We start from the raw sequence: 144,179 nt of genomic DNA on the forward strand, positions 1-144,179 counted from the left end.
GCAAAGAAGAGGGAGTCAGGCTTATTGAGTACAAATCCAAATTGATTTGAATCCAAATCCTATGCTGTTTATTATTGCATTTGATTTGGTGTTTTATGTTTTTCTTCTACAATACTTAAAATATTCTTCATTTGTGTCTGACAGTTTACTGGCAGCCAGTAGATAAAGAGAAACTGTGGGATTTACTGGATTTTAAAGATTTTCTTCCCAATTAAATGATGGTATGTATGTGTGTGTAGCTTGTGAAGGAGAAAAATAAAGAGAATATGCAAAAGGTTGAATAAAATTTTTCCTAACGTATACTTAGCTTTATAATTCCACAAACTTTCTCATTGAACAGTGGCAGATATTTTGAGTAAAAAAAATGGTAATTGTTTATTTCTTCATCTCTGGAGTAGAAACTTCTTGGCAAGATGGATCGTTTAGGTAGCTCACAGCTGTTTGCATTTTGAAACTCTGGAAATCTCCCTAGAGTGATTTACAAATTTTGTAGAACATTCTGTCGAAAATGGGGGATACATTAAAAAAAAATTGAGTTTTGAAGGTCAAAATTCTTGCTTTCTGATTCCAAAAATTGACTAAGAAGGAAGTATTAAATAGTTTCCTCTGACTTCTAACTTGAGAGCGCCTGCAGCTTAAGAAAGAGAGGTCAGTAAATTGGAATTACACCCTTTATGAAAATACAGATTAAATATGGATTAAAACCCCAAAGGCACTCAGGTTCATAACTGACTTCGCTGATATTATCTCATGATAGATGAAGAAGAGCAAATTATCAGTAGTGTTGACAGAAATGGCTTAATTTTGGTTCAATTGAATTTGCTTAAAACTTATTAGTTAGAATAAATTGTAGATTGAAATAAAATATTTTAGTACTTGAAATAATTTACGCTTCACTAAATTTTGCTAGCTCTTTTAAGAATTATTACAAAAAGAGATTAAGGGGCTTCCCTGGTGGCGCAGTGGTTGAGAATCTGCCTGCCAATGCAGGGGACATGGGTTCGAGCCCTGGTCTGGGAAGATCCCACATGCCGCGGAGCGACTAGGCCTGTGAGCCACAACTACTGAGCCTGCGCGTCTGGAGCCTGTGCTCCGCAACAAGAGAGGCCGCGATAGTGAGAGGCCCGTGCACCGCGATGAAGAGTGGCCCCCGCTTGCTGCAACTAGAGAAAGCCCTCGCACAGAAACGAAGACCCAACACAGCCAAAAATAATAAATAAATAAATATTTTTAAAAAAGAGATTAAATACTTTATCATAAGCAAAAGCCAAATGTTAAGGCATTCAGAATCTTCCAAAGTGAGTGGGCCCGCCTGTAAAGAAGTAACTTGGAAGCTTGTCATAAAAAACTTCTGTTGTTTATGGACTAATCAGGCACTGAAAAAGGAAATCTATTGCAGGTGTAGTCAGTTTAGATAAGGCAAGCTGCATCCACATAGGCTAGTTTTGGAGGAATATAGCAACCACTGAAAATGACTTCCTTAATCTACATGGAATGTGGTTATTACCAACAGAAGAGCCTGGCCAGTGTTGACTTTTGTTTTTTAGTCACAGAACATCTTCACATTTGTTTTGGCTTACCATGTATTGGTGTTGGAGGCTTTAAAATAGAGAACATTTTTATAAAATTCTAAAGTGCCAAACTGGAAGAATTTTTATAAGTAGTCAAGTCCAAAACACTATTTCTAAATATGAGTAAATGTGGGGTAAACAAATTAAATGACAAACAAATTCATCCACCAGGTAGTGTCAGTATTTTTATAATAAACAATATCTCTTAGTTCACACTTCAGAACTCTTCCCCACAGCCTCTGATGGAAAGTGAAAGCCTTAAACAACTTTACATTTATTTTAGTTAACATCTGTTTTTCAGCTAAGCACTCCAGGCACATAACTGAAAGATCAATTAGTACTAAATGTGTATAACAAGTAAACAGCTATTCCTCATCCCTCAGACTTCCACATCCGAATTTATTCTGGCTTCCTTCCATTCTTGCTGTTGAGATGCACAATTCCTTTTTTTATTTCTGCTTCTCTGTATGTGACCTATTCCTCCACATTTTCCCCTGTTCTTTAGAATTTTCTCTTCATCTGTAGTGTTTGAAATTTCGTATGTGTGTGTGTGTGTGTGTGTGTGTAGGGAGTGTGCTGGGTAGGTTTTCCTTTGTTGAATACAATATCCCATTTCAATAAAGGAAACATGTTATTAGTTCTATAAAATTTCCTTCCCATCAATTTTATCTCTTCTATTTTTGTAGAACTTCTGTTACAACAAGGTTGGGCTCTTGAATTGAATTCCTAATTTTCTTACTCTTTTTTTCTATCCCATTTTCCTTTTCTATGGCTTTTTCCTTCTATAGCTTAGATATTTTCATCACTTTTCTCTCCAATTTCTTAATTTTAAAAATGTTTATTGTATTTTAGTGTTTTTTCTTCATAATCTAGTGTTATTATTCTGTTCTTTCTCTGCAAATACTAATTATAAGGGTTACAATAAATGGAAAGGTATTTAGCTTTTTTTATGTCCCTCAATAACATATTGAATTTTTCTGTGGGGTTTTTCTCTAAAAGTCATTTACATATCTTTTGTGGGATTTACTGTTAAGTATATTAGGGTTTTTTCCTATTGTCACTAGTATGTATTTTCTGTTTTTCTTTTTTTAAATTTATTTTTAATTTTATTGCTACTTTCCTGTTTAGCCTACAGAAATACTATCGATTTCATATGTTAAAATTGTGTAAAGTAATCTTGCTGAACTCCAGTGTTCTGTTGTTTTAGATTCTCTTGGATTTTCAATTATGACAAGCATATTATATGCAAATAACTGTAATATCATGGTAATATTTATACCTAATTTCTGTTTCTTGTCTTTTTGCTTTGACTGTAAAACTAAGACAGCCTGGATATGCTAATAGCAATGGTAATAGAGAGCATCTTGCTCCTGTTCCTGAGTTTAACGAATATGTTTCTAAAATTTTACCCCGAAGTATTATATGTTATTTGGTAGATATCCTTTACCAGATTAAGGAAGGTCTCTTCTCCTTAATTTGCTAAATTTTTTAATCATAAAACAAGTATCAAATTTAATCAAATGATTTTTCTTTATCTATTGAAAATGATAATTTGGCTTATACTTTTTGTTAATATTTTTTCATTACATTAAACAGCAATCGCATTTGAACCATCTTTATATTTCTTGTAAATCATCAGTATTATTGGTTTTTCCTTTTGCCTCAAATAACAATATGGCTCAGTTACTGACCCTGTCTTTAAAAAAATTTTATATTTTCATCATGGATATTTGCTTTATTTTTGATTTAAAAAAATACTCCATTACAATATATTTATCTTGGTTACTCAGTTTGTTTATGTCCCTTCAAATTTTGTGCCTGAGGCAAGTGTCTCACTCTACTCCCAGCCCTGCCAGTCAGATCACATATTTCAGATAGTGCTGATACCAACCAGATATCTGGGAGTAAATTTGTGAATCAAACCTGGTCAGTCAGAAAGTTACATTTCTCTAAACATGGCATTTGGCTCAAGGCTGGCCATAAGACATTTGGGTCAAAGAGAGGGAGGCCAGGATTTGTTTTTGTTTTTAAGTTAAGATTTTATTATTATTATTACTGCTACTACTACTATTATTATTATTATAGCAGTTTTAGATTCACAGCAAAATTGAAGGAAAGGTACAGAGTTTTCCCATATCTCCTCTACCATAACACATGCATAGCCTCTCCCATTATCATTATCCCTGACCAGAATGTTACATTAGTTACAGTTGATGAACCTACATTGACACATGATCACCCAAGGTCCATAGTTTACATTATGGTTCACTCTTGCTGTTGCACATTCTATGGGTTTGGACAATATATAATGACATGTATCCATCATTATGGTATCATACAGAGTATTTTCACTGCCCCCCAAGTAGACTGTGCTCTGTCTATTCATCTCTTCCTCCCCCATGCCCCCAACCCCTGGTAACCACTGATATTTTTACTGTCTCCATAGTTTTGCCTGTTCTAGGCAAATGCCATATATTTGGAATCATACAATATGTAGCTTTTTCAGATTGGCTTTTTTCACTTAGTAATATGCATTAAGATTCCTCCATGTCTTTCCATGGCTTAATAGTTCATTTCTTTTTCGTGCTGAATAATATCACATTGGCTAGATGTAACAGTTTATCCATTCATCTACTGAAGCACATCTTAGTTGCTGCCAAGTTTTGGCAATCATGAATAAAATTGCTATAAATATCTGTGTGCAAGTTCTTATGTGAACATACATTTTCAACTCCTTTGGGAACACCAAGGAGCACGATTCCTGGATGGTATAGTAAGAGTATGTTTAGTTTTGTAAGAAATTGCCATACTGTCTTTCAAAGTAGCTATACTGTTTTGCATTCCTACCAGCAATGAATGAGTTGCTCTTGCTTTACCACATCTTTTCCAGCTGTTGGTGGTGTCAGTGTACCTTATTCAACCATCCTAATACGTGTGTAGCTCACTGTTGTTTTAATTTGCATTTCCATGGTGACATATGACGTGGAGCATCTTTTCATAAACTTGTTTGCCGTCTGTATATCTTCTTTGAGGTGTCCGTTAAGGTCTTTGACCCATTTTTAATAGGGTTATTTGTTTTCTTATTGTTGAGATTTAAGAGTTCTTTGTATATTTTGGATAACAGTCCTTTATCCATTGTATGTTTTGCAAATATTTTCTCCCAGTCTGTAGCTTGCCTTCTAAGCTCTTGATATTTTCTTTTGCAGAGCAGAAGCTTTTAATTTTAATGAAATCTAGCTTATCAATTATTTCTTTCATGGATCATGCCTGAGGTCAGGACTTTATTTCAATTCTTTGAGATAAGAGAGTACAAACTTTTCTAGAAAACTTTACTCTGAGAGGATGTGGGACTTAAATTCTGGAAGTCATCTTGAAGTCCTGTGAGATTAGAAAATAAAGGCAAAAAATGTTGGGCAGCAGAATCAGAGGTGAAGATAGACTGAATTTTGATGACAATGTGAGGCCCTGAATCCAACCATAATGCAGTCAGATACCTTTGACTTTTTCAATTTTGTGATAAAAAAAATCGCTGTTTTGTTTCAGACTCTGTGGGCCAGAATTTTTCTCATTTGTAAGCAAATTGATGAGGAGATCCTATCCGTTGTCCTAAAGCTCTATTTTATTTATTGTTACGTTATATGATTAAATGCCTGTGCACCTCTCTCTCTTTGGTAAGATGAATTATCATGTATTATTACTCTCCTTAAAAGTGGTCTGAATAATTCTAGCCAAGACTTCAGCTATGCGGTTAGAACAGTTCAGAGGTTGGGCCTGAGAGGCTGACAAGATCAAGGTTTCCTGTTCTGCAAAGCAGAATGCAGGGAAGGCAACTAAGATGTGTCCATGTTCAAGTCCTTGAGAAAGAACTAAAAGTCAAAAATTGGAGAAAGTAAATACAAATGCTAATTTCATAAAAACCAGACAAGAGCAGGAAGAGCTGGTGAAAAAATCAGAAAGTTCTCTAAATAGTTGGTTACTTTAATGTCATTTTCTTCCTTCTTCTGGTATAAAAATTGGACAGGCCACCTTCAATAGTCAGGATTGGAAGTCATTTATATAATATATTGTCATATGATATATATTTAAATATATTATCATATTTGTACAATTATATGAGATGATTGGTAGAAATATATATGGAATGAATTAAATGTAGAATATATGGATTATAAGGCATAGCACACTAATTTGCTGAGTAAGAAATCATAATACATGGATGCCCATTTATAACTGAAAGGATTATTAGCAAATTCCAATTAAAGGAGGTAAGTAGAGTGGAATAATTGTGGAATAATTTTTTTTCTTTGTCTTAGAACTCTTTATCTTTGGAATAACTGAAGAGCATTAATTTTTATTTTTTGAAGTATAAAAAACTCATGAGTTTAACAGTCATACTTTATTATTCAGGATAATATATTTTATTTCTTATACTGTAAAAAATAAAATCATTTGAGCAATTTCCAGCATACACTGTTAATTTTGAACAGAGAATAAACAAAGTTGGTAAATAAGCATTATATGCTGTATAATGTAATTCTATATAAAATTCACAGTTAGATGCATTTGATTATGCAAAATAAAGGAAAACAATACCACCAGCGACAATCTTATTTAAAAACACAGTAAACATAATATTCACATGCATTAAACATTGCAAACCATCTCTCAGTGTGTGTCTTTCTTGACTAAGTAAAGAAGCCATGAATAGTTGTTTGCGAAAATAGTCAACTCACCAATGTGCTGTTTATATGTCCTTGGTAGCAACTTGCAACTTGACCTAGCGAGACTTTACCCTTTATTTAAAGCTATTGCTATCCATGTATAAAAGACAACAGGAATATTTCACAAGAGATTTTGATTTCCAAAAGTTCCAAATTCCACAGCAGAGACTCAATTTAAGGCAGTTACTTATGTACTGAATATTTGAAATCAAGATATAAAAATTTTCTTAAGTGAACAAATTGACACTATTTTGTAATGATAAAATTTTTATGCCATAGGGTGTATATTAGAACTTTTCATATTATGCCTCAAAATACAGTGATTTTACAGTTCGCATCAGCTGTACCCTGACTTCACATGAATGGTCTGGAGGGGATCATATTTTTAAATAAAAAATCAGCATGAATAAACTAAGTAATTAAATATATATTCAGTGATCAGTGAATACCACTTTAAATTGAAATAGTCATGAAAGAGTAGTGTAGGTAAGTCCAAAAATATATATAAATATATCAAAATTAAATTGGGGGATGGGGTGGGGTTAAGTACCAATTACTGAGTCATCGAAGGATTTCGAGTGGTGGAGAAATATATGAATTAATTCTTAAGTGGTTGCCAAGGTTTGGGGAAGGAAAAGGAGGGAATAGGTAGAGCACAGAGGATTTTGAGGACAGTGAAAATACTTCGTTTGATACTATAAATGGTGGAATCATGTCATTACACATTTGTCCAAACCCATAGAATGTACACCAAGAGTGAACTATAATGTAAACTGTGGACTTAGAATGATTATGTTTTGTCAATGTAGTTTCATCAGTTGTAATAAATGTCCCACTCTGTTGCGGGATGTTGATAATGGTGGAGGCTATGCATGTGTAGGGTCAAGAGTTATTTGGGAAATCTTGAAATGTCCTCTAAATTTTGCTGTGAACCTAAAAGTGCTCTAAAAAAATAAAGCTTAAGAAAAAATTTAAAAAAGAAAAGAATTAAATTAATAATGATATGAAGAATGAAGTAGATGTAAAAAGCCTGGGAGTTAGATGAACTTTATGAAAAAGGAAGCGTTAGTGTTTAGCGACTGATTGGAAGTAGTATATGAGGGAAAATAAGAAATCAAAATGGGTTCAAACTTTCGAGCCTGAGGAGCAGGCAGAATTATGATACTATTGCTAGAGAGAAGTAATTAAGCTAAACTAAACAGATAAAGTGGTTAGTTGTTTCTAGATGACAAGTTCAAATTTAAATGTGGAATTTGAAGTGAACATCATAGAATCTGAAATATCTAGAAGGCTGTTGAGATGTCAGACTGTACATGACTCAGCAGAGAAGGAAAGGTATAGATTTGGATAAAGTGAATTAACTCCAGAGAAATATTAGTTAAAAGCTGAGAGTGAATAACACATATGTTTTCTAGTAGAATCTTCCTTGCTGATAATTTTCTCTTCCTTTTCTACAGAAATAACATGACTTTGTTTTAAAAGCATGAATTACTGGTTGCTTTGTGTGCAAAGCCTAATTATAAATGAATAGGTTTCAGGAGTTTTAAATATACTTGCTATTTTTGGTAAGAGAAAATTTTGTCAAGCAATAAAATTAGGAAGTACATAAACAATTTCCTTTTGATTGCCACTAAGAAATTCCCTTTCCCACCAAGTTTTTTCTTATCATGATCTGTATTTAACACATAGCTATTCAGCCATCTTTACTGATATGATGAGCCATAAGCAAATAAAAGTTAGTTACATCAATCAAAATCAGGCAGGCACATGACGTAGAGTTGACTTTCTTTGTTCAGATATGGTTTGGCTCAAGATTGTTTGAGGTACTGGTTAATGCAAAAGGAGAAAAAGTATGTCTAGGGAGGGAATCACATGACAGAATTCTGTTATTACCAGCTCTTTCCAAATGCACTATTGAGTGATCTTTATCAGAAGAAGATGCTTGCCACTATTTTAGATTTGAAACCCCAAAACCACTTGATCTTTAATAGTTGTATTTCTTAATCTGGACATAGGCTATAAAAAATATAATTGTACACACGATCAAAACAAATAAGTGACAACATATTCTCAAATAAGATGATCACCAAATGGTAAAATGGACTGATTTGATGTCAGTAGTATGATAAATTGTAGTTAAATGGCAGATAGTTAGAAAGGGATTGAGAGAATAATAAGTTCAGAGTAGACAGTTAATAAGTTATAGCCATAGAATAAGCAATTTGACCAGATAAGAAAAGGCACTCTGATGCAAATGCATTAATAGCAGGTAATATATGCATAGAAAATTCATGAAAAATTCATTAAAAAGATTTCAGGAGAGAAAAAATAGGAATCATAATGAAAAGTTTTATCCAAAATATTTAGTAGAAATAATGTTGTAATGTAACAAATTTATATCTTTTTAACAAAAATTTCTTCATATACTATTTTCACTGGCTGCTTCTTTCTTTTTCTTTTGGTTTTAATTAATTCCCCTTTTGATATTCTTTGGATGAAACCTAAAAAGGAAGATAAATAAATTTATGCATGATAAAGTAACAACATAATAAAACATTTAATCTAAAATTTCTTCAAATTATCTTTTAATGTTTAAAACCAAAAAACATGTAATTGGTTTAAAAGTCTTTAATTTGTCTATATCTTTGTGTAAACAACCTCTTTCTAAGGATGTCACTTTGCATAAATGGGTAAGCATTATTGATTTTTATTATTCACCTTGAGCTACAAAATAATACTCATTTTATTAAAGTGGACATGTGGCTATATATGGTTAGTGGAGTTATAGATGATTTTTATTTACATATTAATACTCTATAAATATGCATCATTTTTATTGTCAGAAGAAAATAAATACATTAAAGTTTTGTGCATTAGAAAGCTTAAAGATATTTTGGTATAATCCTTTAAAATGAAAGCTTAGTATGTAAATATTAAAAGAATAAAATGTTTTGTTTAAAATTGATTTTTTTCTATGAAGACATTAAAAGGAATTACAGTTAACATATCTGGCAATATTATCAAAATGTAGTTGAAAATGGGACACTTAGTTAAATCATAATACTGTTTCTTATAAATAGAACTCATTTCATACTTTCATAGATTAAAATTCATTCATAATTTCAATATAATTATTATCTTAAACACTAGTGAATTAATAGGAAGAATGTCCTCTATACCTTTTTTACAAGTCTTAAGACATGCTTTTTTAGAGGTAAAATTGTTTTCATTCCCTCCACATCCACTGTACTTAAATGGGCGGCATTTCCCAATGATTGAATTGTAGTAGAATCTGCTCTCATTGGCTTGACATAATCCTCTGTCTGCTGGGCTCAGACACCAGGAGGGGCCATAAAATTCTAAAAACATCAAGAAAACATGGTAAGCCATATATGATAGTTAATCTGAAACTTTCATATTTATTGTTTATAGATTAGTCTTGTGGCATGTTTATGTAAAACAGTAATCTGAATGAATTAAAGTAACAAAATTCATGTATTTCAATTCCAGGAAAATGTTTAACCAATCTCCAAGTGTCCACTATACTGACACCTTTCTCCAATAAATGTAAAAGTAGGTACATTTGTTAAAGGAAAGTGCCGGGATTACTCTTTATGTGACAAAACTAGTTGTACATAATACAAACAACCACTATTCAACAATTTAATTTGTGAAAATTTATTAACCATATCAATTTTTTTAAAAATTATCATTGTTTACATATCATTTGTTCATGAGTATTCAACTTTGCAAAAAAAGTCCCGATGAGCAAAATCCTTACTCATTGTATGACACAAACTGAAGCTGAGAAAGAGTTCTTTCCCTGACTAAAGTTCTGAATGACATAACATATCACAATTTAAAGCGCAGGGAATCAAGTATAGCAAATTCTAACCTTAAGCTTTGGAAAAGGAGCTCAGAAGAGATGATCTGGCTTAGTAATAAAGTTTTCTTGTGACTTGAACCATCAGTTCTAGATGAGTTAGATACTTTTGGAAAGGAAGGAATGTTGTTAAAGGCAGGAAAGATCAAACATTTACAGGTTTAAACCAGACAGGCTGGTCTGTCAATGGGACCAACCACTTTCAAAAACAGAAGGAAAAAAAACATGCAACTAGGGTAATGAAAGGATAACTCATTTCCTTAAGGCAAAGCAGAAAAATGGTTTCAGTCCAATGATAATTTTTAGCTCCTTCTGGAATTCCTGTCAGTGAGGGGAAGCTGGTACTCTTCAGTAGCAGAGCTAAACTGCTTGATATTATTGGTAAACCAATACTGCAGGTTAAGTTGGTGGGTGGTCAGGAATCAATAAAAGAGAGCTTTGGTGGCTTTGCCAAATAGTGAGATGTGGTACAGCAAATGCAGATGAAGAGGATTTGCTAAATGTACATCACTGGCAGAAAACAGAACTTTGAGGAATCCAGTAGCAATGAAGGCAAATAGGTTGTGCAAAAAAGCAAGAAGTGGTTTGATGGCAAGTGAACCCCAGGTGAATAGACTAAAAGAGAAATAAAACAATTTGAGAAAAAAATGAAAAAGATCTTAAATTGATAAACCCAATTTTATAAACTCCTGCCTTCTATGTATTTAAATATTAGAGTGTCTTGATATAACGTCTCATGTAAAGAGAAATTCTGGAAAATATAAGAGAAGCAGTGGGAATACGATGGGAAGAATTTATGATAAAACATTTTAGAAAGGTGACATTTTGTGTCAATTCAAGAACTGAAATCACATTAAAAATTTTTGTATTATTTAGTCTTTGACTAGGTGTGTAGACACTGATTTTAAAAGAAACTCCTAGGATCTATAAAACTAAAACATCATTCAAAATCATGTAGTCTAATTTATGTTTGGCCTCACCCCATTTGGGGGTTATAGTGCATGATTATTGCCATCATAAATCAAATTTAAAATGTACTTGGTGAGAATGTGTGCTTAATTTTTTAGAAAATGTCAAGGTCTTTTTGCCCCAACAATGGTTCATGTAAGAGGAAATTTCTAACAACCTAGGAGAGATATGTTGTAATTGAGTCCAATATTGTGCAAGCTTTTCCAATAGGTATGTTGTGGATTCTCATCAATCCACAGCCAAGAATATGAGATGATGAGATGGTTATCAGTTGCCACCACTTCTAATTCTATGAGTCATCCAAAGTCATCACCTATGTTCAGAAACAAATGAAATAATACCCCACAAGCAATTAGCCTGACTTGAGAAACAGAGAAAACAGAGGAAATTGCTGTTCTTTGAACAATTATCCTCAGAAAGCACCCACAGATGCTTCATAGTATATGTGTAAGTATGATGATATGATTTATATATCAATTTCACTTTAGCATTTTGTACACAAGATGTCATTAGCCCACAGTAAGTTGAAAATAATAATATGGATGTACTTGTAAGTTGTACACTTCTTTTCAAATGTTAGTTATTATGTCTTAATAGCAATGCCCTACCTAAAGTTCCTTATTCCAGGACAGAGAGAGTTTTCTGATGACAGGGAGCAAAATCATCCTTCTTTTTGCTTACAATCTAGAGTAAAACTGGCCCCATAACAAAATCAATTCCATTTCAACTTGAGCAAAAGTTGGCTTGGTATATCTGGGGCTACAGTCCCTAGATTAAAGGTAACAAGGGATGTGTCTCTGTTATCACAGGCCAGGAGCCTCAAACATCATGTGAAAGCTAGAACCAAAATGATCTCTCCAGTGGGATCTGAAACCATGGAGCATACACCACAGTTTTGGTGGAGAGATGTACCGGAGCTTCTGTCTTCCTTTGGCGACCCAGTCTTCCAACAGTTTGCCACTGACCAAATCTACTCAGAAGCCAAAGAAAGAGCATGAAGAAGGCAGGGATTAGTTTGAAAGCAAACAGACAGCTGACAGCACAGATCCATCAAAGAGAGTTTTACTTCCTGTTAAACTGTCCCAGGCATCAGATTGCCTCTACCCGAAACTCTTTGTGACTTCTGAATCAGAGGATGTGTGGAATGCTGCTTTCTGACAGCCTGGCATCTGGTGTGCAGACTTGAATTGTGCCTCTTACTGGATAGCAGCTCCCTACTCAGAAAGGGTCTGTCCATGACTGACCTTATGACAGTTGTTTGTCTATCTCATTTGTTTGTCCTGTTTTAATCACTACCTACACAGATCATCAAACACAACTCACATTTGACCCAGGTCAATATAGAGAAGTAAGAATATTTTGATTAGGGGGTTAAAGCTTGAAATTAATCACTAAGAATGTTGTATTTTTTTTTTTTTTTAAAGCTTGTGATACTAGTTACTTTTTTATTTATTTATTTATTTATTTTTGACTGTGTTGGGTCTTCGTTTCTGTGCGAGGGCTTTCTCTAGTTGCGGCAAGCGGGGGCCACTCCTCATCGCGGTGCGCGGGCCTCTCACTATCGCGGCCTCTTTTGTTGCGGAGCACAGGCTCCAGACGCGCAGGCTCAGTAGTTGTGGCTCACGGGCCTAGTTTCTCCGCGGCATGTGGGATCCTCCCAGACCAGGGCTCGAACCCGTGTCCCCTGCATCGGCAGGCAGATTCTCAACCACTGCGCCACCAGGGAAGCCCCAGAATGTTGTATTTTAAATTTAAAAAATTATGTATTTAATAATGCAATAAATTATCATCAGTTGGGGAGTCTTCATAACGTCATTACTCTTCAGAAACATGAATTATACCCACCACATAAACTAATCTATTTCTCCTAAAATCATTTAAACTCTAAGCAGTTAAGACTATCACTGGATTATTTTAGCATAAACAACAGAATTAAAATAATGAAGCAGATGGTTTCTCAAGGACATTTTAGCTCCAAGGATTTTTTGGGTCCTTGATTATCATCTGATTCAATCTCCAAAGGTGAGGAAATAGAAATTTTTTTGCCCCCTGTGAGGAGATAAGCTTGACTGTTTTCAATTAACATGTTTATTCTAGATAAACATAGGCACTCACCTATTCAAAATCCAGACTTTGATATCTACAGTGAAAGAAAATATAAAGGTTTTGAAGTAGTTGCACAATGTGATATTTCGGTCTAGATTATAATTATTCACAGAAATTTAAGATCGAATAAAAAGACGCTAACCTGACTTCTGTTCTTTTCCAAAGTAATTTAATAACCAAATGCATTCTGTTTTGATCTCGCCATTAATAACAATTTGGATAGCTTCCATTTAGAGGGTCTATGATAGATTTCAGAATTCAGGATCCACTTATATTCTGCCAGGAACTGCCATGATGTAGTATGACTGGTAAACTATAAGGTGATGCTCCAGAGCCAGTTTCATATGTAAAGTGGCTTATGCAATTGCTTTGAAACTTATACAGTAAACTTTGAATTTTGTACTCACTTTGAATCTTTACTATGGTGTCTCTCTTACTGTCCCACTTTACATGCCTATATTTAGGCTTTTATTTTACCAACCAACTTAGGTTTTAGGAACCACCACATCACTTGTTGAATAAATTATTTTTTGTCTTCTGAGATTGTTTTAGGGAATTGAATAAAAAATCTTTCCTTTGAACAACAAATTCTTTTTTCCCATAATTTTATAGTGAAGAAAAATATAAAGATTTTTATTTTCTAATTACACTTTATCATTGTAAAATGTTGAAATAATATAAAAGTATGACAAATATAAAACAAAAGTTCTCCATAATTTGACCCTTGCCCTTTAAACCACCACCAGTGGTTTGGGAATATCTTCCCCCAAATAGTTTGCATATGCAAACACATATTAGTATACTGTTCTGTCTCATTATTATATTTGATAATATTTTCTGGCTTGTTTCCACATTTCTTCATCTGTATACCTCATTCTTTTTAATGTATGCATAGTATTTAATTTTTTGAATTGACTACAGTATATTTAATCCATTATTGTGTATACATAGATTACTTCCGTTTATTTTTTTCAGTTCCAGACAGTGGCTCATGAACATCCTTATATACTGGTTCAGATACTTCTAGGAGATATTTCTAAAATTAGAATTGTGCAAAAGGTATATTCAATTTATAATTTGGTAGATGCTGTTGACTTTTCCACTAAAAGTTTATATAAATTTATACTTTTACAATAGTGTTTAAAAGTGCCTAAACAATTTAACAAAAAGAAAAGTGCCTAAAAATTTTAACAAACTTGGACCTTACTGCATTGTATTTATTTACCATTTGTTGCTTTTATTTTCTCTTCATACCCACAAAAGTGGAAGTAATTGCTCATTACTCAAATGTTCTGCAAATATAATTTACAGAACCTAAGGTGCCATTGATTTGAAGATGCACCATTATTTTATGCACTGCTTATAAAGAAAAAAAATACAATTACACTGTTATATACCATAAGTTACAAGTTTCATCATGATCTGAACCATGTTAAAACATGGAAAAATATGTACCTCACAATCAATAAAATATGATAGTTTATCTTTTTGTGTGAACACACCAAAATTAAGCACATACATATACACATATACATATATAAACACACACAAAAAGCTGAGAGGGTATGTAATCAGTGGGAAAGATGATCACTGTAGAGATGGTTTTATGAGGTAGGGAGCTTAGAGTTTACAACTCTGCAAAATAGATTCTTTTGTGCTAAGCCTATTCTATACTGTTGGGGATCCTCCAGAATCTACTTTTCCAGTATGTTATTTACTTCATGATGAGTTGGAAACAAAAATAGCAAAGAAATAGTAAAAGGAAATATGTTAGAATATTAATGGTGAGTGTCTCCACGTAATGCAAATATGGCTAATTTTTTTCTTCTACTTTTGTATTTTTTGCAAGTTGTCTTCAATTATAATGCTCAAATTATGTAATAATAAAATATATAATAAATATTAGAGATATTATATAATAAAAATATTTTTAGGGGGATCCCAGTGTTATGGGGTCATAAAGAAAGGCTAGAGATTAGAATCTATTTCTGATTAGGAATGAAGAATAAACCTGTCACCTGTAAATTTACTATTTACAGATAGTAAATTTGTACTACAGGGAAAGCATGTACCTCCATTCACTAGGTAGAACTGGTGTTAAATGGGTAGAAATTGACATGCCATATAGAAAAGAGGGCAGGGAATGGGAAAACAAGCACTATGGAACTTATTTCTTCTGTGTGTACTGGGCCACTTAGCTGAGGTTGAAATGTAAAAGGTAAGCTTCCAGGGCACTTGAAACTGAAAGGTAATGGGGAAATAGACTGTCAGAAACCTTGCCCAGACAAGGAAGCCCCACAGATTAAAAAGGAGGAAGGGAAATTAGGTAGGTATTTATTTGGTTGGATTTCCTTGCCTAGATATTGCCTAATCCATGGACAAAGTTCACAAAACTATTTTCATCCAGGGATTTTTCTAAATAAAGCCACAAAGGAAGAAAGCCATAGTAAAATCACAAATTATGAGACTCTTAGGAGTAAACTTATACTAAGATAATTATACCTTATAATACATTAGAAAAACTTCATATCTGCAACATTGAAACCCCTATAAGATTTTAGTAAAAGGTGAAAAGTAATGCTTATTTTAGTCTCTTGATCAGCTTTCAAGGAAGAATGAAATTTTAATAAGCAAAGGAGGCAGAGGGAATATAGGTGAAGGAAAGCACAGGTCCGAATATTCCTGGTTTGTTGAGGTACTTCCCAAACTCCAAGCTATCTGAAGAGTGGAGTGCATGGAGAGTATAGTGGGACACAAGGCTGGAAAAGCAGATTTAGACAAAATTAAGAAGGTCCTTGAATACTAATATATTTGGTTTTTATGCTGTAGACATTAATAAATGACTGAACATATAGAAGGATGAAAGAGACAAATTCTGATCTATCTTTATGCGTGAAACAAACACAACCAGGCATGTGTCAGCTAAATCCAGTAGGAGACTTGCAATAGAGGAGAATATAAGATAACCCTAACTAAAGCAGTTACAGTGGGAATGGCTAAAATTGAGCACCAGAGTGAATGTGGGTAGTGAGACAGCTAGAGAGAAGGTAATTCTAATATTTCTAGACTGGTTGACTTAGAAGATGGAATATTTCTAATGTACTATGAAATATAATTAGATTATAAAATATAGTCAATAGTTTCAAAATTTGTCATTTTATCATGGCTTTCTTTCAATGTGGCTTTACTTAGAAAATTCCCTGAATGAAGATGGAATTGTGAACTATGCCTATGGAATAGCCAGCACCTAGGCAAACAAGTCCAAGACGTTAGATAGAAGATGGAACCCAGGTTTTGAGAAGACAGAAAATTTTAATTTTGACAATCCTTCAATGCAAGTACAACATCATGACTCTGTCCTCCCTTCATCTATGTATGCCCCTATTTCTCAGGCATGCCTGTAAAAGACAAAACCACCCTCTTATTTATTATTATTAGACTCCCAGTCTGCATGACAAATCCTGTCATATAGAAGGCACTCAATTATTATTGAACTGAATCGAAATTTAGAAATATAACAGATCTGTACCTAAAGTCATAAGATAAAGTTGGAAACACAGGTTTGCAAGTCCTCTGATTAGAAATAAGACCCAAAGACACGAAACACGTATTGGTATTTTATAATTATGTTTGAATTTTACAAGTGCTTTATGTTATTTCAGGTAATCATAGTATTAAGTATATTAAATACAGACACTTCAAATCAAGGTTACATACTTTAGTTGTATTAAAAATTATTACTAATAAAGTACATACAAATGATACCCCTGATTATTTTATTTTTTCCTGCTTTAAACCTCTGTTGATACTGGATAATCATTGATACCACCATAGTGAAAAATTCAAATATTAATACCTTTGAGCTCTTATTTGTGCTAAACACTGGGTTAAGATAAGTCATTACAATCTTCCCCAAAATTTTATGAGCTATTACTCTTCACGTATAACAAATGAGGAACCTGAGGCTGAAAGTTGTGTAATCTTTTTCAAGGCCACAGAGAGAGTCTGCAATAGCAGAACTGGAATTTAAACATCTTTCTGCCCATAAAGCCAATGTTCTTAACCACTATGATACGTCTTCTGAAAACTAACTAGAAAATAAAAATAACTGAGCAAATATATTTTAATAATTATCAGGTAAAATGAAAGTTGTCACAACTTATCCTTTATGTTTCATTCTCAAAGTCTCTCTTCTTTGAAGCTCAGATTCAGTATGTCTTAGAAGCTTCTTACCCTCAGTTATGTGAGTGGAGTTGGAATTTATCAAGTTCGAACAGGAGAAAGATACCTAATCAAAACAGGTCATCAAACAAGGAGGCTGAAAACAAGTTTTGGGAGAAACAGTGCTGAGCCAAACAGTATTCAGAGAGCTCAAACATTTGAAGGCGAGAATTATTGAGTTGGCATGTTCAACCTGGGCAGATTCTAGAAATAGACCAAAGTTCCAGGATTGTATGCCCTCTCTGATCATATTTGCACTGGCCAGTTGGATCCATTTAATAGCATTAAGATGTGATAGAAAACTAGAAACCTCATTCTGCTGTGTCCCTAGGAAAGATAAAGTTGGAATTTTCCTAAAATACACATTTTATATCAATGCTTCTCAAATTAATTCCTGCAAAGATTGTCCAGCATTCAAATAGAAAAAGGGCAAAGACTTACACGCAACATAGAGTAGCACAGGGTTTTCTAACCTATTCCTATCTCATTCCTAACATGTCCTATAGCAGTCCACACCAAAATCATATTATAGGGATTTTTCCTTTTTAGCAAAAAACATGTGCCATCAAAGAAATCAATGAATTAGTATTATTAATTTATTAGTTTGTAGTTTGTATTGTATTCATTTGTGAATAAGTTTTGATTTATAGTTGTGTAATGGTCACATGCCAAAGAAGTTTATTCCTACCATTTTACTTGTTCATATAAAATTAATGTCATTCAAAATAATTTGGTTTTCAAAATGGAGGTCTGTGAATTTTCTCTTTTAAAGGTATCCGCATATTTTGAAACACTTCTCTGGAGGAATCTTATGACTGGGGCAAAAAATTTATCCTTGTTAAAACCAGAGATGGTCCAGGAAGAAAAGGATTAGCAAAAGTAGTCAGTGGTCACCTAGAGTGACTATATTCAGACGGCAGCACTCTTGGCAGAGATGAAGTGCTATATTTTTGTTTCTCACCAGCTCTCCTGCCAGGAAATAGTAGGTCTGATGAATCCTTACCACAAGTTGTTATTAATTTTTGTAAAGCTGGCTTGAAGGCACCTGATTCACCGTGCAGGAATATTTAGATTATGAGGGAAGTTTCTGTGCTTCTTGGTTTGAGAACACAGTATGAAAAACAGGATACTTCTTTGGGACTATGGAAGTGGGTTGTTGATGGGTTTTCCAGAATTGTTGACACTGCTTAGTGATTAACTGTGGTATACAGCTAAGTGTGTAACTCTTTAGTTGATGGAGGTTATTTTCTTTCCAAAAAAATTCTGTGGTTGTAATATTCTCCTTTATGTAACCACATCTTCAACAAGAGGCCGAATAGGTGACAACATTCTCTTGCAAATCTGTAAATTGACCATATCAGTAATGGTGTTTGGTGTCAATAAGGCAATTTCTGAGCATAACACCTCTTCCAGAAGGCTAATGATAACCAAAATTTTTTAAAAGATGTGTGTATGTGTGTGTGTGTGTGTGTGTGTGTGTGTGTGTGTGTTTTTCTTTTCTACCCATTTTTTTCACATATATATGGAATCCGGCCACTAGGTCATACAATGAACACAGTCAGGAGAGATATAGAGTTCCAAGTACCCAAATGGCCTTTAGAATACCATCCAATCATTCTCCCTTGATCTGGAGGCTGCCAGGAAGCAACATGGGACTAGGTCAGGTATATAGATGTTCGTTTTCTTAAATAGCAAGTACCAGACTGGGTTGGCAATAGGCTTTTGAAGTCTACTCAAAGTTTTTTTTTTCCAAAATATCATATAGCTGGTGTAGTTCCAAGGCAGCTATTAAGAGCTGATATACAGAAGCAAAGGAAGCTATGAACAGCAGAAGGATAATCCACTTTTTTCATGAATGAGTCAAGTCCACTCAGAAGGCCCAGTACCAATATGAACACTTGAAAACATTAGTTTTTCTTTGCTAGTTGGATGTTTATCAAAGAGATATATTGAGAGGAATATATTAACTCTATGCATATAAATATTAAAACTTTATTAATAGTATCCTATAGACGGCATCACATATACCATATAAATATTAAAGAAATACCAAAAAACAATTATTAACATATGCATAAAATACAATGTAATCTTAAAATGAATATGGATGCATGAATGCAGATGTTCAGAAAGACTTGGTAAGTGTGATCAGCATTCTTCCAACCGTCATTTGTTCTTTCTGTTGTAACTGTGAATTACAAAATTAAGAAATAAAAAAAATATGAGTCTTCTATCCTGTGCCTAACAGTGGGATAAACACTAGGGGAGAGAAGTCTACAAAATATATAATCCATGGTCTCTTCCTTCAAAAAACTTGTAATCTAGTCAGTGAGGCAGAGCTGACACATCAAACAATATAAATATTAAATGAATCAAAATAAAAAGCCAGGGGAAAGAGAGAGGAAGAAGTCTTCCTTATGGTGGTAAAAAAGCAGCTTAGGGTCTTCCCTGGTGGCGCAGTGGTTGAGAATCTGCCTGCCAATGCAGGGGACATGGGTTCGAGCCCTGGTCTGGGAAGATCCCACATGCCGTGGAGCAACTGGGCCCGTAAGCCACAACTACTGAGCCTGCGCGTCTGGAGCCTGTGCTCCGCAACAAGAGAGGCCGCAATAGTGAGAGGCCCGCGCACCGCGACGAAGAGTGGCCCCCACTTGCCGCAACTAGAGAAAGCCCTCGCACAGAAACGAAGACCCAACACAGCCAAAAATAAATTAATTAATTAATTAAAAAAAAAAAAAAAAAAAAGCAGCTTAGATACGATGAGGAAGGCCAGTGAGTTTTAGGTGGGAGAAAGCAGCGGATAACTTGTGTTTAATAACAATGAAGAGAGTGGATAATTTGTGTTTAATGACAATATCTATTCTGAATGGACAAAAAACTTTTTTATTTATAGGATAATGAGACAAAATCTGGAATAGGTAGAGAGCTAACAGATAACAGACAAATTTAAGCCAAGTGGATGAGGCTAAATTAACACAGGGGAAAAAAATGTATCCATTAAGTTAAAAATCTTTTCTATAAAGCAAGAGAAATATGTAAATTTGCTTGACTCTAATATAATGAATATATCTAAGTAGGCCAGTCATGTCAAAAAAGGTCATATCTTATACATGTTTTATATATATAGCTCTCTGATTCTCCATCTCCGTCTTTTATGTCTATACATATACACACATATACATAAAATGTTTTAGTTGACTTATGCCTGATATATGACTACATTAATAATATATGTAGTATATCTGAGTTATAGCTGACCTCTGTGATATCTATTTATTTATCCTCCTTATCTACCTATCTAATGTCTATAACATCTGGTTTGCCTGAGCTAGTATTAGTTCATGCTTATTTTTTTGGTATATCATGTTCTAACATATTGTGTTTTTAAAAAATTGAAATATGTTTTAAAATAAAACTATAATATTTATCCGCCAAAATGACAAACACAATTTTCTGTCTATATGTATATATTTTAAATAAATAATTTTTTTTTAGCATTATCCTTTCATTTCTATTAGCATCCCAGTTTGGTTGACATATGATTGTCATAATCTAAACATGAAGTATTGATAGTCTGAATGAAACAGGTTAGACTGAAAATGGAGAAGATGAGAATGGACATTTCATCAGAAAAAGCAATAGAATTTAATGACTGACTAGAACAGAAGTGATTAAAAGAGATTACCAAATGCTCAAGCTGAAATAAATGGAAAAATGGTGGCAGAATTCTGAAAATTTGCAAAGCTGGAAATACTGAAAACTATAAAGAAAAATTTTACAAATAAAATTCTTTTGGTTTCAAAGCCCCATGATACTTCTGCATGCCAATATTCTCAATTTGTTTCTAGGAAACACATTTGAACTGTTTAAGTTTCCACATATGTATTTAGTTCTATTGTGAATTCTCTTTCAAAGGTTAATTGTAATATTTTTACTGTATGTGTACTGAAGCACTTTTTTGAATAATTAGAGATTTTATAAGTGGCTAATATACCACCTTTTCCTGCAAATGGGAACTTACAAAGAGTTGTTTTACAGATGAGAAACTAAGGCCTGGGAACTACGGCTTGTATTGCTCTGAATTACATGGGTAATAATGATAAATCATACTTATGTAGCACTGAATAGGTTTATCAGGCACTGTCCTAAGCGAGTTATGTATATTGACTGATTTCACCTCACAATAAAACCTATGAGGTAAGTACTATATTATTACCATCCTCATTTTGCAGTGGGAAAAATTAAGGTTCTGAGAGGTTAAGAATTATCTTAAGGTTGCACAGCTGGTAAGTGAAAGAGATGGGATCTGAGACCAAGTCTTCAGGCTCAGAGTCATTTCTCTTACCCACTATATTTTAGTGCCAATCCCAGCAGGAAGGTCAAGAAGAACCAGTTGTGACAGTCTTTCATTCTGAAGATCTTACACAGAACTGCATACATTTAGAGATACTGTGTTAGAATTATTTCTCTCCCACATGTACTGAGCACATATTTATTGTAACTACGAGGAGATCCTCACAATTCAGGACCAAAAATCAAAATCAAATAATTTGCTCTCACTTCTGCACAGGGCCATGCTTACAAAACATTTATAAAAACCTCTTTAAGGAAGGGCAAGTTTCAACATTTGAGGTCACCTATGTAGCCTATTAATATTGAAATATGGAAATGAAAGGAGAAAATTAAACCTCAGTTGTGCTTAATAAGCATTCAAATATCTTGAGTCAAGAGGGTTCACTGGGACTTCCCTGGTGGCACAGTGGTTAAGAATCCGCCTGCCAGTGCAGGGGACATGGGTTTGAGCCCTGGTCCGGGAAGATCCCACATGCCGCGGAGCAACTAAGCCCGGGCGCCACAACTACTGAGCCTGCGCTCTAGAGCCCGCGAGATACAACTACTGAGCCCGCACACCACAACTGCTGAAACCCGTGCGCCTAGAGCCTGTGCTCCGCAACAAGAGAAGCCACCGCAACGAGAAGCCCGCGCACCGCAATGAAGAGTAGCCCCCGCTCACCGCAATTAGAGAAAAGCCCATGCACAGCAACAAAGACCCAATGCAGCCAAAAATAAAATAAATAAATTAAAAAAAAAAAAGAGGGTTCACTGGAAAAAATATATTCTCATGCTAATTTGCAATATTATGGTTGAGAATAAATAGCAATTAAAAAAAATTACCAAACCATTTTCCAGTAACACTGAACAAAATTTCTAAAATGTTTTTCTATTACCATCAGAAAGAGAAACATTAAAATTATATTAATATTTCACTTAATAACAATAACATAATCTAGCTATATTTTTGGAATATTCAAATACCTAAGGATTGTTTTTAATACAAAGAATTTTAAATGAATGCTATTCTATTTGTATTGTGGGGCATGTTCTTATTCCTGTACACTGAATCAAAACCTTAAAGGATTTACATCTTTTCAAAAGAACCTAATATCCACAGAGAACCTTACACATTTGCTAAAACCTTGAACAAGTTTTTACATAAACATAGAACTGTATTTTCTTAAATTATTATAAAATGTATTTATATAATTGCAAGCAGTGACAGATGTAATACTTCACTGCTCTAATTATAAAATCTAAAGACCTGAAGGCATTTTGAATATACCAACTCCCTCTGAAATTTTGCATGCTCTTTATGACACTGCAAGTACTATTGGAACACTATTTGAATGCCTACAATTTGGGGAATTTAGTCACTGAAGCACTCATTCATTTTTGAAGACCTCACATTAAAAATAAACACTTTACAGAAAGAAATTTGTACTTTAGATTTCATTCATTAATTCTGATTCTTAGGCTGGGTTGAGGGAGATAAGGAACGGGGGGATGTGGACAGGGAAGACTGAAATGGAGAAGACTGAGTGAGGCATGTACAGAATTTAATTTTCCTTTCACATGACAGTGTTTCAAGTACTGAGAGTATATATAATGTTCTCTCTTAGATCTCACATCTCCTTACACTTTCCAGTCCTTCTAAGTCTCAGTCCAGTGACTTCTAAGGTATGGCATTCAGGGCTGAAGCAAGTCCACAGACATCATCAGGTCAATGTAGGACCATATTCCTCATTCTAGATAAATCACAGTCAACATTTGCAGTCCCTTAAATCCATCTGGGCAGAAGTTTTGCTTGCTTGTTTGTTTTTTGTAAAGAAAGATGCTCAAAGACATTCTGGTTCTGAACCCCACCCAATTCTGACACATGGCTGGGGTAGAGAACCTGTGCCCCAGACACTATGTCTCTTTTTACCCTAAGGCTGCAATTTTAATAGCCACAGAACTCTCAACACATGCCAACTTTACGTTTAACACTTATACGGACTGCTTCTAAGCAAAATCTCCAATTTCTGAATAAGCACTTGTGATTTTTTAAATTTAGAAAGAACCTTACATTCATCCCATTAACTTTCAACTTTTTAGGTTGTTTCTGTCTAGATATCTGTGGTGTCTGGTTATGTTTTCCAGTATTTTCACTATTTTCCCAGCTCTGCATTGTTGTGAGCATATTTCCTATATGTTTGTTTAAATTTGACAAATATGTTGACAGGACAGAGTCCAGAAAAGTGTTCTGCATACATCCAAAAGAAAATTCTCTCAGAGTGACATAGGCTCACGGATGGTTAGTCACCGAATTCCTAATCTGTCCTGTGACTAACACCAGAGACCTTCTCCAGTGCTATGCTCAATTTAACAGCACTTTAGGCTGCTTTTGACACACTGCTGCCATTACAATGATTTACAATTAGACATTGAGGTTGATAATTCCTAGCATTACTTTATAAGATAAATTTGGTGCAGAGTTAAATATCATGTAAAAGTTTTCATGGGATATGTAATCAAAAGCCTACTACAAAGCATACTTTAAAATAGATTAGGAAAATTATCACTTTTCTGGGACAAAAGGTCTTAAGCAATTTTGAATCTCAGTATTTCAACACACCTATTATTAAATAACAAAAGAAGTATAATTTTCTAAAAAGCATAGTTCTCATATACATTCTATTTCTATTGTTACCATGATAATATTTTTCTGGCAGCAATTAAAATAAAAGAGAGTCTTACCGAAGAAGCTGGGTACCTTGGTAGGCTGGGGAGTCAAGGAGTCGTTATTCACAGCACCAAGCTGGGTTCTATAATCATCCACCTGGAAATCATTCACTGGAAAAAAATACAGCCAATTAAAATAGAAGACATTTTCACAAGCTCATAATTGTACACATAAAGCAAAGCACAGAAGTTGTGTTAAGGAAAGTAGATGTCTAGAAATTTTATTCACATTGGTATGTTAAATTAGTGAACAGTGAATCTTTATATATCTTTATATCTCTTATATATATGATATATATATCTTTATATATCTTTATATATATATCTTATACGATAATATTTCCACGAGTAACTTTGTCAAAGTTCTTTGTCAAAACAAAAAAGGTAACAATTAATGTTTAAGTCACTCCTTTAATTAATTTTAGGGTCAGATAAAACTGACTGATTTTAGGTGGTAGTTTCCAAAGAACCACGTGCTCTCAAATTTTTATAAGCCTAAGGGATTTCAGCAGTCCTACTCTTGTGCCTAAATTGTACTACAGTATTCTCAGAAAGGAAAATTAAATGATGTAACCTAAAGACAATTTCTATGGAAATAATTTCCACTATAAATTTCTTAATTCTCTGTTTCTTAAATAAACTAACATGGTGACTAATTTCTATCAGATTAAGAGTGACTACAGTGGATCTTCATTTGCATGGCTGCAACAAAATCTGGGTAAGCCTGAACATCCTCTAGGACGCCTTATTTTAAAAAGAATGCCCATAAAATGAAGTAAAAGGAGATGAGAAATGAACGTACATGTGTCCTCACAGGTGTCCTTGCATTCTTCCAGTGATTCAAAGTTGTTGAGATTGCCAAGGCACCCACCATACTTGAAGCGTTCACACTGCTTTGATTGATTGTTATAAAAATACCTTGTAATATAACCTCGACAGATTCCAGCATCTTCTTCCAAAAAGCAGAAATCTGGCTTTTCTAGAAATTATAAAAATGTCAGAAAGCAATATTCCTTTTTGTGAATAATTTAATTATGTTAATTAAAAATATAAATGGTTAAGTTGAAGTTATTTAAGGAGTAAATATGAAAAGATAAAGATAAAAGGTAAAATATAACTTTATCCACAACTATACTATATCTACTGTGACATTTAGAATAAGGGAGTTACAACTGTTGTCATACATTGTGTCTATTGGAATTTCAAATTCTAAATTTCTCATAGTAAATTAGTGGGGCATTAACTATCAGCTCTTTCATGAACTGGGAGAATAAAAGATATTGGGTTTTTTTACCCTTGGTTTGGAAGTCCAAAATATTATGGCAAAAATTTGGTTTAATTATTTTTATTAAGCTTATGTGCATCAACATTTAGGAAAGATCTACAAATATTTCTTATTTTTCAGGTGTGTAGTCTCATTTAAGTATACTTTGTTGCTTCATTAGAATGGTTTCAATTTTTAAAAAATGGAGAGGCTTTGAGGAGTATGGAAGCTTTCATGGCTATACTTAGAAGTTCCTGAATTCTTATGCTGAAATTAATATCTGTATTAGGTATGACATCCTCCACCACTGTGTCTCTTATTTTTCTTCCAGGCATTGGAATGACTCCAATAGTGCAGAGGCAGACAGGAAATACATGTTCAGGGATTGGAGAGGCTTTTGAAAATGTCTAATACCCATTCTTTGATAGTGCTCCAAACCAGGCTAAACATAGCTGTCACAATAGTTGTACCACTGTGATCTACATTACAAGCCTTGTTTACATGCATACTCTGTAAAGAAAAGCAATAAATTATTTTCAAAATTATGATGATTGCAAGATATATTGGGCTTGAATTTTTTAGGGCAAAGCTCCAATTTCCCCATTTTTTTCCCCTGCAACTATATATTACCATAGCAGCAAAAATGAACAGTAGCATCATTTCATATCTTAAAGCATCTTGCATTTATCTCAGGGAAGCAATATTCATGAGTGTTTTATTATAAAAACAGTATGTATTTAATAATGTTAATGATTTCTGCAAGAGTAGAAAAACCAATCCCCTATGAAAAAATTGTTTTATTAAATAAAACATCCTATTTTAATATAGAGTAAAATATCTATTTTCTATGACTTCTCAAAGTACTAATTTGAAAGTTATTTTGTTCATTGCTTACTGCCTCTTGTTTCTTAAGGTGAATGTTACTATTATTCCCATGGTAACAATTTGTGGTTAAGTTTAATATATGGGACAAGGAAAAATCCTACTTCTTTATATTTTTATAATACACCTTATCTTTGATAAAGGAGGCAAGAGTATACAATGGAGAAAAGACAGCCTCTTCAATAAGTGGTGCAGGGAAAACTGGACAGCTACATGTAAAAGAATGAAATTAGAACAGTCCCTAACACCACACACAAAAATAAACTTCAAATGGATTAAGGACCTAGGTGTAAGGCCAGACACTATAAAACTCTTAGAGGAAAACATAGGCAGAACACTCTATGACATAAATCACAGCAAGATCCTTTTTGACCCACCTCCTAGAGAAATGGAAATAAAAACAAAAATAAACAAATGGGACCTAATGAAACTTCAAAGCGTTTGCACAGCAAAGGAAACCATAAATGAGACGAAAAGACAACCCTCAGAATGGGAGAAAATATTTGCAAATGAAGCAACTGACAAAGGATTAACCTCCAAAATATATAAGCAGCTCATGCAGCTCAATATCAAAAAAACAAACAACCCAATCCAAAAATGGGTAGAAGACCTAAATAGACATTTCTCCAAAAAAGATATACAGATTGCCAACAAACACATAAAAGGAAGCTCAACATGACTAATCACTAGAGAAATGCAAATCAAAACTACAATGAGGTATCACCTCACACTGGTCAGAATGGCCATCATCAAAAAATCTAGAAACAATAAATGCTGGAGAGGGTGTGGAGAAAAGGGAACCCTCTTGCACTGTTGGTGGGAATGTAAATTGATACAGCCACTATGGAGAACAGTATGGAGGTTCCTTAAAAAACTAAAAATAGAATTACCATATGACCCAGCAATCCCACTACTGGACATATACCCTGAGAAACCATAATTCAAAAAGAGTCATGTACATCAATGTTCACTGCAGCACTATTTACAATAGGCAGGACATGGAAGCAACCTAAGTGTCCATCAACAGATGAATTGATAAAGAAGATGTGGCACATATATACGATGGACTATTACTCAGCCATAAAAAGGAAAGAGATTGAGTTATTTGTACTGAGGTGGATGGACCTAGAGTCTGTCATACAGAGTGAAGTAAGTCAGAAAGAGAAAAACAAATACTGTATGCTAACACATATATATGGAATCTATTAAAAAAAAAACTGGTTCTGAAGAACCTAGGGGCAGGACAGGAGTAGAGACAGTCATAGAGAATGGACTTGAGGACACGGGGAGGGGGAAGGGTAAGCTGGGACAAAGTGAGAGAGTGGCATGGACTTATATACACTACCAAATGTAAAATAGATAGCTAGTGGGAAGCAGCCGCATAGCACAGGGAGATCAGCTCGGTGCTTTGTGACCACCTAGAGGGGTGGGATAGGGAGGGTGGGAGGGAGACGCAAGAGGGAGGGGATATGGGGATATATGTATACCTATAGCTGATTCACTTTGTGATACAGCAGAAACTAACACAACATTGTAAAGCAATTATACTCCAATAAAGATGTTAAAAAAAAAAGTTCAGGTGCACCCCGCACCCCCCCCCCGCCCCCCAGGCTTCTGACCAACAAGGCCGTAAATCTGAGGTTCCACACCCCCCTCTTTGGGTTTGATTAATTTGGCTCACGGAACTCCAGAAAAGTTTTCTTACTAGATCACCAGTTTATTACAAAAGGGTATAATTCAGGAACAGCAAGGTGGAGGAGATGCACAGGGCAAGGTATGTGGGAAGGGGCGGAGCTTCCCTCTCCTGGCATCCACTCTTCCCGAATCTCCCCAAGTTCAACAACCCGGAAGTTCCCTGAACTCCGTCCTTTTGTGTTTTTATGGAGGCTTCATTACACAGGCATGAATAATTAAATCATTGGCCATTGGTGATTGAACTCAACCTCCAGCCCCTCTCCCCTCCCCCGAGGTGGTGGAGGGGGGCTGGGATTGAAAGTTCCAACCCTCTAATCAAAGGGTTGGCTCCCCTGGCAACCAGCACTGCCCCCCCCAACTTAGGAGCTGTCCCGGAAGTCACATCATTAACATAACAAAAGACACCTTTAAGGCTCAAGTCAGGAAATTCCAAGGGTTTTTGGAGCTCTGTGCCAGGAACAACAGGAGCAAGACCAACTATATCTTTATTATGAATCACAATATCACAAATAGGAAACATTCAAACAACCCAACAGCAAAATAAGCAATGGATTTAAATAGACAATTCATGAAGATGTTCAACTTCACTCAAAATTAAAAGGAATGCATATTAGAATCACACCAAGGCCTAGGTGTCTAGGCCAAGAGAAATGAAATCACATGTGCACACAAAAACTTGAACCCTAATGTACCCAGCAACATTATTCCCAAATGCCAAAAGGTGGAAACAACCCAAATGTCTATCACCTGATAAATGGATAAACAAAATGTGGTCTATCCATATAATGGAATATTATCCTGTCATAAAAAGGAATGAAGTACTGAGATCTGCTACGACATGGATGAACCTTGACAACATTATGCTGAGTGAAATGAGTCAGACACAAAAATCCATATATTATCCATATATATCCATATATCCATATATTATATGATTTCATTTTTATGAAACATCCAGAATAGGCCAATCTATAGATGCAGAAAGTGGATTAATGGTTGCCTGGGGCTGGGGGAGCCAGAGGAAATGGGGCAGTGTCTGTTAGTGATTACAGAGGTTTTTTTTTTTGGGGGGGGGGTGTGATAAAAATGTTCTAAAATTGATTATGCTGATGGTTGCACAACACAAAATATACTAAAATTATTAAATTGTGCACTTTAAATGGCTGAATTGTTTAGCATGTGAATTATATCTCAATAAAGCTGTTTTAAAAAAGTTTTAAAATATACTGTATTACAAGAGAAAGAAAAATACATTTGATCACTAATTTGATTTGTTTAGGTCTTAGTATGTATTTATGAAATTTTAAATCATATTAACAAATAATATAAGAATTCTATGTTTAACAAAAGGGAGTAGGTAAAAAATATTGCATACAAAGAAGAAAAAACAGTAACAAATTATTCTGAAAATATGATTAAGGAATTATACAACTGAAAGTTGCCATATTTATATGAGGCCCCATTCTAGGACATACATTTATTTTAGGAGTTGAAATTGCATACTTGTAAAATAATTCTGCTTAGGCCTAGAGTTTAAAATATCTACGGTCACAAATTAAGAAATTCATTCCCAGTATTCCTCAGATAAAAAGTTTTAACGTTTGTGTTGAATCTGCTTACACAATCCTTGCTCTAAATTGATGCTCAGTTAAAACCCAGAATGCAGGCTTTAAGCTATATGCCAACTTCCACAAACCACATGATTTTCACTACTAACTTTTGTTTGAGGCTGCATACTTGGCAATTGTCTTAAACAAAACTTTCTCCCAACAAGGTTGTAAAGAATCCCCATTGTCTTTATAACTGTTCTGATGTGGTGTTAGGAAGCATATCACAATGTTGACTTCAAATCAATATGCTTAAAGGTCTTCATTATGGATTGGTTTTAGCATCTGAACATTTTTTACACATATGAATAGTATCCATAGCTTTATTCTCTAACTTTCATATATAATATCAAATAAGAATGTTTCAATTCTGAATCATTAAATATAAATTAAGTAGCATAATTTTCTAGTAAATTTCCCCTGCATATAATTTTTTCCTAAATCTACATTTTTGAAAAAAATATACTAATGTTTAAATGTTGAAGATATCATCTTTTACTTGATGGACAAAAAAACCCGTTTATAAATATGCTGTATTCTTTGATGTCACAGATAAGAAGAATTTCATTTAATTGAAGTATTGAACACTTTTGTAAAAATTAATTCAATATTTATAGAAAGTTATTTTAAAACTTGTAAATAAATACATTTACTTATGTTGTTTGTACAAACTTTGCTGAATTTATTTTATAAATTTTGATTGAAATTCTGGACAGTAGATTGTCTTAAGCTTATCAGTAAGTTATAGAATTTTTCAGCTCTTTCCCACATAATTAAATCAAAGTTAGTAAAACTAAATTCACTTTGAATTATGTAGCTTTTTCATATCCTGAGTTAAATAATTTGATCTTTTTGTTCAATATTTTCTCATTTAAATGTAAATGCTGTGAATGGTAATTGAGCAAAGTCAGCTTCTAGACCTTTATTAAAAGGAGCATGTCTTTCTTCATCTCTTGTAACATTTTTCTTGTACTGATATAATATATTCACCAAAAAGTAATTATTTTTAGTTAAAAACTATAAATAATTTAAATCACAAAATCAAAAATATGCAAATGCTACATAATGTTGACAAAAGCAATTATTTATTGTTAAATATCTCCACTTATTTTTGCATACAGACTGTTGACAACTCAAAGGCATATATACATTCAGGGTAATACTGGATGAAACTTGCTAAAGCCACACAATGCTGAGATTATGAAAGGATTAGAGATCTGAGAACTAAAGTAAGAACAGCAACATCTAAATCGCTATTTGGGGGATGTTAAAATAGCATGTGCATGGCTCTGGATTGTCACCGATCTAATACCAGATATCACACTGCGTTAGCATGAGTAAACACAGTGTTTGAAGTCTTCCCTTACCAAATATCATGTATGTTATTTCTACTTTTTCATTATATCCACTGAAACAAAACACCATTTCAAAGATCACATGGATTTATGATGAATCTCATAGCAGGGAAAGCTAAGAATTGAATTGCCAAGTGCCTTATGTAAATGCTACTAATGAGCATACAAATGAACATTCACCTTTTTGCAATGTTGTCTTTGTCCTTCTAGCTTTCTTTGGATAATCTGCAAGAAAAACAGTGTATATGTATCAATTACCACAATTTATAATATAATGTTATGACTTTCAATTTAACAAACTAGGGTGATATATTTATTACTATTAAAATTATTCTTATACAGAATGTCAATAAATAAATTTCTTATTTTCTCTAAAGATTAAACTATTACAGTATAACCATGAAGTCACCTACATTTTAATATAATAATATGTCTCAAAAACTATTTTAAAACTTTCTAACACATTTACAAAAATAATAATTCATGGTGAACTAAGTTTGCTATTCAAAATATCTATGATTAAAATAGTTATTTATTAAAATAATGTGAAATGTGAAAGTAATTCAAACAGCCTATTTTGCCTATAAAAACAGATAATTTCTATAGAGGAATGGGAGTAGGGGTGTAAGGAACCAGAATTACCTCCTTCCCCGATTCCTTCTTCTGCTTCATTATCTTAATCCAATTACAAGTGTCATTATTATTTCCAATTACAGAGGAGAAATGAAGCAAATGGTATCTGTGATGTATTTTTTGGTTTAATCTCATAGAATTATTGGAATTACTCCACTTAAGAACTAGAATGCTACTTGTCTTTGACCCATGGTATTTCAAGTATGGATTCTAAATTCTAATTTAAAGGATAATGAAATTCAAATTGATATATTATGTAAAATTTTGATTTGTTCACGTAAACATTAGGAAGACTAAGTGATATTTGATTTGTTGTATAATCATTTGTTTTACAGAGAAAAGCTTTGTTCAAGGCAGCTTATTATTAGTTGTATGGCCAGAGAGACATAAAGGGAGGGAGAGAGAGAGGCAAGAGAGAGAGAATATGAGTATGAGTTGGCTTAAATGCCCCTTTCAGCCAGTGATCAATCAGGTTATTCTTTGGAGAGTAAAATGTCTACGAATGATAAGGTGATGTGGTTCATCTCCCTTTTGAACTTTACTATGTTTTATTCAACAGTCTTTTTAAAAAGATGTATGTGTGTGTATGTGTGGAATTCTAATTGTAGTTTAAATGTTAAGAAAACCTGATTTTTTTTAATTGTAAATAACCAACCCCCATTAATGTTTTTAGATGGTGGATTGTCATAATAAGCTTACATTAAAATATTTTAATGTACAATTATTATGTTACATTTTTAATTTATGAAGGCAGGGAAAGAATATATACATATAAACAGTATATAAGACTAGAGTGCTGAGTAATCATTTTTGCTCTGTTTTACCTACTGACAGTAGCCACAGAACAGGAACATAGAGACGCTTGATTTCAATATTCATGCAATATTAAAAGAGAGAACTTGTTCCTTTCTGGTTTCATCCCAAATCAGAATAATTCACCTGGTATACATGCAAACTAACTCAAATAACGTATTTTAGCACATTCGAATTTTAGATGTATTTAAATTACCAATGATTATCTTTGAGGATTCTGAAAATAACAACCATGGATACCCTATTTATTTTTATGCCAATTACAGTCTGAAAAGATAGAAAAGGTTTACAGCAAATTATCCAAGTTATCATATTTTCCTAGATTTATGCAGAACATAACATTTATTAATGATGCCTTAAGGAATAATGAGAGTATGTTTTACTAATTCTTATTTTAGTAATTCCTTGAACTCCAATGTATATGAATTCACATTTAAATATTTCATTATGAATATTAAAATTAATTAATATCAAAATTACTTCATAATTACCTGATACATTTAAACAATTGTAAAAAAAATTTTTTTTTCCCCTATTCTTTCTTCATCTTTTTGTTTTCTGTTGGGAAAGGGGAGGGTAAAATCTGAACGCTAACTTTTTTTTTTTTTTTTAATTTATTTATTTATGGCTGTGTTGGGTCTTCGTTTCTGTGTGAGGGCTTTCTCTAGTAGTGGCAAGTGGGGTCCACTCTTCATCGCAGTGCGCGGGCCTCTCACTATCGCGGCCTCTCTTGTTGCGGAGCACAGGCTCCAGACGCGCAGGCTCAGTAATTGTGGCGCACGGGCCTAGTTGCTCTGCGGCATGTGGGATCTTCCCAGACCAGGGCTCGAACCCGTGTCCCCTGCATTGGCAGGCAGATTCTTAACCACTGCGCCACCAGGGAAGCCCTGAACGCTAACTTTTATATTTCATATTTGTTGAAGTCAGCCTAGAAAATTTTCCAAGTAGATGGGAAAAGACTCTATGAACAGAATATTCTTGTTACTGGGTAAGTCTTCGCTATTCCCAACAAATAAAACACAAAATAAACTTAAAAATAAAGAGAATGGAAAAAGTATTTACATGCTCTTTAATTCCCTGTGGAGAAAATTCCCATGTAAATCCCCATGAAAAGCCACAAGTCACAGTTAGCCCAACCAATAAAATAGTAATTAATATAAACAGCATACCTACTAGAGTCTTTAAAAGTTGCTGTAGAGGCTGACTAGCTAAAAAGCTAAGTGGGAATTTGATCTCTTTCATCTAATTCTTTAATTCCCACACTACATACACCTATTTTTCAAAAAATAATAATCAAATACAATGTTGTTCTTGTTTAGGCTATGGGAAAAAAGCAACTAAACCAAAAGACAGACATTTTGAAAGCCATGTGTTTAGAAACCATTTTACAAACTATATTTTAATTTTTTCTACCTTATTAACTTTGTTACCATGTCTCTATTATTACATAGGTAAATACATCATGCAAGATTATACATATTTGGAAACAACTGATAAAACAGCTTTACATGCAAAAGGACAGCTGAGCATACATATCAAACTAAACACATCCTTAGTTCCCATTCTCTGAAATATCTGGTTTGACTTTATTCTCAGGCATGGTAATTTACAAGCCATAGTTCTCGAAGGTCCCCAAAATAAAACAAAATTTCAGCTTCCAAGGCTTAATATATGATATACATCATATTTCTCCTTTCACTTCTGTCAGTTTTTTCTTTGAAAATTTTCCAGTTCTGTAATTGAGGCATACACATAGACATTGAGGATTATTATGGCTTTTTGATTTATTGGCCCTCATTCCTATAATGTATCTTTCCTTTCTCCTGCCGATATTCCTTGTCCTATAGTCTACTTTTACTAATCATTCTTCTGATCTGTGCTTGCATGGTATATCTTTTTTCATCTTTTCACTTTTAACCTCTCTGTGTCTGTATTTTTAAAACGTCTTTCCTGCAGACAACATGTACTTAGTTCGTGATATTTTTTTATATTGTCTACTATATACCTTTTAATTGGAGTGATTATACCATTAAAATTTAATGTAATTTTAATATGCATCTTTAATTCATGACAATTTGGCTTCAAGTAATTTATACCACTTTCATCTGTAGTATCAGAACCTTACAACAGTAATCTCATATGTTCCCCCTCCTTTCCTGTGTGCTTTAGTTTTAAATCCTTTACTATTACTCACAGTGCAAGTCTGCTAGCAATAAATTTTCTCATTGTTAATCTGAAAAAGTGTTTATCTCCATTATAAGGGTATTTTTAATAGATCTAGATTACTAATTGGCAGTTTATTTTTTCTTTTAGTTCTTTAAAGAAGATGTTCCATTTTCTTCTCTTGTGAATTGCTTCTTGATGGGATCTTGGGGATTCTTTTGATCTTCATTCCCTCATGTATCATTTTCCTCATTTTTTTATGATTTACTTTTTATCCACAATTTTCAGCAATTTGATTATTATATTCATTTGTGTGGACTTCTTTTTCTTTGTATTTATTCTTTTTTTTTTTTGATTTTGTCAATGTTCTTGGTTCTACGAGTTACAGTTTTCATCAAATGTGGATAATTCTTTGCCATTTTTTTGTTCACATATCTTCTGCCCCAACCACCAGGACTCCAATTACACATTTTGATAGACTTCTTGATTTCCTGTCATGGGTTATTGGGCTATATTCTTTTTTGTTTGCTTGTTTAGCCTTTTTTTATCCTCACTGTCCTTCATCTTGAACAGTTACTATTGCTCTGTCTTTAAGTTTACTGACCTTTTCTTCTGTAATGTCTAATCTGCTTTAAGTACATCTGGAAAATTTCTTATTTTATATACTGAATTTTTTAGGTTTAGAATTTCCATTTAGTTCTCTTTTATATATTCCATTTTCCATTATTATGGAAAATTATATTTATATTTCCATTTTCTCCTTATTATGGTCATGTTTTCTTTAAATCCTTTACCATATTTATAATAGCTATTTTAAAGTCCTTGTCTACTAATTTCGTCACCTCTGTCATTGCTGTCTGTTTGAATTGAGCACTTTTTTCCTAATTATGGATCACAGTTTGCTGCTTCTTCAAATGTTTAGTATTCTGGGCAGGAGGGATTATAGATATTTTTGAATATTATGCTGTTGGCTGCTGGATTTTATTGTCTTCCGTTAAAGAATGTTTTACCATCTTCCATTAAAGAAGTGCCTTTTGGCAAGTAGTTAAGTTACATGTGGATCATCTGGAACTTTTAAGGCTTGGTTTAAGCTTCACTATGGCAAGGTTAAAGTAGCTTTTACTCTAGGTCTAATTTAGTCCTAGTACTAAATTAAATGTAAAATTTCTCCTAGTCATGTGGGAGCTCTGGGAATTGTTCCACTTACAAATCCCTGTAATTACTTTCTCAAACTCATGGAATTTCACCAAGTGCATACAGTTTTATTATTAAGTAACAAACTCAAAGGGACCCTTATCCAGATTTTTTAGCTTTTTCTCTACATATGTCCATTCTCTCTCACGTATTGTCCCTCAAAACCCAGCCACCTCAGTCTACCAGTCTCCAATCTCCACATCCTCCACCATGGAGACCACCATGCTGCGCTGGTATTTCCCTCCTTTAACTGTGGTCTGAAGTGCCTTCATGCAGATTGCTGGGGAGACTGGAGGGTTCACCTCACGTGTTTCCCGTCTCTCAGAGATCACAATCCTGCACTGCCTTTTGATCAATGTCTGTAAACAGCTGATTCATATATTTTGCCCAGTTTTCTAGTTATTTACATTAGGAGAGAAAGTTCAGCTCCAGTTACTCCATCACAGCTGAAGACGGAATTTTCTCCTTAGGCGATTTTTTAAAATCTTAGTAATTCTTCTATGTCAGCTATATCCTTAACAGTAGCTTACTATATAAAACATTCAGATATTTAAACAGTAATATCAATGACTTTTGAAGCGATAATGAGGAGATGGGGGCAAAAGACATATAGTTATGGTAGGCAGGAATGATGTTTGAGAAAACATTATAGCAGGACATTCACTGAAGAACAAAATCATTATATTTGATTAATTTCTGAAGAAAAGGGTAACTTTTCACAATGGTGAAATAAAAGATTTGTAAATTATAAAAACTAAACAGATATGTATTTCAGGAAAGAGGCCAGTTGATGAAATTAAGTAGGCTGCTACATGAAAAAGTGAGGATTACAAAGAATGAGGCAACCAGGCCTCTAGCCAAGGTGCTGAACCTGAGTGATACTCAGTACAAAAGGATACTTGGCCCAGTATGTAATAGAGCAGGGTATAGAAATCTGTGATGAATGGAAAATGACCAGGCAATCACAAAAACCAAAGGTACTACAGAGAACCACTGAACTGCCTAATCTGTGTTAGTAACATTTCTAGCACATCTATGGAGAGGAAAGAGGGAAATAAGTGCTCTGAGATAAAGAAATTCATTCACATCAATTCTTTTCTGCCAGCTCTGGAGCATACAACAGTCACAGAGGAGAAAAGCTCTCTGTTTTTACCACACTGAGATTTTCCCATAGGCCAAGAGCATCATGATGCCAAGGCTGTTTTGTAAAAGCTGTTTAGGAAAGCATTATCAGAGTGAAAATGCAGACCTGCCTGCTTTGCAAAAAACAAGACACCAGTGTTAACTAAAGATACCATCGCTATGGCCCTACAGTTTAATTCAACTGTCTCTAAGAACATGCAGTGGGGAAATTTGGGACTAGATACTGCAGAAATAAAGACAACTCAGGATTTTCTATCTCTCAAGTAGCTCTCAATTCAGAAGAATAAAACTGAGATAAAAACATTCAAAATTTTGACCAGTAATTGTTTGGAATTTATCTCAGTCTAAAGAGAGAAAACCACATGAAACATTGTAATTTGTAGAATTTGCAAAAAAAAAAAAAAAGTTGTTTTAACATGATTAAAAGAATAAAAGTGTTCAATAAAGTTTAATAGTAGAATGTGATATGCTTTTAAACCTTATAACTTAGTAAAACTATGAAAAGTTGGGTTCAGTAAGGTCTTCATTGGTCATCAGGGATGATATTTTCTACATTATTCCAAGGCTCCAAAGAGAAGGATTTAACTTTCATATATATATTTCTATAATTTTCTAATTAGTAGCTGTTGAAAACCTCAAATTGGATTAATTCATTATCTTGACAGGGAAACAACTATGAGATCATTGTATTGGTAAAGGAAAGTCTAAGTCACTGTGAATAACAATTTATTTCCTGTGAACTCATAGCTACCCAAGGAGGTTGAATTACACTTAATTTGCTGCAGATATAAAACCTGTTCTGCAAATTTAAGGGTTTTCTTCCCTCTTTATTATGGATAAGAGTATAGGACAATAAGCTTAATGTATTTTTTAATGACTGATACAAAAAAATGAAAAACAGTAGTTGAACATAAAAGCTAAAAAGGTGAAAAAAAAATTTCTTGGAATGTTAAAATAGTTTTAACTTTTTTTCTAAAATTATCAAATCTATGATTAGATCTAATAACTCTAAAGGTTTCTGGGTGATAAGTGTCTCCAGAAACCTACCTCTTGTACATTTTTCTTTGCACTCTTCCAGACTTTCAAATCGATTCTGATTTCCTTCACATCCCCCATATATAAATTCTTCACATTGCTGAGTGTGAATATTGAAAAAAAATCTCTTTATCATTGCTTTGCATGGGCCATCATCTGCTTTCAATGCACAAAATGAATGTACAAGTTTCAATGGTGGCAACTCAGCATCTATAAGGTAAAAATAAAAGAATAACATTCCTTTTCATTTCATTTTTAATACATCTTAATTTTAAGGAGAAGTACAACAATAATAAAACAGACTGATATAAGAAACTATGAAAAGTTATCAAAAAGTTAGATAAAATATATAAACTCACCAAATGAGACAGGTCTTACCAACTTTATTAAACTTTAATAGTTGATTATTAACCAAGTTTTAAGGAAAAATATCAAATATTTTTTCTAGAGTCCTGTTATAGATGTTGCTTAAACTCATACCAGTTGACCAATATGGAATTGAGTAGTAGTTATAAGGTAACTGATGTGTTGACATTACAAATAAGTAAAGATGTCTCCCTAATCCACAGCTGTGTCATTTTATACATATAAAACAACTCTTTAAAAGCAACAATATCAGGGTTGGTACGTGACTCCAATCCTCATGAAAAAAAAAGCAACAGGGTATTTATATTCATACATGTATGTATATATCATACTACATTAAACCATTCCCTAGTTATGAAAATTTAGGTGTTAAATATTATAAATTACAAATAATTAATTTTCTTAAATTATACACACAAGTACTTCTTTTCTCTAGAAATTAATAATATATAATAACATTTTAGAGTATTGTATATATCTGTATATAAACAAAAACTGACATGAAAAAAATATATTTTCCCTTCATCACTGAAGTTACAACTGTCAATTTGAATTCAAAAATAAGCGAAAGCATTTTCTGAGTAGTACATTTATGTATGATTGTGAATGCTATTTATATTCCTTTCTTTACTTAAAGATGGATAATTCTATACATGACATTCTGAGTTGCTAAAAAGTTGTGAGAAGTTAGAGAGCTTCAAGGACCCTAAGTGGTGCACCTGACTGAGAGATGGCCCACGATGTGTCACTGAATTAGCACTTTATGTTTTATCTTTTCTAGATACATTTTTGTAGGGCTGACCAAAATTTGACCTATCAGTTCTATAAATATCCTATCTTAGGAGCAGATCTTAGAATCTCAGAAGTCACATAAATAATTTTGAGAAATGAGCTAGAATAAAAACTCTATGACATTTTCAAATCTTATGGCTATATACCATTATTTCAGAAATTCCTATAGCACTTCTCATACAATATGATGGTCTTAATTCCCAAGTTAATGTTACTTTAGAACTCTACAGACACCGAATCATTGAAGCAGTGCTTCAGACAAGCACCTTTAATATAGGCCACTTGTAGAACACAGACAGCTTTACCTGAGTTGCCAAATACTGTATACTTAGGGAAACTATGTCTTATAAATCAATAATTTATATCAGATTCTTTCTCATTGATTACTCCCGCATTTTTGACTTTTCATATATTTGATATTCCTTATCATCATGCCAAATCTTTTATTTTACATTTTCTGTATTAAGAATATACCATCCTATTTTCAACCTGCTATTTAGTAATGGTGCCACCAGGTGGTGGCAGTGCACCACAAACAAAGGATATTACACCATAGTTGTAGCAGTTGTCCTGGTAGTAACAACTAACGTTTACTGAGTAATTACTGTGCTCCAGACATTTCGCAATTATATTATTTAACGATCACAACAACCTTCTGAATTAGGCATTATTATCTCCACTTCACAGATTATAAAAGAGCACTGCAAAAATTAATTGTTCAGTTCACACCATAAGTGGCTTCAGAATTGACCCTCAAATAGTTTTATACCAGATACTGCTCACCTTCTTAATAACTGAGTGATATTGTCACAGATCTGTGTGACTGAGACTCCTTAATTGGCATTTAAGTCAAGCACATAGATTTAATTTTACAATTTCCACTCAATAAATTTTTCTAAACTTCACTTTATAAAAATTAAAAATGGTTTCAGTGATGAAAGCAGGTAATGATTTTATAGCAATTTCCTAAAGAAAACACTAAGAATTAACTTTGAGTAATGTATTTTACTAATTATTATCTAGTTACTCATTTTTACCATTCATATTTTATTGTATTTCTTACACGAATCCTATATTAGAATATTCTTTTGTGCAGTGAGCTTGCAACCTCACACTTGGGCACAGCATTCCTGATTTGGGGGAGTGATCAGGTGGCCCCTTTGGACACACAGCCATGCCATGCCACTAAAAAGGGATGAAAGTTGGTCTTGTTTTCATTTTTTAATTTAGATAAACCTTTTCAAAAGTTAACAGTCGTGTGTTGGTCATGTGTGTCAGGCACTGTGCTGTCATGGCAGATATGATAGTAAATTAGGTGGCAGTAACCACCCCCCCACTTCATGGAGCATGAGGACACTAAAGACGTAGTTATATAAATATTCAAGAAGTTCAGGATGCTGTGTAAGTGTATAATAAGATACTTAAGCTTTTCTGAGGGGATCAGGGGTCACTTTCCTGAGACTTGAAGAAAGCGTTGACTGTGACAAGGATCTACCTAAGTCCATAAAACTGGAAAAAACATACAAGACAATGTGACAGGACTTTAATCTGATGTAGTGAGATAAACAGAATTATAGTTTATATGTAATTATTTTCATAATTAATTTCTTATATCGGGTTGGCCAAAAAGTTCGGGGTTTTCCATCACATCTTACGGAACTTTCTGGCCAGCCCAATATTTTATGTCTCACAGTCTGAGAATTAAAATCTTAGTCTTCCCTCCCCCTATCCTGGGATGTTGAATGGAAGGCTCATGATAATATTTGGGGATGTGTCATATCCTTGACTATTAGAATCCTCATTCTCCTGGAATTTGTTTGGGAACCTAGAGCTTTAAGGTTAACCTACTATCTAGGAGTCTACATGCTACTTGACTCTCTAACTAAAATATTTGATTTCTCTGGAAAGGAAGAGCACAGACATGTACTCTGCCTCCTCTGTGCTAGGAAATATGCCAGATGCTTTTATGCAGTTTATATAACAACCATTTAAATGTAGTTATTTAGATCACTTACTTATAGATTAGGATACTGGGAGTCAGAGAGTTTACATAAACTCATCTAATTTTGCAAAGCTGCTATGTGGCAAACTACACATGCATACTTAGGTCTGTCTGATTCTAAATATTATGAAACATACTTGCCTTTCTCTAAATGCTCCCTGCTAATCTTGTCTCTCCCAGTCTAAAGGAATTTAAAAAAAAAAAAAAAAACCTTATCACCACTATTTTTTAATCATTTTTATCTTATCAAAAAGTTTCTCTATTTCATCCTCCCTGCTGGTTGAACTAATTTTAAAACGTCTACTATTGACTTGTGAGAGAAGCCATAAAATCTTGTAATGTTTTTCAATAAAATGCTAGTACAGTATTTCAATGAAATGGCATACATCTATAAAATGATGGCATAACCTTGGCATATTGTGATAGATGGTATCTCCAAAATTGAATCGATACAGACACAGGATCATGCTATCACAAGATCAATTAAAAACAAAACAAAAGAAAACCAAAACTGCATAAGACTGTGCAGCCAGTCAGCTAAGTGGTCTTCAAATCTAGCTTTAAGATCAAAATTTTTCCTTATCCAGGTGGGTTTGGTCTGGATTTACCCAGAGATTTTAAACTTGGGTTTAATTATTGATGGGTTAGTTCTGGTTTCTTGGATGACTGTGGCAGCAGCAACAACTTCAGGAACATCCTGGTTAACTGGCATGCATTTTCTCAGCCTAATTGAGGGAGCTTGGATGAGGTGAATATTAGGAACACTTGGACTCTTTCTCCTCCCACTTTCTAAGACGGGATTGCCTGCTTTGCCCTGTTGGGACTTACTGTAGCCTCTGCATTCCTTTTCTACCCAACCTCCAGAATATTAGAACTTTAGCCATCCCTTTTGAAAAATGAGTGGAATGAAGAATTAGAGTCCATCTCACAGTGCCCACATTCTTACTCTCATAAGGCACATAATGGTTTTTTACTTTATCAAATAATGTTCCATCTTTAGGAAATTTTCCCAATAATATATATGTATTTTTCGGTGGCATATAATAATAAGCCTTTATTTTTTATTCATGGGTAGGATGTGAATGGCCCTTCTGATCCCAGCTGGGTTTGCTTCTTATCGACCGGTCAGCTGGGGGCTGATGTAGACTGGGCCTGCCTGGGCCGACGGACTTCAAGCTGTGGGTCCAGTGGGTCTAGACCTTCAGATCTGCTCCCAGTGTCTCATTTTTGGGTGCAGGCTGAAGTGATGTAGCATGTACCATTTGGCCACTTCCCTGTGCCAAGCTCTCAGAGAGCCAAGCTTAGATGAGTCCCCCTTTTCTTTGTGTCAACAGCAGCACCCTTATGCATGCCTCTTATCATTTCACTTACTACATTACACTGAAATAATCTGTCTACATTAAAGTCTCCCTTGTGAAACCATGAAATTTTGGAGAAACTGGTCTCAGTCATCACTTCTTCCCTAGCACCTACCGGGGTTTCAGGCACATAAGATATATTTATTCAATCTTTATCAAAGGTTAGTACAAGGAACAAAATCACATTAAAGAGCTGTTGGAGATATGAAATCAAAATGTATTTATGGAAATCTTTTGTACATCATAAACATATATACAAATGAATAGAAGCTATCACTTTGTTCAGTCTCTCATTAACAATGACGAGATTTTTATCACTAATTTACTAATTTGCCACAAAATATTACTTTTAAGAAAGAAATAAATCTATAATAACGATCACTACACAGTCTCCTCCTTGTTCTATTGTTTTATTGTTAAAACAGTTGATGCTTGAACAACACATGTTTGAGATGCATGGGTTCACTTATACAAAATTTTTTTTCAGTAATAAATACTATAGTACTACGTGATCTGTGGTTGGCTGAATCTGCATGCAGAACGCAGGACATAGAGGAATCGTGGATACGGAGGGCTGACTATAAGTTATATGTGGATTTTTGCCTTCACTGATGGTTCGTGCCCCAACCCCTGCATTGCTCAAGGGTCAACTGTATTTTATTTTTAGACACAGAACTTTATGGGATTAGAACTATCTTCTATTACCCAGATCTTCTGGTGTCCTGCTTGACTAGATTCTTACTTTGGACTCATCTGAGAAGTTTTTTATTTGAGGAATAAAGGCAAGAAGGAGAGAATGACTGAAACCTCAGATGTTTGTACTTTCCTTTTCCTTCTCTTACTTTTCCCAGCCAAAGGGTGACATCAAGGTTCATAGACAGTTGTATCTATATCATTTTGCTCCTTGCAATTTTTCAGAGGTACTTCAGTATTTAATATATAGTCTGAGAAAAAAGAGATCTTCTTTGCTAAAGTGACTTTTTTTTTGGACTAAGATTTTGGAAAAATGTCACTTCAATAAAAACTGATTTTTCTACAAGATGGAGAAAAATGTATTAAATTTTTGGATTAAAATTGAGAGCTTTGACTAGCTTAAAAAGATGAATGCTTCTAACATTTTACCTGTAATGTTTGTATGTTCTTCATCTTCCTCAGGAACAGCATTAAGAGGGGAGGAGGCACAACTAAGAAGCAGACATACAGAAACACAAAAAATCTGTTCTTTCTTCATTGCATCAATCATCTCTGAAATACAGAACACAGATATATCTAATAAATAAAATGTTAATGTGGATTTATATATAGACTAGTAGGAACCTTATGCATACCTCCACATGTAAATTTCTATGACATTTAATGCGTATTCTCATACATTTCTGTCCACAAATTCCATGAGTCATATTTAAAACGTGTGTATTAGCATTCAATATTGTAGACACACATACTTTCAGTGCATATAGCTAATAATATTCAAGTACAGAGGTCATATTTCAATCTTGAAAATACACATTAAAATGACAAGAACTGAGAGACATGGGTAATCCTGATCAACATGACTAAGTATGTATTAAGATCCATTTTCATTTGCAATTCTATTTGCCACATCTTTCTCATAACTATTCTTTTTTGAGTCAGAACTCATTTTACTTTAATTTTTCTTGCATTTTTCTATTATTTCTTTAACGCAACTTTCAATTTCTGATTTCTCTTTCCCTTTACTCCCATGTTCAAAAAAGAAACACATTTCCAAATTTTCATCTTTGTTTCCTTTAAAGTATGTTTCTGTTTTTATAACCAATTTCCTAACCAGGTTTTCTATGAGATTGCAAACAGAACTGTTGAAAAAAGAAATGTCTAACATTCTAGCCAGTCCTTTGTCCCAGTTCTTCTCCCTCAACTTAGGGAGTTATCGGATTCAAAAGAGTTTCATAGAAAAGTGACTTTAAGTGATAAATCAACACATTTACTCTCTATAGGAAACAGATTTCAGCAGGAGAGTTAGACTTCCTGTTTCAAAATTATTTAAAGATCAATAGCAAAAAATAATGGAAAAGCACATATAAATTTTTTTCTTTAAGGCTATTTTTCCTTTGGATTCAAAAGTGGAAGGAAATGTGTAATGTTCACACAGCATGGGAAGAGAAAAAGAAGAGAATGCATGCACGTGCTCAGCTGCTGATGCGATCGGAATCAGGAAGGAAAGAGCAATGCTATCAGTAAATGTTATTCAGAAATGCAGGAACAGATATTCCATCAAAAACAATTTAGAGAATATTCTGTTTATGTCTATAGTGGATCACAGCTGCAATACACATCATTAAAGTGTAGTCATAGTAAACAATAAAGTAATAAATGGCATTTGCTTTAAACTTCATTAAAATCACTAGTGAAATGTATAACCTATTTTCTCACAACACTTTGGAAATGTTAACACATTTTTGAATTTTAGTCAGTAGCAGTCTTACATAACTTCTAAATCATATCATAAAGTATTTGAATTCACAAATATATATGTATTTAAATGTATGCACAAATATACATATACACTGCTGACCTTTGACCAACATGGATTTGAACTGCATGGGTTCACTTATACATGGATTTTTTTTCAATAGTAAATGCTATAGTACTACACGATCCATGGTTGCTTGAATCCTTGGATGTGGAACCGCTGATATAGAGGAACTGTGGATATGAAGGAATTGTGCATATGGAAGGCCTAATCAGAATAGTGTGACTACTTTTCTTCATGGACTAGATTCACATAGCTTCAGCATAGCACTGATAGTTTCGGTTTGGAGGTGTCCCACCACTGGACCAATATGTTTGAGGTGGAGAGCTACAGGAGACTAGCACAGATTTGGTGGACCCTAAAAAAGTCAGGGGTCAGGGAATAGGAAAATGTCAAAACACTGCAAATCTTAATGTAAGTATATGAGTTTAAGGGTGGAGTGGACAGGTGTAGCTTCCAGAAGAAAGCAAGGGTGTTGGACATAAAAAACTATGAGTATGCTCTATAGCAAGCCATAGCTAATTAATGACTGATACAGAACTTGAATTCAAGTGAGCAGATTGTTAGTTCAGTACTTTTTCTTCTCCACAATGTTGCCTCTGAAAAGTGACCAAAACCACTAAATATTTCAACTTCTAAGAGCAGTGTAGAAGACTGATTTGGGTGCGCCACTGAAAAAATAGCACAACTTGTTATAACATTCATAAAACTGTAATTTGTGGAGATCAACTAGAGTGAACTGATGTAATTATATATTATTGTAATGAACTTATTTTTAAATTTCAAAATGCATTATTACATTGTAAAATGACAAACAAGATAGCAAACCCGACCTGAAGCTATGCATTGATTAACACACTTCTTACACATCCTTGTACCTTTCTGTACTCTATTGTCTTAAATAGCTGGCCCCATTAAAAATATGTATTACCCAACCTGGTATCATACACAGAAATTGATTCAAGAGAATTCAACCATCTAAATGTGAAAGATAAAACATTAAATTTTAGGAGAAAAAACATATGAGAATATGTTCATGATGAGGTTGGCAAGCATTTTTGAATCAAGATATAGACAGCACCAATTAAAAATAAAATACTGATAATTGGATTTCATTAAAATCAAGAACTTCTGTTCAACAAAGGAAGCACCGTTAAGATACTGAAAAGGCAAGTTGTGAGGAAGTATTTGAAATTCATACATCTTAAGCTTATATATTGAAAATGTATAAAGAACTACAAATAAATATGCAATTAAAAATGGATTAAAGATTGTACAAGCACTTTTCAATAGATTATATATATACAGTCAATAAGCATATTAAAAGATGCTCAACATCATTACTCATCAAAAAATACGAATCAGCACTATTATGAGATACCACAACTAAAATTAATAAAAACTGACAATACAAAATGTTGGTGAGGATGTGGACCTTTAACATTGGTGGGATTATGCTATGGTCTGAATGTTTGTGTTCCCCCAAGTCCTTATGTAGAATTCTAACTCCCAAAGGTGATGGTATTAGGAAGCAGGACCTTTCAGAAGGGATTAGATCATGAGGGATGGGATGTGTTCTTATAAAAGAGATCCCACAGAGGTCCCTTGTACCTTCCATCATGTAAGGACACAGCGAGAAGGCACCAGCTCTGAACCAGGAAGAGGGCCTTCACTCTTGCTAAATCCTCTTTAATTTGTGATCTGTCATCAGAAGTTATTTAAGCAAGAATATATTACATGAATGTGTTGAGTCAGTGACTAGTTGTGCATAATAATAATAATAATAATAATCTCACAAAGGGAGATTTAAAAATCTAGAGAAAGCCTTGACCCTTAAGGAATTTATGCTCAACCAACTGAATTAAATACAAATGCAATGTTAAGTGCCAAGATGAATTGTGAGAATATCTTTGCATATACCAGGCACGTAGTAGTGGACAATAAATATATGTTAAATTATTTACCTTGAATAAAAATAGTATTTATACATTAGGGCAATAAACCAGAAATTCAAAGCTCAGCTCTGCCAGCAACCTAAGTAACCTTTGGAAATTTACATTTCTGAACCTGATTCAAAAAATGCTTGACTTGGGCTAGATTGTCCTTAAATTACATTTCAGTTCTAAAAATTTATGCACTTGAACTAACACATTTTACTCACTTTGCGGAATAACATAGTTATGTCGTATAACTTACATTTTATAGTCACTTTAATGATAATTTGCAGCATCAATTTTAACCTTTTTAGTCAAGGTATGTTCCTAGAATACCAGTTCAGCAAGATGTTATTAGTTATTATATTTAAAAAGTGTTCATAGATTAATATATATTTATATCTAAGTTTAAAAATTTATATAGGTTTCTTAACTCTAGGACTTTTAAAGAATCCTTAATGTGGTAATGTGCAATAGTATCTTCTATGGGAGATATAGTAACTGCATTTCCAAATTTATATGTCAAGGGACTATTTTCCCATAAAATATTTTCGGAAAATATCTTGAGAGATAATATTACAGATAAGAAAAAGTCAGTAGGTTTTCTGAGCTAGAAAAATATTAAAAAGTATGATATGCTTTGTGTATTAATAAAATCCAGCATGTATGGAAAGATGTTGAGAGGGCAAAATTATAAGTGGAATTAACAGCTAGAATGTTGCAGATCAGATTGAAATTATGAAAAGGGAGTTATCAGTGAACTACAGAGAAAGGGGCAGGCATTTTGAGTTAGTATTGATAAAACTGAGTCATTGAATAGATACAGAATATGAAGGTCAGAGGATTCAAGTATATGCTGAGTGAATTGTTGTGCTAGTCATACAACTTGGTAAATTAATGTAAATATTGATTGGTGTACATATTAGGGATGAATTCGGTCAGGACAGATTACATTTGAGGTTATGTTTTCTAAGTGGAACAGTATAAGGGCAGTTAAAGACACAAGGCAGGAGATAGGAAATATTTTGCTATAGCCCCATCATCATTAGGAAGGATCATTTTGACAAGGGAAAAGGTGTCCAATATGTCATTCCCAGCTCCCCTTTCAACTTTATTTCCTGTCAGTCTTTTCTGTAATTACTCAGCTTTATGGATACTGTCTACTAACCCCTTGGCTCCACTGAAGCTGTTGATTCTTGAACATAGCATATTCATTCTAGGTTTAGTACTTTAAATTTGTTATTTCCTGTCATGGGAGCACTCTTCTACAAGATCCTGGAATGACAGACTCCCTTCTTTTAGTTAGGACACTTGTCAGGTATCCTCTCTCCAAAAGACCTTCTTTGAGCACCATATTTAAAAAGTAACAACCACAAGTTCCTCTATTACTCTCTACCCCAATAACTTGAGGGTTTTTTTAAAAGATTTTTTTGTGTTTTCATTATTGAATTGTAGGAGCTCTTTATATATTATGGATATAAGTTCTTTGCCAAATATATATAAGTATTCTATCTTGGTCTATGTCTTATCTCTTCAATTTTATACGTATCTTTTGATAAGCACAAACTTTTAATTGTGATAATTTCAATTTTAAAAAATGTTTCAATAGCTATAACTATATCCACAGAGTTGTATAAACATCACCACAATCAATTTTAGAATATTTTCATTACCCTATAAGGAAATTCCTCACCCTTTAGCCATCACCCCCAGCAATTTTCCCATCCCCACGTTCCTAGGAAACCATTAATATAATTTCTGTTTCTATATATCACCTAATTCTAGACATTTCATATAAATGGCTTTGAGTCTGGCTTCTTTCATTTAGCATAATGTTTACAAGGTTAACCCATACTGTAGCATATATCAGTACTTAATTTCTTTTTTTAAAACTTTACTTATTTTATTTACTTATTTATTTATTTATTATTTATTTATTTATTTTATTTATTTATTTATTTTATTTACTTATTTATTTTCGGCTGCGGTGGGTCTTCGTTGCTGCGCGCAGGCTTTCTCTAGTTGCTGTGAGTGGGGGCTACTCTTTGTTGTGGTGCGCAGGCTTCTTATTGCGGTGGCTTCTCTTGTTGCTGAGCATGGGCTCTAGGCACGCGGGCTTCAGTAGTTGCAGCACACGGGCTCAGTAGTTGTGGTTTGTGGGCTCTAGAGCGCAGGCTCAGTAGTTGTGGCACATGGGCTTAGTTGCTCAGTGGCATGTGGGATCTTCCCAGACCAGGGCTCGAACCCGTGTCCCCTGCATTGGCAGGCAGATTCTTAACCACCGTGCCACCAGGGAAGTCCCAGTACTTAATTTCTTTTTATTGCTAAAAGTATTCTATAAATATACCACAATTTATTTATCCATTCATCATTTAATGAACATTTGTGCTGCTACCACTTTTTGGATATTACGAATAATCCTGCTATGAACATCTGTGCACGAGTTTTTGTGAGGACATATGTTTTTATTCCTTTTAGGTATATACCTAGGAATGAAATTATTGGATCATATGATAGTTCTGTTTAGTCATTTGAGGAACTGCCAAACTGTTTTCCAAAGCAGCTGCACCATTTTACATTCCTAAAAGTAATGACTTGTTTGTTTTTGGAATAGCACTTATCACCACTTACATATTTATTTGCATACATAGTCACTGTCTCTCCATCACTACAGCATTTTCCATTCTTAGCATAACATTCACAATTCTATGTTCAATACCCAAAATAATGACTGACATAAGGATAAATAAATGAATTAATGTGGATAAACTTTGTGAATTAAAATTAAGTTACAATATGGATCATTTGATATATCCATACAGTTTTATTTATTTCTACCAATCCCACCAAAAAATAGACATTAGAATCAATGTGATGGAATGTCCATCTATCCACATTTATTTTTCTAATTGTGTCTTTTGTATTGCTTATTCCACTTTTCTGGAAGTATAAAATATTTTAATTGAAAAATTTGTTTAAAAAGAAATTTTTCAAAGAAAATGTAAAATGAATAGAGTAGATTTCTATTTGTAAAATTTTGCTTAAGTGATAGGTAATTTGCAACTCAAAGAAAGAAGACAGGGTGATTGCTTAAATCCAGTCAAAAGAGATGGTGAGTGTGTAGGAGAGATGACTAAAGAAAGGTGTGCTTAGAAAAGAGGTAATTAGGTGAAAGAAATGTATTATTTATTACTTCACTATTTGTTTATGATATTAATATTCTTGAGAGGGTATGTGAAAGAAAGGCAAGTGGTCTGTGTGAATCTAGTTAAGTGAGGAGCCAAAAATGGAAAGGAAAAATGAAGAACTTTGAGGTTTTCACTTGTTGAGGATATGAGCTCATCTATGACCTTCATATCAACTATAATACTCTTAAAAATCCTATCCTATATGAAATATTACACCCATGTTAAGAAAACTGAAGCTCAGAAAGGGAATATAATTTTTCCAAGTAGAATGAAACTGAGCTAATATTTGCACCTATATCTGTGTAACCTCAGAGCTCAAGGTCACATCACCATACCAAGCTGCTGTCCCAAGAATTGGTCAATCTGTCTCAGCATTGTCTAGAAAGCACCCTACCTCCAGCTGCCTTCAAGGTTATTCTGGTTTGCTTGACAAGTATATTACTGTGGTAGAGGTGGCTATATCCCATATGGAAACCAAGAGCCATCAAATCAATCCAAGTAATGCCCTAAGTAACATCTCCCTCCCTCCCTCCCTCCCTCGCCCCTTCCTCCTTCCTTTCCTCCTCCCTCCCTCCCTTCCTTTTGCATGTTTAGTGGTTAAGAGGAGGGATCTGGATTAACACTGTGATATGAGCTGAACTGTGTCCTCTCCAAATTCATGTTAATGTCTTAACCCCCAGTACATCGGAATGTGACTGTATTTGGAGATAAGGCCTTTGAATAGATAATTAAGGATAAATGAAGTCATTGGGGTGGGTCTTATGACTGGTGTCTTTAGTAAAAAAAAAAAGAGAACGCAGACACACAGAGAAAGACTACCTATAAACCCAGGAGAGAGGCCTTAGAAGAAATAAACCCTGTTGACACCTTGATCTCAAACTCTAGCCTCCAGAACTGTAAGGAAATACATTTCTGTTGTTTAAGCTACCCAGTCTGTCATACTTTGTTTATGGCAGTTCTAGTAACCTAGTACAGACTGTAAAACTTTAAATACCAGTTCTGTACCTTACTAGTTACGTGAATTTGACAATATATTTATCCTCTCTTTGCCTCTATTTACTCATTTATAGACTGGGTATTTTACTAAAACCTATTTATAGAGTGTGAGGATTAAATGGAAAGGTCATTAGAATGATGACTAATACAATAAATTTTAGCTATTATAATCATTTTAAGTAATCCTTGACATCATTTTGGGTGTACTGTAAAAACGGAAGCAAAATATTTTGCTTATTCTTTGTTGAGAATGTCATCTCAGACTCTTTGAAAATCTAAACAATTGAAAATATAGCACTGATTTGTAGAGACCTTAGGCCCAAACTGAGAGACATTTTTGTTATAATTTGGTTAGGTATGGGAGGTTTCCTGGGCTACAAGTTGTAAGATGAGGCAGTACAAATCTTAACGTAAAATGAATGTTTTTCTAAGAATCCAAGTCCATTGGAGCTAGAAATATGTTGGCAATTTGGCTTTGGTGAGAACAACTCAAAGGAAATGGCAATGGATGTTGATGTGGATGAGAACTTGTGGCAGGATTCAAAGAGCAAAAAGCTCACAGGTAATGGAAGAGACCAATAGTAGGCTGGAAGGATAGCATTAAATTTCTTTTTTTTTTTTTTTTTTAAATTTTGGCGGTGTTGGATCTTCGTTGCTGCGTGCAGGCTTTCTCTAGTTGCTGCGAGCGGGGGCTACTCTTCGTTGTGGTGCGCAGGCTTTCTCATTGAGGCGGCTTCTCTTGTTGCGGAGCACGGGCTCTAGGCACGCAGGCTTCAGTAGTTGCAGCACTTGGGCTCAGTAGTTGTGGCATGCGGGCCCTAGAGCGCATGGGCTTTAGTAGTTGTGGCTCATGGGCTCTAGAGTGCAGGCTCAGTAGTTGTGGAGCATGGCTTAGTTGCTCCATGGCAGGTGGGATCTTCCTGGACCAGGGATCGAACCCGTGTCCCCTGCATTGGCAGGCAGATTCTTAACCACTGCGCCACCAGGGAAGTCCCCAGCATTAAATTTCTAATACATCATTTTGGGAAAGGCATATAACAACATGTAGGCAGTTATTACTCTATTCTATCATTAGTTTTGGGGTACACTCTTGTTATTTTATCATCTTATAAATTTATCTGGAAAAATCACATGTTGTGTTTACGTGTATATTATCATCATGGTGCTTATATAATTTAAACTTCCTAGTTCAGATTTTCTTTATCACACATCATTGAACTTTTTCTTTTTTAAAATATTACTATTAATCTCTAAGTTTAATGAGTACTTTGTCATGTCTAAAAGAAATTTCATGTTGGCTGCTTATTTATTTGCAGTGTAGCAATGAAAGACAGGAGAGACAAAACCCAACAACCAGAAAAAAAGAAAAAATATAACTTGAAAAATAATTCCAATTTTCTGCTCAGCAGTGGCAATGTTGTTATCCTCTTGGTGTTGAATACTTCCCTCCACTCAATTTGGCTGAACCCTGGGGGGGCTGCCCACTAAAACCTAGAGCTTGTTTTTATCTCTAACCTTTGTGCTTTCTTGGCTGTTTCTCATTTTGGGTGAGTTTGCAGTGCCCTAACACCAAGGATAATGAATGAAGAAAGGTAACATGAGAATAAATCTACAGTAAGGGGAGGAAGACAAAAAGCCCTATCGGTATTCTTACAGTTTCTTTTTTTTTTTTTTAATGTTTTGAAGTTCATTTTTTATAAGTAGTATTTTCAACTGAAAATTCCCAAATATTCACAACAATTAGAGTCTGGAAATGGATTTTTGTTAAATATATTTCTCACTAGACTTCCAACACTTGTTCCGGAATAGAGTTACTGAAATTGCATAATCACAGTGAGAGATTTGAGAGCCAGATTTTTCTCAGGAAAAGAGTATTTTTCTAAATAAATACATTGTGAAAATACAAATGTTTGGGCAGTTTCCCAAGAGAGATCTAAGGCTGTGTAACTGCACGGTTGCCACATACCAAATTCTAACAAGTCAGTACAGAGCCTTATCTCTTTATTAACTTCCCCCCTGGATCTCACATTACTGAGGCATTGAGTCGTCACTATAAGCATTATTTTGGTATCAGGATTATTTATCTATGACCTACAGTTAAAATTAAGATCAATTTCCTGAGGCTCTGGCTGTATGGTATATTCACCACATTTATTTTAAGAATGATAATAGAAGTACAAAGATATATCATTATAAAACATTTGTATTTTGTAATGATTTATTATTTTTTGAAGTGGTTTCTTACCTATTAGGTTACTGTATCTTTTTTTTTTTAATTTATTTAATTTATTTATTTTTGGCTGCGTTGGGTCTTCGTTGCTGCAAGTGGGCTTTCTCAAGTTGCGGCGAGAGGGGGCTGCTCTTCGTTGTAGTGTGCAGGCTTCTCATTGTGGTGGGTTCTCTTGTTGTGGAGCACGGGCTCTAGGCACGTGGGCTTCAGTAGTTGTGGCACACAGGCTCAGTAGAGTGCAGGCTCAGTAGTTGTGGCACACGGGCTTAGTTGCTCTGCAGCATGTGTGATCTTCCCGGACCAGGGCTCGAACACGTGACCCCTGCATTGGCAGGCGGATTCTTAACCACTGCGCCACCAGGGAAGCCCCAGGTTACTGTATCTTGATAATAATGCTGTGTAGCCAGTGGGGCAGGTATACTGAATTTATGTTAGAAATACATGGTTTGTTTTCCAACCTCATATGCCCAGGTGGCTAGTAAGTGACAGAGGCAGGATAGGATCCCAAAGCACCCTTAAAATAAACAAGATTTGTGGAATAGAGACCAAATCCAATGCAGGAAACTATAATTAAATGTATTAATCACTTAGTCTCTCTATGTTTATTTCTTTTTGCGCTATACCTTTATTGTGACTTGAAGAAGATGATTAGGCAATATCACCATGGGAACTATGGGATAAAAATTGATTTCTCAAAATAATTGATTTCTCTGGTTTGCTAATCCTACAAGTACAATTAACTGACCAATATAAGTTTTTATTGTGATCATTACTGTAATTTTTGATTCAGTAAGTTGTCTAAATGTTTTCTATTCCTAGCTTTAGCTCTACACTTCATTAGTAATTATACTTATTACTGTGTAAATATTTCCACATCACTCTATCCATATATATGGGTAGCTAGTTTTTGGCCCAAGCCTTAGCGAACCATATTAGATTAGGGAATAGGTCATAAACCTTAGAAAACTTAGGTGTTTGCCTCTCATACCTGGGAAGAGGATACAGAAGTTCACCCATCAGTCAAAGCCTGAATGAATAGATTAGAAGAAGTCTACACAAGGGAATATCTAAAAGAGGTACTTGAAAAATCTGTTAAGTAACATATTTTCTCTTTTTTTCCCAAACTTTAGAAGAAATAGAAACCACATATACACGCATTTAAAAAAATCTTGGCTAAAGACTAGAGTTGAAAAGAGCAAATTCCTATTTTACTTAAGCCCCATTTCAAACATGTAATTATAGTCAGCTCTTGAAATATCTGGGATTAATTTTCATATTATAGATTAAGTCTTTGTTTAGATTTTCTCTCTAGATGCCTGCTTTTAAGCCACCTTATTTTTGTTTTTACCATGGGGTGGTGAAATTACAGTTTGTCACTTTAATGATAATAAATCATAATACGAAAAGCAGTTTCCAATAATGAGCCTTAATTATTATTTCTTTCTCATTTATATTTCACACTCTAAGAGAATGTTGTTAACTTATCCTCATTTGATAGAGAAAACAAACAGTGGTTCAAAATGATAAAATAACTTTTCTAAGAAAACAGCTTGTAAGCGGTTGTGCAGATGTACTAATTCTAAAGCAAATGCCTTAGTTATTGCTTTATACTGTCAAATTAAAAAAAAAAGTTTTGGTAAAAGAAAACTTAAATATTAGTAAAAATTATATTTACACATTCCTCTGTGGATTGATTAGTGTGATTTGTTGTAATAAAAATGGTTAAGTCAAAATTTGAAAAAGACACTACAGATTTGATTAAGGCAGTCATCATCTTAGAATGGAACCATGCTCCAAAGCATGTTGGCAGCATAAGTTTTTTGGAACTCTGAGCATGCAATATTATAAAGGAAGTTTATGTTGATAGGCCAGCTGGTAAAAAATGAGTGAAAGAGCCTCAATGCTTAAGGTAGGCAATCATCAATGACCTAGTCCAGGTTTGAGGTCTGGCAAGAATGCTGAATTAGACCTCGTTCAAGGTAGTTTTTCTTTGCTATCACTTCCAACCAGCCAACACGGCTTGAAATGGATCTTTGTTAGGTAAGGATACAAGTGATTTTGTGGATAAAGCTCACAGGAGCTATCTCAGTCTACTACGGCTGCCATAAGAAAATACCATGAACTAGATGGCTTAAACAACAGAAATAAATTTCTCACAGTTCTGGAGGAAAGTCCAAGACCAAGGCATTGGCAGAATCAGGCTCCTGGGGAGAGCTTTCTTCTTGGCTTGCAGAAACCACCTTCTCTCTATGTCCTCAAGTGGCCTTTCTTCTGTGTGTGCATATATAGAGAGAAGGATCTCTCTCCCTTCCTCTTCTATAAGGTCACCAATCCTGTCAGATTAGGACACCACTCTTATGACCTCATTTTAACATTAATTATCTCCTGAAAGTCTTATGTCCGAATACAATCATATTGGGGATTATGGTTTCAACATATGAATTTGGGGTGGGAGGGACACAATTCAGTTCATAGCAGGAGCCCTCCTAGTTTCTTAAGAAAGTATCTCTAAACTTGGTTAGTAGATTTGTTTCAGAAGCAAGGGTCACTTCCCTTTTGTCATTAGTCTGTGGGAAGAGATACATCAGCCCTAGAGTTTGCTTTTTAATGTGTAAGCCAATTCTTTTCTTTCTGCACAGTTACAGACTACCATGTTCTATTTCTTGTTGCTTAAAAATTAAGCCTGAGGCAGGACTGGCCATGGCCTGCCACATTCCTATAGGAAATGTAGAATCACCTGTACTATAAGGATGCTTAGTATCCAGTTCTCTCAATTTATGTGCTTTTGTTGGGTTTTTGTTGTTATTTACTAAGAGGGGACGTGTTCTGAGAAAATTGTTCTGTATAATTTCTTCTAGGAAGAAGGTGTCTTTTAAAGTTCACAACAAGAAGGAAAGACTTGGCAGGTAAAACAGACCCTCGCTGCCTAATCCCTTCTCTGCTTCATTCCTCAACTGTAATCACAAATCATGTGTTCCAGAGCAGAAAGCACTGCCCTGTATGTCAGTCCTTATAACTTGAAATTAGAGAATAATTTTTACTCAGCCAGTTAGTTTTCTGGGCTATGAAATTACTGAGAAGTTTTATTTTAAGATTGGATTTTTTTCATAATTTTGCATAATAAAGTTTATTGAATTATCCTAAGGACCTGAAAACTAAGTATGTACCATTTGCTGCAAGATTTTAGGAAAATGAGAAGTTATGATTACTCTTATGGAAAAGGATGTAGAGACACTCCCAACTGCAGCAGAGAGGAAATTCTGTGGTAAATCCCTACTCACGGGGTCTTCCTTACCTCTCCACCCCTGGAATCATGCTCTGATTCAATCTCATAAATGCTATGGATATATTGGTTCTGTATCAAATCTCTGCTCAAATGGAGTCTTTTCAGAATCCTTCCTTGAACACTGAGACAAAATAGCTCCATGATTATGTTCCATTCCCTTTCATGTTTTTTTTTAAATCACTGCACTTATCCCTATGTAACACATTTGCTTACTATCTGTTTTCTCTGTCCTTAAAAGCGGCAATTATATCTGTTCTTTCTGTTATCTGATAGGAGCTCAATAAATGTTTATAGAACAAATCAATGAATTAAGGGTTCTGCAAAAAAGAAAGTAAAAAGTCACTGGAGAAATTTAAAACAAATGTATAAACTAAAATTATTTAAAACTGTATAAATGAAAGGGAACATAATGGACTTCAATTATAACTTAATCCTCTACTAGAGATGACAATAAGTATTCAACTAATTATTTCTTCCTTTTCTCCACCCTTATTTCTAAGAAAACCTGCCCATATTCTCTACTCATAAAGTCAGCTCTCCAAAGTCCTATTGAATGGATAATAATGAAGTCACATTAGCATCTGGCCACTGCTGACTTGCCAAGGGGTATACAGGGCTATATACAAGGGGTATATACAGAGTCAGATGATTTGCTGGTCTATAGAGAGAGGTGTGGTGTAGACTTCCAGAGAGGGCCAAATAACAAGAGCTCACTAGAGAGGATGCGATGATGATGTTAGTTGTTCTTTTTTTTTTTTAATTTTATTTATTTATTTTTTATACAGCAGGTTCTTATTAGTTATCTATTTATACATATTAGTGTATACATGTCAATCCCAATCTCTCAATTCATCCCACCACCAACAGCCTCCTGCAACCCGGTGATCTTAGTTGTTTACATTCTAGTCTCTGCCTTAGCTTGTGACTGTATGTTCTCTATAATACTCCATAGTCTATCAAGGAATTCCAATTGTGCCCTTGAGGTCTTATTATATGTGTTGTTTATTTCATCTAAATGAATCTTGTTTTATGACACACAATTAAAATGTGGTATATTTTATTATCACCATAATTGACATAATGGTCAATGTCTTTTTATTTAAAAAAGTCAATAACAGAAAAGTAAATGTATTTAAGGAATTTTTTCTATGTGTATTTTGCAACAATTTAGTTATAATTTTATGATACCAATTTAATTTTTTCATTCAAAAATATCTGTAGTATATTCTTTTAATATAACTTTAAGACTATAATAAGCTTATAAGTTCTAGGTACCTAGAAATTTTATTTTTCCCATCTTTACAATGAGAAAAATACAAAAAATGTTAACAATAAAACCATCCAGAAATTGTCTATTTAGTTTGTGTTTGATGCCATTTAGAAAAAAATGTAGTTTGGATTTCATCTAAGTGATATATCTGTATAAATCTAAAGTAAGAATTCTATGGTGGTTACTAGAGCCTGAGGGATGGGGAAATTGGGGAGATGTTTTTTAAGGGCACAAACTTATAGCCAGTAGATAAATAAGTCGTGGAGATCTAATGCACAGCATAGTGATTATAGACAACAGTACTGTATTATAAACATCAAAGTTGCTAGGAGACTAGATCTTAATTGTCCCCACCACAAAAAAAGAAATGATAATTATGTGACGTGATAAAGGTATTAGTCAATGCTATGGTGATAATCATATTGTTATGTATAAATATATCAAATCTACACATCATGCACTTTAAATTCACACAATGTTATATGTCAAATATATCTCAATAAAAAAGTAAGCATTCTATTTGGTATTATTGAGATAGTATGAATCATAGGCAAAATTTTACTATGACTATGTATTACTAAATATAATAGATTTAAATAAATATTTTCATCCAAAGCAGGAGAGTTTTAAGTATTTGTAAGATGTTCATTGGAGCCATGAAATAAGAAGCTCAATATGTAGACATGGAGCTCAGGGTAGACATCTCTGTAGAGACAGAAATGTGAGAATCAACATAAAAATGAAAATTACTCTGTGGAGTGCTGAGGTTGATTTGATTAACAAGTACTTATGTAGCATTTGACATGAAGCAGGTGTTCTTCTGAATGATTGTGCAAATATTAATTCACATAATCCTCACAGTGACTCTATAAGGTGAGTGTGAAGATGGGGAAGGAACATCCTATAAGTGAACTGTGGAGAACAAGGAGGAGGGAAATAGATTAAGAAAGATTAAGAAATAGACAGGGAAACTAAAGGAAACCTGGGAGGCTGTAGTGACATAGATGCTAAGGAAGTGAATACTTCATAAAATTGGCACAAGTTGACAATGTCTAGAGCACAGAGGGTTCAAGTACAAGAGTTAAAAAACATGCATGGGGTTTAGTGACAGTGGCATTGTCAGTACCCTTGCACACTGCAAAATAAAATTTGGTACAGTGGTGGGGGCAGCAACTGGTGACCTGAGGAAGGAATTGGAACAAAGGCTGTGAAAACAGCAATTGAGGATATCATTTTATAAATCTATGCTGGCAAGTAAGAGAGGGTGTTTGAGGGAAACTTTTGTGGAGGGCTTAGTTTAATATGATTCTGCCACTAGAGAGGAAGAGACAAAAGCTAAAAATAAAATAAAATAAATAGAGACTGAGATCCTGGACACAAGTAAAGAGGGTCTAACCCTGGCCTGAAGAAAAGAGTAACTTCCATTGAAATGAGGTTTTCTCTGTGGGGAGAGAAATAGGACACATTTTTCAGGTGTGTGTGTGTCTGTGTCTGTGTGTGTGTGTGTGTGTGTGTATGCGTGTCTTGTGATGGAGCTGTTGAAGAGTAGACAGAAGGTTGAAGATTTTCGGACTTCCCTGGTGGCGCAGTGCTTAAGAATCTGCCTGCCAATGCAGGGGACACGGGTTCGAGCCCTGGTCCGGGAAGATCCCACATGCCATGGAGCAACTAAGCCCGTGTGCCACAACTACTGAGCCCACATGCTGCAACTACGGAAGCCCACATGCCTAGAGCCCGTGCTCTGCGACAAGAGAAGCCACCGCAATGAGAAGCCCATGCCCTGCAATGAAGAGTAGCCCCTGCTTGCCACAACTAGAGAAAGCCCGTGCGCAGCAATGAAGATCCAACACAGCCATAAATAAATAAATAAATAAATAAAATGAAAATTGAAGACTTTCTTGCTGTGATTCAATTTTCTATGTGAAGAAGAGGCTGAGATTTTCTGTTCAAAATGTCAAGAAATAATGGACTTTTAAAAATGTTAGGGTTTGCCATTTTCTCTAGGTAAAATAAAATGGTGTATCGAAAATCTTAAAGGATTATGGGCTGCTGGAATCCCAAACTATAAATACATAGTAATTTGTGCTTTCAAAATTCAGTGCGCTTTCCCTCCAGATTCAGGAATTAAACTTTTGAAGGATTCAGAGTTAGATTTTATCAATTGGACAAAAGGACAAAAAAGGCAGGACTTTGAGTAGTGTTGGCAAGCGGAAGTATATAAGTGACTTATTATTTAATCGTTGACTAAAAATTTTTCCTAAATGTGTACTTTCTTTGTTAAAAAACGTAGATGACACTTTAAGGTACTGATATGACACTTGGGAATTTAAAAATATGAAAATGACTAAATGCACAATCTTTTTAAGAATAGGAAATAATATTACATTTTTAAACAATGTAGGTATGTAACATTGACAATTATTAGACAGGGCAGTACATCCAACCACCAGATGTAATATTATACAAAGTTAAATTGGTAATGATAATGACTAGAAGATTAAGAGGGGATTAATCATGGTAATATGAATTTTAAAAGCTGTATACAAAAATATATGTATACTTTAAGATCAACTAAGCAAAAATTGGTGTTTATACAGAAAGATATGCTTTAATAAGGGAAATTAGGTCAGTGAGATTATGGACATATTTTTGTCTTTTTTTTTTTTAACTTTGTAAGGTGTTGTTTCAGTCATCTCATTTGCTTGTGCAACAACAATTCTCTGTCACTTTTCATTGACAGATGAACTGAATATGTTCATATGTCCAGTTCTCAGGGAAGGATAGCCTATGCCCACCTAAGGAATAAATTTATAAATAATAAACTCTTCATTAATCCACATTAATCATGGTGATTCCATTTCCCTTACAGACATTGGTTTAGATATTTCTATTTCATAAATCTCTGACCAATGAGATGAGAAAGGAAGTATGCTATCTTCCAGGGCTGGGGAACTTTTGAAAAAGGTCCTTATTCTAAATGGAGCCACATGGGAAGGGCACATAATATTTCCTTCCACTTGTTTTGTCTGTATGTGATGCCTATGACTGAAGCAACCATCTTGTAATGTTGAGGAGAACTATCCCTAGATAAGGATGACCTGCTGTTAGTGATGGAAATAAAAAGATGGAAAGCACTTAGATCTGTGTTGAATTAACAAATCTTGAGGCATCCTCTGTACTTTGTATAATGTGAACTAGTAAATGGCCTCATATTTAAGCTACTCATGCTATGGATTTTGCCTTCTAGCAGCCAAATATAACCTGGCAGTTATTTTGCTATTAACCAACTTTTTCAGCGTTTTTGATTGGAGGATGCTCGGAGGATGGGAAAATAATATCATTACTATAAAGCTCAGGTCAAAATCCCCTTTTCTTATCATTAAAATTATTTTGGGACTTCCCTGGTAGCACAGTGGATAAGACTCCACGCTCCCAGTGCAGGGGGCCTGGATTCGATCCCTGGTCAGGGAACTAAATCCCACATGCATGCTGCAACTAAGAGTTCACATGCCACAACTAAGGAGCCTGGGAGCTACAACTAAGGAGCCTGCCTGCCGCAACTAAGGAGCCCTTGAGCCACAACTAAGGAGCCCGGCTGCCGCAACTAAGACCTGGTGCAACCAAATAAATAAACAAATAAATAAATAAATATTAAAAAAATTATTTTGCCCTTAAAATAATGCCTGATGTTTTGCTTTATAAAAGTCAGATTTTCAGATTATATTCTAAAAATACACCCAGACTAATGATAAAATATGGGAAACAATGAAGCAAAACATTCTGAACCTGGTAAGTAAATTAATATTGGAACACAGTAAAATACAACCAAAACAACAACAAAAACAAGTCTCCCCAAATAGTTGCAGACTATTCACTCTAATCATGTTTACTAAAAGATTGGCCATTCCTTCAGGAAACATCTATTGGATTTGGCTCTTGTTACAGGAAGTCATATTTCTGGAGAACTGCTTAATGTGGAATTCTTTAATGTTAGCAAATATGTCAAATCACAACATTTATCTGTATTTTAGATTGTGACAATTTCACTGATAAAAAAGTTTGTTACTCTCTCTCTCTTTTGGATATGAAGTGGTTGTTAGGTATGATTTTATAAAACAGGGAAGTTTCCTCTAGGAGTGAAATGTTAAAAGCTGTTTACTGTGTAGGTCTAATTTCTTGTCATTTGTAATACTATGAGAAAGAAAACTTAAAAAAAAAAAATCCCAGAGAAAAGAAATAGCTATGCCAGGAGAAAAAAGTGAATATCTTCATGTTACAACCAAATAGCATATAACATATATAAGTTTATTTAAAAATTTTTAAAAAGCTGAAGTGAAGGGCAAGGTCATAGAATTATATACTGCTAGAGATATAAAAAACTACAGGGAGGGCTTCCCTAGTGGCGCAGTGGTTGAGAGTCTGCCTGCCAATGCAGGGGACACGGGTTGGAGCCCTGGTCTGGGAAGATCCCACATGCCGTGAAGCAACTAGGCCCGTGAGCCACAATTACTGAGCCTGCGCGTCTGGAGCCTGTGCTCCGCAACAAGAGAGGCCGCGACAGTGAGAGGCCCGCGCACCGCGATGAAGAGTGGCCCCCGCTCGCCGCAACTAGAGAAAGCCCTCGCACAGAAACGAAGACCCAACACAGCCAAAAATAAAATAAATAAATTAATTAATTAAAAAAAAAATGTACTTAAAAAAAAAAAACAAACTACCGGGATAAGTATCTAGAATATCCTGCGTTTTTTAATGAGGACACTGAAGCCCTGAAACTAATTTTTTCTCTCCAAAGTCTTACATTTGCATATTGACAGAGCTTCAACTCAAACACAGGAATTGTGACCATCCCAAAAAAGGGCAACTGCAAGCTTAAGAAAGACCCACTATTTTCACAAATATCTTCTTCTTTCTTTTTTCCCCTAAAGTGAATTTCAGATTATTTACATTCTCTAGAAATTAGCAATTCATCAAAACATAAGTAGGGGATTTTTATTCTCTGTTTTGGACTAAAGTTCTATAAGTAAAGTAAGTCAAGAAACTCACCAATTATTTTTTTAAACTTTTGTGTTTATATTTTTTAAGTGGAAAAATAATCTCCCTCTAAATAATAATAGGGAATATTAATTCTTATTACTAGCTAAGAGAGAAGAGTGAGAGAACTGGATGTGGAGAAGGAAAATTGAGAAGCAATAAGAGAGAGCAGGAGAGTAAAGAGATAATTATAAAATTAAGAATAGTGGAAATGTAGGGACTTCCCTGGTGGCACAGTGGTTAAGAATCTGCCTGCCAATGCAGGGGACACGGGTTCGATCCCTGGTCCGGGAAGATCTCACATGCCGCGGAGCAACTAAGCCTGTGTGCCACAACTACTGAGCCTGCACTCTAGAGCCTGTGTGCCAGAACTACTGAAGCCCACATGTCCTAGAGCCCATGTGCCACAACTACTGAGCCCATGCGCTGCAACTGCTGAAGCCCACGCACTCTAGGGCCCGTATGCCACAACTACTGAAGCTCACGTGCCTAGAGCCCGTGCTCCGCAACAAGAGAAGCCACTGCAATGAGAAGCCCGAGCACCACAAGAGTAGCCCACGCTTGCTGCAACTAGAGAAAGCCCACGTGCAGCAATGAAGACCCAATGCAGCCAAAATAAATAAATTAATTAATTAATTTTAAAAAAGAATAGTGGAAATATAAATATGTAAAAATATTTCTGAAATTTGTAAGAAAGGTCCAAAGAGTGTATATATTTTACTAAGAAAAATACAATGAACAAAGGAAAATAAGATATAAATACATAATAAAAGAAATAATGCCAAAGATTCTTCCTTATATAGTTGACCATAGCTACCAAAACTCTTAGAAAAAAGGTGGGGAATTATTTTGTCTAGATATTACAGTTAAATTTGTAAGACATTTTGTCAGAAGAAGGTGGCATTCATTTCTTTGAATGAGTTCACCTTTCCTCATCACAGGGACTCTTCTTAATCTAATCCAGTTTAACAGCAAAGATCTTCATAGTATGCTGTTTTCATTTCTTTCCTTTAAGCAGGAAAATAAATAAATAGATAAATAAATAAAACTTGGTATTATATATCTAAACCAAAATGGAGATTTCTGAGGATATAATTCTGGTCAACTACTAATGCCAGTAGCCCCAAATGGAAGGAAATAAAAAAGAAAAACAAAGGAATACAATGAATTTTGGTGTGAGAAAAGAAAAGAATTGAATATATTAACTATGTCTTTATTATCATTACTGTCCATATTAGAAAGAAAATTACATAGAAAGACCTATGGCTGCTTCTGTCTATTTTTTCTCCTGTTTGTGTCTGCTCTTCTAGGCATCCATTATTTAGTGAGATAAGAAAATGGTATTTCAGGACCATTCCTTCTCTGATTATATGTCTATCAATCAATCTATCTATCTCCTGATTACATAATTAATTCTAATTAATCTATTAATTAATATTGAGTATGACATCTTAGGCAGGAGGTATATGTATTTTGGAAAGACAGTTCAGACCTTCCTAACAGGTTTCTAGTTAGAACCTTGATTCATAGCTTATGTAATTCAGGTTATTTTACCTTTTTTAATTTTAAAGATCAATAGATAAAGTCAAGTCTGCTTCCTCATTTCCCCTCAAAGTCTGTTGCCATCTTAGATTTTGTCTCTGCTCAGAGAAATATATTGGAAACTTCTCAACTTCCTACTTTTGATAGTATCTGTTGTAGTATGAGAAAAGGAGAGGAAATGTTAGTCCATGTATGGGAAGTTCCCACAAAATATTCCTATACTGTCATTTCCTTGAGGGAAAGAGAAGCAAAATTTATACTCAATATACCTGAGGCTAGATATTTATAACATTCTGGTGTCAGATAAATAATCAGGTAACTTTGTTTCTGACTATGAAAGTGTTATGATTCCAAATATTAGCTAAAGTTTTTATACTTAAGTACAATAAACATGTTGAACCAGTAATGATCAATTTTCTCCCTCCTCAGTGAGAGTAATTCTGCGGGTGAAGTTAAGTCCGAAAGTAAAAAACCCGGGAATTTCTGATTGTGCTCTAATGAAAAGCAACTGAGCTTAGTTAAGATTGGAACTGCAGCTGTTGGTGACTACACCCATGACATCCTGAGTTCAACTTTCTGAGTCATCATTGTAAAGGAACAGAGGCCCCAGGCAGCTAAGTCATGGTCCTCCAGGAACCATTAACATGTTAATCTTCAGCCACTTCCATTCAGACTGTAAAATGTCAGACCCATGAAACAATGAACTATGGACTCAGAGAATGAAAGGAAACTAGTGCTACTTCCTATTTTACTCATAGCATCCAATAAATAGTTCTTTTTTTCTCTTGGTTCCTCACATTGAATGCTCATTATTTTACATTTTTATAAATATCTGCTAGTCTCTCTAAATTGCCATTCCTTTTTCTCCTATTCATATTCTACCTAACACATAATCAGGAATCAGATAGCATGTTCTTGTTAAATGCCCTACTTAATTCCCCTGATTGTAATTTTTTGAGAATGAAGACCAGAGTTTTTATTTGTGTTAAGTTACTTCAAATCCTAATAGGTTAATTTATAAATGATTAAAATTGATCACATTGGGCTTCCCTGGTGGCGCAGTGGTTGGGAATCTGCCTGCCAGTGCAGGGAACACAGGTTCGAGCCCTGGTCTGGGAAGATCCCACATGCCATGGAGCAACTAAGCCCGTGTGCCACAACTACTGAGCCTGCACACCACAACTACTGAAGCCCACACGCCTAGAGCCCGTGCTCCACAACAGGAGAAGCCACAGCAATGAGAAGCCCGCACACCGCAAGGAAGAGTAGCCTCCACTCATCTCAACTAGAGAAAGCCCGCGTGCAGCAACGAAGACCCAACGTAGCCAAAAATAAATTTAAAAAAAAAATTATCACATTGTACACTTTTTGTACCCTGCATAAGTTCTAATATATAAAAAGCACATAGTTAATGCTCAGCTTTAAAGATATTAAAAATTGAATCTGCTTATTCAAGTGTAATGATTGAACTGAAGATCTTAAAATAATTTAATCTCTTCCAAGACTTCGCAAAAAAGATCTTTTCTCCAAGATTTCTTATACATAGGATAACTTATCCATCTCTACCCCACCCTTATCCCTCCTATGTCAAGTTTATCGGCCTTTGAAATCTTTATCTTGCCTTCTTCAGGATATATTATTACTTGACACTCTTTTTTGATCCCAATGCTATATACTGTTTTCCTTGGATACTTAATCATGTCTCAGATATATTTTTCATGGTGATATGTAAGCTCCTGAGAGATCTGAGGAAAACTATACATTCCCTTCTAAAGAGCAAATACATGGCTCAGATATTTTTTCACACATGTTTTTGAGGACCATCCATGAATGCCCATTTACTCATATCTTTTCAGAAGAGGCTTCCAGTACCTATTAGGAAGGATAGATGGTCACTTGTATCTCTTTGGCCTCTGAATAAGGAGATGGTAATATGGAATGCAGGTGGTGGTTGGGAGAGCAATGTTGACATAGTAGTGATAGGGCAAACACTGGTACCTAAGGAACCTTTTCCTTTCTTTAGGGATACAACTAATAAATGCAAATGGCTTTAAAGGAGTTTCGTCCAGAGTTTACCACAAATAGAAAAACAAAAAAAACCAACAACCCTCTTTTGCCATGTTAATTGAGGCTAATCTAAATTCTCCCTAAACACTTTTCTTCCACTGGAACATTCTTCAGCAATTCCTTAAGAGAAAAACATACAAAAAGAGGTTAATCCTGGGAAATTTGAAACTTGAAAAAAATTATTGGCACTGAAAGGAGGGCCTGAGTGTTTCTAAGGTAAATTGCTTATCTCATAATTTTTTTTTAAACCTGCATTAGTGCCAGGATGTAGATGCCATAATGATTTCTTTACTGTGTACCTGTTTTCCTTTCCTCATAGACTGAATAACTATGCTAAAGGAGACTAAAACCACAGAACTCAAATAAGATGCATAGAAACTTCAATAATGTACACACTCTTACATAATTATAAAAACAAATTCTAACACTAAATATAATTTTTGTTTACAGTATTTGTCATTTGGGATTATCTGTTTATATCAATTGGTATATATAATTAAGCAGGAAACACCTGAAACTTCTTTCATAAAAAGAGAAAGTTTTAATTTGTGCTGTCAATGAACTTTCCCAGCTTCCAATATGTAGAAGTATCCAGGAATCAGGGGAGGAAAGATAATTATGAGAAACTGTGATAGGAAACTATCAATAAAGGCAATCTTTAATTCATTGCAAAACTATGGAGGCTTTAGGTAAATAACACTCAGCACTCAGAGTTTTGGAAATGCCTGTTGAACAAGTGACAACTTGATTGGTTTTAAGCTTGTAGAATGAATTTGTCATCTAAAATAGAAGAGAGTAAAATATTAGCCGCCCAAACAACTACCATTATCAGAAAATCATAATGAAACAAACTGCTTATCTGAAATGAAATAATTATTTTTTAGAAATAGTGAATTTAAGTTTTTCATTGTACAATCATGTAAATATATTTACTCATCTAACATAGTTGCTGAGATATAGCAGGCAAAAAATGTATTTATCTTATCCAGGCCAATGAATGAATTACAGTTTATATGACCTTAAAATTTCTCATTCTATTTATGTTTATTTTTAGTTTTTTAGGATATCATTAAAATATAATTTAAAAAAGTAGCCCTTCCACTGCACAGCAAAGGAAACCATAAACAAAACAAAAAGATAACCCACAGAATGGGAGAAAATATTTGCAAATGATATGACTGAGAAGGGATTAATCTCCAAAATATAAAAACAGCTCATGCAGCTCAATATCAAAAAAACACAAATAACCCAATCAAAAAATGGGCAGAAAATCTAAATAGACATTTCTCCAAAGAAGACATGCAGATGGCCAAAAAGCACATGAAAAAATGCTCAACATTGCTAATTATTACAGAAATACAAATCAAAGCTACAATGAGGTATCACCTCACACCAGTCAGCATGGCCATCAAAAAAATCTACAAACAATAAATGCTGGAGGGGGTGTGGAGAAAAGGGAACCTACACTGTTGGTGGGAATGTAAATTGGTACAGCCACTATGGAGAACAGTATGGAGGTTCCTTAGAAAAGTAAAAATTGAGCTACCATATGATCCAGCAATCCCACTCCTGGGCATATATTCAGAGAAAACCATAATTCGAAAAGATGCATGCACCCTAATGATCATTGCAGTACTATTTATGATAGCCAAGACATGGAAGCAACCTAAATGTCCATCGACAGATGAATAGATAAAGAAGATGTGGTACACATATATAATGGAATATTGCTCAGCATTAAAAAAAGAATGAAATAATGCCATTTGCAGCAACATGGACGGGCCTAGAGATTAACATACCAAGTGAAGTAAGTCAGACGAAGAAAGACAAACATCATATGATATCACTTATATGTGGAATCTAAAAAAGAGATACAAATGAACTTATTTACAAAACAGAAACAGACTTACAGACTTAGAAAACAAATTTATGGTTACCAAAGGGGAAAGGTTGTAGGGAGGGATAAATTAGGAGTTTGGGATTGCATATACCCATTACTATATATAAAATAGATAATTAACAAGGACCTACTGTATAGCACAAGGAACTCTACTCAGTCATCTATAATAACCTATATGAGAAAAGAATCTGAAAAAGAATAGATATATGTATATGTGTAACTGATTCACTTTGCTGTACACCTGAAACTAACACAACACTGTAAATCAACTATACGTCAATACAAAATAAAAATTTAAAGAAAAATAGCCCTTCTACATCCAGCCACAATGGATTAACATTGGATTTATCCTCCCACATGAAACAACTTAAAAAAATAAAATAGTCAAAATGTATTAAATGATGGTTTTCCGCTAACTAAATATTGGTCAGTGAAGAGCAGTGATCCCATAAGGATGGGAAACAAGAGTTCAGCCCTACATTCCGATTTGCTCCAGCACACTGACTGAAGGGAGTTTCCACATTCAAATTCAGGAAAAGGAGGTTCTGGAATTGCCCAGTGGTCTCCCTGAGTTTAGGAGAAAGCACATTGTCTGCAGAGGCCAGGGTAGCTAGAGTATGCACGGTTGAGTAACAGAGTAGAGAGCTATACAGAAAGAGAGATCCAGAAATCTTCAGATGGCCCTCAAGTCTTCAGCCTAATACTGATCAGTACATATATAAGAGAAAAGTACCCAAGTTTGGGTAAAGAACCACCTTAAAGGGCTAGAGGGGAATAACACTTAGAACACATGTAAAGCTGTGAATATTTTCTTGTCCCTAAACTGCAAAAACCTCCATTCATGGTGCATTAAGCAGAGTAGTCAGAAAGTTTTTTTCTCAGTACTGGGAAAAAAATTAACCATAGAATAAACATTTCTCTGATTCTGCCTAACAAAGCTTGACAGTGAGATAACAAAATACAAGATTGTTTCCAAGTAATTAAACTGCAACTCAGAACAGAGCTCAATATTATTTACAGGAATACAACATATTCAGCACTTAAGAAGGTAAGATTCATAATATCAGGCATTCAAATAAAAATTATAAGGTCTGCAAAAAACAGTAAAATATAACATAATGAGAAGAAGCCAAATGACACAGAAATGACACAGAAAATAGAATTAACAAACTAAACTAAAATTAAACTAAAATTTTAACTGCATTCATAAACTAAACTAAACTAAAATTTTAAACTAAAATTTAAACTAAAATTTTAACTGCACTCATATGTTCAAGAATCTAGAGAAAATATTGAGTGTGTTAAATAGAGAAAGAAGATAAAGACTCAAACTGAGTTTCTAGAGATGAAAACAACATTATTTGAGATGAAAAATACACTAGATGCGATTATAAACACATTGGACATAGAAGAAAAGATAAGTAAATTTGAAGATATAATGATAGAAACTATGTAAATTGAAACAAAAAAACTAAAAATATTAATATTTTTCATTTACTATTTTTGATTGTGGTAAAATAGATATACCATGAAATTTGCAATTTTAACTATTTTTAAGTGTACAAGTCAGTGGCATTAATTACATTTATATTTTTGTGCAATCATCACCACTATCTACTTCCAAAATTTTTCATTACCCCAAACAGAAACTTTGTATCCATTAAGCAATAACTCACCATTCATCCCTTCCTCCAGACTCTGGTAACCTCTATTCTACTTTCTTTTTCTATGAATTTGCCTATTATAGATACCCCATGTAAGTGAAATTATACACTATTTGTTTTTTTGTGTGTGTCTGGCTTATTTCACTTAGCATAATGTTCTCAAAATCATTCCTGTAGCATGAATCAGAAGTTCATTCATTTTATAGTCACGTATATTTGAAATTGGTTGCACATAGAAGAGTGAGTAGGTGTTTGATATTTTGATATAATCATTTTGATTCATTTCCTGGGATACTTTGAAGTTTATTCCTAAAAGAACTTTAAAAATATTACCAATATTTTGCAACAAACACTACTATTCTGGAGACTCATCCAATTTATGAGATTTACTCCATTTCTAAGCCTTGCGAAGTAAGGAATGAGGTGATGTTTAGATTACAAGATTATTACAGGATTCAAGGATGGGATAGACGTTGGTAAGAAACATGAATAGGAGAGATGGAATGAGGTTGGCAGCAGGGTGTTGGTGCCACTGAGGGTGTGGTACAGTTGAAAGGGGTCAATGGCACTCTATGCTTGGTAATAAAAACAGTAGGGGCTTCCCTGGTGGCGCAGCGGTTGAGAATCTGCCTGCCAATGCAGGGGACACGGGTTCGTGCCCCGGTCTGGGAAGATACCACATGCCGCGGAGCAACTAGGCCCGTGAGCCACAACTACTGAGCCTGTGCGTCTGGAGCCTGTGCTCCGCAACAAGAGAGGCCGGGATAGTGAGAGGCCCGCGCACCGCGATGAAGAGTGGCCCCCGCTTGCCGCAACTGGAGAAAGCCCTCGCACAGAAATGAAGACCCAACACAGCCAAAAATAAATAAATAAATGAAAGAAAAAAAACACCACAGTATATCAGTGCTGTACTGATAGATACTTTTACATTCCTGATGTTGAAATAGCCTAATCAACAACATGTAATATTCATTCAGTCTAGAGAGAATGCTACCATCACATTTTGATTGAGGAATTCCTTGCAGTAAGTCTATGTCTCCCCAGGCACCTGTGGTCTATCAGATGGAGCAAGTGAGACAGAAATATTGCAGCACTGGGACTCCTAGTATGGATCATGGACCTCTTGTTTTTAAAATAATTTTAAAATATGGTTGTTCCAACTAAGAAAGAGCATAGAATCACAAAGGAAGGCCTGAAGAGAGATGAACATAGCAGATCTGACATGCATCAGTGCTTTTTGTTATTGCTTTTGAAAAGAAGAAAAGTGGAAATGACTAGGGTGCCCTCATCCTATTGGTAGCTGAATCCTAGGCTCTGGTTCTACACAGCACCTGCCACTTGAAGTGAAGACAGGGAGAGAAGGGTAACGGGAAGACTGGGCTCCTGGAGATGATACATCACACCAAGAAAGCAGTCACTGAGGATCTCAGAGACCCAAGAGAGGTGGTCTAGCATAAAGAGAACTCTCTGAAATAACTTGCATCCTTTCTTCATTTTGGTGAGATTTAATATCCAGAAACAAGGACTTCAATAATCACTCCATGTCTTGAATTCAGATTTCTCCAAATGCAGATGGTAACAATCAAATAATTATAGTATTGGCATTTTCTATAAAAAAAAATATAATGCATTTAAAAGTATTTATGTTTTGGGACTTCCCTGGTAGTAAGACTGTGCTCCCAACGCAGGGGGCCCGGGTTCGATCCCTGGTCAGAGAACTAGATCCTGCATGCTGCAACTAAAGATGCTGCATGGCACAACGAAGATCCTGCGTGCCACAACTAAGACCTGGCGCAGCAAAATAAATAAATAATTTTTTTTTAAAAGTATTTTTTGTTTTAAAAAAGACAACTCTGCAACTTAAATTTCCTGAGTTACATGTTTTAGATGGTAAACAAGAAAAGGGTGGCTGAAGACAGCCTTTATTGAGAGTAGATGAGTTGGACTGTAATACAAGTTTTCGATCATGTCTACGTAGCAAAAATAAATTGATATAATTAACTAATTTTAATCAATATTATTATTCTACTTATTTAATTTATACCAATAAACAAGATTTTTTTGAAAATCCTATTCTGAGTCCTTTCCTTTTCACATTGTCTCTCCTGTCCCACCCCCCCTTTTTTTTTTGGCAAGGATGTTTATTTTACTTTTTTTTCTTCTATTAAGTAGAGACGTTTGATTCAGTTGAAATCTGTATTAAAAGTTTGTGACAGTGAATTTAGTAAACCAACAATTCCTAAATAATCTATAGCATATCTACTATTTGGTTAGATTGCTAGGTGTTCTGGGAATAAACAAAACCTTTTCAGCTTGGCTTTTTTCCTCTAGTAGTCATCTGTCCAATTATGGGTTTTTTTTTTTATAACTTTATTTATCTATTCTTGGCTCCGTTGGGTTTTTGTTGCTGCGCGCGGGCCCTCTCCAGTTGCAGTGAGCGTGGGGCTATTCTTCGTTGCGGTACGCAGGCTTCTCATTGCGGTGGGTTCTCTTGTTGTGGAGTACCAGCTCTAGGCGTGTGGGCTCAGTAGTTGTGGCACTCAGACTCAGTAGTTGTGGCTCGCAGGCTCTAGAGCTCAGGCTCAGTAGTTGTGGTGCACGGACTTAGTTGCACCACGGCATGTGGGATTTTCCCAGACCAGGGCTGGAACCCGTGTCCTCTGCATTGGCAGGCGGATTCTTAACCACTGCACCACCTGGGAAGTCCCCCAATTATGTTTTGAATTTGAATGATGTAGATAACTAAGACCAGGAAATTAATTCTTAGGAGGGAATAAATTAGTGTTATGAAAACTATAGTTTAATACAAAAACAATTTTCTATTTCATAGATTATTTTTAAATTTAGCAATACTGTTTATAGTAGAAGATTCTAGGCAAAATAGTTGTACAATCAATAAGCAAATGAAGCCTAGAGTTACGGGCAACCAATCAGACCAGCAAGCACTACCTGATAGCATAATCCATTTGAACAGGACCACATTTCCCAAAGAGGTTTTCATCTAGTCATTGGAGATAAAACAAATGCTTAAAGATATCAGACTGTACCTTTAAAAACAAAAAACAATACTTGTACAAGTCAGCATACCTAATAGAGAACGGAACCAAATAGTAGTATATATGCCATTAAAGCTCTCTAATAAGATTGTACAGTTACCTGAAGAAGACAAATTTGGCTTCCCAATATAACCATTCAAATTGTTAAAAGTAAATATTTTAAAGTTTTACATCTGTAATGTTAATTATCTGTATTTACATTAATAGTTTTCCAACTCTGTTGATCCCTAAGGATATTTTATACCATTTTATTAACCCATAGGCCCCAAATTAAAATTTCATACTCCAATACATTTTCAGAGATTATTCACCCTTCAGTTTAAGTATTAGATAAATATAGATTATATGTCTTGAAATAATCATGCACTAGAATGATGAGTATAAAAGAATCCTAAAAATGTTTTATGAAAGGTTAAAAAACTTTGCAATATCTGAAAATTGACACAATTTTTCACCTCTGACGTAAATATTACGCTTTTACACATAATAAAATATGACTCTCTGGGCTGTATGTTTCCTGCTTGGGTTCTGCCCTTTGTATTTAATGTTATCACAATTATACAAAGTCATTTTGTGACTAATTTCCAGAGCACTGAGTCACAGTGTGGCTGTTACTTTTCTTTTTTTTCTGCACAGCACTGCTCTTGGCCCTCATTTTTCCATTAATACTCATACAAACGAGTGCTTTCCATAATTTTTTTTTTGTTTCATTATTGTTCTGTGGTTGTGTACTTCTATACTATGTGCTTTCTTTACTACCAGAAGCTAAATTTAATATCGTTTTATAAGCAACAAGAATATGACAGTACATCATATAGGTATGTAATCTATTGCTTTAATTTACATAATTGTACTATATATAGTGCAATCCTATCTATTCTTATTTTAGTATATTTAGAATATGAGCTTTTGTTTTTGGAGACTTGTAAAGTATTTTCTTAAGAGAGATTAGTTAATGCTGGCAAGAAATATTTAGACTACAAGGATTCTAATGTTTATACCTTATTTTAAATATCACCAATTAATGGCAATGAAAGAAGTTTCTTTAAACATAAGGCTGCCAGACAGTCTCTTTATTATATTTCTTTATATGTTACTAAATAATGTTTAAAGGTTAAAAAAAAATCTTCAGAAAATTCCAATTAAAGACACAATTAGTAAAGAACTGCCACTACAAGATTAAAATTATAAACAAGGCTACATCTCACCAACTTTTTATGTTCATGGTCTTAAAAGCATAATCCTATATTTCATATATATTTGCTTAAAACTAAATGGAAAATGCTGAGTATTTAGTTTAGCATTGCAATGAGTTTGTTTACAGAGAAGGGTCGATTTTCATTGTAGGGTTACAGACAATGGTCCTCCCCTACAAGTCTTTGCCTCTCAGCACCCTGGTTCCCCCCCCCCCACCCCCCGCCAAGGAAAAGAAATAAAAGTTATTTCTCATGGGCTAGAAAGTATAGTGCCAAGTACTCACGAGTAAAATCTCTGAAGAAAGTTCTTGGAAAGATTTTTTCAAAGCGGAGTTGAGGTCATTTTGTTTTCCCTTCCAGGCATTGAAGAGAGGATTTATCTTTTCTACTTCTTCTTTTAAACAGATCAGGAAACTGGGGAGTGAAGAATAATGAAAGAAATGCAATCTGATCCTGCCAGCAGTGAAAGGGCGAGGTAAGAATTTGACTTTTATCCAGCTCAAAGTCACTCCCGTCTGTTGGAGCAAAGAGGAGCCTCAGAGCCGGTCTCAAAGATCACCCACAGCTGGGAATAGCCAGGCTTCCTGTTTAGGTCACTCCAACTCTTTTTAGGCTAATTTCGCCAAATTATTCAAAAGCCTTTTCTATTATGAAGGAAACAGACAAAGGAATCAGCTTACACTAAGATTTCAGAATTACTATTTTTGAATAACTATCTCTTTTACTTTTCAGGATTCTTTGTAATCAGTTAAAAAAAAAAACACTTTTTTCCCCCAGAGCTATATATTTTTAAAATATTATATATTTGTCATCATGTAGTTACTTAATAAAGTGAAACTTTTTTTTTTTTTGCAGTTTATTTCTTCTTCAAATTATTTCATCCACGTTGTCAATATATTTGTGAAAAACACCTGAGGGCTATTGAAATTCCCTTTGATTAGAGAGGCAATGCAATGTATTGCCTGTTGCAGAATGTCAGGCTGTAAACCCTGCCTCAGCTACTTACTAGCTTTGCAACTTTGGTCAATTATTTAAACTCTCTGTGCCTCAGTTTCTTTTTCCCTAAAATAATGATAAAAGTTCCTAAGTTTGATATAAGTAGTAAATGGATTAAATACATATAATATATATACATATAAATAGACATATAAAGCACTTAGTCCTCCACACATAGCAAACCTTCAATAAATGTTAACTATCATGTTTATTGCTGTTGTTTATATCATAATTATTATTTTACATGATATGTAAATATTTAAAGGCATCACGCACTTTGCTCTGCTCTAGGTCACTATCGCTGAAGTTAACCCTTGGTATTTCCGTAATGGAATTATGGCCATATCAGGCTAAGATCACTAGAGATTTCGTAAGATGGCAGAATCTTCTTTGCCATGACGGCTGAAGTCATTTGATCAGAAAATCCATCAGTTTCTTGTTTTTTCCATCTCTAATTGTCTTCATGTCTTCAACTTTTCTTGCTTCCTTCCCTTGACCTCTGGGTAAGGGGTTGTTACTGAGTCCAGGCTCATACTACTCGCCTCAGGACAGGCCAATAAATCAAGGGATGGGCTGTTGGGGCAAGGAATAGTGACTTTATTCAGAAAGCCGGCAGGCCAAGAAGATGGTGGACTCCTGTCCCAAAGAACCATCTTGCCTGAGTTAGAATTCAGGCTTCTTTTATACTAAAGGGGAGGGAGGAAAGTCAAACCTTTCCTGGTTCCCCTCAGCCTCTGGAGAGGCTGTGTTAATTTCTTCCTCTCTGCAGTCATTCACAGGTGGGCCTAGTCAGGATGTTTTCTTGTGAGCTAAACAAAAGTATTTTAATTTAATGCTCATTACCTGGGAGGCAGGGTTCCCAGAGATGGGCCATTATGTATAATTTAAGCTTATAGGCAACATCCCTTTAGTGATTACCTTGTAATAGAATACAAAGGTCCTTCCCTATTACAGGGTAACTTTTCCTCTTGTGTGTTTTTACTATTTATTGAATAATTCCTAGGTGTCTGGTACATAAATTACCTCATTTAATTCTCACAGCCAGCTTGTGAAGAAAGCCCTCTCTGCATGACCATTTCACCATTTCATGGGTTTAAGAACGTTAGGTATAGTTTGTGGAGCTCTGATTCAAATCATGTAGTCTGACTTCAGAGCACAGATACTTAAATATTCTTCTATGTTTCTTTCTCACCCACGTTCTGGATTTCATACCACAACAAAACTTTGCTGTGTGTTGAAACTTTGTTTTTAACGAAGTTAAAAGCAGTCCTTCCCCAGGCCTAGTTCAAGAACTTTGCTGCATAATTATTACCCCTTATTACCTGTTGCAACTCAAGCACATTCAATGTTCCCTTCTTGCTCAGATTGTTGAGGAAAGTTGCCTGTTCTTGGACTGAAGTGGACATTGATTCATTTTTTGGCCAATCTGCAGGCTTTACTAAGGTAGCAGTAAGCTCAGCAAATCAGATTTCCTTTTTGGAAACTTGTACTAAGAGCTATAGATAAAAGTATACAGTGCCAGGCTCTTAACTAAAAAGCCAAGATAGAGGAAGTGCTGACATGCAAAATGGTGTGCGCCAGATGATTATGTGGAGAAAGCTAGTTGAGAGTGAATGGTGAAAGGGATGAATGAAAGAGGGCGTGTAACCTCTGAGAGAGAAACAGGGAAAGAATGAAAGCAAGAGCAAGACTGAGAGATGAGATGAGAGATGAGAAAGTGATGCCTGAGCTCTACAGTAACAGTCCTTCCCAGGCCTAGTTCAAGTTTTTCTAAGTACTCAAGAACATATACCCTTGTAATAAACCCTTTTTTCCTCCTAAGGTCATTTAAAAAATCTCTTTTTCTTACTATGTAAAGAACCCTATTTGAAAGAGCCACAACTGAGCTGAAATTATTTTCTCAAAGATCATTGATTTCATATTTAAGTTGCACTTGACATCAGTGAAGACTTTTTACCGTTTTATTTCCAAGTAATTCACACACACTTGGGTATTCTTGTGCTGAAGAGAATGTGGGAAATTGACGTAAACTATTGTTAAGGTAAGACAACCTGATGCTGTCACTTAAGGGCTCTGTGGACTCAGCTTTTCTCTCCCTGAGGCTTGCGTGAGCTCCTTTTTGAGGTTTTATTACTAGTTTGCCTATCTATTGTATACAATTCTAAGTCTAAATTATTTGGATAAAAAGATTTTCTCACCAACAACTTGACTATGTGCCATCGTATCTTAAAGTTCTTTGCATCTAATCATTATCTGGATGTTCCAAGTACCCACCTAATACTAAACACTCTCCTTTTCATTTCTCACCATACTCTGTTAATTTTGTCTTTCCAACTCTCACACAATTCAAATAACATTTCAGATTTTTATGAGCTTTATGAGAAGTTCATGAGTTTTATGATTCTATATTTTTCATTTTCCTGCCAGATGATGTGCATGTCCCACATAGAGGTTACTCTTCAAAATTGGATCACAATAAAGATGACCCACAAAGGGGACTGAAAATAAATCCTTTCTTCATAAAAACCCTGTAGATTTTGGGATAGTTTGTTATCAAGCATAACTTAGGAAGAGATAAATAATATACTCCCTACCCCCTTACCTTCTTCCCTTAAAGATGTGTTATATTGACCACATATATATTATGTTATGTAACCCTGGACCCCATACCCTCAGTCCCCCTGGTGTCCTGTGTTCCTTTTCACCCTATGCACTTCACTGTAGGATATGAAGTAATTTGGGGGGAGTGCTTTCTGGAAATTTACTGATGTTAAGCAGCAGTATAAACAAAATTAAGCAACAATCAATTTCAAATATGTTGCAGATTAAAGTTTATTCTTGTTAAGTAATATAGTAATAACAAAAGGGTTTTCAGAAATTTTACAGTCACAAGCAAGCTGACTCCATCTGTAGGAAAACTTCTCAAATTAGGTTAAATCTTTACATGGAACTCAAAATAAATACACGCATGCAAATTGAGTACTGGAATCATCATGTTATTTTCGTTTTCTCTAATTCATATTTCTGATTAATAAGATATCCCTTGCCCAGTTTAAAATGAGAATGATTTTTGAGAAGTAGTGGTAATATGTGAGACCATGAAGTCATGATTGAGGGTTACTCAGCCCTCTCAGGAGCGTCTCCACAGGAATCTCAGTGATAATTTGCATTATTAACAAGGTGGACATCTTGAGTAAGTGATTTTCCTTCATTAGGCAAAATATATTGACTAAGAGAGTTGGGAAGCCTAATCATTGTATCATCTGTGTTTAGGCATTGCATTTCACAATAAATTATTGCTACTTACTGATATTTAAAAAAAATACATCATGTCTCAAACAGAGGAAAAATAAAATAAGTTGAATTCCTAGCTATTTCCTTATGATTTTCTAGAATTAGATAGTCTATTAGATGGACTGGTATATTACTTTGAAACTTCGCTTTAATTAATGTGTTTTTTTCCCCTAATCTTTTTTAGTTTGTTTAACTCTTTCTGTGAGAACTTGGAAAGTATATCTCTTGTTTCTTCCTGTCCCTACCTAACTCTATATGGAAGGTAAAAATCTGGACAGGGCCTTCTTGCCCAGCTTGCTTTTTCATCCTCTCTGGAAACTTTCCTAAGAGAGAAAAAATGTCCAGATAGAAAAGGTGACCTCCTGTGAGATGCAATTTGATAAGCAGTGAGAAAAAGTCTCACATTTCCCAATGTCTTATTCCAGGTTCTACCATGTGTGAAATGCACCCAATAATGAAAAATGCATTTGTCTGCTCACCATATAGTCTTTTAAAGTTCAAGTTCTGTTAGGAGAATGATAAAGTCATTATGTACCAAAAACTATTTTGTTATTTAAAGATTTTAACTAAATGAACTCATTTGATTTTTGTAACAACTCTATGATAGTACACAGTGTCTAAATAACTTACAAATAGTAAGTCCAACTCCAGAAGCCTTGAGCTTAACAATTATGCCATTCATAATTGTTGTCTCACTACATTTTTTTAAGACCAAGGTGGATCCCTTTTTCATTACAGCATGGATGGGATCATTACAGATGCATAAAACCTTGGTTGGGTGAACACAAACAAAGAGAGAAGAGGCCATGGAAAGGAGAAGCAAAAATGCTGAGAATAAATTCACAGTCCTGTTCCTGAGGGAGATTAACCACTGCTGAGCTCACCTGAGTTTCAGTAAATACTCTTTCTTTAGGAAATCTGCCTGGAGACTCCCTTCAAAGAAAGTCCAATCTCAGATAACAATGGAAGGGAGTAATCTTAATTTCTATAGTTTCTACCTGCTTGCTTCTGCATTCAAATGTCAAGACTTGAAGTTTATACTTTCAACAACTTTGCGTTTTATCCTTTAATCTAGACTTTAATTGCTTTGCTTTATTTATTTTCTAGATTTAAAACTGGTTTTAGGCTTTTAGTTTTCAGGTCCTTTTCATTATTTTGTAATACTATTATTCTTAATCATTCTTCTGATTTATATTACTAGTACTATTAATCCCATCTATAATATTTTAACTAGTTTTATTACTTTTAGTGTTATTTTAATTCTCATTTTTATGGAAGTATCTATCTTAAGTATTATTATTGGTACTATATTGATGAAGATATAATGTATGATACCCATGTGTGTCAATATAGCACGGTGTAAACCAGGGAAGTTGGGTCTTTATTTCCTTCAAGTTGATATAGCAGCAAGCCCTCAATTCCCTAGGATAGACTATCCTCCCTTAACCAAAGTAGGACTCAGTGACTCTAAGATTACTGCATTGAATAATTTGATAGGCCCACAGAAGAAAATTATTTCCAACCACTGGCTTACCTATGCTGCCGGGACAGACACTGGCAAATTGCATGAAAAGTCTATCTTCTCACAGCACATACTTTCATTCTGAACCTCCCAGAAAGATTGCATGTATGGATAGGTAAGTTTTATTCCAGTCTCCACTACCAACATACACATATTAATTTACTACTTTTTATTCACTGTGTTTGAGGGGTAGTTACTTATACCGTAAATCACCTCTCTTATTGATTAGGAATGGTAAGGAACGTTTGACTCAGAGAGGATTATCCTTATATCCCCATTCCTATTGTTTTAGATTTAGGGAGTTAATCCCTTGATAGATTCTGCCCTCAGAAATCCTTGCTGATTAGATAATGTGATCCTGCCCAGAATTTCAAAGTATAGGACACCAGCTACCATCTCATTTTCTCCTTTACTGTAATATCAGCTGGGTTTTTGGATAATAATTTGCTATACAAAATATTTTATTTTTATATCTCTTTGTTAAATATACATTTGTATTTTCACTATTCTTTTCTAAGAGGACTCAGAAAAACAATATTGTACAGTGTCATTTGGAATTCTGAAAAAAAAAGGAAAAAAGGCGCACTAAGATGGTTTTATGATTATGTGTCTCCCTTTGTCTAATGATAATAAGACACAACTACAAAAGCAAGAATGGTTGGTAGGCAGAGTTGAGTAGAGTTTTGGTAAGAAGCATAAAAATATTGTTAACAGATAAATTTTGTTTTAGAAATTTAAAACTTGTTTCTCATAAGTTTATACATTTTTATTAAATATTTTTACTTTACAAATTTCTTAGGGAAAACTTCAAAGTATAAAATAAAATAGCATATAAATATACCACACAGACGTATTTATTAAGCACCAACTGTATGACAAACACTGTTCTAGGATTTAAGGAGACAGCAAAGAACATGACAGATACATCTCTGTCTTCTTGGAACTTTAATTTTAGTGCCATAAACTGAATGCTACTAATGATAACAATTCTTACTTAGTGAATGAGGATTACAGCAAACAAAAGAATGTCTCACCTTTTAAAATATCTCCTTTTAAAGCTGCTTAGAAAGAAGTTATTCCAGGAGCTGCATGTGAGAGTTTATTTCTTCTTTCTAGTTTATAAAAAAATGTGTTAGTTTATCTTGTGGACGTTTTCATCGATTATTCATTATCTGAAATTTAAAGACAAACATTTATTTATTACCATCTTGATTAATTTCTTAAAATTTTTAGAATAAAATTTCACGGTTAAAAATTATACTTTTATATCAGTTTCTAGCCACTTGAACTTCACAGTCTGATAGTACCCATATACCAACGCCCTCAACAACACTTTTTAAAAAATTAACTAATTTATTTATTTATTTTTGACTGCGTTGGGTCTTTGTTGCTACGTGTGGGCTTTCTCTAGTTGGCGGCGGGCGGGGGCTACTCCTCTTGGCGGTGCGCGGGCTTCTCATTGCGGTGGCTTCTCTTGTGGAGCACGGGCTCTAGAAATTGGAATGCGATCCAAATTTTCAGGAACAGCGAGGAAAACGGTGGTACTCTGGTTACTATTTTCCTTTAAATTGTATGAAAATGATTCATTTCTTGCTCAGAAAAACTCTTCGGAACTATCTGTGATAAATTACTGCCCTCTGTTGGCAGCATGTTATATAAGTCTTAATTTATATTTTAAGGGTGTTTAAAGTTAGAGTTACAACAAATCTCATCAACAAGATGAATAATTAAATCCCAGAGAATGGAAGTGCCTTGCCCAAATAGCCATAGCTTTTAAATGACAAGGGCAGGATGAGACCCTGGGTGTCATGACCTACCATGCCTTTTTTTTTTTTTTTTGGCTGCTTGGGTCTTGGTCGTGGCATGCGGGATCTTCGTTGAGGCATGCGGGATCCTTTTCGTTGCGGTGCGTGGGCTCTTCATTTTGGCACGCAGGCTTCTTTCTAGTTGTGGTGCGTGGGTTCCAGAGCGCGGGGGCTTTGTATTTTGCGGCACGTGGGCTCTCTAGAGGCACGCAACTCAGTAGTTGTGGCACGCGGGCTTAGTTGCCCAGCAGCATGTGGGATCTTAGTTCCGCGATCAGGGATTGAACCCACGTTCCCTGCATTAGAAGGCGGATTCTTTACCACTGGCCCACCAGGGAAGTTCCCTACCATCAGTCTTGTGTTGACTAAGTTAAAAACAGTAAATTTTTTTGCCTGAGGATATTTCCTATTTTCTGAGTCAAAAACAAAGTTTACAATAGTCAAAGGAATTAAATTATTTCATTTTAAAAATTGAAATAAGATGTTTGTTCAGGTTAAAAATAAACCATGAAAAAAATAAAAGTGAGAAGAGAAAAAGAAACATCTTTCTTTCACTCTCCATCTAGATTCCACTCCCAGAGGTTGCCACTATTAACTGTTTCTTTGTCATTCTGGAAATTATATATATATATATATATATGTGTGTGTGTGTGTGTGTGTGTGTATTTTTCAAAATTGAAGTACTGTTCTCCAACTTTTTACAAATGTAAAACATATTTTAGAGTTTATTCCATATTAACTTTGCAGAGCTATAACTCATTTTTAATATGACTTCCTTTTATTGACACTTTTGAGGATTACAGACAAATTTAGAATGTCCTTATTTAGGATTACCTGACATTTCTTGTAATTAATTTAGATTGTGCATCTCTTCTTGGACTTTTACACAAGTGAAGCTGTTTTGTTCTCATTTCATTTTATCTGGGGACACTTGATTTGGGTTTGTCTCATTACTGATGACAGATGTTAACTTTGATCACTTCATCAAGGTGTTGTCTGCAGGCTTCTCCATTGTAAGCTACCCAGTTTTTCTGCTTCTGTGCACAGATAGGATTTGAGTGGCAGAAATGCTCAGCAAAGATACAAAATCAAAATAATTACCTTGTCACATCCTTTCTCTCAGGTAGCAAGAAGAGTAGATCTTAGATGCTAAGTGTTATTTTTCCCAAGAGTGCTGACTGTCCATTTCCTGGCTTCTTGTTTAATTTTAATTCCTCTTTCTGGAAGAATGCACAAATTAGGGAGGTATCTGTAGTAGTTGCTCTTGGAATGTGGAATGGTTTGGTATATTAAACAATTCATGTAACTCTGAACTTTTTCATGTGTAAGTGTATACATAACATGTAGAGTAAAATAATAATTCTTTTCATTGGCAGTTAGATGAACACTGAACACCAGAACTGCTGACAGTTTTTTCTTAAAACATGTAATAATACAATCATATTTTCAAACATTACATTAAAATTTCAGTCATGTGAATTTTTATTTTAAATTTTGATATTAGTTAAAACTTTTCATGTTGCATTTGTATTTTAATAAATAATTTTGATTGCTTTAGAAGAAAAAACTTTTAAAATAAATGAAATTTTTTAATACTTAAATTTAATTTACATTTTGGACAAATTATTTCAAATTGCAGTAGAGGAAAATTACGTGATAATCTTGATTCTCACATAATTATTAATTGTGCTGAAATGAAGGCAAGAAAGATCAATGGTATGGAATAAATATACAAATACTCATAAATTATGTATGTATTTAGTTTATTATTCATCCAAGCAGCACTCACCAATTAACCTGATATCCAAATATGCACAATAATAACTCAATTGGGATGTCTTACAATTTTGTTAGTTTTCAGCCATATAAAAATTATGGCTTTACATATCTTACATATCTTACAATTTCGTCTTTATGAAGTATATTTGTCTAAGTAAGATAGAAAATATTTTTTGTAGTACTTTTCTAACTTGATTAATAACTTTTAATATTTAACACATGTTCATCATTATGCCTTGCTGCCTTCCACTTTACTATAATGCAAACAGAGCATTTTCTGAATCATTCATTTACTAAGTATTTACTGACCACCTACTACATGCCACTATTGGGACTATTGCAGTAAGCAAACTAGATAAACATTCCCGTTTTCTTGGAACTTACATTATAGTACATTTTTCATCAAAAGGGTCAGGGGACATATTTAACATATTCAGGCATGTGATATTACTTTTGCCCTCTTAATGGCACACACTAAGTTTCTCAATTTTCCTCATTGGCATGACAAATTTTGCTGAATTAACGTGATTTTGGTAGGAGAAAGTCATAACTGCAGAAGGATTCATCAAAAGACTTGGAGGAAAGGTCTGGCCTTGGGGAAAATGTTTAGGGGGCAAAAGAAAGCAGAAGAATAATAGAAAAATGTCAATGTAGCCAACAGTATCCTCAAAATTTAACGAGTAGAATTTAAACAAGAAAGAAAGAAAATATAAATTTAAACTGAGTTTTGTTTCAGGTTGGAAAGGTATTCCAGAAAGTAAGCAGAATAAGCTTGATTAATTGGTACTGTAACATGTAAAATAAGCAATCATAAAACCATAGCCTCTATATCTCCGCGGAGATATAGTGATAAACAGCTGCTGCCCATTTTGCACACACAGAAAAGTAAGGTTAATTAGAAATACTGTAGTTGCAAATTTAGTTCCAGTAACAGCAAAATCAATTCAGGAAAAGGTATTTTCAAGGCATGATTTTTTTGTGAGTTCTATTAGGATTGTGTCAGATCCATATATTAGTGATTCATTAGATGGCTTAGAAAGTGGGGTGCCTGCCAAAAACCCACCGGGACTGAGAAGAATATCTATTTCTACTTTTTTGGCAACAGTAATTTTTTTCTCGTTTGATGTGGAAGTCATTCAAAACCCAGGTGACAATCATTATAACCAAAGTCAGACTAAATAATGAAGTCATAAAGACAATACGTGGTTTTCATTCTCTCACAAAAATTTAAGAGATGAAACGCATAAATGACAAGGTTGATCTAGATTTTTCATGTTTATCTTAAAGTCAGGGAGTGTACCTTTGCTTCCACAAAAGTGGATGACAACTGAGTAATGCATTTACTTCAGCATGGTAGTTCAGGCTAAATTACCTATATGTCACTAAGCGTGGAAATAATCTTTGGTGAGTATTAACATTCCTTTATGGCACATGGGTTATGGGGCTGTTTTTCATCTTGGGACATTTCTGCTGATACTTGTTCTATTTATGCTTTGTGGATAGTTTTACTACTCCTAATCAATAAGGACCCAGACTTACTTTACTCTGAAACAGCCTTAACTCCAGTCCAGTTTACAGCCTCTCTGCCTCTTTAGAAGTAGTCAATATCCTGAAGTCGGGTGAATTTTTCCCATTTATGATGTTGTACATTGCCTAATATGATATTTACACAAATAATTTATACAGTTGCTCCCTTTTTAATGTGAGTAAATAGTATTATACTCAACTTATTCTTTTGGACCTCTCTTTTTCACACATCATTACATTTCTAAAATGTATATATGGTCATATGTGTGGATCTACTTCTTTCGCTTTCCCTATGGTATAGTATTCCATTTATTAAAACATACAATTAATTTTTTCCATTCCTCTGCTGAGGAGTAGTAGATTGATTAGCTTGCTTGCACTTGTTTTTGCTTCAGCGAACATTCTTAAACATGATACCTTGTATAAATGTAAGCATATCTTCAGGATAGATATGGAAGACTAGAATTGCTGGCTTGTAGAATAAGCAGTTTTTTAATTACACAAGGTATTGTTAAACTGCTCTACAAAGTAGTCTCACCACAGCACTATATAAGAGTACTTATTTCTCCAGATGCTTGCAAAAAGTGTTGTCAGAATTTAAAATTTTGCCTAACTGATATGTAAGAAAAGATGTCTTATTGTAGATTTGATTTTATTTCTTAGATTTTTTGTGAGAAAGTGTTCATGTTTATTGGTTTACTCTTCTGAGAAATGCCTGATCATATCCTTTGACCATTTAAAGTATTTGATTTTCTGTTCTGCCTTCTTCTTGTTTAAATAAGAGCTGTTTCTTACAGATTCTGAAAAAAAATCCTCTTGGTTATATGGAATGGAGATTCCTTCTCCAAATATGTGTCTTGTCTTTTTAGTTTGTTTAGAGAATTTTTTGTCGTATAAGAATTAATATTGAAGAAGGTAAATATATCAATCTTTTCCTTCATGGCTTATGCTTTTAAATTTTTGTTTAAAAAATTCTACTACCATAATATGATGAATATATTATTCTATGTTTTCTCTAAATTTTTACTTTTAAATCTTTATCTTTGAAATCATCTTTGTCTTCTGTTTCAAACATTTCAAAGTTCTTCAGCTATTTTTCCCTTTATATCTTCCATATAAAGTTTAATATCTGGTGTGCCCATTTCTTTGAAAAAATTAATATTAACTGGTATTGCACTAAATTAATAAATTAATTTGGAAAGATTAAGCTTGAACAGTTAAAGGAGCTGGACTTTAGTGATCTGGTGGATGTACTGACCTAGGAGACAGGCAGCTCATCCACAGAAATAGAAGTGAAGGCTGGTTAAAGGCTGGCTTCATGGATGTGCTACTGGTGCGATCACACAGGGCATTGCACTGAGAAGGGTCCTGTGCTTGGTTTGATACCCTGCTGTCATCACCTTGAAATTGATAAATTTTATACTGTGTCCCCCAAATATGTAGCTGGTCCTGGACAGGATATGGGTTCAGTTGCAAAGCATGGGTAGATAGGGTGGTGGGTGTATATGGAAGTTGTCTTCTGTTAGCTTTTATTTTCTCATGGAATGGGAAGTAAAAGTCATTTATCTCCCTGTGCTGCATTCTGGGTTATATCTCAAGGTCTCATATTCAATTCACCGAAACTCTCTGTGCCTAATCTGCTTTCAGTTGATTCAATTAATTTATTTTATTTTATTTATATATATTTTTGAATTTTATTTATTTATTTTTATACAGCACGTTCTTATTAGTTATCTATGATTCAGTTAATTTTGAATTGCAGTGACTGTACTTTAATTTTATAAGTTCTACTTGATTTTCTTTCAGTTCTGCCTTTTTTCATAATTTGGTGTTTTTTTGATTTATGCTTTTAGTTTCTTGTTTGCCTTTAATAACTTTATACATACTTATTTTCTGGTCTTTTTTTTCTTTTGTATTTTTTTTTGAAGTTTTTAAGTCTTTAATCATCCTGGTAGCTGTGGCTGCTAGTGATCATTTATGATGCTAATAATTTTGGAAATGTCCTCACCTTCACAGTGAGGTTGTTTGTGAGAATCTTGTCTTGGATTGTGTAGCTTTTCAGAGAAATTGTGCATGTGCATATGCCAGATATCCCAAATGACTGCTATTATCCCACCTGGGAACATTTTGTCACCTTTTACTGATGCATTTTATTCCATAAAATTGTCATAATGCATTGAGTTTATTAGAACAATACAACTTACTGTCATTACTGGAAAATTGTTATAGAAAAATACAATCTATGATGTCAAGGATATGACTCACTCTCCTTGAAAGCGGCACCATTGTGTAGTGCAAAATCTGCCAAAAAATCCATGATGGTGCTGGTTTCACCTGTTTTTAAGCTTCTTTTTTTCACTCCTATGGGCATTTTAAAACCATTAGAGTTGTGCAAATTTGATCTCAAACTCACTTAAGGAGCATGCTCATTGATTTAAATAATTGAGGGAAACTTGTTTTCCTGCTTTAATCCCAGCAAAATATTCCTATGATCTACTTGTGCAGGTGGATAGATATTGCCATAGTCTTCCTTTTCAGTATTTGTGTAATTCTTTGCATAATGCCAATTATTTGTAGGTGCCTCAGTTCTAACTTCCTGTTCATATAGACTCAAAACTTATTTCTTGTCGCCATGGGTATGTAAAACTAAACTCAGTGCCCAGCCACAGCCACAAATCAGCCTACTATCTCCATTTCCTTTCTTGTTTTTTCCCCACCAGCCCTGGGGTATTCTCATTCTATCCTGTAAACACAGCAATATATTGTATCAGAAAAGTTATATTTTTATTCAGCACTCGAGAAATTTCTAGCCAAAATTTTTTGTGTTATTCTACGCATTGCCTCAATCAGAATATTTCAATTGAATTCCACTAGTTCAGGAATTTACATTTTCCCTTCAAAACAAGAGGACAACTATGAGGACAACTGCAAAGACAAAGGCAAGTTTTTGAACACCAATGCAAAATAAAATATTTATATTCCGCAAGTCCCTACTCCAACACTTTACTCTTTACTCTCAGTAGAAAATTTTATTTTGTTTGGGGAGAAAAAGGAGACTGCCAGATAGCATGTCATCAAATTTCCTGTTCTCCACTAGCAATCTTTTCTTTATTCATATTATACCTTTTTTCTAAGTTGTATGGATCATTGTTGAGTTAAAGCAAACAGAACCTACGATCTATTGTGCAGCATAGTGTCTATAGTTAACAATACTGTTAACAATACTTAAAATTTTGTTAAGGATAGATCTTATGTTGTGTTCTTATCACAAAAAGAGAAATAATATAATAATAATAATAATAAGGAGGGTAACAGAAACTTTTGGAAGTGATGGATATGTTTGTGGCATAGATTGTAGTGATTGTTTCAGATGTGAAATTAAATATGCACAGCTTTTTGTGTGTCAATCACGTCACAATAAAGTGGTTTAAAAAGAATAAGTATATTTTTACAGTATTCTAAATGGGTTATAAATCATTGAGAGAGCTGTCAAAAGAGACTCTAATGTAAATTATCAATAGTAGAACTGTTGTCAAAGCACCAGCAGCTCCTTCCATAATGAGAACTTGTCTATTGCATTGGTAAGTTGTTTCTATAGTTGCTGTTTCCAGACAAATGCCAACAGATACACATGAGCACATGTGTGCATGCACAAAGCACACACACATACAGACATGGTGCCATTACAACTGCTCACTTCAGAACCATGCTGCCTCTTCCACAATATGTGCAAATAATTAGAGAACCACGCACTCTGCTTCCCTCATCAATAACCTCAGTTCTTTTTTTATTATTAATTTTTATTGGAGTATAGTTGCTTTACAATGTTGTATTAATTTTTGCTGTATAGCAAAGTGAATCAGCTATACGTATACATGTATCCCCTCTTTTTTGGATTTCCTTCCCATTTAGGTCACTACAGTGCATTGAGTAGAGTTCCCTGTACTATACAGTAGGTTCTCATTAGTTATCTATTTTATACATAGTAGTATATATATATGTATGTCAATCCCAATCTCCCAATTCATCCCATTCCCCTCTTCCCCCCTTGGTATCCATATGTTTGTTCTCTACATCTGTGTCTCTATTTCTGCTTTGCAAATAAGTTCATCTGTATCATTCTTCTAGATTCCACATATAAGCGATATTATACGATATTTGTTTTTCTCTTTCTGACTTACTTCACTCTGTATGACAGTCTTTAGGTCCATCCATGTCTCCGCAAATGGCACGATTTCGTTCCTTTTTATGGCCGAGTGATATTCCACTCTGTGTGTGTGTGTGTGTGTGTGTGTGTGTGTGTGTGTATGTATATACATATACCACATCTTCTTTATCCATTCCTCTGTTGATGGACATTTAGGTTGCTTCCATGTGCTGGCTATTGTAAATAGTGCTGTAATGAACACTGGGGTGCATGTATTTTTTTCAATTATGGTTTTCTCTGGGTATATACTCAGGAGTGGGATTGCTGGGTCATATGGTAATTCTATTTTTAGTTTTTATGGAACCTCCATACTGTTCTCCATAGTGGCTGTATCAATTTACATTCCCACCAAGAGTGTAAAAGGGTTCCCTTTTCTCCACACCCTCTCCAGCATTTATTGTTTGTAGATTTGGCCATTCTGACCAGTTTGAGCTGATACCTCATCGTAGTTTTGATTTGCATTTCTCTAATAATTAGTGATGTCGAGCGTCTTTTCATGTGTTAGTTGCCCATCTCAATAACCTCAGTTCTGATTCAAGTCTCATGTAAGTGCATTTGATTATGGAGTCTGAAACACATTTGGAATTCTAGCTATGAGATAATCTGGGATTTGTTTTAAGCTCTCCTGTCTCTGCAGTATAGAAGGAAATACTAAAAGGAATCTGGAATAAATATTGAATGAGTAAATCTTCAATATCTTCCCCAGAAGATTTCATTTGGAGTTTATTTCATTTCACATCCTCAAGTATCTCCATTAAGTACTCCTATCACTTTCCATATTAGCTCTTTCTGTACATCAGTAACATAATCAAGTTTCATCCCTCTTAAAAAGGAAAGCAACCTCTTCCTTCAACTTGCTTTCTGTTTAGTATTTTACAGCCTTTTTTGGCTTTCAGAATAAAGACTCTTGAAATAGTCAATACTTGTTATCTGCACTTCTGCATCTCCCAGTCTCTTCTTCAGTCATAGCAAAAGTCTTTTTCCCAACACTGTCCCAGTGAAGCCCTTCTTTCTAATGATTGCAATGACTCCCTATTTGCTAAGTCAAATGGACACTTTTCAATCACTATCTTGACCTCTCTACACACCTTAACAGGGGTCACTGTTTCTTTTTAGAAATTTCCAAATGGTTTTCTAAGTCTTTTTCACAGTTTTATTCTATAGATCCTCTTTCTCTGCTCATCCATTAATTGCTGATATTTTCCCAAATTTTGTACATTTCTTTCTTCTAACCTAAAGGCTGAACCTCAGTTATCACCCTCATATCCTTGGTATCAAGTATACCATATATGTATTGAATCTCCAATATTTTTCTCTAATACTTCTAAACACAAATGTTATATTTTTAATTACCTACTGTATATATCCTCTTGGATAGTCAAGAGACATCTCCAGAGCATCATGTATAAAGCTGAACTATATCATTGATTTCCTAAATCCATCTTTCTTGATACCCTAGAAGATTCTCTTAACTCCTCCTTCTCCCTTATGTCCTGTGGATTATAGTTCATAAATAGTATTTTTATCTTTTCCATCTCCTCCAAACCCACAGCTACCACCTTGGTTCTTCATTTCTTATTCAATAATTGCCATGTTGGTCTTCCTGTCTGCAGTCTTAGCCTCCTCTAATTTAGTGTCCAAATTGATATCAGTGTGATCCTTTACAAATAAAACACTGATTATGTCACTCCCTATGTAAATATTTGATGCATCAACTTTACAAATACCTATTAAATACTATGTTTTAAGTATAATACAAAATAGGCATAGTTTCAGTAGTCTCAGAATATATAATATAAAGTAATCATTGCAGTGGTATACCTAGCCTATGACACGAGAGTGAATTATTTTTTTAACATCTACCCCTCTCTTATAAGACAAAATTATTTTTTTTAATGACCATGAAGTTAATTTATACACAATATTGGAGACACTGGATATTCCAAAATAGATGCAGACATTGCTGCAATTGCTTCCTAGTATATTTTTGTTGTTGCTGTTTGTTTTTGCTTTGTTGTTTTTTCCTTGTTGAGTTCCATTGGATTGACAGGAGGAGAGGAGTTTGTTGGGGAGTGATAGTATTAACTGTGAAGAGAATAGCAAAGTGCTGAAAAAGGAGACGCTGGACTGGCTTCACACCTTCCCACATGGATGAGAGGACCGAAAAAGGAGTTAGTCACTTAAGACTTAATCTATGGAGAATAAAGAAAGGAACTTTCAACTCACTGACTTTCTAATGTTTATTTTGGCTACTGAAAGGGTTTTCCACTTATATCTGTTATGACATAGTGGTTAGCAGTGTAACATTTCAAGTGAAAACTCATTTTAATTGTTTCATGTTGGTGTATTCAATTTTCTTTCTGAAATTTACAATAATTATGAACCAGTTGCTGGTTATACAAAAATATTGCAAATGATTACAAGTTTCTCCACGTTTTTATAGGAGAAAAAAGTACAATATTTATACAGTAGTTTTTATATCTACTTAACAATTGTGTCTATCATCCTTTGGTACAGTCTTATAAAATAAGTTTTTATGTAAATAAGTGTCCAATAATTAGTAAGTGAATTTTAATACAATTGGAACATCTGCAAAACAATTTAAGTACTACTACCTCATAACTCTGATGTAATATTTTATTTTCTTGATTTGTTCTTTAGTTTCCCAGTAACGAATTAACAGTAAAAAAAAAAGGAGTGAATTTTAGTTTTAAAAATATTATTTAAATTTAGCAAAAATTTTCATGTGTGGGATAAAAATTTGCACTTGCCAAAAATTATTATTCCTTCCAGTTCATACTCTATTTCAATGTTTTAAATTTTAAACACACATGCACAAAACCCAGGTGGTTACATAAAATGACAGAATTGAAATAACGTAAGTTTTGTTTCTCCTTTTTTATAATCATTGTGTTATCATAGTTTATTTTGAATCCGTTCGTTAAATGCAGGAATATGTGGTTCCCCAGGATCGGAGAATCAAATGGCACAAGAAGTGAGCTGGTAATTAGAACAGTTTTATAGTCTTTGAAACTCAGCCCTATACATCTTAAAACTCCCAAGTCAAGCCTGATTCAGTACTCTTCTTCCCCCAACACAGTCTTAACCTCTGGCTCCAACACTTGGAGAGTCTCACTCTGAATATCTCTGCCCCTGCCCCCTCTCTTTTTTTTTTTTCTTTTTTAATTGGGGTACAGTTAGTTTCTACTGTACAGCAAAGAGAAGTAGAGTTCCCTGTGCTATACAGCAGGTTCTCATTAGTTATCTATCTTATATATATTAGTTAGTGTATATATGTCAATCCCAATCTCCCAATTCATCCCACCCCCGTTTTCCCCCCTTGGTGACCTTATGTTTGTTCTCTATGTCTGTGTCTCTTGTTTCTGCCTTGAGTATGATTTTTCCAATAAAACTGTCACATAAATCCAAAAAAATAAAAAAATAATAAAAAAAAGTGAGTTTGGAATGATTCTGCACAGTTGTGAATTGAGTGTTATGTACTATTGGAGTTATCAGAATTAACATCCACATAAAAAACAGTGTTTATAAAAGGGTTATTAGCAAAACTGTGCTAATTTGAAGCTTACTATTCCAGTTATCTATTGACGAATAACAAACCATCCTAAATCTTAGTGGCTTAAAACAATGACGATCATTTACTTAGTTTGCACAGCTGTAAATATGGGTAGGCTCAGTGAAGACAGTTTGTATCTTTTCCAAGTGGCACCATCTGGGGTAGCTAGGAGGACTGTTGGGTACTGGAATCTTAATATTCACTTACTCAAATGTTGAACAGTTGATGCTGTCATCTGGGGCCTCACCAGAGAGTGGATCAAAGAAAAAAATGCATTGGATTGAGTTAAACAGAGAGGAAGACTATTCAAGTATATTGCAGTAGAGTTAAAGACTACTGCAAAAGGGAGAGAGATTGAAGAGTTTTTAAGTGCTGGGGTAAGTCAGTAGAAAAGTACTAGAGGACATTAGGGGAGAATTTGGTCAATGGAATTAGGTCATTTGTGTTGGCTAATTTATCAAAGTTAGCTCCTACCCTCCCTCAGACACTGGGAAATAAGGATGATATCTTTCTGAATGATTGCATGTTAAAGGAATGGCTCCCAGGTCCTCAAGAAAGACTTTCCTAGGTTGTAAACCTGGCAGGAGGCTGAGAGATTTACATTTCAAAAAGGCAGAGAAAGAATAGATGACTGCAAATCTTCTAAAGTTAGTGCTCTAAAACGAGGAATGTCAGAAAGACAGGAAGAAACCTGTGTACAGTTTAATCAGCTGAGGGGACGTTAAGGCCATCTTGGTCAAGTGTCATCAGGAACATCTCCATGTAACCTCTGCAAGTTACTCCTTGGCTTCCTCATAGTAAGGGTGACTGGGTTCCAAAAGCAAGCATTACAAGAAAGAGACACTTAACACCTATCCACACTTCTGCTGCATTCTACTCAACAAAACAGTTACAAAAGTCCACACAAAGGCAAAAAGAGGGGAGAAAGTTTCCACCTCTTGATGGGAGAGTGACAAAATTTTGGAAGAGCATATGGTACTGGAAATACCATTGCAGCTGTTTTTGATAAATACAATCTGCCACACTGGCATATATAGTATTAAAATTCAGCAATAACTGCAGAAGAAATTGTTTAGGATTAGACAAATAAAATATTTTTCTGGGAGGAGTATTTTATCACTGACTGTTTAGAATTGCTGGTGCATTAAAAAAAGGACTAAATAAGTTGATTTTATTATTGTTTTTGGTTTTCTAGAGAAAATACACTCAATTACTGCCTATACTCATGCAGTTCCTTTGCACTGTTCTGAACTTGCTAAGATATCACCCAAATCCTTCTGAATAAAATACGAATTCCCAATATTGCCTTAAAAAGTGCTTCATAAACTAAGAATTGCCTTTCCTTTAGAACTGTTATCTCAGAGTCCCCAGTTGAGCCTTATATTCTAGATATACTGAGAACCTTGCAGTTCTTGGAAAAAAAAAAAAAAAGAACTGACATTGCCTTTTTTTTTTTTTTTGTATGTACTTTCCTTCTGCCTAAAGTGAAAACTGCCTCAGCTCTACCTATCAATTCAGGTTTCACTCTTCAGGAAGCCTTCTTAGACCACCAGCTGAGACCTTGGACCATTCAACCTCAGATATAGATATCTGTCATCTATTAGGGAGTTGAGTTATGACTCAGCTTTTTCTGTCTAATGTCTAAGCCCAAGCTCCTACTCACAATGCAACCTTGTCACTTTTCTAGGACTCAGATCACCCCAAGATAAAAATTTGGAATTAGATTCATGCCCTCTAAGATCCACATTAGGACCAAGAGTTCTTGGCTTGTATATTAGCTAACTTGTGTATTTGCTCCATAGCATCAAATAGAGACTGTAGCTGTGTAATTCACACCACTTTATCACTAAGCCAAATGTATTAAGCTACTTTAGATATACAGACACCTATCCTTTGCAGAATGACTGTGAGTAAGAGGAAATCTGCAGTTTCTATCACCAATGCTTTCTTATGTCTATCATTTTTGCCAGGAAAGTACTCCTTAAATAGGATATAAATCCTTTGTTCTCTTGCTTCTTTAGAAATAAAACAGTCATCATTCTATTTGGAAAAAGCTTTCATGTACTTCAATCCATTATCCAATCTCATTCAGAGTCTTTAACAGAGAGAATAAATCCAGATCTCTTAATGTCCCATCACACGTCTAATATTCTAGTGTTTTAGATGCTATTTAATCAATTTGCTTCATGGAACTTTCCATTAATTATCTTCTTTTTCATCTTTTTTGCAGACTGTAAATGTATATAGAACATGTATTTCATATAATAGAATGATTATTTCATGGTTCTTACATGCAATAATCCTGGTTATACACTTGAATAATTTGCTTACTTGTGAAATTCCTGTGATGCATCACAAAATGAAGCTTTGCTTTTTATTTGCTCTTGCCTGGATTGTTTCTTCCTGTCCTTGCACATAACTAGAAATTTGCCATCTGTGACTTACACAGTTTGTTTTTCAAGTTATTACTAAATTTCCTTTTCTGTTTCTTGTTTCTGAATCAGTGAACCAGAGTGACTGTATTGTAAACCCTGAGAGTTTTTTTTTTCTTTTTTGTAATGCAAGTGCCTGACTTAAGCTTTGATTGCTGAGATACCACTTCAAAGGGGCATCCACTTCAAAGAGGCATCCAATTCAAAGGTGGCTATCTCTAATATACACATTGCCAGCCATATAACCAGATAAAAAGCAGGTGGCCTTCCCCGCTAAGGCTCCTTTGTTTAAAGATCTTGGTTGATTTCAATAACTGACCATTTCAGCCCCTTGCTTTTTTCCTTCCTTGCTGTAAATTTCCACTCTCATATTTTAAATTCACTAATAAAGAGTGAGCCCATGAAACCCTAGGCTCCCACCCTCAACCTCGGTAAAAGCAAAACCCCAGGACCGTTCTCAATCTCTCTGTCTGAGACCTTGCTGTGTGCCATGTAATATCCAGGTCTTGTAAGTAATAAACCTTTCTTTTTTTTCAAAGTTTCCTGATAGTTATTGCTGCAGGGCATCTTGCAGTCATAATAAGGACCATAAGGGCCTATCCAGCCATGACATTGGTTTTGGGTAGGCTGAGACTAGCACAAAACAATTGGCATAGTCAGCAGGACTCCAAGATTGCCTTAGCAATTAACCAAGGGGAATGCCTTTTACCTGAAACTTGCTTACTAACCACCTAACTCAGGTGGGTAACACCATCTGGGGAAGGGACACTGCTTGCTGAGGTTCTGTCCTACTGCTATGTGCTTTTGGGTATTGCCTCTGTCATGTGTTACCTGTGGTATTCAACCCAAAATGTCAGGGCTGCCACAATAATCCAATGATCTTCCCAGAGCAGTGTGATCAAGGCCATATGGTCTAATGAGGTGATCAGACCACTATTTATATAGACTTTAATTAACTACTGATGTGCATGAGGGTCTTTCTCACCCCCAGACCAAGAAGAGCTAAGGAGGGTGGATTGAATCGAAAAGCTTTTGTCACTGACCAAGGAGAAGTTCTGAGCTAAAGGCACAAGGAAAGGATTCTCATAGGTGAGGAGGATGGGAGATGTCCATCTGCGAACCCTGAGTTGGTGGGTCATGGCTGGACTACGTGTCCTAACTCAGAAAGAGTTAGAAAGAGCCTTGCAAAGAGACCAGTGGCATCATCAGAGAAAAAATACAAAGAGGCCTATGGTCACTTCACTCACTACTGTCACTCTTCGTTCCCTGACCCAGTGGGATATTGTGGGTCCAATCACTGGTATGATATTGCTAAAAAAAGAGAAATAATAATGGACAAATATAAATGTCTTGAATATCTGGTGCCAGCACCTCCAAAGAACCCTGAAGAGGTACAGCAGTTCCTTGATAAATGCAAAACCCCATGGAAGCTTCCTAGGTGTTGTTCAGTGGCATGCATACCAACATGCCAAGACTCTGGAATTACACTCCAGAAACCTAGGGGCTTCCCCCAGAGACCATGTGTGTATCGTACAACTGGAGGCAGATTCCAATCCCAGAGAGATCAACTGGGACAATTCTGGAAAGGAAAGTGACCACCCACGAAGAGGGCTCACAGTGGCATCATCCAAACCTTTGCAGTAACAACACATAAGATTCAGGTAACGGAAGAAAATCAATAAGTAAAGCTGACATCAAAAAATATTACCTTAACTGAAATGCAAACCTTTCTTAAAGATTTTATGTAGCAAATAGGAAAGAGGGGAGCTAATCAGCCGGGTGTTTGTTTGGAAGGGGCTCTGAATTATTACTCATGGCTCCCCGAATGCCTCAACTGGTCAGTATCTCTAATGACCTTAAAATGTATAACTTTCTTAAAGATCCATAAAGGATATATGCTTGCTTCCTCTGAGATACCACAGATCTTGAGCCCCCTTGGCCTTCCCCTGAATGTGTCAGAATTAAGAAACATTCCTCAAGAGGTATCCCTACTGCCAAGGGAAAGGCTGACAGGGTTCTTGAGGCCTCTAGAGAGGAGGAAGAGGGAAGCTGGAAGGCAAAGGCCCCCAGAGCCATCGATATTCATACCAGGGCCCTCCCTCTCCTCATCTGGACATTTATTGCCTGGCACCTTGCCCATTCTTCCATCACGGTGATCACTGCTAAGGCTCACAGTGAATGGAAAACTTTAGATGAGGCTTGTCTCCTGCTATGAAAAGTTGGCGTGGTCCAATGGGCTTATCATTTCCATGACCATAGTGACCAAAACGACGCCCCTCTTCATGTCCAACCCGAACATGTCCCATTTGACCCTGAGTCCCGAGAAATTATCTTTACAAGGTGCTTCCCCTAATTATAGGGCTGTGCTACTACATTTTATTGGGATTACTGAAACCATCCAAAAGGCACTAAAACTCCTAGGAGAAAATTTACATTCTTTCTCTAACCCTTGAAGATGTAAATCTTACCATGTGCTAGAAATGTAAACACCCCAGGTGGCAACTAAAACACTGCCCACAATCACTTGAGACTGAAGGGTTTAAATAGTGGGGGGAAGGGGCCTTTTAAAATACAAACTGCTGTGAAAGCTCTCTTGCCCAAAATCTAGTCCACAGACTCCTTAAGATTACTTGTCAAGGACAAACACAAATCTTAAAAAGTCTTCTCCACAAATGTTAGTATAAAGTTTCAGCCATTGAAGCAGGTAACTTTTACTTGTTCTGTCTGTCAATTTGGATTCAGCTGTTATTTGTAAACTAGTGAGTTTTATATTGCTGTACCTGATTCATGGCTAAAATTTTGGAACAGAAGCTATAGGGTCTCTGTGTCTGTCTGCATGTTTACAAAAGTCTATGTATGTATGTTAGGTGTATGTGATTATTTTTTCTTCTGTACCTTCGGATGGTATTGCCAAAATTAATTCATAAAAGAACTTTATTTAATTGTCTTAAAAATAAACTCTTATGAATTAACTATTACTTAAACTCAGAAATATAAAAACTAACCCAAAAGGTTTTCAAGTTTACATGATCTAGGATAATTTTTGGTAAGTAAAAGCTAGTTTATATTTGGTTTAATTAAAATAAGTATGTCTTCAGAGTTATCAGCATTAAATATAGTGCAGATAAACTACTTATATTCTACCTGAGTTTTCTAGTCAAATAAATTCATGTTATCTCTATTATAAAATCTGTCAGCAAGAAAAGTAGCTTGGGATGATGGCTGACTTTTTCTACTGCCTAATGAAGTTTTCACAGGTAATCTAAACATAATTGTTGGGAGCAAATGATTTAAATAGATGTAAGTAGGAAAAGAGTTTTTAGGTGAACTTTTCAGCAAGAATTATGCAAGAATTATAGTATGTCTATTTAAAAATAGTTTCCCAAATCTTTGGTAACTTCCAGGCTTAGACTTTTGCTAAGTTAAAATAAATGATGGGAATTCATTGACTATCTAGATCACTTCCAAATAAGATAAACTAGTAAAACATTAATTACCAAACAAGTCTAAGTTTACCGCCTTTTGACCTCTTATTATAGAGGAACTAAAGATATTTGAGTCTGTTAGTAAACATGATTTTTGCGACATTGAAAAATTATTCTATGAGGAAATGTATGTTTCTACAAATTATAAAATATATTCACAGATTTGCCAATCTTAAAGAATGCTGGTGTCAGAGACAGTTCACAATTGCTTACTTCTTAGTTTTCACTAGAAATTAAAGGTTTTTAAGGGTTAAGGACCCTAGTTAATATATGTAATTAAAACTCCTAGAAATAATAAGGAAAAAATCTCAATATGCAAGGAAAGTAAGATGTGTTTTGGGTAAGAAAGCTATGATGTATGGAGATGCATTTTTAAGGGAAATGCAAGTAATTATTTTGGGTTTTTTTTTTTGTCTTTTGTCCTAAAGTAAAGCTGGTTATTTCAGAATGAGAAAGAGGTGAATAAAGGACAAAATGGTATAGAAAGTTGAGAAGAGAGAGAAAAAGAATTTTACTTTGTGTGGTCAGGTTGGCTAAAATTGAATTGTCATTATAAGAGTTTTTTTAAATAACATTTAGTATCAAAGTACACTTAGGCAATTTTCTTTCATCTGCCAAAAGGACAAAGTTTTTTTGGAATATTGGTCTGCTCCTTATAAGAGATTGTGAAAGGTATTTATTTACCTTTTAAGTGATCTGGCTACAAAGCAAAGATTATGAGTTTTATCAGAATAATTTTGTGCTTCATGTTGTCTTAATCAGGTCTTTGATTACTTAAGAAAACTGAGTTTCCTCAACATTAAAAGAGCTGTTTTGCTTACAACTATGTAACCTCCTGTATTTGCCTTTAAAATCTTTTGTCACTTTGGTTAAGTAGATAATTAAGTACTGTTTCATAATAATTGGTGATCCTATTTAGTCAAATGTCCAAAACCTTTTGATATTTTTGACAGACTTCCCAAAATCAAATTCTAAATGAAATCTTTTGACCTGGAAGTAACTTTGGGATTTCCAGAGAGCCTCTCCTCATAAAAGAGAAACATTAAACTAATTAGGCTTATTTGACATGTTAAGTTATATGGAAAGCATTGTCAAATAAGAAATAATGCTAAACCTTCTTTATGGATATATGTTATGAATATGTGTTTCAGAAATTATATGAAACTGAAAATCTGATATGTAATATTATCAGTCATAATTCTAGTTATCATCTTGAAATGTCCTGTGTTAGAGAAAGAACCAAATTTCCTTATCAATTGCATTATAATGAACACTTATCAGATCTTTAACCATGGGCATTTTTAAGTCTTTCGTCATTTACAGATAGCTTTTGTTTTACTCTGATGCTTTTGCAAAAGTGCTTCATCTTCAAGGAGATTTGTGGAAGGGACTCTGACAAATACAGGTTTCTGCTAACTGTCAGATCATACCAGTGAACTAGGTAAGAATTTACAGAACTCTAAGAAAAACTGGATTCATAAAATAGCTAACAAAAGATCGAGATCAAAAATTAATTACATAGGACTGAATGAACTGATGAACGTGATTATAATTTTTTTATGACTTTTTGTTTGAACATTGCTGGCTCTTTCATCTTTTGTTTTCCAGATTTAAGAAAACTTTTTCTCTTAAGCTATGACTTACAGCAATTTGTTAAAGTATACCTTTGTGAACAAAAGTGAAACAATTACTTTTTCTCCTTACTTGATCCCTCCAGAATTCTGAAATTCTCAAACTAAAACTGTCCGTTCCTCCAAACTATGAAAGCTAAAGTAGGACAACTTAATATAAACTTCAGAGAAATCACCACAATAGCTCGTGTATGGACAATCTTTGTGTCTGTTGCTATGTGGCCACTCAGAAGGATTACCAGAGACATTCAAACCGCTAACCAAGAACCTCCATTAGATTTCCACTGCCTTCCCTCACTCCATCTGAAGATGCTTTAAACTCAACATCTAGAAGTCTTGACTGGTCACCCTTGGGACTCAGACTGGGTTTATAGTCTGCTCCAACCATTAACCATTTTTTTCTTTTGTTTCTATAGAAATGCCTTTTATTAAGTAACCTGATGCAAATAAGCACCATATATACCTAACTTTGGGAGCCCACCTGCAATACCACCTCCTGAAATGAGACATGACCCTTTAATTAAACTGACCATTCTCAGAACTAAGAGACTGATTTGATGAGATATGGAACAATCTACCAACTCAGGTCAGATTCAAACCAACTAACACCAGATGACCCAAGATGCTAAAATACTTCACAATATTACCCAAATCTTTGAGCATATTCCCAGTCTGGTCCCCAAGATCACTGACATATTTTGATGGCTGGATCCTTTCAAGTTTGAGACAGCGGCTACAGACTGGATTTCAAACCATTGCCTGTACAATTATTATAAATTTGCTACTATAACCCTATTTAGATATGTAATTTCTGGGTTACAACAATGCCCTGTCCTTGAATTTTAGCATATTAGATATAATATCAGTTTTTTCACCATTGACTCTGAGGCCTTCAGGTATTAATTCTGCTTACCTCTAATTCCTTATCTGCCTTGTTCTGCAGCAGGCCACGCATAAAATACAGGACCAGTCAGGACCACTTCACATTAACGTTAAACAATTCAGGCTGAGGGCAGGAGGGAGCAGGAAGTAGCCATTCTTGTGTATTTCTAGAATGAAATGCCATGAATTCCCTTACTGGAAGTGTTAAGCCATCCCATGGAGTAACATTAGGATCCCCAGATGATTACCCTTTTTAAAGATTATTCTGTTTTTCCTAGTTAGTTTAAAAATAAAAATCTAATTTTTATCTTAGAAAAAATAAAAGCTCTTTAATGTAAATATTCCCCCCAAAGAAAACCACCATAATTTACTTGGGTAGAGGGGAGGAGAGGGATAGAAAAGGAAAAAAGAGTAAATTGAGATTTGTGTGGGGCATAAGTAATTTGAACTCTAGACATGGACATGGATCTTTACCATTAGTAAGTGTTCTGCTATTCTGGGGGAGAGGAAGGATGAAGCTAGGGTTAGAAACAATTCAGGATTGACCAGAGATGAAAGCACTAATTCCAATTAGGGTGGAGGATAGGATTCAGAAATACTGGAAAGCTTTGTTTTCCTTACCCTGTGCCTTAGAACTGCCAGATCAGAAGTTGGCAACTCTGTATTAAATATCATAACAGCTGGGATGAGGAAACTTAACAGAAGGGCCACCCTAAAAGTCAGAAATGGAAAAATGCTAGAGAAATAAACACAACGAAATCCCTCAGGAAAACATATCTGGCCATTGGGTGGGTATCAGCCTTGTGTCATACTTGGTATTTTTTCTTCCTGTGAAATAAAGACTTTTTTTCCTTTCAAAAAATAAACAAAATAAAATAAAAGTGTTGGGATCAAAGAGAAAACCCATAAATGGGACTTTAGCTAAATTTTTTTTTAATAAGAAAAATTTATTATAAGACTGACATAATATAGCCAATGCAGACTGAAGAAAAATAAGAAAGACTGATGAAGTGTCCAAATTAAAACATTAGGAAAAAAAAAAGAAAGAAAGTGAAGCCAAAGAAAAGAAACAGAGAATGTAAATCAATGAATGTTGAAATAATTAAATAGAAAACAGTACAAAGTAGTCTAAACCAACTGGCCAAAAGCTTCTTTAAGAATGTCAGTTAGATAAACTTTTAACAAATCTGACAAAAGAACTATAAGAGATAGCAAAATTATGCAATATTTAGATTGATAAAATAGATATAACTTTAGAAAAAGAAGAGGATAAAAGAACAAAGGAATTATAAAATATTATGAGCAATACTATGGCAATAACTTAGAAAACCTAGAAGAAACAGATGGTTTCCTATAAAAATATAATATAAACTATCAAGAATGACTTCAAAAACATAGAAAGCAATCATCAAATAATAATCAATAATTACAGAAAACAATTGGAAAGATATTTGTAAATCTCCCATTGAGAGCCATAAGACCCTTATTGTTTTATAATTGAGCTCTATCTAAGCATTAAAGCTCTATGTAATATGAAGTATCAAAATTAGGGCATCAATCTTAAGTAATTACATATACACATTAAAAAAGAGAAACCATATGCCAAAAAGTATTTGCTAAAATTCTGTTTCCAATCTGAATTAAATTTCTAAACTTTATTAAGGAAATAGGAATGGAAGAAGACTCCTTAAAAACAATGAAGAATATTCACCCACACTCACAGATAAACAAGCAAACAACATATAAAATAGTAAAATACTGAGATAATTAAAAATAAGAAGACAGGGATGTTCATTATCATGATATTTTTCAAAATTATTTTTGTATTTTCGATACACACTGTCCAGTACAGTAGGTGCTGTTCATATGTGACAATTTAAATTTAAATTAATTAAGTTAAATTAAATTAAAAAGCCAGTTCCACAGTTGCATTAGCCATGTGTGCCTAGTAGCTACCTATTGGCAGTGAAGGTTTAAAATATTTACATTACTGCAGAAAGTTCTGTTGGACATTATTTTTCTAGGTAATGTGACAAGACAATACAAAATAAAACAAGTTGTATATGCAAAAGAGAGAGAAACTTACTCTTAGATCTAGATAACATGAGTGTATACCTAGAAAACTAAAGAAACTGTGAGTATATCAATAAGAAAATTTGTTGATTGTTTAGGTTAATACACAAAAGTCAGTATAGCTTTTTATCTCTACTAACAATTGCCATTGAGAAATGGAAATAAAAATACCATCTTACAGTAATAAATAATAAATACATAAATAGTAAATGATAAAATGCCTATAAATAAATTTTATGGCAAAAATGAAAAACCTATATAATTTTTTTCAAGACCTGCACAAAATGGAGAAACCACGTAGCTGAATAAAAGTGATTGTAAAATTAATGAATAATTTCAAACAAGTCCACAATAATTTGATTTTACCTTAGATTTTAAATAGGTTTTTATAGGTCAGAAGAATTATACCTAGTAAAATTTTAAAGAATTGGAAGAGGAGGTTCTGTTCTTGTTTTACTAGATATTAAATTTGAGTATGAAAACATTGTATGCAAAAGAAAGTGTATTGTCATATTAAGGCACACAGTATCTAGTGAAATATATAAAAAGCAGTTTTGGAAGAGATATAAACCCTATAAAGCAACCTAATATAGTATTATAAAGGAAATACTTTAGTTCAGTGGGAAATTATTTAATAAATGTTGTTGATGGGGTCGATTAATCATCTAACAGAAGAACAGCCAGATTCTTACTTCATTATTTAAAAATCAATGTCAATGAAGTAAATATTTAAATGTAAAGAAGATGAATAAATATTGTACAAGAGTAATAGTATTTAGAAAAATGGAGGGTTTTTTTTTGTATGGCAAAGGATACCACAAAATAGCTAAAGACTAAGACAAATAAATAATAGACTAAACAAGTATATCTTAACATAATCTATGAAAAGTTAATATCTCCTACAAACACTCCCGATAAACTGGTTTAAGAAAAGACAGATATCAAGTTATAAAAATGGCAGTTGTTGTAGACATGGTTAGTAGCTATCAAATATTCACCAAACCCAGCTTGCTTGTACTTCCCAGCCCTACTGAAAGTTAGATTGGTGCTATGGGACTAGTTAGTGTAAGAAGAAGTGATGGGTATTATTTGGAAGCTAAGGCTGCTATGAGCTGATAGGCCTCCTTTAAAATTCTTTGCTTCTTTGGAAGCTCCCTTGGAACAAATATTGCAGGTGGTTCAAATACAACATCGAAGAACATTTTTTAGTCTGTGGATTTGGGATTGCTGCTAATCCACTTTGGACATGTAACATGATTGAGAAATAAAATTCTCCTGTGTTATACCATCAAAGTTTCTGGGTTAATATATTATCAGCATATCCTAGATTATCCTAACTAATACAGCAGGAAATTTACAGAAGAAGAAATATAACAACAACAAACAACATCATAAAAAAATATTTTCAACCTCGCTCGAGGGAATGCAAATTAAAGCAACAATTAAATAATATTTTTGTCTTCAGATTTACCAAACTTTTAAAATTTGGTAATATCCAGTGCTATAACACAACGAGGGAAATGAAATTCTCTTTCCTTTTCTTGCAAGCCTTGCTACAATTTTTTTAAAAGGTAATTTGTAATATCTATTAAACAAAAGAAATACTCATAATCCTTAAACTAGCATTCCCACTTTTAAAAATGTTCCTACAGAATACCACATAAAAATAAAAGCAATAGTAACTAAATACACACATATACAAAGATGTTTGTGGCAAGCAGCATGACTGCAATATAAAACTAAAAAGTAAAAAGCTGTGAATATCCATCAATAGAAAGAAGATTGAACAAACCTTCTGATCTGAGGAATGGTTAATACGTTTATCAAGAGATTTTATTTTACATTACAATGTACTATTTGTGATCCATGTTTTTGTAAAAGAAATGAATAACTTCTACATGTGCATGTATTTAATATATTCATATGAATATAGAGGGAGTATGGAAGACTATACAAAAGACGTTTGAAATTTATTAATTCAAGGTTGTGGGAAAGGAGATGTATGACTGGAGATCATTAAAGTTATCTTCACACATTTTTGCATCTTTCACTTGAGACAATATGCCCATACTAATTTGGTGATGAAAGAAGAAAACTAGTCAATTTAAATATTACAAGAAGGACAGTCTTTCATATGGACAGACATTGAGATAATTTGTTTATAATTTCATAATTGGTAATTAGCTGCAAAAAACTGTATGTTTCTCTCTCAAGATTTCCATCATTTGATTTTACATATGTTTCATAAAAATAGAGATGGGTTCTAATTATGTTTCAAATAAAAAACACCAGGTAAAGTATCTTAATGTTTTGTTAATATAATCAAATTCAGCATGAACAACTTATGTTATCTTAAGTGAAAATTGTTAAGAGTTGTTTCCCTGTAATTTTCACTTACTGCTCACAGTTTCCCTGTAAGACTGAAGGAAATGTTATCTCCCAGAGGGAGCCTTCAAATATTTAAAGGTAACTGTAACTGATTATCTATGTTTTTCTTGAGAATTTAAAAATTCTCAAGTTTCTTCACCCCTCATATTACATATTTCAACATCTTACCTGTTCTCAAGATGCTTTCAGTTGTCAATGGCCCTCTTAAAACGAGGCAACAAGGACTGAGCACAGTACTCTAGATGCAGTCTAACCAGCTGGAGCTCACAGTTGGCTTATTTCCTCCCTTTGTTTTCAAATAAAACAGAATAAAAATGAAATTAAGGCAGACTAAATATTGACTTGGCCAAAAAGTTCGTTTGGGTTTTTCCGTAAGATGGCGTGGAAAAACCCAAACGAAATTTTTGGCCAACCCAATAAAAACCTCGTCACAAACAGGTTATATTGAATCTGTGTTCAATTAAGAATCTCTCTAACATTTACTTTCCAGTGTGAACTATTATCAAATTACATCTCCCTTATAGTATAATTCTGTGATTGATGTGACATTTTGTATGCACCCTTGTTAGTTTCATAGTGGACAGTCCATTTTTTTCAGCCTATCATGATTGCATTAAATTGTGATTTTTTTTTTTTTTTGGTATCTAGTGTATTAATATTTCCACTGTGCTTTTAGAAAGGGTGAATTATGAGGTCAAGTTTTCAATATCAATGATATTAATGAAAATAATGAATAATGCAATGATGAGGACAGAGCAAAGTAACATGACTGTGAAGTCCTCATCGTTCCAAACACATAAGACACACAATTTAATTTTTGCAATTAAAAGTCTATAGTTCCTTCATCTGGTATATAGCCCTCTGCCTTTTCATCTTGTCTATCTTTCTGTAAATGTGGTTTCTGTTCCACAGGCTGCAGGACTGTAGTTTTTCTTGCTTCTGCTGTCTGCCCTCTGGTGGTTGAGGCTATCTAAGAGGCTTGATGGGAGGCTCTGGAGGTGGGTAGAGCTGACTGTTGCTGTGGCGGTCAGAGCTCCGTAAAACTTTAATCCACTTGACTGTTGCTGGGTGGGGCTGGGTTCCCTCCCGGTTGGTTGTTTTGCCTGAGGCAACCCAACACTGGAGCCTACCCGGGCTCTTTGGTGGGGCTAATGGCAGACTCTGGGAGGGCTCACGCCAAGGAGTACTTCCCAGAACCTCCGCTGCCAGTGTCCTTGTCCCCACGGTGAAACAGAGCCAGCCCCCGCCTCTGCAGGAGACCCCCCAACACCTGCAGTTATGTCTGGTTCAGTCTCCCCCAGGGTCACTGCTCCTTCCCCTGGGTCCCGATGCACACACTATTTTGTGTGCGCCCTCCAAGAGTGGGGTCTCTGTTTCCCCCAGTCCTGTCAAAGTCCTGCAATCAATTCCCACTAGGCTTCAAAGTCTGATTCTCTATGAATTCCTCCTCCCGTTGCCGGACCCCCAGGTTGGGAAGCCTGACGTGGGGCTCAGAACGTTCACTCCAGTGGGTGGACTTCTGTGGTATAAGTGCTCGCCAGTCTGTGAGTCACCCACCCAGCAGTTATGGGATTTGATTTTACTCTGATTGTGCCCCTCCTACCGTCTCACTGTGGCTTCTCCTCTGTCCTTGGACGTGGGGTATCCTCCTTGGTGAAGTCCAGTGTCTTCCTGTCGATGATTGTCCAGCAGCCAGTTGTGATTCTGGTGCTCTCGCAAGAGGGAGTGAGAGCACGTCCTTCTACTCCGCCATCTTGGTTAATCCCATGAAAAGGCAGAGGGCTATATACCAGATGAAGGAACAAGAAAAACCCCCAGAAAAACAACTAAATGAAGTGGAGATAGGCAACCTTCCAGAAAAAGAATTCAGAATAATGATAGTGAAGATGATCCAGGAACTTGGAATAAGAATGGAGGCAAAGATTGAGAAGATGCAAGAAATGATTAACAAAGACCTAGAAGAATTAAAGAACAAACAAACAGAGATGACCAATACAATAACTGAAATGAAAACTACACTAGAAGGAATCAATAGCAGAATAACTGAGGCAGAAGAACGGATAAGTGACCTGGAAGACAGAATGGTGGAATTCACTGCTGCGGAACAGACTAAAGAAAAAAGAATGAAAAGAAATGAAGACAGCCTAAGAGACCTCTGGGACAACATTAAACGCAACAACATTCGCATTATAGGGGTCCCAGAAGGAGAAAAGAGAGAGAAAGGACCAGAGAAAATATTTGAAGAGATTATAGTCGAAAACTTCCCTAACATGGGAAAGGAAATAGCCACCCAAGTCCAGGAAGCGCAGAGAGTCCCATACAGGATAAACCCAAGGAGAAGCACGCCGAGACACATAGTAATCAAATTGGCAAAAATTAAAGACAAAGAAAAATTATTGAAAGCAGCAAGGGAAAAACGACAAATAACATACAAGGGAACTCCCTTAAGGTTAACAGCTGATTTCTCAGCAGAAACTCTACAAGCCAGAAGGGAGTGGCATGATATACTTAAAGTGATGAAAGGGAAGAAACTACAACAAAGATTACTCTACCCGGCAAGGATCTCATTTAGATTTGATGGAGAAATCAAAGGCTTTACAGACAAGCAAAAGCTAAGAGAATTCAGCACCACCAAACCAGCTCTACAACAAATGTTAAAGGAACTTCTCTAAGTGGGAAACACAAGAGAAGAAAAGGACCTACAAAAACAAACCCAAAACAATTAAGAAAATGGTCATAGGAACATACATATCGATAATTACCTTATACGTGAATGGATTAAATGCTCCAGCCAAAAGACACAGGCTTGCTGAATGGATACAAAAACAAGACCCATATATATGCTGTCTACAAGAGACCCACTTTAGACCTAGGGACACATACAGACTGAAAGTGAGGGGATGGAAAAAGATATTCCATGCAAATGGAAATCAAAAGAAAGCTGGAGTAGCTATACTCATATCAGATAAAATAGACTTTAAAATAAAGAATGTTACAAGAGACAAGGAAGGACACTACATAATGATCAAGGGATCAATCCAACAAGAAGATATAACAATTATAAATATATATGCACCCAACATAGGAGCACCTCATTACATAAGTAAGGCAACTGCTAACAGCTATAAAAGAGGAAATTGACAGTAACACAGTAATAGTGGGGGACTTTAACACCTCACTTATACCAATGGACAGATCATCCAAACAGAAAATAAATAAGGAAACAGAAGCTTTAAATGACACAATAGACCAGATAGATTTAATTGATATTTATAGGACATTCCATCCAAAAACAGCAGATTACACGTTCTTCTCAAGTGCGCATGGAACATTCTCCAGGATAGATCACATCTTGGGTCACAAATCAAGCCTCAGTAAATTTAAGAAAATTGAAATCATATCAAGCATCTTTTCGGACCACAACGCTATGAGATTAGAAATGAATTACAGGGGAAAAAACGTAAAAAACACAAACACATGGAGGTTAAACAATACGTTACTAAATAACCAAGAGATCACTGAAGAAATCAAAGAGGAAATCAAAAAATACCTAGAGACAAATGACAATGAAAACACGACAACCCAAAACCTATGGGATGCAGCAAAAGCAGTTCTAAGAGGGAAGTTTATAGCTATACAAGCCTACCTAAAGAAACAAGAAAAATCTCAAGTAAACAATCTAACCTTACACTTAAAGAAACTAGAGAAAGAAGAACAAACAAAACCCAAAGTTAGCAGAAGGAAAGAAATCATAAAGATCAGAGCGGAAATAAGTGAAATAGAAACAAAGAAAACAATAGCAAAGATCAATAAAACTAAAAGCTGGTTCTTTGAGAAGATAAACAAAATTGATAAGTCATTAGCCAGACTCATCAAGAAAAAGAGGGAGAGGACTCAAATCAATAAAATCAGAAATGAAAAAGGAGAAGTTACAACAGACACCGCAGAAATACAAAGCATCCTAAGAGACTACTACAAGCAACTTTATGCCAATAAAATGGACAACCTGGAAGAAATGGACAAATTCTTAGAAAGGTATAACCTTCCAAGACTGAACCAGGAAGAAGCAGAAAATATGAACAGACCAATCACAAGTAATGAAATTGAAACTGTGATTAAAAATCTTCCAACAAACAAAAGTCCAGGACCAGATGGCTTCACAGGTGAATTCTATCAAACATTTAGAGAAGAGCTAACACCTATCCTTCTCAAACTCTTCCAAAAAAATTGCAGAGGAAGGAACACTCCCAAACTCATTCTATGAGGCCACCATCACCCTGATACCAAAACCAGACAAAGACAGTACAAAAAAAGAAAATTACAGACCAATATCACTGATGAATATAGATGCAAAAATCCTCAACAAAATACTAGCAAACAGAATCCAACAACACATTAAAAGGATCATACACCACGATCAAGTGGGATTTATCCCAGGGATGCAAGGATTTTTCAGTATACGCAAATCAATCAGTGTGATACACCATATTAACAAATTGAAGAATAAAAACCATATGATCATCTCAATAGATGCAGAAAAAGCTTTTGACAAAATTCAACACCCATTTATGATAAAACCTCTCCAGAAAGTGGGCATAGAGGGAACCTACCTCAACATAATAAAGGCCATATATGACAAACCCACAGCAAACATCATTCTCAACGGTAAAAAACTGAAAGCATTTCCTCTAGGATCAGGGGCGAGACGGGGATGTCCACTCTCACCACTATTATTCAACATAGTTCTGGAAGTCCTAGCCACGGCAATCAGAGAAGAAAAAGAAATAAAAGGAATCCAAATTGGAAAAGAAGAAGTAAAACTGTCACTGTTTGCAGATGACATGATACTATACATAGAGAATCCTAAAACTGCCACCAGAAAACTGCTAGAGCTAATTAATGAATATGGTAAAGTTGCAGGATACAAAATTAATGCACAGAAATCTCTTGCATTCCTATACACTAATGATGAAAAATCTGAAAGAGAAATTATGGAAACACTCCCATTTACCATTGCAACAAAAAGAATAAAATACCTAGGAATAAACCTACCTAGGGAGACAAAAGACCTGTATGCAGAAAACTATAAGACACTGATGAAAGAAATTAAAGGTGATACCAACAGATGGAGAGATATACCATGTTCTTGGATTGGAAGAATCAACATTGTGAAAATGACTATACTACCCAAAGCAATCTACAGATTCAATGCAATCCCTATCAAATTACCAATGGCATTTTTTATGGAGCTAGAACAAATCATCTTAAAATTTGTATGGAGACACAAAAGACCCCGAATAGCCAAAGCAGTCTTGAGGGAAAAAAACGGAGCTGGAGGAATCAGACTCCCTGACTTCAGACTATACTACAAAGCTACAGTAATCAAGACAATATGGTACTGGCACAAAAACAGAAACGTAGATCAATGGAACAAGATAGAAAGCCCAGAGATAAACCCACGCACCTATGGTCAACTAATCTCTGACAAAGGAGGCAAGGATATACAATGGAGAAAAGACAGTCTCTTCAATAAGTGGTGCTGGGAAAACTGGACAGCTACATGTAAAAGAATGAAATTAGAATACTCCCTAACACCATACACAAAAATAAACTCAAAATGGATTAGAGACCTAAATGTAAGACTGGACACTATAAAACTCTTAGAGGAAAACATAGGAAGAACACTCTTTGACATAAATCACAGCAAGATCTTTTTTGATCCACCTCCTAGAGTAATGGAAATAAAAACAAAAATAAACAAATGGGACCTAATGAAACTTCAAAGCTTTTGCACAGCAAAGGAAACCATAAACAAGACGAAAAGACAACCCTCAGAATGGGAGAAAATATTCGCAAACGAATCAACGGACAAAGGATTAATCTCCAAAATATATAAACAGCTCATTCAGCTCAATATTAAAGAAACAAACACCCCAATCCATAAATGGGCAGAAGACCTAGATAGACATTTCTCCAAAGAAGACATACAGACGGCCACGAAGCACATGAAAAGATGCTCAACATCACTAACTATTAGAGAAATGCAAATCAAAACTACAATGAGATATCACCTCACACCAGTTAGAATGGGCATCATCAGAAAATCTACAAACAACAAATGCTGGAGAGGGTGTGGAGAAAAGGGAACCCTCTTGCACTGTTGGTGGGAATGTAAATTGATACAGCCACTATGGAGAACAATATGGAGGTTCCTTAAAAAACTAAAAATAGAATTACCATATGACCCAGCAATCCCACTACTGGGCATATACCCAGAGAAAACCATAATTCAAAAAGACACATGCACCCGAATGTTCATTGCAGCACTATTTACAATAGCCAGGTCATGGAAGCAACCTAAATGCCCATTAACAGACGAATGGATAAAGAAGTTGTGGTACATATATACAATGGAATATTACTCAGCCATAAAAAGGAACGAAATTGAGTCATTTGTTGAGACGTGGATGGATCTAGAGACTGTCATACAGAGTGAAGTAAGTCAGAAAGAGAAAAACAAATATCGTATATTAACGCATGTATGTGGAACCTAGAAAAATGGTACAGATGAGCCGGTTTGCAGGACAGAAGTTGAGACACAGATGTAGAGAACAGACATATGGACACCAAGGGGGGAAAACCGCGGTGGGGTGGGGATGGTGGTGTGCTGAATTGGGCGATTGGGATTGACATGTATACACTGATGTGTATAAAATTGTGACTAATAAGAACCTGCAGTATAAACAAACAAACAAAAAAACTAATACTAAACTTTCATTGGGTTATTTGTATGGAAATATGTTAATATAAATGTTTCAGACATTACATGAAATTTCTAAAAATCTTATATGTTCTGGTATAATGTTATAAGTCATAATCCTAGTTATTACTTTAAAATGTATATCTCAGAAATAACTAATTTTCTTGTCAACTGCATTATTATGAACTTTCATCAAATCTTTAACTGTGGTCATTTTTAAGTCTTTTGTCATTTACAGACAGTTCTGGGTGTACTCTGATGCTTTTGTAAATATGTTCCTATAAAAGCGTTTCATCTTCAGGAAATTCATGGAAAAGACTCTGACAAGTACAGGTTTCTGGTACCTGACTGTACTGCTGAACTGAATGAATAAGCATTTTCAGAACTCTAATGAAAAACTGATGAGATCATAAAAGTGCTAACAAAAGATCAAGATGAAAAAAAAAATTAATTACATGGGACTGAGTGAACTGATGAGGATGCGTATAATTTTTGTGACTTTCTGTTTGACTTTAAAAAAAGAAAAAATCCCACAAGGACTCAGAGGCAAAGAATATACAAATCAATTTTCACTGCAAAGTAAAGGAGCTGTTACAGTGGAGGATTACTGGACTGAATGTCAATATTATGACATAGTATGAGTGTGTTTCATGTTTGGTAATTGCAATCATTGTCGCTTTTGTTGTGGTCATCCATGTACAATGCTTGGTGTCAGTCTATTTATCTCTTGTAAAAATAAAATACAGTGTGTGTGAAAAAAAAAAAGTCTATAGTTACACAGTCACCGTGTTACTCAATATTCACTACTTCACATATTCAATAAAAATTACGAATAATGCCATTCAATATCTTGGTGACAATCCACCATTCAGTAAAATACCTTAATTCAGTGGAAAAGATTAATCTTGAAATGATAATTTTATTGATTGACTTTTTAAAATTAATAGACTTTACTTTTTTTTTTTTTTTAAGTATTTGTTTATTTATTTATTTATGGCTGTGTTGGGTCTTCGTTTCTGTGTGAGGGCTTTCTCTAGTTGTGGCAAGCGGGGGCTACTCTTCATCGCGGTGCGCGGGCCTCTCACTATCGCGGCCTCTCTTGTTGCAGAGCACAGGCTCCAGACGCGCAGGCTCAGTAATTGTGGCTCACGGGCCCAGCTGCTCCGCGGCACGTGGGATCTTCCCAGACCAGGGCTCGAACCCGTGTCCCCTGCATTGGCAGGCAGATTTTCAACCACTGCACCACCAGGGAAGCCCAATAGACTTTACTGTTTAGGAGAGTTCAGAGTTACAGAAAAAATGAGAAGATAGTATAGAAAGTTTCCATATCACCCCACACAATAATTTCCATTATTATTAACATCATGCATTAGTGTGGTACATGTTGCAATTGATGAATCAATATAGGTACATTATTATTAACCAAGTCTGTGGATTACATTAAGGTTCACAATTGTATTATACACTTCTACAGGTTTTGAAAATGCATAATGCCATGTATCCACCATTACAGTATCATACAGAATAGTTTCACTGCGCTAAAAATCCTCAGTGCTTCAACTAGTCATCCCTCTCATCTGTCACCACCTTCTGATAACCACTGAGCTTTTTAATCTCTCTATAGTTTTGTTCATTCCAGAATGTCATTATAATTAGAATTATACAATACATAGTCTTTTTAGACTGGTTTCCTTTTCTTGGAAATATGCTTTTAACCTTCCACTGTGCCTTTCTGTGGCTTGGCCTTTTGACATATGATACTGAGTTCTTTGTGTATTTTGGATATGTCCTTTTTCAGACATATGTTTTGCAAGTATTTTCTCTCGGTCTGTGGCTTATCTTTTCATTCTCTAAATAATTGACTGGTTTTTATTTTCATCCAATGACTTTTTTTTACAGACACATTCTTAGAACAGGTAAAAGTGTGCAGGTTAATATTTAATAATTTTTCTTTTGCTTGTATGGCAAATCTAAAAAATATTCTTTGAATAAATCTGAACTGTCACTGGATGTCACTGTTGCTTTACCAAATATGACTGTTTTGTTCATAAAGACAATGATTTAGAATATTTTCTAAATAAGCACTTTATTAAAAGAAGAAAATCCACATTTTAAGTACTTGTCAACTAGATTTAGGTCCAAGCCACATAACATATAAAAAATTAGGAAAACATTTTGTTTTTTAATTTAGAAGATATAAGTTTCTTCCTAAACTTATAGACATGCTTCAAATAGCACAAAGAATTCATGAGGAAGACAGTACAGAATCAAAAGACATTATTTGAACAATAATTTTATTTTTAAGATAGAGGATTAAGATTTAGGCTACAGGGCTTCCCTGGTGGCGCAGTGGTTGAGAGTCTGCCTGCCAATGCAGGGGACACGGGTTCGAGCCCTGGTCTGGGAAGATCCCACGTGCCGCGGAGCAGCTGGGCCCGTGAGCCACAATTACTGAGCCTGCGCGTCTGGAGCCTGTGCTCCGCAACAAGAGAGGCCGCGACAGTGAGAGCCCCGCGCACCGCGATGAAGAGTGGCCCCCGCTCGCCGCAACTAGAGAAAGCCCTCGCACAGAAACGAAGACCCAACACAGCCAAAAATAAATAAATTAAAAAAAAAAAAAGTGCAAAAAAAAGATTTAGGCTACATATGGTGCATGGCTAATATATAATACATGAAACATTTTCAAAGTATTCCATTACTTATAAAACTTTAAAAATATATATGCATATAAAATATATATTTACATATACTCAAGTACTAAAAACTTACATGTTTAATATAAAATTGGAATAAATTCATCCTGTATACATTTTCCACCACATTCTGGTATATATATCGAAAATTTTTTTGAATTTTTTTTTCCTTAAGAAAGGTCTGAAAGAAAGTAGTTTATCACAATCTCGGTGTAACTACCAGATACCATAACCACAGCTAAAACTGCCTAGACAGAAAGGCTTCTCTTGCAAAGTGCCTTACGCTAAAACAGCTTCTGGTCATGTTCTTCCGTGCTTTGAACATGTCCCACCCACACCCCATTGTCTGGCTAAACTATTCCACCTTAAGCAGCCTTTCCTCAGGGGCTCCTATACTGGGTTAGAGTCTCTTATTTTACATTATCTTAGAACATTACTTCTCTCTCTTTCTTGTTTTTAACATTCACCATCCATGTTGGTACTTGAATGCCTACCTGCCTTACTTTGCTGTGAACTTCCTAAAAGTGGCACCGCATCTGCTTTACTGATTATTAATGTCTAGCGGCACATAGAAGATTATTCATAAAGATGTGTTAAGTTGTGAAACTTTGGTTAAGCAATAACAATTTTAGCATTGTAAGATATTACACTAAAAATACAGTCACCGAAGAATAAAATAGATTTACTCACATTTCTCTTCAGTGAAGGAAACAATAGAGAATGGAAGAAGGTAAATTATAGACTGGGAGAAGATGACAGAAACCAAGGGATTAGAACCTAAAATCTAGGGAAACTCTTACCCATTAATAAGAAAGAGATAGGAAACTATGAGAGAAACATTCAAATGATATAGTATTTATTAGCAGAATTAATTTGCTGGCTAATCTGTTTGTGAGGAGATGTTCAATTTCACTAATAATCAAATAATTAAATGCAAATAATTAAAACATCAGTGTTACGGGGTGAATGTTTGTCCTGGTTTGCATAGCATAATTTATGATTGATATCTTTTACAGTTATCATGATCTCTCCTCTTAACTATTAAAAAAGCCCTGGTTTGAATAACACTCAGCCATAAAAAAGAATGAAATAATGCCATTTGCAGCAACATAGATGGACCTAGAGATTATCATACTAATCAAAGTAAGTCAGATAGAGAAAGACAAATATATGATATCACTTATATGTGGAATATAAGACAAAATAATGATACAAATGAACTTATTTACAAAACAGAAACAGACTCACAGACTTTGTAAACAAATGTATGGTTACCAAAGGGGAAATGTTGGGGGGAGGGATAAATTAGGAGTTTGGGATTATCATATACACACTACTATATATAAAATAGATAATCAACAAGGACTTACTGTATAGCACAAGGAACTCTACTCAGTACTCTGTAATAACCTATATGGGAAAAGAGTCTGAAAAAGAATAGATATATGTATATGTATAACTGATTCACTTTGCTGTACACCTGAAACTAACACAACATTGTAAATCAACTATACACCAATACAAAATAAAAATTTAAAGAAAAATAGCCCTTCTACATCCAGCCACAATCGATTAACATTGGATTTATCCTCTCACCTGAAATAACTTAAAAAAAAAAAAAATCAAAATATATTAAATGATGGTTTTCAGCTAACTAAATATTGGTCAGTGAAGAGCAGTGATCCCATAAGGACAGGAAACAAGAGTTCAGCCCTACATTCCGATTTGCTCCAGCACACTGACTGAAGGGAGTTTCCACATTCAAATTCAGGAAGAGGAGGCAAGTGAGATAATACCAAGTGTTAGTGAGAATGTAGAGACTTGAGAGCAGGTTTATCTTGCTGATGGGAGTGAAAACTGGATAGCTGTTATGGAGGACAAGCTACCAATCCTTATTGGAATTGTGATTGTGTGTTTCCTAGGACACTGCAATCCTGCTACTGAGTGTGTGACCAATGGACAGTGTCACTATTTATTATTGCATGACAGTTTGTGGAAGCAGAAGATTGGGGGCATCTATGTGTCCATAAAGGAAAATTAAAAATTAATTCTAGTGGAATGCTGTGCAGAATTTAGGACAAAAAACTATATAAACATACAACAAAGATCTTCGAATATGATGTTGAATGAAAAAATTGGAGAAATTATATTTGTAGGTGAATATCATCTATACGAACTAATAGCACATACACCAAATAACACCATTAAAAAAAAGTACATGCATATTAAAGACATACACCAAATACATTAAATGGACAGCAACAGGGAGAGGGAATGGAGGGGGAAACCAATGGTGAAGGGAAAACGATTAAATGGAAATCAAGGGAGAGTCCCTGCATAGATGATAATATTATAGCATGAGATGAAGGGTACAGTGAACTCAGTTCTTTCCTTACATGACCATAACTCATGTTCACATAGTGAATATATGTATATACAAGGTGGCATTCATATGTGTGTGTGTGTGTGACTGTTTATACTGTTCAGTATTACAGTATGTAAAAAAATTGTTATTTTCTGCATAACTTAGCAATTGGCTTTTATTTTTCGTTTTTCTTGGGCCCTTATCTCTAAGAAATAGACTACATAAGGTCATCTATTTATTTATTTTCCTCCAATTATTGGAACTATTTCATTACTTTTTAGTTCTTTGTCAGATGCACAGAAATAGTCAATAAAATTGTTTGAAACAATTCCAAATTTTTAAAAAATATATTAGTATGGATATGTATGGTGAAATCATTGAATTACAGTGAAGCAACATTGATCAGTTACAAAAAATAAACCACTTTCCAATTTATCTTTTGACAATATAAATCAATTACTGACCCTGCCAGCAATGACCCATAAAGACTGATTCTTCAATATTTTGATTGTCTTGGCTATGTCTGCATTTGGCTTTTGTAAAAACAAAGATCATAATTAAAAAAAGCAAAATTATACAAATAAAAGTAAAAGCTTATTGACTTTGGAAATTTTCTTTAACTCAAAATTCTGACAAAACATACAGAGTATCTTAGATTTTGCTTCAGTAAAAAAAGAGATATGTTTATAAAAATAAAATCTATTCATTAAGATATGTCTCTACTAATTTTTCTAACATTTACTGATGGCTAAACACTTGACTATCCTAATTGCTTTATATCATCACCTACATTTTATTCTCATAATAGCTCTATGAGTTAATATTTAGTATGATTTCAATTGAGAATAATGGTGATCCTTCCATCTAATTTAAGCGCAGAGAGACTTAATACAGAGTATGGTGCTCACAAAACTATGGAAAGGACTGGAGGATCAGTTATTAGTTCAGCTCCTAAGAATCACTTCCAGCAAAACACCATAGCACCAGCCCACTGAGGGTTCCATCTGTAACAAACACAAATCTGGGAAATCTGGTCACTGATTCTAGAATCACATTACTTTTGTTAGTCTTGGAGCAGCAGAAATGATGGCTCCATGAACCCACTACCTTAGCTGAAGACTAGGAATCAGAAAGCTGCTGACCAACAGTTGGCTTCTACTTGACCTATTTAAGGAAAAAATAATTTCAAGGAATCTGGGAAATATAACCTTTTAAGTATCTACATTAGATAGGAGTTGGCATGTATATTGAGTAAGCCAATGCAGGAATCAGATGTAGAGGAGTTAAGTCAGTTGTAAAGGTGACATATTTAATTAATACCTTGCAATTTAAACACATGTTCCTATTACAGTAATTTCCACAAAGAATATTTTCAATTGGAGAAAACATGAACGCAAACCACCATTCTCTTTTCTAAAGAGGGGAGAAGTTACAAGATAGTAAAAAGTATAAAAATTGACAAATAATTCTGTTCTTCATAGGTAGATGATTAATTAATGTGAAGTTGATAATGACTATAACCTCCTACTTTCTAAACTAGACAGCATCTGAGACATCCCAGATTCTTAAAATAGCAGTATTTATGCATAAAATATGTGATTGCTTAGATTTAAAATATTTATAAGATGAGATTTTAGAAAATAATTTTGAGTATTTGGCTACATGACTATTTTCTAGTAGTCAAAAATCAGCAAGATAAATACTTTACTTCCCTTTCTCCTCCGACTCTTCCTCAGAGAGCCCTGTGAAGTTTGTTGCCTCTAACCCAGTTGTCTTCTCTGCCTTTTCTCTAGTATTCTCTCTTCAAGTAATTTCAGTTAGAATATCAAACTACAATGTAATTTTGAAACTTGACTCATTTTTTTACTTAATAACAATAATTTATTAATGCATCTGTAACAATCATTGACTAAAAAGTAAGATATTTCTTTCATTAACTCTGTTAAAATTGATATTGTCTACTTTAGTTTGACCTTTGAAGAAGTCAGTGTTATTTATTTAGTTCTAGAAACTTAAAATAAAAAATAGCAGAAAGTTGCAGTTTAATTTTATACAATCAATCTAGTATATCAAATAATAGCTGATATTAAAATTCTATTTCTATATTTATATCTCTACCCATATCTATGTCTATATTGATACATATTTTTCTTTGTCTATTACCATTTTCACTAATATCTTCAGTTTGCACCATACCTTGCTTTTTCAAAGCCACAATTATTATCTTACTCTCTTATTAATTATGAGCTCTTCCCACCCAGAACATAGTATAATAGATGGAGCTATTGTAGGGTTTAATCATTTTTTTGAGTTTATTCAATTAAGAAAATAAATCTATTGCATAATAGAACTAACTTTGAAACTTCCTGCCATAAGAGCAGTAAGTCTGTAACTATTTCAAAGATATGATAAAGGAAAAATATTTTGGTTCAAGATAAAAAATTCACAAGCACTAGTTTCAATAGGGCCAACACCAATTTAAAGGGAAAATAAATATGCTTTGGTTTAAAAACTATAAAACATCACCCTGATAAATGAAATTATATAATATAACTTGTTTTATCTTATTGTTTTATGTATCCAGAAAGGCAAAAAATGAAGTGCAATAGGAAATGAATATGGCCAGGAACTCTTAGAGAAATGTAATATTTCAATATTAGAGGCAAGTTCTTATCATTTAATACAGTAAAGGGAGCTTGTTTATTTTTCCATAAATAATGTTTTGCCATTTATGAGTAGCTTGCAGTATACCTACACACTGGTAAAAAGTCTTAAGAAAATATATTCTTCATAATAATCCTATCAGTTCCCTTTCCAACTCCGTTCTAGAGTACATCTTAAAACACAATGTGGTCAGGAACCCAATTCAGACGATAAATCTATTAACCGAATATTATTTACTTATCTATTTACCCTCACAATATCTAAATTTTCAAAAATTTGGAACCTTATGAAAACAAAGTTAAAAGGAAAAAGAGGTGTTAATAATCACAATACAATAGTCACAATAGACAGTAATGTTTAATTCAAAATTAATACTATACCAGAGAATATAATAATATATATTCTTTTACAGTTTTGTCCACATTAAGAAACTGAAGTACTCTTAGTCCAGTACTGTCCTGATAGGATGTCCCTTGTTTCAGATATTGATCAATTGTTGCTGATTCTTTTTTGTTAATTATGTGTTATTCTTTACACATGCTGATTTGAGTTGTAATGTCTCTTTCCTTTATATGAATCATTTTCAGCAGAAAATTTCTATCTTCTTATGTGTTATCTCACTGTTTGTTTTTTTTTAATTTGTTCATCTATTGTTCCAACATGTGTACAAAGTTGCTGCTACAAATTATATGTTATACAATTAATAGTTTCTTTTCTATTTGTGAAGTATTGTACTTGCCGGTTTGTCTCTCTGCCCTGCTTTCTCTATTCCTGCTTTCTGCTTTTTTATGTATGTGTCTGTGTTTGTGTGTATGACCTGAATCTCCTCTATCTTCAGTGTTTTCTACTCTTAGGGTGAAATGAAAATAGATCGTCAGAGTTCCTACAGAAAACAGATGACTCACATACATTTAGATAATTCAAAAAGAGTTTATTTCCGAAGTACTAATTATAAAGGTTTAGGGGGATCGGTGGAAACACTAGTATAGTGCTGGGATCCAGACCTAACAGCAGCTTAGTTATCAGTACCCCTAGGCCTAAAGTATCAAAGGGATGGAGGAAACTAAAATCCAGAAGTGAGTCATGATAGAGGAGACCACCTTGAGGGGAGCCACCTTGATGATAAGTGACCTTTATGTAAAGGACATAACTAGTTCAAGGCAGCCTCACAAAAGACAGCCATGGGGATCCATACCTTGATATCTCTCTCCTCTCCTCTCTCTCCCTACCACTCTCTTCTTAACCTGTCTCTGTCTCTTTCTCACCTCCTGCTGGATTCCCCAAAGTGCCACTGCCTACCAAGCATATTTCTTCTAGATGTGACATATGGTAGGCTCAGTAAATTTCATGGGCATGAGCTCATTGCTACACTTCCTTTGTTATAAAATATGTCCCTGGCCTGTGATGACTTTGTGCAGTTTAACATAATAGTGAACAAGGAATTGTATAAATCCACCAATGATAGTGTTGCAGAAGCACTGCAGTTCATGAAGGCAAATCCATATCCACGTAATTGTCTATGCATATGAAGATACTGGAAAGAAAACTAACAGAAGTTATCTGGCACTAGTTACTTTTTTGAGAAGGGTTATTTCACTAAGGGTTTTAAGGTACACACATATTACTTTAACCAAAAATATATGGCATACTAATTTCTATGTAATATTGGTTTCCTGTATTTTTAGATTTTATAGTCAAGTAACATTTTATTTAAAAATTAGGTGCTTTGCAGAGAATGTTCACATTAAAATTTTCTAAGTAAAAGCAACTAAAAAATAACTTTTCCATTCACTTTAGCCACATAAAGGAAAGAATATTTTAACACCTAAAAAGAAGGAAAAACATAATCTCAGAATAAAAGTGATTATTTTAAAAGTATAATTTTAACTTAATAAAAAACTTTCTATAGTGTCTTTAGTTTTCTTATTTTTCTGTGAAATGTTTAAAAAAAAATCGCAGACCGACACCTGACTGAAATGTTTAGTTAAGATTATATTGTCTCATTCCATCACAATTCCAATATGGTGTAAAGTAAGACCAGTGAATTCCATGGGCATGAGATCATTGCTACACCACCTTTACCATAGAAGTTTCTTCCTAGAACTAATAGTTCAGGGATGTTACTGATTACCATTACACCTATAAATATAGCGTATATTTGTGTTGAGTGATATGAGAGGAAAACATAGAATGATTTAAAGCGTTACCAAGACCTATTAAAGAACCTGAAGTGTTATGGCTACTGTTTCATATCAATCTAATTGTTGAATAATTGATGAATTCTAAAGATTTTTTTTTGATGTGGACCATTTTTTAAAGTCTTTATTGAATTTGTTACAATATTGCTTCTGTTTTTATGTTTTGTTTTTTTGGCTGCGAGGCATGTGGGATCTTAGCTCCCCGACCAGGGATCGAACCTGCACCCCCTGCATTGGAAGGCGAAGTCTTAACCACTGGACCGCCAGGGAAGTCCCTAATTGATGAATTCTAAAATCTCCTCTTTATCTGATGTACACCCTACTGGCGCATGAATATAAAGGAATACCAGACTCCTATCACACCTTCCTCTAGCTTGTCAAATTATATAAGAATTTTAAATGCCTATACACACTATGGGAAATAAGTTTATGGAAATATTCACATTCCCCACCAACTTTATTCTGGCCTCAAAATATTATATTAAGATACATTTGGCATGAATTCACTTTTTCAATTATGTTCTTAAGGGGAGAACCATCAATTTCACTTTTTTACATACACAATACTATGCAGGGGAGAAGGATGTTTATGGAGGGTTCTAGTAATGAAACCAAATAAAAAGAACAATTTCTTGAACTCTAGAGTTGGAATAAAGCTTGCCTATATCCCCAAAGAATAGATTATTTATATTATGGTGGGTTTTTTGTTTAAAACTCAGTCTTAGGATAAAAATTAATATGGAACTTTTAGTTTAGAAATCTCAAATCCTCTATAACATAACAGATGACTGGTGGATATAAAATTATGTTGCAAATAAGAGATATAAGGATACCTGTTAAAACATATCAAAAATAACCTCTGCTAAAGTGTCCTCAGAAAATTGCAACTTCACCTTTGAAATTAGCCTTATTTCCTTCAGGGTCCAGGGTAAGTCTCATTCGTTTGATTCTTTGATCAAAAGCAATGAAAATCTGAAAAAAATATTCAGTATCCTGTGGTAGAATTATTCACCAGTTGGCATCAAAAGCTTAGTGTAGAGAGTATGGACTTCAGAGTTTGACAGATCTGGGTTTTAATCTTGCCCACACCACTCAATAATTCTGCAATCTCTGGCAGGTTACATAAACTCACTGAGACTGAGATTTCTCATCTGCAAAATGAAAACACAGTATCAGGCTTGACGCCTAGCTCTAACATTCACCAGCTGTGTGACTTTGATCAAGCTGTCTCAACACTGGGCGTCTTATGTTTCTTATCTGTAAAGTTATGATAATGATAGTACTCCCTTTCAGAGGCAGACTAACCAAGTGGCTAATAGAGAATCCTTCTAAGACCCTGTACCTAATTATATATTCATAATTTTATATTATTTTTTAGCTTCCCATACTAAAATCTTCAGGCCCCAGAAAAACCTGGATCCTCTTTTGCTCACTACCTTGGGCAGTTCTGATATTATTATTGTTTTCTATATTACTATTATCTTTCAGGATTAGGTAGTATTATGCATTATGTCTGGATCAAAATAGGTGCTTATTTAAAGGTAGCTTTAATAATAATGTTAGCTGTTGTTATTCTGTAAAGGCAAGGTCATCTCATCCACCTTGACTGTACAATTTTTGCATGTGCAACTTATGATACTTAAATTCTTTTTTTTTTTTTAAATATAAATTTATTTATTTATTTATTGGCTGCATTGGGTCTCCGTTGCTGTGCGCGGGCTTTCTCTAGTTGCAGTGAGTGGGGGCTACTCTTTGTTGAGGTGCGCGGGCTTCTCATTGCAGTGGCTTCTCTTGTTGTGGAGCACAGGCTCTAGGCGTGCGGGCTTCAGTAGTTGTGGCTCGCGGGCTCTAGAGCACAGGCTCAGTAGTTGTGGCACATGCTTAGTTGCTCCGCGGCATGTGGGACCTTCCCGGACCAGGGCTCGAACCCGCGTCCCCTGCATTGGCAGGCGGATTCTTAACCACTGCGCCACCAGGGAAGTCCCAATACTTAAATTCTTATTTAACCGAAGGAAGTTCCTCGTCCAGTTAGTTCTTATTTGCAAAAATACCCTTTTGATGTACCAGTATATATTTTGTTGGTTAATAAAAATAATAATGGTTACTTTCACTGTCACTGTTGCTAGCACTTATTGGGTGCTTATTTGGTGTAAAGTACTTCATAAGTGTTACCTCTAATAATAGTAGGTAATACTAGTAATAGTAATTAGCTCATGCTGTGTTTGGAATTATATAGTTTTTTAATCTTCATGATGATTTCTATGAAATTAACAATGGGGTGCAATGAGGAATAGATAAATTATAAAACATGCTCAAAGTTCTATAACTTGAAGAGGTAGAGCTAGGATATGAGGCAGGTATATCTGACTATAGGGCCTATATTGTTAAAACACTAATTATAATGGCTCTTCCTATTTATAGAGAATCTAAAAGTATAACTATGTCAGACAGAAGCACTTACTTACTTTAGTTTTGAAATGTCCATTATTTTTTGCTATTTTGCCTGTTCAGTATTCATTTCCCCCTTCTTCAGCAGCCCTGATTTCCTTTACAGGTGTTACTTCATTCTCACTTTAGATGGTCTTAGTGGAACTGTTGATCAAGATGTTCTACCTTCCTCTAGGGTCCATGTTAGAACTTCACAAGGCAGAAAGTGGGAACTTTCTCATTGGAAGGACTCTCTATCCAGTTGAGTCTAAACCTTGGCCTTAAACTTAGCAATGAACAGTTTTGCCATAGAGATCAGATTTGCAAACCCAGGACTGATTGGATATTTGACAAGCACAAAGCAAGTCTTTATAACAGCTTTCAGTGTGCATGAATGATAATAACTATAAAAGACTGTAAACATAATTTATCTGTGGTGTTAAAAGTAGTGGAAAGTGAGACTCATATGACAACACTTTCTGTTAAAACATTATTACTTTAAAAAGTTAATAATCTCTTCTGGATGAATGAAAAATGTCATGGTTTTCCCCTACAATCAAAAAACTCTAGAATAAGTTCCAATTAGAAAGTAAAAGCCATGTTATATTGAAGTGAATGTTGTCTTCTATGATGTCACACAGTTTATTAAATCAGTGCCATGTTTAGGGATATGCAAGTTCCTGAGAGTCGTCACATTGTTAATATAGTACACAGCACCAAGACTATACAATAATCTCTGACAGATAGTATAAACCACTGGAAACATGTAGAATAAAAAAGAAAATTCCGCTAAGTAATCATAGAGAATTCTTATGTAATGTCTGTCTAATGCTAATGAGCAGTGAAAGGATCTTTAATGAAACTGTGTGATGTGTCAGCCTGGTAATTGCTGTGGTCAAATTCTTTAAATCATTGCAAGGCTTCTAAAGGAAGATCCAAATGCCATTGATTAAAGGAGGCATACTTCAGCAGATCTGCAAGGAGCATCCAGCTGTGTGGCTTTCCATAACCACTCATGAGTTAGCTTCCAGCACATTATGTAAAAGATTTAGATAGAATTTCTGTTAATAAAGGGAATTTTATTTGGTGACATACAGTGCTGATTTATGGAAAGATATTAGCACTTTTCACCCTCTTTTTTTTAACCATCCACAATATGGATTTCTGTAATAATTCTCTGCAGAGTATGTACAGCAGAGCAATTTTTTTGAAAAATTTCATGTTCAACAACCAGGTTGCTCTGCAACATCATGTTCTGATGGCTTTTAATGACCTGAAGAATGCTCAGAAGTGACTGATAAGCAAACCGCTTTTGGTAGCCACACCAGTGGCCAATATGCCTGATGGAACAGACCTAGCATGCAAGTGATAATCTCCTAATGAAGGCTTTTAAGGGGAAGAAGAAAATCTACTTCATGTGTGGCCTCAAATTTCCTGGAACTCTAGAGATTACTCTCTGCTTCTGGTAAATGGCATTTTAGAAATGGTATTGGAGATATGAGACACAATAGACAGAATGGAAATCAAGTGCAAAATCAGAGAATTAAAAATATCTTATCTTTAAATTTGCCTAAAATTATGCTGTAATGTATATTCATTCATCTTATTTGTGCCTTTTCTCTATCATATATGAGTATATGAGCCATATACCTAATGGGAATATAATTAATTTTGGTTTGTGTAATAAACTAATGGATCAAATTTGTAGATTATCCATATTTTTGAGCATGATAATAAATGGTATGAAAATATGAATTCCCTAAGGTAACACCATATATTTCTGTATCAATATGTGTATTAGTATCAATATCTATGTTAATATTAAATTGTATTATTTCTCTGAATATATTACAAAAAAGAATAGGTGTTTACAATTTGAAAATAATATTTTGTTTTTCTTAATTCTTGGATAAGGATTTATTTTGTGAGTAAATATTACACAGAAAATTATTCAAGACATTTTTATATTATATTATCCATTAATAATTAATAATATAGTAATTATGTTCTTAGCATCTCCAGTTGCTCTGGTGTCCATGTACATATAAGACAGCACTTAGATTTGTGGATGAACTTTAAATTTTTGTTTGTCGCAGGTCCTTGAAGAACTCTCCCTTTTATAAATATTGTTTCAGTGTTAAGGTTTCTCAGTATGTAAATGGTCTAAAGAGAAAAATAAAGAATGTCTTGTAACTCCTGTGAGAGGATAAACATAGCCTGAATGAATCATTATGAAAAGAAGAGATTAAGTTGTTTTCTGGAAATCACAGGTATGAGCTAAGAGGACTAAGTTATAAGATTGTGTTAGAGATTTTTTATTTAGTCAGTAAATTCTGGCCAAATAGTCCCTGGAAGTTACATGATTCAGAATTTAATTCTTTAATAGTATAGACACCTGCAGGGTTACAAAAAAGATTAAGTAACACAAAGGTTATTTACACAATTAGACAGAAAACAGATCTATTTCTCTAAAGTTAAGTGGTCTAAAAGAAACTTGGTATATTTATATCTTACCAGCTAGCAAGCTATCTGTATCTCAAAAAATAAGATTAAAAAAAGACTAGCTATATTTTGAGTTATTGTTATACCAAAGTGAAAACTGAAATTTCTGAATATTGTGAGACAGCAGTCAGAAGCTGAAAGGTTTCAGCAGTATTTATTCATACACAGCAACCATAACACTTAATCTAAGAGTAATAACTCTTTTATTACTAAGATCCTTGTAGCTTCCTGATGCAACTTCTCAGAGTAGATGAATTATCCTCCAGTTTTCAATTGTGGTAAACACAAATGCAGTACCGCATCAGTAAGAATAATGACTGTTAGGGGAGTAATATAATAAGCCAATGGAATATTTGTAAGAATGAAAGAGTCAAGAGTAGCCCTCATGTTAATAATGAATGATTACTACTTCCATTTTTCTTCTCCCTTGTCAGGTATTCTTAATTTAGGACAATTATTCTTCTTTTCTAAACACAAAATAGAACTTAAAAAATTGCTCGTGTGTGTATTTGGCAATATCCTTAAATTAAAATGGCAAAAATACTGGTTTTCAAACTTTTAGCAGACATTTTGGGAACAGCCAACAACAAATTTTACTTGGGGAAACAAGTGAACTCTTAAAACTATGTAGGTCAGTTGGGAAACTATTTGATTGCTTTGTGAATTTTGATATCTGAGATCATCGAATGAAAGTACCTTGGACTTTTTAAGGCTGTGATGTCACAGAGACTGTCTGCTTTCTCTCATAATTGACTCCTCAGCGTCTTACATAGTCCCTAGCACATGCAATGGCACTCAGTGAGCACTTAATGTCTGTTGTTGTCATCACTGTCATTGTCACTCTCCACAAATATAAAAGAAAAAATTTCAATAACTGAAGAGATACTTTTCTGTTGTAATATTTCCTTTTTCCCACTCCAACTACTAGAACTTTCTAATATTCTTAGAAACATCATTTGGAGAAGAAGAAAAGCTATTTTATTTTTCCAGTTAATTTGCTTTGAACTGCTGGGCAAACACAAGAGAAAATTTGAGTTGTTATTCTCCACAGAGAATCTCTAAAATGACTAAAGCAACCCTTAATTTATAATATAGGTGCAGGTTCTCAGGATACTAGAAAATATGGCCTCACATCTCTGAGTGTATGCAGCAGAATAAGAAAAAAATGTATTGTTTGAGGGAAAAAGTTTTTTTTTTTTTGTCCAAACAGTGCAATTGTTTTCAAAGCTCAGTCAAAAACACACAATATTGAGGAATGTATTTCTATGGTGACAACCTCTGAGAATACAACATTTTACTAAAATTGCTGAGATAAAATTAAAATTTCTGTATTATAATATTTGTGATTTGGGAAACCTGCCAGAGATTTATGATTTGGTCATGGGAATATAGCACATGTAAATTTAATAAAAGCAAAACTTTTACAAGTTGAAGAACTAATCAGCTACAAAGAGCTTTTTTTTTCTTTTTTTAGCTTAGCTATTTATTGACTAATCACTGACTAATATTCTGTCAAATATTAATATATTCTCTTATCTAATGAAGATACTTTTAACTTTGCCATTAAAAGTGGTTGAATAAGGCCTAAATTATTATGTGTTCAAGATCATAGGCATTAATTATAAGGACTAATTGTTAGTATATGGATTCTTTTCTTTCTAGTTCCCCATGTTACTCTTTGTTGGAATATTAAGTGAAATAGACTATACTGATTAAATCAGGAAGGATAGCTGTTTGAAGCAAAGACTGCCTTGCCAAAGTATATAGTTATTAACCAAGCATAACAAAGATAACTGAACAGTCCAAGTGATCAGAACAGCAAAAATAAAGGCAATAAAGTGTGAAATTAAAAGTTACGCTGAGTAGCTAAGATGGGCAGAAATGGACTTTTTAAATCAGAAGTAAAACCAATTAAGACCATCTCTTTGCTGACAATAAACACTTTTTGCATGCTGCTGGACTCTCCCCCTAAAACCTGAGGGTACAACTGTGATATCTTTGCATCTGTTCCGGGAGAAAACATCCAAAGCAAAGGGTTTTACAGTATAACGTAAATCATAGTTTCCCCCATTTTAAGGGAAAGTAAACTCGCACAAAGTTGCCACCAAATCCTGACGGGGGGGCAAGAGTGGACACCCACACCTCTGTGCTTAGGTGTGTTGGAGTCACACAGGCATGGGTGCCAGGAGGGCAGAGTTGGAAGAAGAAGTGATAGGAACATAACACAAACATGTTGGAATAGGTGTAGCTGCCAACCTTCTGTGAGACTTCTGTCATTCAGGTGTGATAGTCTGCTTCCCGTGGGAATTCTATCTTTCATGTGGCATGTGTTTCCAATGGTACTCTGTTTTTCTGATTATGAAATGACAGTGATGGAGATCATTAGTTGATTTTACATAAACCATTAGTGACTAAGGAGTGAACATAGTAGAGCATAGTGATTATAAGCAGAATAACTAGATGGGTTTCCTTATTAATTACTGTTTTGAGTCTCCTTTTCCCTCTAATGGAAAGTAAGGTTCATAATACCTATCTCTCAGGGTTCTGTGTGGGTTAAATAAAATGAGATAACAAATGAAATATTCTTTATTGTGTCTGGCATTTGGGAGCCTTTGTTAAAATACACATGTGCTTGGGATTCACTAGATCTGGTTGCACTGTGGGTTGAGACTACTCACATGTGTTTTGAAAGAGGTTCCTAGGAGATTTTGAGTATAAATATAATGAAGAAAAGCATAAAGGAGAGGCGGGTCATAAATGTAAACTCTTTTCACATGTCTTTTAGAAGGTACATTATTAGGACTTTCACATACCAAAGGAAACATTGGTTTTGATCATAGAGCCTTTATATTTGAAGCTATTTCATTTCCTTGTAAGCTGTTGCTGGCATAGCAGCAATCCTTCTGACTTTGTAGCATTGCTCTACAGTACTCTGAATTAACCACTATCTATCTATCAACATGATGGTTATTGGTTTTAACTATTGGCCATTTCGCCACTACCTAATTTTAATCTTGACTCTAATTCCTTCTGTGCCCTTTAGCATTCACCTAGTAGAAGAATGAATTCTGTAAAACCTTACCACAAATTAATGAGTTATGCAACTCCTGAGTAATGATCAACAGCAATATCCAGATCTGCAAAGAATTCCGATTTTAAAACTTATGGACTAATGAGTATTGCTTAAATATTAAATCACAATGTTATTTAAAGAAATAGAATTGCTGAGTACATAGTACATTTTAGAAGTAATACGAACAATAAAAATATGCCTACAAACAGCTTAAGGAAAAGATAGAAGAAATGAAGAGGTGAGTTTTTAAGAGAAAAAGTGGTACAGTTTAGTTTTATGGCTCCCCAGTTTTACTTATTAAAATATGAGGAGCTTTATATTTCATTAGTAATATCTGATAACTATGAAGATTATAAATTTCTCTCCAAATGTTGCTTTTAAAAATAACAGTGAATAATATGAAATATGGGGAAGCAGTGGAAGACACAATATGTGATAGCAGTAATGAAGATTGAGTACCTTAGTAAGGGATATGTTCTAAAAACAAAAGTTACAAATGTTACCTATTCCTATTATAACTATAAAAATTATTTTGATTTTTGGTAACAATAATAAAATAACACATTCAGGTATAATTATTGTGTTTATGACATATTTATATTTAGGAATTTTTCTTCTTACATCAATTGAGTTACAATTAGTAGTTCAATATTGCTCCAAAATTTTAAGTTCACTAAATTGATGTTATTAATGTAAAGACATCACTTTAGTATTTACTGTTAAGTTCTTAGAGTGTGGTTATTGAATGAATACAGGGACTGTCATTTCAGTGTCAATGCAAACTCTGAGAATTGTCCCCATAATTACAGGCTGGCCCTGATTGCATTACATTCTATATCGAACCTCTATCCTTCTAGACTTTGATAGATAATGCCAAGTGGCAGTTTCCAGTTTCAATGTCAACAAGAAGAGCCAATGTGCCAGGTGCAAGTCGAGACGATTTTTCAATACATAATAATTTGGATGCCAATGTCAGTGCTTTGCTTCCTCTGGGTCAGCTCATCTTTCTGACATTGAGCTGTTACTGGCTCAGTGCTCTGGTGTTATGAGGTCAAAATAAATGGAAGTCATTGTGGGTGATTCTTGCTACACACATATCTTTGTGCAAAAAGTTGTTAATTTTATTGCTGCTTAGTATCTTCCTTTTCAAAGTCAGAATCATGACCTCTTGAAATTTTCATAGGTTGAATGACTGGATTTACAGCATCTCTGAATATAATAGATCTACTTATAAAGCGAGGAATCATAAAACTTTAGATTTGAACTAGTCAACTGGTCCAAAGTTAAATGAAGTGTGTTCCTCAGAACTGCAGTTCTATAGGATGTTAATAGCTGTTACATGTCAGTAGCATTTGTAATTTCTTGACCATCTGCAATCCAAGTTCCTTTCACAATAATCTCCTAAATTCTTTTCAGTAAATTACCTACTTTCAGGGGGCATAAGCCTAAACTCCCTAGAAGACAGAGCCTGAGGCAAACTTTCATGCTACTGTATTATTGGTGAATGTCATTCAAATGAAGAAAACATAGGGGGAAAAGAAATGAGGCAGAGAAGGAGGAAAAGCAAATACAAGCATTTCCAACTCCCAAGAAAACCCAGATGTTGGTTCAGTCATGAAGAATATCTCCAAAGAGGCAGTTTAAAACTACTGCTCATTGAACAGTCCTATTTCTTGTTCCCCATTAGATAAAGTCCATCCTATATAGTGTTGTTATGTCCTCCACACTTCTGAATTGTGTTGACTATCTCTTCTCAACAGCACCTGGGGGAAGACAGAGTCTCCATTGGTTTGGTCTCCTTGGCACGGGAGTTTCTATGACTCTTTCAGTGATGCTTTTAATGGAGGCCATGGGAGCCTGTTCCTCAGCTCCCAGCACAGACTGAGACAATGGTATGTGTTATAAGATTGTGGCTTTATGACTGTGGGAACTGTAGAACTACTGTGTGAGGCTATCAACTGGGGAAATAGGTCAGTAGGGAGAAGCCCTAAAGGCAGGTGGTGCTGAGCTATTCTGTAGAAGGCATAAACCAGGTCCATATGCAGGATGCATAGTTTTGAAGAGGAGGGGAAACTTCTGTGGTCAAAGGGACCCTATCATCCCATCCCCTCCTTCAGCCAGAAATAGGAAAATAAATGATGCATTTATTCACCTATCCAGATTCGCAAAAGAGTTTTAAAAAACCGTATCAAAACCCTTGGCTTCTTAAACATTTGATGATATCAAAGCTAAGTTGAAATGGCTTTCATGATAGAGTTATAAATTTTCTGTGAGGCGATCATGCTTCCCCCTTACCTCAGATATAATGATAAAAACTTATATAAGACTACTTGGAGAATTTGATAGGTGTTGCTGAAGTCTCTAAGTTTGAGGAACAAAGGAACTTGTATTAGGAAAAATAAAAAGGAAAAATAAAAGAGTTTGTGACAGCAAAGTAGTGGTCTGGGGTGGTTTGGAAAAGGACTCCTACTAATGGCTGGTCAAAGGGCTGGGTTTATCATGGACCATTAGAGCAGGAGAGAGAAGGGCCTAATTAAGAGTCTATTTGGACCATAAGCTGAAGGAGTCATAAATGGCCAATGTATCTCCTTTACACTGGAACTGCGGGTGAGGGAACTTCACTTAAGAAAGACCCCATTGGGACTTCCCTGGTGGTCCAGTGGTCCACTGCAGGCGGCACGGGTTCGATCCCTGGTCGGGGAACTAAGATCCCATATGCCTCCCAGTGTGGCCAAAAAAAAAAAGACCTCATTATCATTTACATCTTCTCCCCGATATTTCTCCAACTCTGGAGTTGTTAGATGAGAAGCTGGTCTAGCTGGAATATGGAAGAATTTCAACTCTGAAGTTATTTGAGAGTTTTAATTATTATACCTGTTTGGGTACATTAACTATAGAGCGAGGCTGTTTCAGCACTAAACTGAGCAGGGAAGTTGTGTTAACTAAGAGTTAACAGCTGGGTGGCCTGGCCAAATTTTAACCTGGACAGAGACAAAATGGTCTCATGTAGTAAGTTTTCAGGGGCAGTCCTAAGTAAAAAACCCAAGGTTGTCTTATATTGTTTTCTGATTGTTCCCTATGACTCCTGTTCTCTCAATGTGCTGGTAAAGTAATATTCATTTTCTTCTTTCCTATTTGCAGAAATGAGTTAAGGAGTTTTCTTCATTGTTATCTTTTAATAGTAAACTATCATTCCCATCATGGGCTACTTTTTCACGCTTTTTCCTCCAATATTTCCGTTAAAGTCTCTTCTAAAATATCTGGTTTTGATTACAGTATAATTTATTATTGTTGTAGAGAAAGTTTAAAAATAAAGTCAAAGAAAAGTATGTAAAAAGTAAACCAGAAATGTACTATACAGGGAGAATCACTATTATCATCTTGTTTTATCTTTCAATAGATATGTTTGTATATACAATATGAATATTTCATACTCACAATATTTTTAACCTGATTTTAAACATCACTTGTAGTCATTTCCCCTACCATCAGTTTTAAAGGTTCTATTGTATTTCACTGTGTGGACATCTCAGTTTACTTAATATTTCCATATTTGGGGGCATCTAAGTTGCTTCCATTAAAAAAAATAACACTTAAATGAATATTCTAGGGGAGAAAGTTTATTTTGATTTCTGCAGTAATACTTTTCCAAAATTCATATATATTTTTTACCTGTATTTGATGCTTATATTTTTTGTTTTATCCTTTGTTCATATCCTTGTGGCATATTCTCTGACTGGACCATTACTTCAATATTTTTCTCCTTACTCATTCTTGGATAAAGAAAACTGTATCTGATATGGATAGAACTGTGCTGAGCCCTGTAAACCATTTACTTGAACATTGGGAATCACCTTAGGTCTTAAGCTTACTCTTTTTCCTATAATCCAGCAAGAGTACTACAAGGAAGAAGCTGGGCCTGGAGTATTCCTAAAAGAAAACTTTGATCTATTTTTTGTCTCTGAACTTTAGTATTATGGGCTGAAGGTCTAGAACTAACTTGGCCTTTCGTCTCCTCAAGATATGTGTTTATGGCCTCTTTCTTACTCTACTATTAATAACAAAAATGAAATCAATTCAATATTCTAAGTATCTATCTAAAATTAGCAACAAGAATCTCAAATAATGATTCAATTGTTTGCTTATCTGATATCAAGCTTTTGAATATTTAGAAATAACATTTCAAAATTTGTTTTTTAATTTTTCCTTCTTGCCAGTGCATATTATTTTCAAATATGCCATTTTAAATTAGGCTATCTGTTCTTAAACTAATAATGTACCTTAAATAATTTTGATGAAAGCTTTTTATATTTAAAATATAATGTGGTAATTATTTATATTAATTGCATCATAATCTGGCTTTGTTTCTCATTTCTCTATCCCAAAGATAGTTCTTTACTAATACATTGTGAATTATATAGTTGTCCTTCAGTCTTAATAACCATATAATTCTGAATTAAGATGCTTGTTAACCGTAGACCTCAATTACACATATAATGTCTGAATTCAGTTCGCGCAAATCATGATTGCAAATTGTTTCTTCATAGGGGAGACTCTGATCTCTGTACTTCATACACAGACACTATATATGGATTATGTGGCATGATTCATAGACAAAATTTTGGCTTAAATTAATGAATTATATTTATAATACAAATTTATATTATATTTATAATATATTTATATTTAATCAATATTTTCCAAAAAGAGGCTTTCTTGAAAGCAGAAAATAGCAAATTTCAGCAACTTGTTTAGATGAGAGCAAATTAAATCAAATGCATCAAACAAATGTATGACGATAAAATATTATTGTTAACTTAAGTATCACACATAAAGACATATTTCTTACTGGAATTTTACAGACCTACAATTTAGTAATTTGATTTTGTATAAGGTATCACTGGTATTATCATCTGAACCAGTCATATGATAGAAAAATAGTGTCTTTAAATATAAATCATGTTCTTATAATTTTATGTCTTTCTGATGAAAGACAGAAGGAATGCTAACCCTGAGAAAATTAATATTCAAGAGTAAAGAAGATTTAGTTACATTTTAACATAGAAAGTAATAGAAATCTTTCCGAGACAGAAAAATTATCTTTAATAAATAGAAGATATAAAAAAGCATGGATGGCTTCATTGAAGCAAATGCTAGATGACTTAAAGGGATATAATGAGCTAAATCTTTATAATGTAAAAGGTACAAATTTTTAAAAAAATGGTATTATCCAGATATTGAAAAAAATATGTTCTGTCTTTGCTTTAAATAAAGGTTACATAAAGTAGCAACATATAATGTAATATGAAAAAGAATATGGAAAACATACATAAAGCTAAAATAACTAAAACAAGCCAACAGTATACTTAGTTATTGAAATATACATTAATTTTAAATGGTGGTTAACTTTGATTTGTGGATAAACAGTTGATGACAGAGCTAAATAATTCACATCAGAAAATTTTTATATTGCTATTTCTAAGATATTACAACTGTTTTCTTTGCATGATATGTAGAATATCTATTTCATAAATGAGTTACACCTTTCAAACCCCAGGAAGTTCACATTTATGTTGCAAGGCATCAAGATGCAATGGAGACGGACTGTGATTCAGAAGACTTGGGTTTTATTGCTGATTTTGTAACTAATTCACTATGTAAAACAAAACAACAGGAACAAAAACAGCAACAAAAAAACCTACCATGAGTTCTCTATTTCTGATGTCTTACCTTCCACCTATTAGTTTGCACAATTATAATACTGGTATTATATACATATATGTATTGTAAGCATGGTAAGATAATGTTAGTATTCATTACCGTAAATATGTGAGATAAGTTTCAGTTACAGGTAGGTTGGAGACACTATATTCTGGGGACTCCTGAATGTCCGGTTTTTGACCCCCGGCTAAGGTAAGGGCAGTAGAATTTATGACGATTTATTTAAACTTCTAAACTACCCCTAGAAATCCCCCAAACTTAGTTTCTTTACTGATGGTTTGCAACCGGCCTAACCAGTTAAGTCAGTCTGGCTTATTATGCAGCCAGAGAGGCATAAAAGCCCTGCTCAGGACTTTTGCTTTGAGGTCTCCCAAAGTTAACAGTCTTTGCACAGATCTTGGTGGTTTAAGCTGGAGACAGAACAAGGTCAGCATGTGTGAATTAAGACTCCTGAGGAGCTTTCTCATGGGATGTTTTGTGGAACCTCAATGTTTGCCTGTATTCTCTCTTTCATTTGCTTTTAAATAAAGACCTACATAAGTATGCTGTGTGGAATATGGTAAGCTTTTCAAATATCTGAAATTGGGAAATCTTTGCAATGTGTACTGGGAGACTGAATTAAAGCCCCCTCAGGATATTATCCTTATAGAGGACAACTGGCCTGAAGAAGACTTAGACTTGATTAATGGTAGATTGTTTTCTTAGCCATTCAGCAAACGTATACCATAAAGTACAGAAAGCTGTTTATCAGGGAGGTGAAAAACTACAGTTAGCACAAAAATATGAAAAAGTTTATGCTGGTACTACTGGATGGTTAAGCTGTATAATTCCATCTAAACCCAAACATTTGGGTATTACAAACATTTGGAATCTGTACGTAACTTCTGATTATCTGACTATATGATGTTGTAAGGCAAGTACTGTTGACAAACTAAGAATGAGCATTTTGTCATAAGAAGGCCTTGACTATCAGTTGGCAGGCTGACTATGCTGTAAGAATTAATTTCAGGAGGTCTGGAATTAGCCTTAGCTCTCTTAGTGAAGTAAGAAATATACAAGTATGACACTGCCCTCTGGTCAAGGTACGAACATATTGATTAACAGTGTTGCTTTGGGGCTTCTCTGGTGGTGCAGTGGTTAAGAATCTGCCTGCCAATGCAGGGGAGACGGGTTCGAGCCCTGGTCCAGGAAGATCCCACATGCCGCAGAGCAACTAATCCCGTGCACCACAACTACTGAGCCTGCACTCTAGAGCCCGTGAGCCACAACTACTGAGCCCACGTGCCACAACTACTGAAGCCTGCATGCCTAGAGCCCGTGCTCCGCAGCAAGAGAAGCCACTGCAATGAGAAGCCCACGCACCGCAACGAAGAGTAGCCCCCACTTGCTGCAACTAGAGAAAGCCAGCGTGCAGCAACGAAGACCTAACGCAGCCAAAAATAAATAAATAAATAAAACTTAAAAAAAAAAAGTGTTGCTTTGTGACCTGGAACTGAGGAGATTTGTGGGGTTTGTACTAGCTCGTCAGCTTTGTCTATTGATTACAGTGAGACTGATGATTTGAATTTGGGCTCAATGAGATTCCTGGAGGGCTCCGCTGTTGAAGCTGGTTTCTTGGCAGGAATATGCTACATGACCAGCACTTGCTAGTATGTGTCAGGCTTCCTGGTTTTGAGGCATTTTGTACATAACTTCTCTCTGTTGCCTGATGATGGTTTCCTTTTGCTGTAATGCTCTATATACACGAAGCATACATCTAGCACTTATTATAGAACTTTCTTCATGCCAAATTGATAGGGGTAGAATAGGATAATCAAATAGTTTAGATCCCACTAGGGGATTGTAGATAGAGAGGAAACTTTAGGGGGCTTTGGGAGACCACAAGTAAGTTAATGATCACTCAAGAAAGTAATGGAAAAATCCTGAAACAATATAGGCTTGCTTGACTCATAAAGCAGTCACTTAGCATTAAAGCCAGACTGGCTTGCCTAACAACAAAACCAAGCTAATTTGCTTAGTAACAAAACCATGCAGTGGAGGCATGAGGCATGCTTCAAGACAATAAAATAATAGTGGAAAAATAAGGCCTACAACCTGCCCAGTGATGTCAACAAGTTAATGACCCCTAGGACATGCTCTCTGCACATACAAAAAAACAATAATTTATGGAAAGGTGACATTTCAAAATGAAAGACTCTCATTGTACTGAGACCTGAAATAATTTTTCCATAGTGCCATGACAGTCCCGGATGCACCATATAGGATCAAAAGCTCCCCTTCCCAAGACGCAGGAGGAGTTAATGATGGAAGATTAGAAGAACGAGGAAGAAGGTGGTCTTCTCCCCCTCCCCTCTTTTCCTTTGATTATAAAAATATAACCCGCTAAGTACTCGGGGCAGCGCTATACTCACCTGCCCGCTTATAAGCCTCACTAGCGTCCTATTCTAATAAATCACATATTGCATTGCCTCTTGCTGAATTTTTTCTGCACTGAGACATAAAAACCCAGAGCTCCTTGGAGCCCCTGAAATGCCACCTAGCAGTTTCAAAATTCCTACCGACTTGGACCCCTTTATTGTTGCTTTTCTAGACCTGTGGATCCATCTAATCTTGCAAGCTTAACTTTTCGTAGATGAACTTTACTAGAGCGCATCCTATGAAGAACAAAACCATATTTCTCATAAAACTAGTAAGAAAAGAAAAACCAAAACTAAGCAAAAAACTTTGCTCCACTACTGTGCAGCCCATAACTTCTTAAAGGTGCCAGAATTAATCACCTTTGCTATGCTAAGACATCTATATTAATATCAGAAACCAGAACCTATAGACTTCTGATTGGAAAGCTATGTTAATTTGGAATTTTGGATCATATAACCTTAAAAATGGAAGAGTCAGCTGTATTGATGATTCCTAAAATAGCTCTTATAGCGAATTCAACAGGATATATTCAGTCTGAGTTTGTACCTTTGAATTGCCACTACAAGAAAAGAGGGACTTCACAAAACTTTATCAAAAAGCTCTAATAATTGTTTGGCCTATTAATGAATTCAATAGGGAACATATTTAGTGCTGTAAAATTGGTTCAAATCTGCTAAATTTAACTTTACTCTACACCTGATTTATATTTAATTTAAATAGGTCTGTGCCACCTTGTATGCATCATCATCCATGTAAATAAGCTTTAAAACTGTTTTCATATCCTTAAAATATATTAAATTTAAATTGATCACAATAAATATATATGAGAATAAGAATATCTAAAAATAATTTGGAGAGTAAATTAATGTAAATTTATTCAGAACAAAGGAGAGATGTTTAAATTATTGCTAACATTCTTAAACAGAATAAAATAAGAGAAATAAGTTTTGAGTATTGAGCAATTAGTTGCAAAACATGCTTAATATCCACCTATAAATGTTTTATTTCCTTTGCAATCATTTTCTCTCTATTAGTTAAAACTTTTAGTAGTTTGATTAAAAAAGCAAAGCAATCGATCACATTCTTTTTAAAATTGCACAATTTAAAATGAATTTCTTTGATCAAATTTAGAGATGCGTATCAAGTGTAAAAGGCTCTTATTGAGGTTTTCAAAGGGAATTGATTCAGGGAATGAGGATTACAAAACTGTTAATTTTATTTCATGTCATTCTTAAGAACTAAGTTATCTTTTGGAAATTTCCATATTTTCCTACATTCCTCAGGCTATTCCAGTTTCCAAATTTTTAGTAAAATGAGACTTTTAAGGACAAATATCTTTACAGTTTTGTTAACTCTTCTTAAACACTTACTACAAAGCATATAAATTATGGCTTCCTTATTGACAGTTCTAGTGTTGCATACCCAAAGCATATGAAGCACTTTTTAAAGAAATAGAAGAAGAAATGGAAATAGAAAACACGTGAGTATACGTTAAACTAAGATTATGAGAGGAGAATTCTTGAAATTATAGATGACAATACAGAAAATTCTATTTTAAAAAAATAGAATCCTGCTATATTTGAATGTCAAATTTATTTCTCCTAAAACTTCCATGTATATTAATACCTATTGCAAAACCCAAATAGTCTGAATTACATAGTGCACAAACAAGACCAAGAATCTTCTAAAAGAGAAGGCATTTATTTTTGCCTTTGCAGGTCACAAACTGAACACTGTGGATTGGACTTCCATTTGATTCCTCCAAGAAAGAGGCCCAGACTAGCTCTTTCCTGATAACACTTGCAGGCTAAAGGGAGATCTACTCACCCTCACAGACAAGCAGAATCCTGAATGGCAATAAATGCATTCCCCTTCTTCCTATATACCTTGCTAAAGTGTTTGGATGAGGAATAACTGCATTTACTTCTTCTTCCCTTCCCTCCTCCTCCGTCTTCTCCTCCTCTTCTTTTTTTCTTCCTCCTCCTCCTTCTACTTCATATTGTTATTGGATATAATTAACCATAATTCAATATTATACTTATTGGTTATTACTGTATTAAATCAGTTCTGATCACTATTGATTCACGAACTAAAGAACTTGTCATCACGTTACCTGTTAAAAATACTGGAGCTACCAAATTATCATTAAAGAATTCAACTTTAGCTGTTGAAAGAAATTTGGGGGTTATATGCAAACGATGGGCACTTATCCATCACTATCTACATGACAAGGAGTAGAGCCTTTCATCTATTTCAGTGTATATGCTCTAGGCTCTGTAATAATTTGCTGTGATTTCTCTTTAAGAGCCTTCCTTAAGATTCTTTATAACTTGATGCCACCTGGATGAACACCTTGGTGTGAGATAAGAAGTACTGAACAAGAACAGAAGAAATTGGAGGACATTGTTGGTTGGCTCTAAGTTCTGTCTGGCATACTGCAGTTTATAAATTTATTAAATTTTAAAGATTTTAAGTCATTTTTCAAAAATTCCACTCCTGAATTAAAAATGAAACAAAACAAAATAAACAAAACCCCCCATGTTTCAAATAGAATTGCATACACATAATGGGTATACACAAGGTCAAGGGTGGTGGAAGACCAAATCTGAAGATCCAAGATAACATTGAGAAGAGAAAAATAATTATAAATGCTTTGGTTTTCATTGAGCCATACATGTTTTAATTGCCTAAATTCAATTTTTTCCTCAAATCTGGTTTTGTAATTTAGTATAAATTTGTATTTAGTATAAATAAATGTAGTATAAATAAAATGAACTATACAGCTATAATTAGATGGAAACTGGTGTTCTCTCCACCACAAGTTTCTATCAATGATCTTGGTCTTGCTATTTAATTTTCTTGTATGAAAGATTCCTCATAATTTAAATAAAAGTTTCAGTGTCATTTATAGCAGTAGTCTGAGCATTCACTAAAATCAGAAGTATATTAAATCAGTGATTATGAATACAAACTATTTTAAGTAAAATAATTAATATAAATAATGTTCCAATAAAGACAACCTTTCAAATTTACAATTCATAAAATTCAAATTTTGTACAAAGAACTGTGTTTATCATCCATATTAATATGAAGCTGAGAGGCAGTTATTGCAAATAACCCAGCATACTCAGAATATCTTTCCTTGATTTTGAAAAAGGTTATAATTGAATTGCTCTTGAAATATAATTGTGATACAAGGCATTTTTCTATATGCATAAGAAGTTGACTCATAGTCAAATCATTTATACTTAGCTATATAGTCATGAGTAACTTGCAGCTGACTGTGGATTTTACATTACAATCAGTAAGGACACATTTTCAAAGCCCTCAAGAGGAAATACTCATGATACATCACGTTTTCAACTGGGATATCTCCAAATACATAGTTAAGTGAACATTAAGCTTTCATCATGTTTCCAAATCCATATTTAAGAAAAAAATAAAGCTTTCATCACATAAATATTGCATGTTGTACCTTTTAACATGCCTAACAACAGAGAGGATAAGATATTACTGAAAAAGGGAAGATTGAGGAGTATTAAAAGAAACAAAGTTCATATTAATGTGATTTAAACATTATAACCCATAGAGACAAGAATAAGTCCTATTTAAAATACATATGTATATATCTTTATTATATCTGTATAGATTCTTGATCTCCTAAAGGTAGCATTCAATAATATATTTCAAGTACTGTTTGGGAAAAAAATGCAGTGGTTTTTCTTTTGAAAAAACAGTACTTAAATAAATGTGGTATAATATTTATTTTCCTCTTCATCATAGTTTCTTAGGCTGATTATGATCTAAAGAAATGTTCTAAATGGGGATTGTGTAGAAGACATAGAGGGAGTTGGAAAGAAAGAGATTTGAAATTCGTATAGAGGTGGAATAAAGATTTTCTGAAACAAAAGACAGATAAAGAATGACGGCACTTCCCCAAGACATTTTATCAAGTGGTTTTGTGTTTACTTAACTTCAAAATATTATAGGAATTTCCAGAACTATAGACAATTTTAATGGAAATCCACTAAAGTCAAAAAATAATTTACTAAAGTAATTACTAAAATATATTGAGTAATTGTTAAAAGTAAAGTTGACTTAAAGGAAACTTCTAGGTATACTAAAAACAGTATTTTAGTCATCATATTGTTGTAGGTCCTATTGGTTTTATTATTCTGAGACTGTAGTATATTTCTTACACAGGGTAAAACAAATGAGTATGTTGGGGTCACTGAGAACAAGGATTTTTAACATTGATAGGAGGAAATACAGAGGTAAGATCAATGAGATTAAGTAAGAATAATTCTGATATTGAATTGGAAGCATCAATACAGTTATCTTAAAATAAAATGTGTACTCTAGTTCTGTCTTTTAAAAAATACTAAAAATAATGACCAACCCAATAACCAATGAGCATTCCTAGTATCAAGATTGTGCTCACTAACTAACATTTCTCACTAAAAGGATACAGAACTCCTTGGAGAAATAGCTAATTCCAGATCTGCAACAGGATGTTTACAAACTGAGCTATTCATGTCAAATGGAATCATAAGGAGGTTATAAATGATTACTGACTCTGTAAAAGGACTCCAGGCTTCCCTGGTGACGCAGTGGTTAAGAATCTGCCTGCCAATGCAGATGACATGGGTTCGAGCCTTGGTCTGGGAAGATCCCACATGCTGCAGAGCAACTAAGCCCGTATGCCACAACTACTGAGCCTGTGCTCTAGAGCCCGCGAGCCACAACTACTGAAGACTGCGTGCCACAACTACTGAACCCCGCGCATCTAGAGCCTGCGCTCTGCAACAAGAGAAGCCACCACAATGAGAAGGCTGCACACGTCAATGAAGAGTAGCCCCCGCTCGCCGCAACTAAAGGAAAGCCTGCACATAGCAACGAAGACCCAATGCAGCCAAAAATAAATAAAATTTTAAAAAGTTCCTTTCCATATGAAGTTAAATAATATTTACATCAATGCTGCCTCTAGAACACCAAGTTAAAAACAAGATCAAAGCCAACTGTTCACAACAGGTAAAAATCTCCTTGCTGATATCTTTAA

The 144,179-nt window shown here is 34.6% G+C and overlaps 1 protein-coding gene across 2 annotated transcripts; it reads right to left on the reverse strand.

Annotated features, from left to right (window-relative positions):
• Positions 1–5,970: 5,970 nt before the first annotated feature.
• On the reverse strand, positions 5,971–75,277 carry TFPI (tissue factor pathway inhibitor). 2 transcript variants are annotated; one of them, XM_061203094.1, is made up of 8 exons: positions 74,989–75,277; positions 43,955–44,077; positions 38,327–38,524; positions 31,514–31,558; positions 25,333–25,509; positions 24,546–24,641; positions 9,472–9,651; positions 5,971–8,793 (listed from the first exon to the last, which is right to left on the reverse strand). In XM_061203094.1, the coding sequence occupies exons 2-8, from the start codon at positions 44,073–44,075 to the stop codon at positions 8,687–8,689; spliced, it is 924 nt and encodes a 307-aa protein (XP_061059077.1). In that variant the 5' UTR covers positions 44,076–44,077; positions 74,989–75,277; the 3' UTR covers positions 5,971–8,686. The 2 variants fall into 2 exon arrangements, with proteins under 2 accessions (XP_061059077.1, XP_061059086.1); XM_061203103.1 differs by lacking the exon at positions 74,989–75,277 and adding an exon at positions 55,850–56,003.
• Positions 75,278–144,179: the final 68,902 nt, after the last annotated feature.

This window comes from Eubalaena glacialis, chromosome 1 (genome assembly GCF_028564815.1).
Source record: "Eubalaena glacialis isolate mEubGla1 chromosome 1, mEubGla1.1.hap2.+ XY, whole genome shotgun sequence".
Lineage (NCBI taxonomy): Eukaryota > Metazoa > Chordata > Mammalia > Artiodactyla > Balaenidae > Eubalaena > Eubalaena glacialis.

Coding starts and splice junctions, on each gene's coding strand:
- TFPI (XM_061203094.1), bottom strand. CDS start 44,075: ATGATTGATGCAATGAAGAAAGAACAGATTTTTTGTGTTTCTGTATGT. Junction 31,559..38,326: donor CAAAGAAAAATGTACAAGAG/GTAGGTTTCTGG, acceptor TTTTTCTTGCAG/ATTATCCAAAGAAAGCTAGA. Junction 9,652..24,545: donor CAAGGTACCCAGCTTCTTCG/GTAAGACTCTCT, acceptor TGATGTTTTTAG/AATTTTATGGCCCCTCCTGG.